Here is a 144,179-nt window from a genome sequence, read left to right as displayed (position 1 = left end):
TGTGCCATGCTGATAAACTCATCACCAAAAAGACTGAGTGCTGTAATAAAATCAAAAGGTGCTTCAAAGTATTAGTTTGAGAGTGTGCACACTTATGCAACCATATTTTTATTTTTACTTCCCTCCACTTAAAAGATTTCAGTTTGTTCAACTGAGCTGTACAGTTTATAGGTCATATTAAAAAGGTGGAAAAAATTCTGAAATGATTTAGCTTTGTCAAATTTTTTTTACATCACAGAAACCTGACATTTTAACAAGGGTGTGTAGACGAGAGAGAAAGAGAGAGACAGAGAGAGACAGAGAGAGACAGAGAGAGACAGAGAGAGACAGAGAGAGACAGAGAGAGACAGAGAGAGACAGAGAGAGACAGAGAGAGACAGAGAGAGACAGAGAGAGACAGAGAGAGACAGAGAGAGACTTTATGATCCTGACTAGCAGTAAGGCTTGCAGCTCCACTGAAAAGCAATTCATGCTCAGATCATCTTTCAGAGGCATTTGACAGGTGGTGATAGGTTGCCTCCTCGCTACCTGTTTTAACCCCCTAAATGCAGCACCACTGTGCTATAACCACATGCTTGCGGGGTGGTTGCAGCAAGGGCCAATTGAGCAGTAATGCCCATCAAACACAACAGGGGGTATAATTCCTGCCATAGCTGCAACGCTTTGTGGCTACAGGCATGTGTACAAGCCTGGCTTCTGCCTCTGCAGGTAAAGGAAAAAAGTAGTTGGGGGGGCAATGTGGCTCCACTGCATTGTTTTACCATCCCCAGATGAATTGCTCAAGCACGACAGCAAATTCATTCGATTGGGCTGCTGTGAAACTGTTCCTGGACCAACTTTTAAACCGCAGCAGCCAAGAAGCAAGAAATTGCATGGTGCTTTTGCACCATGCGATCTCCACATCTTCAAATGCGATGCGTTTTTGGATGCGTGGGGGTGCAATTAAGAATGAATGGCAGCCTCAAGCATCTGTAAAGAGCAACAAGTTTTAGCTGTGGGAACAGCTGCGATACCCACAACCACCCACACTAGTGTGAACCTAGCCTTGGTCTGGGGTGCCTGGGAGAATGAATATACTTTCAAAGGGAGCCTTGACTTAAAAAAAAAAAAAAAAAAAAAAAAGGGGGGGGGGGGGGGGTTGGGAAATAGGGAAACAATACAGTCTGCTTAAGTACTCCCTCCTCCAGACTGACATCCACCATGGAAGGCATTTTGAAATTTGTATAATTTCTCTCGTGAGCCAGCCCACTTCTTGCGTCTGGGCTGAGGGCCTTTAAGAGTACTGAGGCAGGGTGCTGTGATGTACTCAGGAAGCTATGTGTACAAACCCTGCCGGCCCCTCCCAACAGCATCTGCCTGCATTACACAGAGAAGCATTAAAGATCTTTAGCATGTTTAGGGGGAAGGAAGAATTTAAGCAAACTTCAGAATAAATACTTGGCTGTCTGGTTTTAAGCCAAGAGGTTTTTTTTTTTTTTTTTTTTGCACACAATCAAAAATGATTTTAGGCCTGTAGATTAAACTCCCAAATAAACATTTTCTTTCTGAAAGCAGAGACCCTGGAAAATAAAACAGTGAGAGCTCCAAATTTTTATGTCGCACAATGTTTGTGTAACAAATTTTCAGTAATGTTAATTTTAGGGCACAGATAAGCAATAGTTCCCATTTTTGGTAGAATATAAAAAGCTGCAAGTATTCAGAAGAAAAGGTAGCCGGCAGCTCCAAAATGGTCTTTCATTTGTAAAAATATGCTGTGACCAAGGCTTTGTGCCGAAACATGCAAGCCATTTTTATCCACCTATATGTTGCAATAACAGATTATACATTTTATTGAATTCTGGAGCTGCCAGCTACCTTTTCTTCTGAATACTTGGTTACAGCGGATCAGTGAATGGAGATTCTTTAAGCCTGTGCACCAAGCGGAAAGACTACTTCAGACTTATTGGGAGTTTCCTTTTCTGAGACAGAGCTGTTCTTGTGTGTCGTTTTGTCTATAAAAAGGCTGTGAACAAATAGATACCCAACATGTCATATGCTATAATTGCGTGCGCCCGTGAACCGGTTACAGACTTCAAAACCGAAAAATTTTCAAGGCGACGCTTTAAAAGTTCACCAGTTTAGAACAGGCATGTACTGGCCATAGGAACTTTCCCGGTGGCTCCTTTTCAGTGACTCACCTCCTCTCCCTGCCTAGTCATGCGGTGCAACTGAATAATGACATGATCCTCATGAGTCGGCACTGAGAAGCTCATCATACAATCTGGAAGGAGGGCAGCCACACACAGCTGTAACATAAGCTTCCTCGGCACTCGTTCTCCTGCTCTTTCCTTCCCCTGCTCTCCATCTAGATTCTCCGCGACAGCAGACAGGATGGAGAGCAGGGGAAGGAAAGAGCAGGAGAACGAGTGCCGAGGAAGCTTACGTTACAGCTGTGTGTGGCTGCCCTCCTTCCGGATCCTATGATGAGCTTCTCAGTGCCGACTCCTGAGGATCAGGTCATTCAGTCGCACTGCATAAAATAGGCAGGGGGAGGAGGCGAGCGCTGCGGGCGAGATGGGGGGGAGGGGGGGAGAGAGAGGAGCATGTAGGGGACCAGAGGAGCATGGTGGACGAATAGAGGAGCACGGGGGACCAGAGGAGCGTGGTGGTGGGGGGGGGGGGGGGTTGTCTGGCCGGGATGGGAGAGACCCGGGCCGGTCTGGATGAAGTCCAGGGCCAAATTTTTGGCCCAGTTCAGCTCTGGTTTGGAAGCTGTGAACAATGATGATATGCAACATCAACACATGTTTAAGTTTGTACGTTTGGGTTTGGAAGGGTGGATATAAACTTAATTTTTTTGAGGGGGGGGGGGGCTGAGAATAGCATTTTGTTCTAACAGGTTCTCTTTAAATTTGACACCAGGGGTCTATTAAACCCCTAAAGTCTCACTTGCCTTCCACTAAAGGTAATGGAGCGCAGATCATGTCACACTACCAGTGATCTATGGAAGCAATTGGATGGCTATACAGCTAGTCAGGTTTAGCAGCAAAAAGGGGTTAAAGTTGATTTGAAGCAGACCTCTGAATATTTGCAATCTCAGGCCGCTATCCATTTACAAAATATCTGGGGTGGGCATAAAATATTCTAGGTGCATATTTATAAGGTCTGATCATTAGTCATTAGTCAAGCAATAGTTACAATTATAATCATGCAAAGCAAGATTAGGTTATGTTTAGCGATACAAATGAAACATGTTTTTATTAAGTCTGGAGTGTTTCATGGTGTGCTGTTCTGCCCCATGTGCTAGCAGGGTATACACATACACAACTAGAATACTCACTTTATAATCTTGCTCTCAAACTGTTTAGCGCTCCTCCACCTTCGTATACACTTTAGACAGTAGGAGTGGTTACAGTTTGACAGTATGCCGAAACGCCTCTCGCTGAGGTTTGTTTTTTCATATACCACCTCCATGCAGATGCCACACACAATGTCCTTACTGCGCTGGATGGCAAATGACAACTCCATGTCTTTCTCATGCGCCTCGATGCAGGACTAAGTGGGGAAAAAGAGAATGTTAACAGAGAAACTAGACCAACATTTTTAACCTAAAGTGTTACTAAACCCAGGAGCCTGCATTCACTATATCTGGTCTCCCACAGTATACAGAACATGGAAATGCAATTATTTAAGTAAATATAAACTGCTAAATACATTTTCTCATCAACAGTATATAGCAGTCTCGTGACTTCTATTAGTGTCTGGTAAAGCTTGTAGGAGTTTTCATTCTTTTCTGATTGTTCTATGAGGCTGCAGGACCCCTGACCCTCTATCTGGACAGTGCTGATTGGCTCTGTGCTGATCACATGCGCCCTCCCAAGAATAAAAATTACACACCAAACTGAGCATGTGCAGAGTGCCCCCAAGGCTCTATTCTATTAGGAGATGGATTGGGGACAGTGGAAGAAGGGAAGGATCAGAGAAGACAGGATCAAACCACCTTTTCCACAATGCGCAGGATTAACCCTTTAGGTACAACAGTGAGTATATATCAAGCATGCTTTAATGCATATACAGACTGATTTTATTGTTGTGGGTTTAGTAACATTAACATTTTGAGCTTTCCCATTATCTGAACCATTTCTGATGTGGCTTTCACATGAAGTGCCATTTCGTGGCAGTGTTTCAAATACATAGTAGAATAAATGTATTTGGGTGTTTATGGGAAGCCTCTTGACAAAAGCTTCATACTGACGAACGCTGCATGTGCATTGAGTTTCCAGTTTTGACACAGACTGCGTTGTGTTGCAGTGCACTTTGTTACCTTGTACAAAAAATACAATTTAACGTTTCTTTAATATGCACCACAAGTCAGGAAAATGTAGCCAGATTATTTTCTTCAAAGCACTACAACAGATCAGTAGTGTAAAGAGGCATTGCTGTAATCTGTTTGCACCATTGCCACATTTTGCTGCAGTACGATTTCTAGATAGCATTAGCCTTATAGCCCTATATAAAGAAAAATAGCTGGTCGGTAGTCTTATTACAGGAGAGACCGTCTTTTACAATAAAAGCTTTTCTGCCTTTTAGCAATATTTCATCAGAAGGTACACAGTGCTAGCCATTAGCAGCTCAATGAACGCTCTTGGTATGCTTTGGATGCTGGGATGAATTAAATTCCATGTGCAGGAATGGGGTCATCCTTGGCCACCCAATCAAGATGAATGAAGATGATAAACCCTGAAGGCAACCAGATGAAAAGGTCATCTGCGGCGATGGAGAATCGAAGGAGATAACAGATGCCACATCGCCAGAGGAGCATTGTCAGAAGAGTTTGCCATAGTGTGCTTAAATGCAGTGCATCTTTTAAACATTGTAACTAAAGCTATGGGGACTTGCAGCAGACTTTAGATTCATGTCTGAGGTTTACAACCACTTTAAGGTAAAATATGAACAAAGCACATCCTCTATAGTGTGTACTTGTCTCAAGAGCATTAAGTGCCATTTCGGTCTGCTGCTTTATTCTTCTGCTATCAGCATGAGTCACTTCTGACAAGGTTTCCTGACACCAAAAGATAAGGTAACAGGGGAGGGACCACCAGCTGATTGACAGCCTCAGCTCTGATCCTGTGTGCAGGGGGTGGGGGGTGTCCCTTTCCTCCAATCAGCTCCGAGAGCTTTCCAGAGTACAACTTCAGCTCTCTGCCCCCCTTTTTTTTTCCTGACAGCTCAATCAAGTTTATAAATCTTGGATATTGAACAGATGTAGAAAAGAAGACTGCAGCTAAACAGGTACAACTTATTTAGGAGGATATATTTCATCTCTGTGTATCACCTGAGGCTATTCACTTCACTGAATTTGTTAAGGGTTTACAACCACTTTAAGCTGACCCCCCAATTCATAATAGACAGTCTCCGTCTTAACACAACATACCCTAAAAGCATGAAAAGTGTGAATGGACCCTCAGTTAAAGGACATGAAAATCTGAATCTTATCTACTGAAATAACTCCTCAGATTGGATAACATTTAGGTACGCCAGAAATCATTTTACAACATGTCTGCCCTGTACCTTATTGTGATCTGACCTCTGAGACATGTCAGTGGGGTGAAGGACCTGTAGCCCGCACATGTCACATGGGTCTCCGTGTAGATAGACGCAGTTCTCTCCGTAGCGACATTCCCCCACCGCGGCATAGGGACAAAGCTGTTTCTTCAGTTCGGGGTCTGCTGGCTGCTCCTTATCCTCCTCTTGTTGTAACGTTCCCTGAGTGTCAGTGTCTGAGCCAGACGGAGCTGGAAAGAAATTAATTCTCCTGAGGTTTGATTCACAAATTGTATCATTTACAAATCACTCTGACCATGTACCGAGGCAAGCAAAGAAACCGATGACTAATGGGAGAGACATAGCAAGCAAAACTAAGAGCTGTATCATCATGAAACCCTAACCTTTAGTTTTAGCTTGGACAGGGCGACAGAGTGTTAGAGGCACTGTCAGTTTCTTCTTTTTATCTTGCACCACCACTTGGGGAGAGTTGCTCACAATTCCTGTCCCAGGGAGCATACAGAAACTGACTGGAGGAAAGAAATTCATAAATCTGTTCTATCCAGTTCAGTTTAACCCAGTGCCTTTCCCCACCTTACAACTGACTAGTAATGAAGCTTGGGAGGCTAAAGGTGGTGGGACCAAACTTGAATTTTACAGGAAAAAAAAAAGGCCCTCAAGGAAGCTGAAAGCCTAGTACTGGCTTTCCCTGGGCATGGAAGAAGAGAACCTACACCTCTGCATGTAACAGAGGAAGATTTTGGCAAGCAACTGAGATCACGTTGGCGATATCACGCTGGGTTGGGAACAGGCAAGGAGGATGTACTCGCAATAAGTGTTTACCTAGTACTATTCCAGAGCACAACTTTCCTTCTCCCCTGCTGGCCTACACTTACAATGTGCTGGACCCAAGCATAATTTATGTCATCACCTCTGCCTCACACAAAAGTGTGTACAGATACCAGTCTACTATGTTTAACACTTCAAGCAGGACAGGGCCCAGTACAAAAATCACTCACACTGGTGGAGAAAAAAAAAAACCAAAAAAACCCCAAAAAACACTGGGCTTTGATGGTCAAACATGCTTTAGGACAATACAGATTGCCTAGTACGAGTACACCCTAAAGCTGGCCACGGATGGATAGAATTTCAAACAAAAAATCTCAGAACATTAGTTTGTCATTTGAAAGTTTGTTTGGTTTTAACATTTGACTTTGCAAATAAATGGACTTTACTGAACAAAAACCACATACACTGTTAAAGTTTGTTCATCTGAGAAAAAAATGTTTCCATCCTGTTGCTTTGAATTTTTACATCACTGTGGTTGAAAACAATTTGACCCAAATAAATTGAGGGAGAGAAAAAAAAAAAAAAAAAAAAAAAGAAAACCACCACGTACAAAAACGGTACACTTTAAACAAAAATCGTTAGTTCTGTTCACATACTAGAAAAACGTTGGCTTTTATCCCTTCGGAAATTTTCGTTTAGTCGGAATTGGATTTCGAAAGTGGTGTATGCACTATAGGAAAATCGAACGGTCGTGCCTCGTACAGAATTTTTTCCTCCGATTTTCTCATAGTGTGTACAGGGCTTAACACTAGCAGAGGGGGCTGAGAGAACTACAATATCAATAGGTGCAGTTAAACTTTAATACAGGCAGCTCCAGATGCTTGTTTGCACACTAATCCACACAGTGCCCTGATATTCTGAAAATCTGCAGGAAAGGATGGACTACAGCACAAACGAAAGCTGTGGTCCTTGCTTGCTGTAATAAAATACAGCTGGTTTTCAGGGCATCAGGGATAGTTCTAAATGAAAGAAGGTTGCAGACGGCATTGTAATAATGCACCTGCTTTAAAAGCTGCCTCCACCTTTAATGATTTAGTGGATGCCCACAATGATAGGGAAGACGACATGCTGCAGATGAAACTCAAACTGCCAAATTTAGAGGACAGATCTAGGAGAAACAATGTTAAAATAAGGGGGCTCTCTGAGACCGTGAAACCTCCAGATCTGAAGGACCATTTCATCCAAATTGTGAAAAACAGTCCTTCCCGATGCACCCCAGGAAGAACCTATTATAGACCGCATCCACAGGTTACCTAAACCCAAGCATATTGCAGCATACCTGCCCAGAGACACTATTGTCAGAATCCACTTCTACCATATTAAAGACCACTTTATGGCAGCAACAATGCACCGAGACTCGCTACCACCAGACTTGCAGGAACTTTCATTCTTTGCAGATTTTTCGGCCTTCACCATGCAGCAACGCAGACAATTGGCCACCATAACAAAACCCTGAATAATCACCATATCACCTATGGCTGGATATATCCGGCGAAGCTGCTGGTAACCAAAGATGGCACTACACATTTAATCTCCAATATGAAAGATGGCCTCCGTCTCATAGTGGAATGGCAAATCATTGCTTCTGACACCACGGATGACATCAACCTGAGCTCACCAGCTTCATCCAGCAACAAATAAGGCGCCAAAACAGGCTGAATTACTTTACACGAGTCCTGTACTCCTAATAATTCCCTGATGGCCCAGAGGACTGCGGCATCTCTGTTTTTCTATCAGCTATCCCCACAAGTTGAGCGGTTGTTACTACCGCACAGATTCTCTTCAGAATCGCAAGTTATATACCGTTATCCATCTTTGAATTTTCAATAACTGTTCTTTCAAAAGTTTTTTCCTAAGGATTCATCTACTTTTGAGCACCATTACGGAGGACTGCCTATCATAGTCAACAGACCATCTATCTGCCGGGACAATCTCCGCATTTCACCCAGAACAAGGTAATCTGACACCACTTTGGTCACCATCACTTAACCATACACTTATGGGGCATACACACTGTCTGACTTTTCGTCTACAAAAGTCCGACGGACGCCGACGGACCAAATCCGGCGGACAACCCGATTGTGTGTGGGTTTCACCGGACCTTCAGCGGACTTTAGATTTGGAACATGCTTCAAATCTTTACGTCGTAACTCCGCCAGACCCAGAAATCCGCTCGTCTGTATGCTAGTCCAACGGACAAAAACCCATGCTAGGGCAGCTATTGGCTACTGGCTATCAACTTCCTCATTTTAGTCCGGTCGTACGTCATCACGTACGAATCCGGACTTTTGTGTAATCGTATGTAGTTAAGTCCGTTCATTATAAAGTCCGCCAAAAGTCTGTCGAAAGTCTGTCGGACAGGCTGTTGGACTTTTGTAGCCAAAAAGTCCGACCGTGTGTACGCGGCATAACTCTCACATAAGCTCAACATGCCAATTAAAATTACATCCTTCAATGTTAAAGGATTAAACAGCCCTTATAAGAGGCAAATGGCGTGGAAAGAAGCTAAATATCTCCACAGTGATGTAATAGGTTTCCAAGAAACCCACTTTGCATCCCACAAACCACCTACCTTCCAACATCGCCAATTTCCCCACATTTTCCACGCAAATTGTGCCAAAAAAAAAAAAAAAAGAAGAAGGAGGAGGAGGGGAGTGGCAATAGCCATCAAAGACACCATCCAATTCTGAAGTATAGACGTTCATCTGGACAAATCAGGAAGATATTTAATACTTGTATGTGAACTTAACAATACCAAATACACATTGATTAATGTATACCTTCCCAACACTAAACAGCTATCCTTCATGAACAAGATTTGGAAAAAAGTCTCGGCGATGAGACAAGGTCATGTTATGTGTGGAGACTTTAATGCAATCCCTGACAAAGACATGGATTTATCCAGCCATACAAGAAACCAACAGCGCAGAGCAACTCTAGATCGCTTTATTTCCTCTTCAGGTCTTTATGACGTGTGGAGATGTCAACACTGATCAGAAAAGGACTTTATGTTCTACTCCAGCATACATCACACATACTCTCGCACAGATCTGTTTTTGGTAGACAAATTTATTTTACAACAAGTTGTGAAGTCGGAATTACACTGTATTACATGGTCGGACCATGCGCCAGTAACCATTGGCGTGGGGGATCATCGTACCGAGACCAGGGCCACCAGGTGGCGTAATGACTTCTACACCTTATCTCAACCTCATAATTCAGAACAAATTGAAAAAGCACTTAAAGAATTCTTTAATATCAACTCCCCCTTGGTCGATGATCCCTTCACATTGTAGAACACCCACAAAGTCTATATTAGAGGTCTACTCATACAGATGAGCGCAAAGACAAAGAAAACAAAAAAGTCAGCACATCTAATTGAGTTACTAACCAGAATCCAAAACCTAGAAAATCTCAATAAGCAGCAATCCACACACACACAAAAAAAAAAAAAAAAAAATAAGGGAAACATTGCTCAATACTGGGCAGGAATTAAGAACCCACCTGATAGCGCAACATGACTACCAGTTGCGTTCATTAAAAGCACAGTCATACATGTATGAGAATAAAGCTGGGAAACTACTAGCTACTCCAAACTAAAAGTCACAAACCCCAAAGAAATCGCAGACGCCTTTAGCGATTACTATGAATCATTTTACAATCTTAAAAAAGACCCGGACACTCTCCAACCCAATGCAACCATAATATCTGACTTCTTCGCCTCAGTAAACCTGCCTAAAATATATAAAACTGACTTATTCCACATGAACCAACCCTTTACAACACAAGAAATAGAAACCTCTATTAAAAACCTCCCACACAGCAAAGCCCCAGGACCCGATGGATATTCTTCTGAATATTACCAACTATATAGCTCCATCCTATCACCGCACCTATGCCGAGTCTTTAAAGCAGCTACAACCATGGCTAAATTCCCCTCCGAGATGCTTACAGCAACAATAATTTCCCTTCCCAAACCAGGCAAAGAACCTAACCTACCGCAAAACTTCAGACCAATATCTTATTAAACGTAGATGTTAACCACATGCCGACCGGGCCATAGCCGAAAGACGGCTACAGCGCGGTCAGCTTATCCTGGGAGGGCGTCCATGGACGTCCTCCCAGAATACTGCTCTCGCACGCCCCCTGGGGCACGCACCCAAGAACTTCCCTGACCGGACCCGGCGGATCACGGTGAACGGCCGCTGATTACGGCAGTTTACCATGTGATTGCTCCGTCAAATGATGGAGCGATCACATGTAAACAAACCGGCGTCATGTCTTGATGCCGGTTCCTCCCTCCCTCTCTGTACCGATCGGTACAGAGGGGGAGGAGCGGGGGAGGGATCGGATGGTAGCAGTGTTGTGGACTGCATCTGTAGTGCCCACAACACTGCTCTGTGACAAATACAGTCACATCCATGGATCCATCCATCCATGCTCAGCCATCCCTCCATACTATAATAATCTGCAATACCCCGCGACACCCCGCAATACAATGCCATGCGCAGCCATACTCAGCTGTACTCGGCCTCTGTATGTGGCCAGGCTGTGGAAGTCTCACACATGTGATATCGCCGTACTCAGGAGGAGTAGGAGAATCTATTTTGGGGTGTCATTTAAAAGCGCCCCTGTCCGTGTGCTCGCATGCAGAAGCGAATGCACACGCAAGTCCCGCCCACATATGAAAACGGTGTTCAAACCACACATGTGAGGTATCTGTGCGAACGTTAGAGCGAGAGCAATAATTTTGGCCCTAAACCTCCTCTGTAATTTAAAACATGTAACCAGTAAAAATTTTTAAAGCGTCACCTATGGGGATTTTTAAGTAGCGAAGTTTGGCGCCATTCCACGAGCGTGTGCAATTTTGAAGGGCGACATGTTAGGTATCTATTTACTCGGTGTAACTTCATCTTTCACATTATGCAAAAACAATGGGCCAACTTTACAGTTTTTTTTTTTAAAGCACAAAACTGTCCCCCCCCCCCCCCCCCCAAAAAAAAGCATTCAAAAAATTGCTGCGCAAATACCGTGCGAGATAAAAAGTTGCAACAACCACCATTGCATTCTCTAGGGTCTTTGCTAAAAAAAACATATATAATGTTTTGGGGTTCTATGTAATTTTCTAGCAAATAAATGATGATTTTTACATGTAGGAGAGAAATGTCAGAATTGGCCTGGGTGCTCCAGAACGCCTGGAGGTGCTCCCCTGCATGTTGGGCCTCTGTATGTGGCCACGCTGTGTAAAAGTCTCACACATGTGGTATCGCCATACTCAGGAGTAATAGCAGAATGTGTTTTGGGGTGTAATTTGTGGTATGCATATGTGGTGTGAGAAATAACCTGCTAATATGACATTTTTGTGGAAAAAAAAAAAAAAGAAAAAAAAAAAAAAATCTTGATTTTGCAAAGAATTGTGGGGAAAAATGACAACTTCAAAAAACTCACCATGCCTCTTACTAAATACCTTGGAATGTCTTCTTTCCAAAAAGGGGTTATTTGTACTTTTCTGGCATGTTAGGGTCTCAAGAATATAGATAGGCCGTCAGTACTTCAGGTGTGATCAATTTTCAGATATTGGCACCATAGCTTTTAGACTCTATAACTTTCACAAAGACCAAATAATTTACACCGATTTGTACTTATTTTTACCAAAGATATGTAGCAGTATAAATTGTGGCCAAAAATTACGAAGAAAAATTACTAATTTGCTAAATTTTATAACCGAAACAAAGAAAATTTCATTTTTTTTACCGAATTTTCAGTCTTTTTTCTTTTATAGCGCAAAAAATAAAAAACCCAACGGTGATTAAATACCACCAAAAGAAAGCTCTATTTGTGTGAAAAAAAAAGGACAAAAATTTCATATGGGTACAGTGTTGCATGACTGAGTAATTGTCATTCAAAATGTGAGAGCACAGAAAGCTGAAAATTGGTCTGGTTAGGAAGGGGGTTTAAGTGCCCAGTTGTCAAGTGGTTAAACTACATGCCAAATTAATAGCAAATAGACGAACAACCTTGTTACCTAGACTGATAAATTACGACCAAGTGGGCTTTGTACTGGGCTGACAGACCACAGATGCCACCAGGAGAATGCTGAATCTCCTGCACCTAGTGGGAGGAAAAAAAAAAGGAGCCTTTTCGGCTTCTTACATTAGACGCAGAGAAAACTTTTGATAGAGTGCACTGGGGGTACCTAGGCAAAGTATTGGAGAAATTTGGAATGACCGGGCCAATACAGAGAGCAATACTAGCATTATACTCCTCACCATCAGCATTTGTTTATACAGAAGGAATGTTTTCCAAAACATTCCAAATTACAAAATGGGACCAAACAGGGATGCCTCGTCTCCTATTATTTTTACCATGCTTATGGAGCTGAGAATAAGAGCCAACACGAACATACAGGGCATCTTAACTCCGGAACGGCAACATAAAATTTCACTATTTGCAGATGACGTTATTTTGTCACTGTCAAACCCAGCTGTTTCATTACCTGCAGCACATGATATACTAAACTTGTTTAGCACAGTATCCTACTACAAGGTTAACGAAAATGAAACACTAAATGAAACATATTAGGAATGCATGTAGATAAACAAAAAAAAACAAAATTTCAAACTTTGTGTGGGCAGGGAAAAGGCCTAGATGCTTTCCTAGTTTACAAAGCAAAACTAAATCCGTGGGTGGTATGGGTTTGGGTTTACCGATACTACAAGATCACACAGCAGCTGTCTTAGACCACTCAAAAATTGGTTCACCATCCCAACCATAAAACCCTGCTGTCAATTAGAACTGGCAAGGCTAAACAATAAATCTCCACTATCACTTCTTATGGCTTCTACTATAACTAAAAGTAGTGAGATATCAAATCATCCCACTATAAAAGCGACAATAAAGGCCTGGACTGAACTTAGATTAAAAGGAAACGATTTCTACCCAACGACTAACATCCCCATCCCTCTAGAATCACTCCAGTGAATAATACCCAACATACGGCTCCACAAATGGTTAGAAAACAACATCCTAAACTTAGCAGATATCACTTCAGGAGATAAACTGCTACCTTTCACAACCATACAACAGAAATTCAAAATCCCAAACTTAGAATTCCTGATGTACACCCAAATTTCCTCCTATTACCAAAAGACAAAGCCCACCCATATCCCAATTATAGAAAAAGTATGGATTTATACCCAATCATGTAACCCCAAATTGAAAGGCAGAACTCTAATTTACAATTCACTGAACTCAAAAGACGCATTCATCAAGCACAAACCCTTAGAGAGCTGGGAAAAAGCTTGGTAAAAAAATTCTCAGATCTTCAGTGGAAAAAAGGCAATAAAGCGCAACCACCAATACGCTAGATGCTCCAATTATGAAGAAGAACACAAAAACTTATGTATGGAGTATAATACCACCTCAGCATAACGGCTAAATTCTCTAAGGAGAACTCAAACATGTGCTGGAGGGGTTGTGGACAGGTGGGGATTCTAGTACATATGCTGTGGTCTTGTCCAAATATCCGAAATTTCTGGTTAGAAATTTACAACTTATTATGAAAAATAATAGGCACCCAAGTGAACCAGAACATAGAACAAGCCATCCTCAGTATAAATATTGACCAATACCCAACCAAGTTTAGATCAATAGCTACATACATTTTACTAGCAGCTCGCTCAGCAATAGTGTATGGATGGAAATCTATGGATGTCCCTAACTTAAGGGACATCAAAGCCAAAATAGACACAATAGCGGAATATGAATGAATATTAGCATATAGAGATGGAAATTCAGTCAGATATTAATCAAACTGGTGCTCATGGAAATCCTTTTCTTCTTCTTTCCACACTTTGACTACCTGAACAGTAGTCAAAGCTCTCCTGAAATACCTTGTTTTTTTCCTTTATCATCTTTAAGATGGTTTAAGCGACATATATTCAATAAATGCTGTTATTTTTCAAAGTAAACGATCATTTAAAATGTTAAGAAAAAAAAAAAAAAAAGGGAGGGGGGTTTCCATCTGAGGGCACAGCTAGCTCCCATGGGGGTGCCCTGGAGGGAGATTCTCCTATGTTCAGATGTTTGTTAAAATTAACATTTAATCGGTTTCAGAAAGGGTGTTTAATAAAAGAAAAATGGAACACGTGTTATACATTATATGGATATTTTACTTAACATAATGGCATTACTGAATATGTTATTGTGTGTACACATTTTTGATAAATGCTTAATAAAAATAATTGAAACAAAAAAGGTTATGGTTATTTACAGTGCCTTAAAAAAGTAGTCATACCCCTTGAAATTTCCATTTTGCCATGTTACAACCAAAAACGTAAATGTATATTAGGATTTTATGTGATAGACCACCACAAAATGGCACATAATTGTGAAGTGGAAGGAAAATGATTTTCAAATTTTTTTTGTACAAATAAATATCTGAAAAGCATGGCGTGCATTTCTATTCAGCCCCCTTTACTCTGATACCTCTAAAGAAAATCTAGTGGAACCAATTGCCTTCAGTCACATAATTGGTAAATAGAGGCCACCTCTGTAATTTATTTATTTCAGGTACTTATATAGCGCCGTCAATTTACGCAGTGCTTTACATATACATTGTACATTCACATCAGTCCCTACCCTCAAGGAGGTTACACTCTAAGGTCCCTAACTCGCATTCATACATACTAGGGACAATTTAGACAGGATCCAATTAACCTACCAGCAGGTCTTTAGAATTTAATCTCAGTATTAATACAGCTGTTCTGTGAAGCCCTCAGGAGGTTTGTTAGAGAACCTTAAACAGAGCAAACAGTATCATGAAGGCCAAAAGGAACACACCAGACAGGTCAGGGATAAAGTTGTGGGAGAAGTTTAACCACTTCCCGCCCGCCCTATAGCGGATTGACGTCCGGGAAGTGGTTCTGTTATCCTGACTGGACGTCATATGACGTCCAGCAGGATAACATGCCGCAGCGCGCCCCCGGGGGCGCGCATCGCGGCGATCGGTGGAGCGGTGTGTCAGTCTGACACACCGCTACACTGATCTTGGTAAAAAGCCTCCGGCGGAGGCTCTTTACCACGTGATCAGCCGTGTCCAATCACGGCTGATCACGCTGTCAATAGGAAGAGCCGTTGATCGGCTCTTCCTCACTCGCGTCTGACAGACGCAATTAGAGGAGAGCCGATCGGCGGCTCTCCTGGCAGGGGGGGGTCTGCGCTGATTGTTTATCAGCGCAGCCCCCCCGCAGATCACCACACTGGACCACCAGGGATCGCCACTAGGACCACCAGGGAAGGGGCAACATGTGGATAGCCAGGTATGTACCCCATGGCCATCCACATGTGCCCAGTGTGCCAAATCTGTGCCAATCAGTGCCCACAAATGGGCACTGATTGGCACCATTATGTTGCAGTGATGCCCAGCAATGCCACCCTTAGGGGCATCACTGCAAACAAGCAGTGCCATCAGTGCCACCCATCAGTGTCCATTCATGCCACCTGTCAGTGCCCATCTATCAGTGCCCATCCATGCCCATCTGTGCCAACTATCAGTGCCACCTATGAGTGCCCATCAATGCCACCTATGAGTGTCCATCTGTGCCGCCTATAAGTGCCCATCTGTGCCGCCTATAAGTGCCCATCTGTGCCGCCTATAAGTGCCCATCTGTGCCGCATACCAGTGCCACCTATCAGTGCCCATCAGTCTCGCCTATCAGTGCCCATCAGTGCCACCTATCAGTGCCCATCATCAGTGCCCGTCAGTGCCACCTCATCAGTGCCACCTCATTGGCGCCACCTCATCGGTGCCCATCAGTGCCGCCGTATCAGTGCCCGTCATTGAAGAAGAAAACGTACTCATTTACAAAAAAGTTTTAACAGAAACAAAGAAAAACTTGTTTTTTTTCAAAATTTTCGGTCTTTTTTTATTTGTTGCGCAAAAAATAAAAACCGCAGAGGTGATCAAATACCACCAAAAGAAAGCTCTATTTGTGGGAACAAAATGATAAAAAATTTGTTTGGGTACAGTGTAGCATGACCACGCAATTGTCATTCAAATTGCGACAGCGCTGAAAGCTGAAAATTGGTCTGGGTGGGAAGGTGTCTAAGTGCCTGGTATTGAAGTGGTTAAAGTAGTGTTAGGTTATTAAAAAAAAAAACAAAAAAAACACAACATCCCAAGCTTTGAACATCTCACGGAGCACTGTTCAATCCATCATCCAAAAATGGAAATAGTATAGCACAATTGCAAACCTACCAAGACATGGCCACCCACCTAAACCGACAGGCGTTATGTTAGACGTTATGTTTGCAGTTTGCGAGAAGCCACATAGGAGCAAACAAACATGGAAGAAGGTGCTCTGGTCAGACGAGACCATAATTGAACTTTTTGGGCTAAAAGCAAAACGCTATTTGTGTCGGAAAACTAACACTGAACATCACCCTGAACACACCATTCCAGTGAAACATGATGGTGGCAGCTGCATCATGTTGTGGTGATGCTTTTCTTTAGCAGGGACAGGGAAGCTGGTCAGAGTTGATGGGAAGATGGATGGAGCCAAATACAGAGCAATCTTAGAAGAAAACATGTTAAAGTCTGCAAAAGACTTGACTGGGGCGGAGGTTCGCCTTCCAGCAGGACAACGACCCTAAACATACAGCCAGAGCTACAATTAAATAGTTTAGATTAAAGCATATTCATGCGTTAGAATGGCCCAGTCAAAGTCCAGACCTAAATCCATTTGAGAATCTGAGGCAAGACTTGGAAATTGCTGTTCACAGACGCTCTCCATCCAATCTGACAGAGGTTGAGCTATTTTGCAAAGAAGAATAGGCAAAAATTTCACTCTAGATGTGCAAAGCTGGTGGAGACATTCCCAAAAAGACTTGCAGCTGTAATTGCAGTGAAAGGTGGTTCTACAAAGTATTGACTCAGGGGCCTGAATACAAATGCACGCCACACTTTTCACATATTTGTAAAAAAAATGAAAAATCATTTATCATTTTCCTTCCACTTCACAATTATGTGCTACTTTGTGTTGGTCTACCATATAAAATACATTTACAAAATGTGGAAAATTTCAAGGGGTACGAATACTTTAAAGGCACTGTAGCATAACATATACATATATATATATACATATATATATATATATATATATATATATATATATATATATATATATATATATATATATATATATATATATATATATATATATATATATATATATATATATATATATATATAGTATAACCTTAAAAGTGCAAGTCCATGCTAAAATCTCTGCCTCTATAGACACCCACGATCTAACACTAACCTATCTAGCCCTGTAAAGAGAATAACAAAAAAAAAAAAAAAATATCATATCATCAGTATACATACCTTTTCTGAAGCCGATCCGACCCGATCTCCAGCTGCGGAAGCTCTGCAGAGGACATGGCCAACAACGGCTGTGAAATGACGTCACCCATAGACTTACTATGGGGCTTCCATTGTCGGATGTGTTCTCTGCACCAACCTCCATGGACAGCTCAGCGTGGGATTGGAAAAAAAAAAAAGTACGTATACCGATTTTTTTTTTTTTTTTTTTTACAGGACTAGAGACAGTGGGGAGAACAAGTATTTGATACATTGCTGATTTTGCAGGTTTTCCTACTTACAAAGCATGTAGAGGTCTGCAATTTTTATCACAGGTACTCTTCAACTGTGAGACGGAATCTAAAAACAAAAATCCAGAAAATTGCATTGTATGATTTTTAAATAATTAATTTGCATTTTATTGCATGACATAAGTATTTGATACATCAGAAAAGCAGAACTTAAATATTCGGTACAGAAACCTTTGTTTGCAATTACAGAGATCATACGTTTCCTGTAGTTCTTGACCAGGTTTGCACACACACTGCAGCAGGGATTTTGGCCCACTCCTCCATACAGACCTTCTCCAGATCCTTCAGGTTTCGGGGCTCTCGCTGGGCAATACAGACTTTCCGCTTCCTCCAAAGATTTTCTATTGGGTTCAGGTCTGGAGACTGGCTAGGCCACTCCAGAACCTTGAGATGCTTCTTACGGAGCCACTCATTAGTTGCCCTGGCTGTGTGTTTTGGGTCGTTGTCATGCTGGAAAACCCAGCCACGACCCATGCTCTTACTGAGGGAAGGAGGTTGTTGGCCAAGATCTTGCGATACATGGCCCCATCCATCCTCCCCTCAATACGGTGCAGTTGTCCTGTCCCCTTTGCAGAAAAGCAGCCCCAAAGAATGCTTCCACTTCCATGCTTCACGGTTGGGATGGTGTTCTTGGGGTTGTACTCATCCTTCTTCCAAACACGGTGAGTGGAGTTTAGCCCAAAAAGCTCTATTTTTGTCTCATCAGACCACATGACCTTCTGCCATTCCTCCCCTGGATCATCCAGATGGTCATTGGCAGACTTCAGACAGGCCTGGACATGTGCTGGCTTGAGCAGGGGGACCTTGCGTGCGCTGCAGGATTTTAATCCATGACGGCATAGTGTGTTACTAATGGTTTTCTTTGAGATCGTGGTCCCCGCTCTCTTCAGGTCATTGACCAGGTCCTGCCGTGTAGTTCTGGGCTGATCCCTCACCTTCCTCATGATCGCCGATGCCCCACGAGGTGAGATCTTGCATGGAGCCCCAGACCGAGGAAGATTGACCGTCATCTTGAACTTCTTCCATTTTCTAATAATTGCGCCAACAGTTGTTGCCTTCTCACCAAGCTGCTTGCCTATTGTCCTGTAGACCACCCCAGCCTTGTGCAGGTCTTCAATTTTATCCCTGATGTCCTTACACATCTCTCTGGTCTTGGCAATTGTGGAGAGGTTGGAGTCTGTTTGAGTGTGTGGACAGGTGTCTTTTATACAGGTAAAAAGTTCAAACAGGTGCAGTTAATACAGGTAATGAGTGGAGAACAGCCAGGCTTCTTAAAAATAATAACAGGTCTGTGAGAGCCAGAATTCTTACTGGTTGGTAGGTGATCAAATATTTATGTCATGCAATAAAATGCAAATTAATTATTTAAAAAAAAAAAAAAAAATCATACAATGCGATTTTCTGGATTTTTGTTTTAGAATCTGTCTCACAGTTGAAGAGTACCTTGCCCTGCGGACGCCGGCGTTACCTGGATATGGGAGGGGTTGAGGAGCGTCGGCTCCAGAGCGCACACCCCCCCCCCCGTGCCTCAGAGACGCTGACTGCAGCCGATTACAGAAGGGAAGTGGCAGCGGCGGTGTGAGACTCCCGCTGCCTTTCCCTAGAGAGGAGAAGCGGCGATACTACCGCGATACGGGAGGGGTTGAGGAGCATTGGTCCCGGAGCGCACCTCCCCCCTGCGCCTCACACAGACACTGAACACAGCTGATCACAGCAGGGAAGTGGCAGCGACGGTGTGAGAGACTCCCGCTGCCCTTCCCTTGGCCTTTTTACCAGATTCATCACTGGCATTACTCTTAAAGAAGCCATAATTACAGACAGGAGAAGCGGGGATGATGAGAGGCTATCCACTGCCCATTACTGTGTAGGATGAGTGGTATCTTCCTGGTGGCGCCTCTGGAACCCCCAGTCGGGGGGTGACACTGGAAAAAAAACCCTCTCCACATTTCTTCTTGCCCTTACAAGCTGGAACAAGGAAAGCAATCATAATGTATTAACAAGACAGCGAACTTCCGAACTCGGTGAGAAATTTCCATTTTATTTTCTGGGGGAGCTGGGGAAAGATGTAACCAGTGTTGGGACATTTCCACTCCCTTCAGTACATATGCCTTATGGTCTGAACCTGGGAAACTGGGACTGGACTGTGTAATATCATCTTTGAGCTGTGGGGTTCGGATTCCTATCACTCCCCAATTTTTCCCCTCTTGATCCCCTTTTGTCTTCCACCCTCCCCCTCGTTACCTGTGTCTCAGCTGGCCCTGAGGTGGACAGAGGACAGGCAAATATATATATATATATATATATATATATATAAAAAAGAAGAAGGGGGGGGGGATTGATACAGAACATACTCCTCCATATGATTGCTCTATATGACTATGCCATCACAAAATACCACTAAAGTGAGTCAGGCCGCTGCTGCTGAATTAAAGGAATTTTCACACGGACAGACCCCCCAAAAAATAGCCAACAGGCCCAGCACGCTAGTATGCTATCTAAACCACAGTCTGGGGCTACCCTTCCTAGGAAGAGCCTGGGTCAGGGCCAGGCAACCCATGTAATAGGGGAGGATACCCCCATAAGAAATCCATTAGCAGAGGGGATGGAGGAAGTTCAGAGGCGTACAAAATCACCGCAGAATTTAGTAACCCTGGGGGAATCACAACCATCACTAAAAGACATACTGCATGCAATTAACTCCTGTAAGTCTTCTATAAATGAAATGTCTCCCAACTTAAAACTGTGCGGGAATAACTGTCACTTGTGAGACATGATATGCAGAAAGTACGGGAAAGGACTACTGCTTTAGAGGGGAGGGTTAGCCTTTTGGAGGATGATTTGAATCCCATGAAACGGGAGATGGGCATTATAAAGGAGCAAATGGCTAACTACCAGATAAAGCTTGATGGAATAGAAAACAGGATGTGTAGGAAGAACATACGAATAGTGGGACTCCCCTAACACAGTGAGGGCCCGGACTCCATCACACTCTTGGAAAAATGGTTTAAAGACCTGTTTGGAGACCAGTCTCTCACCCCTTTTGGCATTAAAGAGAGCTCATAGGGTCCCCTTCTAGACCCCCTCAACCGGGTGCCCCCTCCTAGATCTCTCCGGGTAAAATTTCTCTACTATAAAAGGACAAAGTGACTATTCTAAATAAAGCCAGTGAAATGGGTAATATTATGTATAATGGTAACCGGGTTTCCATGTACCCTGACTTTTCCCCTGAACTGCAGAAAAAGAGGGCGAAGTTTGGAGAGGTGAAGCGTAAATTCCAACAATTAAAAGTGAACTATGCTCTGTTATACCCGGCAAGATTACGGTTAAATGCTACGGGAGAGACTATTTGACACCCCGGAGAGAGTCGAGGAGTGGATAGCATCCTATAAGAAGAGACTGTAGTAAAACTCGACTCTACTACTCTAGAATTCCATGAACATTATGATTTAGGCCTATGATTTGGTTTAAGTCACTGTAGGACAACTTGATTGTATTTTTTTCAGATTGCTATTATCATTATGTTTTAGGTTTTACTACACAAATACACACTAGGTTAAACAATTAGGGGAGTTAGAGAGAGAGGGGGGGGGGGCCTTAAGGGACATGGTGAAAAGTTCTCTCCATGTGTGTTTTTTGTTTTATGTTTAGTTTGTTTTGTTTGTCACTTCTGTGGTCTGCTTAGTTGTGATGGGGGATTGGGTGGGGTAGGGAGGGTGGAAGGGAAAGGGAGGCAAGGGTCTAACAAGTTAAGGGTAAAGATGTTAATAACACTTAAGATCACTGGAATATGTAATGGTCACATTAGTATGCCCCTAAATAGGCCTAGCGGGTGGGTGAGAGTGGTGTGTGGGTGGTATAAGTGGTGTGTCTGGTACATGAGAATGTTTGGATTTACTCACAGATTTGAGGTTAGGCAATGTGGAATCACTAAATTAACACTAATATGGTATCGAACGACAAAAAGATATGGATTTTATGATTCACAGTAAATTAATTTTTTGATGATTGAAAATTATGCACTTTAACCACGTCAACCCCGGACCATTATGCTGCCTAAGGACCAGAGGACTTTTTCCAATTTGGCACTGCGTCGCTTTAACTGCTAACTGCGCGGTCATGCAATGCTGTACCCAAACGAAATTTGCATCCTTTTCTTCCCACAAATAGAGCTTTCTTTTGATGGTATTTGATCACCTCTGCGGTTTTTATTTTTTGCGCTATAAACAGAAAAAGACCGAAAATTTTGAAAACAAATGATATTTTCTACTTTTTGTTATAAAAAAAATCCAATAAACTCAATTTTAGTCATACATTTAGGCCAAAATGTATTCGGCCACATATCTTTGGTAAAAAAAATGTCAATAAGCATATATTTATTGGTTTGCGCAAAAGTTATAGCGTCTACAAGCTAGGGTACATTTTCTGGAATTTACACAGCTTTTAGTTTATGACTGCCTATGTCATTTCTTGAGGTGCTAAAATGGCAGGGCAGTACAAAACCCCCCAAATGACCCCATTTTGGAAAGTAGACACCCCAAGAAAATTGCTAAGAGGCATGTTGAGCCCATTGAATATTATTTTTTTTTGTCCCAAGTGATTGAATAATGACAAAAAAAAAAAATTACAAAAAAGTTGTCACTAAATGATATATTGCTCACACAGGCCATGGGCATATGTGGAATTGCACCCCAAAATACATTCAGCTGTTTCTCCTGAGTATGGGGATACCACATGTGTGGGACTTTTTGGGAGCCTAGCTGCGTACGGGGCCCCGAAAACCAATCACCGCCTTCAGGATTTCTAAGGGTGTAAATTTTTGATTTCACTCTTCACTGCCTATCACAGTTTTGAAGGCCATAAAATGCCCAGGTGGCACAAAACCCCCCCAAATGACCCCATTTTGGAAAGTAGACACCCCAAGCTATTTGCTGAGAGGCATGGTGAGTATTTTGCAGCTCTCATTTGTTTTTGAAAATGAAGAAAGACAAGAAAAACTTTTTTTTCTTTTTTCAATTTTCAAAACTTTGTGACAAAAATTGAGGTCTGCAAAATACTCACTATACCTCTCAGCAAATAGCTTGGGGTGTTTACTTTCCAAAATGGGGTCATTTGGGGGGGTTTTGTGCCACCTGGGCATTCCATGGCCTCTGAAACTGTGATAGGCAGTGAAGAGTGAAATCAAAAATTTACGCCCTTAGAAAGCCTGAAGGCAGTGCTTGGTGTTCGGGGTCCCGTACGCGGCTAGGCTCCCAAAAAGTCTCACACATGTGGTATCCCTGTACTCAGGAGAAGCAACAGAATGTATTTTGGGGTGTAATTTCACATGGCATGTTCGAGCAATATATCATTTAGTGACAACTTTGTGCAAAAAAAAAAAAAAAAATTGTCTCTTTCCCGCAACTTGTGTCACAATATAAAATATTCCATGGACTCGACATGCCTCTCAGCAAATAGCTTGGGGTGTCTACTTTCCAAAATGGGGTCATTTGGGAGGGGTTTTGAACTGTCCTGGCATTTTATGCACAACATTTAGAAGCTTATGTCACACATCACCCACTCTTCTAACCAATTGAAGACAAAGCCCTTTCTGACACTTTTTGTTTACATGAAAAACATTTTTTTTTTTTTGCAAGAAAATTACTTTGAGCCCCCAAACATTATATATTTTTTTAAAGCAAATGCCCTACAGATTAAAATGGTGGGTGTTTCATTTTTTTTTTTTTTTTCCACACAGTATTTGCGCAGCGATTTTTCAAACGCATTTTTTTTGGGAAAAAAAACACACTTTTTTAAATTTTAATGCACTAAAAACACACTATATTGCCCAAATGCTTGATGAAATAAAAAAGATGATCTTAGGCCGAGTACATGGATACCAAACATGACATGCTTTAAAATTGCGCAAAAAGTCGCAGTGGCGACAAACTAAATACATTTTTAAAAGCCTTTACAGGTTACCACTTTAGATTTACAGAGGAGGTCTACTGCTAAAATTACTGCCCTCGATCTGACGTTCGCGGTGACACCTCACATGCATGGTGCAATTGCTGTTTACATTTGACGCCAGACCGACGCTTGCGTTCGCCTTTGCGCGAGAGCAGGGGGGGACAGGGGTACTTTTTTTTTCTTTATTATTTTTTTGCTTTTTTATCTTATTTTTAAACTGTTCCTTTAATTTTTTTTTTTTTTTAAATCATTTTTATTATTATCTCAGGGAATGTAAATATCCCCCATGATAGCAATAGGTAGTGACAGGTACTCTTTTTTAAAAAAGTTGGGGTCTATTAGACCCTAGATCTCTCCTCTGCCCTCAAAGCATCTGACCACACCGAGATCGGTGTGATAAAATGCTTTCCCAATGGCGCTGTTTACATCCGGCGAAATCTAAGTCATGAAATGCTCGTAGCTTCCAGTTTTAGGCCATAGAGATGTTTGGAGCCACTCTGGTCTCTGATCAGCTCTATGGTCAGCTGGCTGAATCACCGACTGCATTCTCAGGTTCCCTGTTGAGACAGGAGAGCCAGAGAAAAACACGGAAGACGGTGGTGTGTGTTTGTGTGTGTGTGTGGGGGGCATTCCCTCCCACTGCTTGTAAAAGCAGTCTAGAGGCTAATAAGCCGCTAGGATTGCTTTTACATGAAAGCCGACCGCTGGCTGAAAAGAATGATACCTAAACCTGCAGGCATCATTCTGGTATAAACCACTCAAAGTCGTGAATGGCGTACCTGAAGACAAAAAAATGGTTAACAATAAAACACAGTAAATGGTAAAGTATAAAAAATTGCATACCTGAAAAGCAAACATGATAAAACATAATAACAATAAAACATTGCAGAATAGAATACAATAAAAAAAAGAGCAGAACAATAGAGAGAATAGAGAGAGAGAGAACAATAAAAACGACAACTATTTTTTTTTATTATATATATATATATATATATATATATATATATATATATATATATATATATATATATATATATATATATATATATATATATATATATATATATATATATATATATATATATTTTACACTTTTTTTTGTAACTAACTTTTATAACTGTAACCGGTTCCAGGTTCGGGTCTCTCAAAATGCGATGGCATCTTGGGAGACCCTGTGAAAGTGTGCCTAGTCTGTGCAATGCTGTACCCTACGCTAATACTCAACTAGTGAATGGTAGCGTTCAAAACATTCACCAATGCAAAGACCAGGATTGTCAGGACAGGAGGGACAATAATAGCGGGTGTCACGCCTATATCCGCGCTTGCTGCAGACACAACATCTTTTTTGGGGGGGGTTCGTTGGGTAGGGGTACTCGGGAGGACATAAAAATGCCTCTCATGCAGCCGACTGCATTTGGTTGGGGATGTGAATGGGGGAAGTACGGGCGCTGCAGAAGTGGTGGGTTCCCAATTAGGATTGGCGAATGCAGCAGGAAGGGCATTATGGGCACGACGGGCCTGTGTTTGTCTTCTTGGTGGCAGCGGGCCAGCTTGAACTGCATTTATGGGACCCGCCACGTCACCAAGTGTTACTGCAGTGCTGGTTTGACTACGACCGGGGTGTACTAGGCCGCTGGTGCTTGCCAGTTCACCAAAACGCTACCAAAAAAACTGTTACCGATCGCAGGGATCAGGCCTGACTCTGCGAACACTGCAGTTATGCGTTTAGTGTTTTGTAAGTGACAGTGATCGATCGATACTGCACTTGGGTGGGCCGGGCGGAGGGGCAAAACGCAGGTGCTAGCAGGTATCTGGGCTGATCCCGCTAACACTGCATTTTTGGGAACCCTAAACTGCTGGGGACGCTAGTATATATCTGATCGGATCAGATATTGATCCGTTCAGATACTATACCACTAAGGGGGGCGTATGCTGCGTGCGTGGGTGTTAGCGGTACTGGCGCTAATCTGACGCTGCCTGGGGCGACGCATATCACTGCCGGGCGATCAGGGGGCTAAACCTTTATTCGGTAATAAACGGCGGGTGCCCTGACACTATAAAAAATAAACGAACTAACCAGCGTCACCCATAACACTTATACGGTGATCAGTGGTGAAAGGGTATAATTAGGGGGCAATCAAGGGGTTAAAACATTTATTAGGTAGTATATGGGGGTCCCTGTCGCTATAAAACGCTGACGGCGAACCTAAATATTTCCGTCCCTAACTAGCGTCACCAGTGACACTAATACAGCGATTAGAAAAATGATCGCTTAGCGACACTGGCGACAGGGGGTGATCAAGGGGTTAAAACTTTATTGGGGGGGTTAGGGGGGTATCCTAGACCTAAAGGGGGCTAATACTAACTGCCCTAACACAGTAACTGTCACAAACTGACACCATGCAGTTATCAAAAAAAAAAACTGCTTGGTGTCAGTGTGACGGGGGGGGGTTGGTGATTGGGGGTGTTTTGTGTGCCTGGCATGTTCTACTGAGTGTGTGTGTGTTTGTGCACTCACATTGATGTCTTCTCTCCTCGGCGCCGGAACGGAAAATACCGAGCCGAGGAGAGATGACATCTTTTCCTTTGCTGCTGTTTAGCATACAGCAGCAAAGGAATGTTTTGATTGGCCGGCGGCGATCGCGAGGGGGGGGGGGGGGCACGAATGGATGGCCTCCCCCTCACCTCCGATCGCCGGGGGACAAAAGAGACAGCTATTTTATGCTTACAGGAAACACACCTCACCAAGGCCTCTGCCCCTCAACTGAGATGGCAAGACCAGAACACACAATATCACTCAGTTCATACCTCTTACTCTAGAGGGGTAAGCATTTTTATTAGAAATAAGGTGGCTTTCTCGCTCATACATACAGTCTAAAATAGATGAGTTGGGACGATATGTTTTCCTGTATTGCAGAATTGAAAATAGACCCTGCGTACTGGCAAATGTTCATCTCTCCCCCCCTCCCTTTGATATCTCGATTCTTTGCGGGCTCATTGATTTTATCCTGGATAAGCCTGGGGTGCCGGTGGTAGCAATGGGGGATTTTAACATGGTAACAGACTGTATGCTGGATAGGTTTCCTCCCATGACACAAACTGGCAACGTAGTGGATACCCGGTTGACTACATTTTTTAAAGAAACTGGACTGAGTGACAGCTGGACAGCTCAGAATCCGACAACATTCACGTTTCTCCAAGACGCATTCCACGTTCTCCAGGATTGGCTTAATCTGGAGGAATGAGGAAATGATGCCCTTGATAAAAAATGTAAAATTATAAACCAAGGGCTTGGTCGGACCATTTCCCGGTGACAGCAATATTACAGTTGGGGGAATATAATCAACCTGGTGAGTGGAAGAGAAGCCCCTTTTGGATTGAACTAATGGGAGATCCGAATGAAATTTTACTCCCCCTGCGAGAATTTATTGATTTGAACCAGGGGATTGCCACAGAGGGAATAGTATGGGACGCTATGAAGGCCTTTTTAAGAGGCTTAATGATCCAACAGATTTCAAAAATTAAAAGACAGACAAAAGGACTGGGAGAGAAGGTAACAATAGCAGCTGAACAACATACTAGAAAAGCTACAATTTCTGGGAAAATTGTGTGAAATGTTCTTGCCTCCAACAGTCTACAACTGGAGTGGGCGAAGTAACTGGGAGGAGTGGCTTGAGAAACTGTTGTGTGGTTGGAGTAACTGTGGAAAGGTTGGACTGGGCAGAGTAACTTTATGGAGTGGGCAGAGTAAATGTGTGGAGTGTTTGGAGTAAAGATAGTAAACATTACACAATTAATTGAAGTTTAAAAAGTGCACGACAAGCTTGCTAGAGTGAGAAATGCATTTCAACTTTTATTTATTTATATAGCACATTAGCAGCATTATCAAGCCTAGCAGATGAAGGTATGACCACATGCATTTGGGGGGTCTTAGCATCTTGACGTAGAATGGAGGTGAAGGTGTGCTAGCTGTTTGATGATAATCAGCGTTTACAACCACTGATTCCTGGCAACGCTCATGCCCTGTTTATGCAGGCTCCAAGTGTGTTTACAACCACTGCTCAAAACACAATACACAGGATCATGATAGCTGTAATAACTGTGCAGTACTTAAAACGGTCGTATTTAAAAAACTATAAACCCTACAGCAAAGGTTATATATTGTTATATTGTGAGAATCACAAGACCCAGACTTTGATGCATAGTAGGTCTCTGAAATATTAAAAATTAAGGCACAGTCGCAGTTTAGATATTGCCCTTCAAATTTGAAGTGGCTAGAGTGGAGTTTCAATGAACGTCAATGGACGTTGTGAGTTGCAAACAAATGGTCATATTGTGAAAATGATCAGGACTATGGCTTAGCCGTGGACATGTTTAGTGGCAGCAGGAGTAGCTGAACATTTTGATATAAGATTTGTGTAGGTGGGCTTAAAAATGAGGGAGTGGTGGCAGTTTAGAAATAGTGTCCTGATTTTTCAGCTTTTGTCAGCTCCCACTCTAGTTTTGAACATTTCGCCATTCATTCCTATGGGACCAATTTCGCCACAAAAACTACCATATTTCATGAACCATTCGGCGAAACGTTCCACATAGTAATAGCACACCAATCAGGAACAATCCGCACCTTTCGGTATATTACTGTCTATGTAGTGTAAAAGCTGTGGGAGGTGTTAGGGTGGTAAATTTGGCTATAAGAATAATATCTATGTGAAATAACAGTAAGTGGTCTTGCTATGCAAGAACACTTAATTAACAACCCGACATATGAAAACACTTATGAACTGGATAGAGAAGCAAAATAACTACTGGTTAGTAACCCTCCAGAAGACAGACAACAAGTATCTTTTCCAGAGAAAAGTGGCTTTCAGAAAGGGGGAAACCGTGGGACACATGTTGGCGCAATTGGTCAGGGCAAACTTTCCCAATGCTGTAGTGCCCATGATTACTGCAGAAGATGGAAGAGTGACGTCCCATACTCCAGAAATAGTGAGCAAATTTAAAGAATATTATGAGGATCTGTATAGATCTCGCCAAGACAGGATGAAGGATGGAATGGAGTTTCTTCAAGCACTTGAATCTTCCCTCCCTCACCAATATGGATAGAGCTGAGCTGTCCCATCACATTGGAGGAGCTTCAACAGATCACTAATGAGATGGCGAACCAGAAATCCCTGGGTCCAGGTGGCCCCTCAGCCGAAATATATCGGCACTATGGGAAGGTCTTGCTCCCCGAGCTATTGAGGGTACTGAACTTCTCAATGGCAAAGGGTGTTCTCCCCCCCACAATGATGGACTCCACCATAATTACCATACATAAGGAGGGTAAGGATCCACTTGATGTGGCTTCATATAGGCCGATTACGCTTTTAAATACAGACATTTTTGCAAAGGCCTTGGCGGCTCGGCTGAATAAGGTCATATCGTAACTCATCCACCCCGACCAATCGGGCTTTATACCTGGAAGAACAACCTGTATAAATATAAGGCGCCTTTATTTAAATTTACAGGTCCCAATGGACGGGGGTGGAGAGAGGGCTATTCTCTCGCTAGATGCCACCAAGGCCTTTGATTGCTTAGAATGGCAATACCTTTGGAGGGCCATGGAAGCAGTCCAACTTGGACAGGGATTCATCAGCTGGGTTAAAATGCTTTATAGTGTCCCAGAGGCTAGAGTAAGAGTAAACAATGAACTTTCTGATAAATTTGGCTTGGGGAGGGGGACGAGACAGGGTTGTCCCCCGTCTCCCCTCCACTTCGCCATTGCAGTGGAGCCCCTGGCTACCGATCTCAGAGCCTCTAAGCGGGTGAGGGGTTTTGGAAGAGGTGATCATGAGGACAAACTCACATTTTATGCGGATGATTTATTGCAGCTTCTGGGAGATATGCAGGACTCACCTAGGGAAGCTATGATGATTATTAATAACTTTGGTCAAATCTCTGGGTTAAAGATAAACTGGGCGAAATCTTGTTTGTTACCTGTAGACCATCTGCGCGACTCCCTGCCTAAGGAAGTGGCCCAGATCCCAGTGGTGAACAAATTTAAGTACTTAGGCATAAATATATCCAGAGACCCTCAATGTTACACCTCAGATAACATCATCCCGTTATTGAACAAATTTAGAGACAAAATAAAAGTCTGGAAAAGTCTGCCAATTTCTGTGGCTGGTCGCTGTAATCTAATTAAAATGATCTGGATGCCGCACCTCCTATATGTATTACATCATTCTCCAATATGGTTGTACAAAAAGTGGTTTCAAAAGATTGATAGGTTGTTCAGAGAATTGATCTGGAAGGGTGGCCCTGCAAGAATTCAGTTAAGCACTCTACAGCTTCAGCAACAGGAGGGAGGAGTGGCCCTTCCACACCCGTTTAGTTACTTCTTGACGTCACAACTCCAGCATATTCAGGGTTGTAATCTAGTAGACCTAGAATTAAGAAAAGGCTTCTACAAAACACCCCACATGACTCGATAATTGAAGCCCTGGAGACAGGATCTTTCCCCTCAGAACTACCTACCCTAAAACTTATAATGAAAGTATGAGATACAGTGAAAACAATCTTGAAGTATAATGGCCTTTCAGAATATACCCCACTGTGGGAGAATGGCAAAATGGGAGAATTGCAGAAGATAAGGGTAGTAAGGGAATGGAAGTGTGTGGAATAAAATTTATTTCTCAATTATACGCAGGTGGCTCTCTGAAATCCTTTCAGGAACTGCTCTTTCAAATAAATCTTTTTTCAGATACTTACAGGTCAGGCACGCCCTGAAGGAACAGTTTAAAGGAATGACTTTGGAATGGAGTACAACACAGAGACAGGGAAAAGTTTAATTTCAAAATTATACTTACATATTAATAAGAATAGATTGGGCGAGTTGGAACCTCCTCCGTATAGGAAAAAGTTGGAAATATTACTGAAATACAGTGGAATAGAATTTTGGAATTGGCCCCGCTGGTTTCTTTGTCCCCCTTTCAGAGGATGACACACCTGTTCTTGCTTTATAGAACTTATTATACCCCTTTTAAACTTTTCCAGTTTGGCCGCCGCTCAGATTTGAGCTGCCCTAGGTGTGGGGATCCAGAGGCAGACACGCTCCATATGTTTTGAAGATGTCCGAAGTTGTTTCGTTACTGGACGGGGGTGACGGAGTACATTGATCGGGCGTTTGGCACCTTCACTGAGTTGGAAGTAAAACGCTGCCTGTTGGGTTTTGTGGAGGGGGGGGGGGAAATTTAGGAAATAGGCAGATAGCAGTCACAAGATGTTTATTCTAAGCAAGGAACCTGATCGCTTGGAGGTGGCAGTCGGCGCTACCCCCATCTAGTGAGGAATGGCTAAACACTATGAATGCGGTAATCCTTAAAGAAAAAGCGGTGTACAAAAAGCAAAGTGCGTTATGGAGATATGAATTGATATGGGAGCCCTGGTGGAACGCAAGAGAGATTGATATATAATCCTTAGCTACCGGGTAAAATATTGTTGTGTCAGGAAGTGACTCAAAAGAAAAATCGGCCCTTGTGAGCTTGTGAGATGTATGGTTGGTTGGAATGAATGGTCTGGGTGAGTTGGGAGGGTGTACTGGATGGGTGATAAGCTAGTCCTTAATGACATTTCAGACAGTCCTCCCTTAGGCCGTCCGACTCCCCCCAAATATTATTCTCCCTGTATTTGGTACATAATGATTCTTTTTTTAGGGGTGGATTGAACAGGGGCGGAAAGCGGGATTTGGAAGACATGTCTGATTTTTTTTTTTTTTTTTAACATTGTAATAATTAAGAAAATGTTGAATAAAGAAACAGAATAAAAAAAAAAAAAAAAAGAAGAGTACCTATGATAAAAATGACAGACCTCTACATGCTTTGCAAGTAGGAAAACCTGCAAAATCGGCAGTGTTATCAAATATTTGTTCTCCCCACTGTAGGTTAGAGTTAGATTGTGGGTGTCTATAGATGCAGGAATTTTAGTTTTAGCATGGACTTCCACCTTAAGCCCTGTAATATCCTGCTAGTTGCTAGAAATTAACCCTGTCTGTACTGTGAAGATCTGCATTATGAGCTTTAACTAGATTTGAACACTGTGGGGTTGATTAAAACTGGAGAGTGAAAAATCTGGTGCAGCGCTGCATAGAAACCAATCAGCTTCCAAGTTTTATGGTCAAAGCTTAATTGAACAAGCTGAAGTTAGAAGTGGATTGGCTACCATGAACAACTGCACCAGATTTTGCACTCCCCAGTTTCAGTAAATCAACCCTTGTCTGTTCTAATGCTGGGTATACATGCAAACAGATTTTCCCATCCACACAAGTGAGGTGGATGGAGGAATCCTCCCCATTGTACTATTGTATTCTGACATAAGGGACTCCTGAACTGTCAGAATACACTGATCAGCGTTGCAGCCAATCAGCTGATCAAATAAGTTTTCCAGCAGTCCCAATTGACAGAAATTGATCTACCATTGACTTCTGTTGAAAGGTTCACACGGCTTGAACCCGATAAATTGGCCGAATTCTGATCTGTGTGTACCCAGCTTAACAAAGAGTTAAAGGTTTACACCGATACTAGTATCGATGCCAATACCAAGTATTAGCACAAGTATCGGTACGCGTGCAAATTCACAGATACCTGAAACCGATACTTTCAGGCTCGGTTCTTTGAGCTGTCAGTGGGTCTCCCCATTTGACAGCTGAAATGTTAAAAGAAGTTGGGTAACTGGAGCTGTCAAAAAAAAAAAAAAAAAGCAGCCAGCACTGTTTATTAACAACACTAAAATAAAAAGAAACATTGTTTTTTGAATGTTTCTGTTTCTTTGATCTGCAGATCAAAGGGATGAACAAATGTTCCTGTTTAACCCCTTATTAACCCTTAATTTACTCTAATCAGCCTTAATTAACTCCCTATTCTCCTCCATTTATTTATTATTATCCTGCTTTTTTTGGTTCACGTCTATTTTATAAACGATAGTTAAAACTTTTTATGTTTGCTTTGTTAGTGAATATTTTTACACATATATAGTAACATATATTTACACATTTCACGCTGAAAAAGGTGTGGGGTTTTCTTAAATTTGACTGAAAAAGTGCAAATATACTTTAAAGAATACAAATAAATGGAATACTGAAACTGGCTGTTTCCTTGAAAGAAATTGGGAACCTTTTCCCACACTCAAGAAAGAAGTTAAGCACTTAAATGTTATAATAGGAAAACGACCCATATCGGAATGGCAAAAACAAAAAAAGAAAAAAAAGGCACAATTTTCATAGCCCCACCAACATTCTTGACATATTTTCTCACAAACTTGTCCTTATATGCATGCCACAGATCATATTACTAAACAGTATAAACCAGTGGTGTATTTAGGTTTTGTGCTGCCCTAGGCCTGACTAAACTTGCGTGCCCCCTAGTTTAAATATGACCCACCCCTTTGTGTCAAGACCACACCCCTTCCTCTTTAAGACCCGCCCTGTCAGCAAATACATATTTTTATAGCATATATATATATTTATACTACTGATCTTAGCTAATACGCAAGATATTATTGGGATTTTGTTTTAGTTAAACTAGGACCTGCTTGCCTATATGTGCTATTACAATATGTCGCTGGATTAGTAAGATTACTCCCATCTTGTAAAATATTTGCTGCCACTGATTGTAATCATAGGATTATTTCACTTATTTGTATAATGACTAGAAAGTCCCTAATCATTATACAAATAAGTGAAATAATCAGCCCCCCTGGCCCAGTCCGCTCCATAAGACTGGTGCTACACTATAAGTGTAGCGTAAGCTGGCGGGCCTCTTTTTGTGTGGAAGCTAGGAGGAGGCTGTTTTTTTTTGTGCAGGGGGTGGCTTTTTTGCTGCCCCCTGCAAAGTGCCGCCCTAGGCCTGGGCCTTGTTGGCCTAGGCCAAGACACAGCGTTGGTATAAACTATAAACGCAAGTAAGGGAGCACAAAACACTGAGGATTTGTGTTGTCTCTACAAAGGCAAAGCATAAAAGAATATTACATAGAAATACAGGACAAAAATTTATTCCAGCCTTGATGGACAGTGACAAATTACAGTGCACGTCCAGCAAAAACAAAAAAATTTAATATATATATATATATATATATATATATATATATATATATATATATATATATATATATATACACACACACACACACACACACACACACACAGTGGGGACGGAAAATATTCAGACCCCCTTAAATTTTTCACTCTTTGTTAAATTATTTTAGCAAATGGCTGCAATATAAGTTCATTTTTTTCCTCATTAATGTACACACAGCACCCCATATTGACAGAAAAACACAGAATTGTTGACATTTTTGCAGATTTATTAAAAAAGAAAAACTGAAATATCACATGGTCCTAAGTATTCAGACCCTTTGCTGTGACACTCATATTTAACTCAGGTGCTGTCCATTTCTTCTGATCATCCTTGAGATGGTTCTACAGCTTCATTTGAGTCCAGCTGTGTTTGGTTATACTGACTGGACTTGATTAGGAAAGCCACACACCTGTCTATACAAGACCTTACAGCTCACAGTGCATGTCAGAGCAAATGAGAATCATGAGGTCAAAAGTAACTACCTGAAGAGCTCAGAGACAGAATTGTGGCAAGACACAGATATGGCCAAGGTTACAAAAAAATTTCTGCTGCACTTGGCTGAGCTCCGGAGATGCAGTCGGGAGATGGGCGAAGTCAACCATAACTGCAGCCCTCCACCAGTCGGGGCATTATGGCAGAGTGGCCCGACAAAAGCCTCTCCTCAGTGCAAGACACATGAAAGCCTGCATGGAGTTTGCTAAAAAATACCTGAAGGATGGTGAGAAATAAGATTCTCTGGTCTGATGAGACCAACATAGAACTTTTTGGCCTTAATTCTAAGCGGTATGCGTGGAGAAAACCAGGCACTGCTCATCACCTGTCCAATACAGTCCTAACAGTGAAGCATGGTGGTGGCAGCATCATGCTGTAGGGTTGTTTTTCAGCTGCAGGGATAGGGCAACTGGTTGCAATCAAGGGAAAGATGAATGCGGCCAAGTACAGGGATATCCTGGACGAAAACCTTCTCCAGAGTGCTCAAGACCTCAGACTAGGCCGAAGGTTTACCTTCCAACAAGACAATGACCCTAAGCACACAGCTAAAATAACGAAGGAGTGGCTTCACAACAACTCCATGACTGTTCTTGAATGGCCCAGCCAGAGCCCTGACTTAAACCCAATTGAGCATCTCAGGAGAGACCTAAAAATGGCTGTCCACCAACGTTTACCATCCAACCTGACAGAACCGGAGAGGATCTGCAAGGAGGAATGGCAGAGGATCCCCAAATCCAGGTGTGAAAAACGTGTTGCATCTTTCCCAAAAAGACTCATGGCTGCATTAGATCAAAAGGGTGCTTCTACTAAATACTGAGCAAAGGGTCTGAATACTTAGGACCATGTAATATTTCAGTTTTTCTTTTTTAAGAAATCTGCAAAAATGTCAACAATTCTGTGTTTTTCTGTCCATATGGGGTGCTGTGTGTACATTAATAAGGAAAAAAATGAACTTAAATGATTTTAGCAAATGGCTGCAATATAACAAAGAGTGAAAAATGTAAGGGGGTCTGAATACTTTCCATCGTGTGTGCGTGTGTGCGTGTGTGTGTGTGTGTGTGTGTGTGTGTGTGTATTAAAAATATAAATGTTTTGGAGGAGATGGATTAGGACTCCTGTTGGTTTGTTAGATTAAATCGGGGCTTCCTTAGAGAGATATCTCCTCAAGCTGCCCATAGATGGATCGAACTTTGGCTCCATCTATGGCTGTTCCCACTCGAAAGAGGTCAATCCAACGATTGAGGGGCTTGAAAAAAGGCCTGGACTGCCCTGAAACATGTAGCCACGCCCCAAAGCGGGGTGCGTGTGAAGTAAAGAGTTGCTTGGAGCCCCGGACGCTCTCCTGTATTGCTCTGCTTGTGACAATGCCGCATTTCATCTTTCCAGCGACTTCCTCGCTCCACTCTGCCCAGCCTGGCCACAATCTTGACAAACTCTGCTGCAAGATACCTGCCTCTCATCCTCCAGTGGACGCTCCATCTCAGGGCAGACACACCAGACTCTGAGTGCATACATATGAATTTTTAGTCCATTATTAAACTACACTTCGTGGTGGTGCCCTCTTCCTTTCTTCTTGCTTTCCTACCCAACACCCTACATCAGCCATGATCCACCTATATACAGTATGTAATTAAATAGGAAGGTTTCATTTTAAAAATTCATTAGCATTTTGGTGAGAGGCGAGGAACCAAAATATAAGTAGATTCAATTTCAGTTGTAAAGTGGGAAAGGAAACCTTTACAAGCATGAAGGCATTTATTGGAAAAGAAGCTATGTCTATTCTACAATAAAAGCTTCTCATGTGTTCTCATGGGGGGTGGGGAGTTATAAATTGTACACAGAGGATACTCAGAGCTATGTGGGGCATATAACAGATTATGGAGCATATTGTGTTTTATATCCATTTAAAAAAAACTTTTAGGTTATGCAAGTGTCTCACTAGCATCACTGCAATTTTTTGTGATGCCGCAGTTTTGTATAGTATTAGATTATGATTTTTGGCTGGAGTTCAACTTAAAATGCTAGCCCTGAGATTTTTTCGATTTTTTTCTGTGCTGCATGAAAGACACCCCCTCCCAAATGATTACCACGTCCGCAGTAGAGCTGCCCCGGTACAAATTCCACGGCATTGACCCAGTCTTCAGATTGTGAGACCCCTGCCGCCAGGTCACTAGCTGCCAAGTCAGCTGCCTTACTGTTTATGCTGCCGCTGGTTTCCGGGATGGAGTTGAGGGGGCAGATCAATGCTACAGAGGTATCGCTGATAACTTCTGGCTTTAGTGGTTTTATGTGTTCATATCTTGGAGAGAAGAACAAACAAATTAGAATGGTGCATCTTTAGGAAGAGCTAAAGTGTATCTAAACACAAACATTGAAACCAAACCATATATTGGTGCATATTTTTCATGCATGTCCTGCTCTCAATTAACTCCTACCAGCAAGGGGAATTCAGACATTTTCTGTCTTTGGATGACAACTCCTGCTCAGCTTAGCTGCAGTGTTGTCATCCTTTCATGCATACTACAATTTGAACAACTCACTATTAAAAGATTAACTTTTTTGTCCTGGTGATCACTGTCAAGAAAAAAAACTGAAAGTGAAGGGAAGTTCAAACATTTTTAGTTGTCAACAAAACAGTAATTGAGGGGAAATTTTCCAATGAGATTTACTCTGTTGCGTTTTTAGGACAGAAGGTAAAGGAAATTCCCAGCAATCAGACAGAGAGAATTTAACTGGGGTTATAACCCTTTCTGGGGCAAAAAAAATAAAAATAAAAATTTGGTTTTAGGCATACTTCAAATGGGGCTCTAGGTTTCATCAGTTGGCATTGTTGATCATTTTTTTTGAAGGTGCAAGCTTTCATTTCCTGTTAGTTGGTCACTTGCCATCTGCAATAGATATATATATATCCATCACTGGACTGCAAGTTGTTAAAACAAGCTCACAGCTGCAAGTGCAAAGTACAGTAAAGTAAAGGTGCAAAAGGTGTAAATCATACCACTAGTGCCCCTCACCTGCAGTGGTCCCCATAAGCACAGCACCCTCGTTGATAATATCTGCAGATCATACTGGAGCGGCTGGTGGAGAGATCGTGTGAATAGCAACAGTTGTTTCCTTCTTTGCAGACGCCGTGCATAAAATATCTGAAATATATACGATTTAGTAGACTATGGCAACAGAAAAAAAAAAAAAAAAAAAAAAAAAAAAAGGGTTCGGCATAGTCAGTACAAGCATTAACATAACATATAACCTTCCAATGGATGGAGCAATGGAGCGATTACATCAGTCTGCTGCTGTCTTTTCACTGTCCAGTCAGCAGGCTGAAGGTGGAGGACACAATAATATCCCAACTGAAGGCCAGCCATAGACAGATTGAATCTCGGCCAGTTCCTGCTGAACCGGTCGAGATTTGAACCATTAATGGTTCAAATCGATCAACTTGGGTACAACCCCAGCCTGCTCTAGCCGCTGCCGATAATCACTGTCTTCTCCCAGGGGGAACGGCTTTTCCCGCCGTGGAGAACCAGGCTCTTTTTGGCCATAATGGAGTAATTCGAATTATAGAGACTCTTTCCGTCAGTATCTTCCTCAATACCAATGGAATTAGCTGTGAAAGGGGGGGGGGGGGAGGGGTGTAACCCAGGTGAAAGTTCCAAGGATGGGCTAAGGCATCTATCCCTAGAGAACTTTCGTCTTGGTGAAGAAAAAAAAAAAAAAGGGACTTAAGGGAGACTGGTGCGTTTTCTTTTGATGCAAACAAGTCCACCTGTGGACGCCCCCACATCCTGGTGATCAGTGCAAAAATCTCTGGATTCAGGCTCCACTCTGCTTCCTGAATTTTCCATCTGCTCAAAAAGTCTTCCACCCCATTTAGTGTGCCTTTGAGAAGGACCGTTGACAAGGAAAGCAGATTTTCCGCCCACTGTAGGACTTTTGCTGACAGTAACTGAAGGGCCCTGCTTCTTGTGCCCCCATTTGTTCAAGTAGGCTACCTTAGTGGCATTGCCCGAAAAAAACTGTACATGGTACTCATGGAAGTCTTGTGAGAAGTCAGCCAATGCTAAGGCGACTGTCCTTAACTCCCTCCAATTTGAGAATATTGCCCCCTCGGCTTGGGACCAAATGCCCTGTGCCAGATTCTGATCCCAGTGGGTTCCCCATCCCCACAAGCTGGCATCTGTCGTCACTCTTCTTTTGACCGGAAAGAACCATAGCAGCCCTTTTGACATAACTGATTGATTTCTCCACCACCAAAAAAAGATTCCTTTTTACCCTTGTGGGAATCCTTACTAATGTGTCTAGGGATTCCGGATTGTGATTCCATACCTTTAGGAGAAAACTTTGAAGTGGTCTGAAATGAAGCTTTGCCCACTGAATGGCAGGCATAGTTGAGGTCAAGGTCCCCAAGGCCGACATAACCTCCCTGACCGTGATCATTTGATCCATCTGTAACATAGCTGCTACAGTCTGACTTTGCCTGTCTTTTCTTCCAGAAGGAAGATTCTCTGTTCCACCGAGTTTATGTGGTACCCTAAAACTGTAGCTGCTGAGCCGGATTGAAATTTGAAGGTTCACAATCCAACCCAAGGTTTCCAAAGGACTGCGGGCTCTGAGCAAATATTCTTGCAATCTCTCCCTGGATGGGGCAAAAAAAGAGGAGATCGTCCAGCTATGGGATTACTGCAATCCCCTGAAGATGAAGTGGGGCGAGAGCTTCTGCCATTACTTTTGTGAAATTCAGCAGAGAGGATAAAAGGCCAAACGTAAGGACTTTGAATTGCAGATGTAGAACCTCTTCCCCCATTTTCACCACCAACCTCAGAAACCTTTGAGACTGGGGAGCTATAGGAATATGAAGGTATGCATCTCTTAAATCTATTGACGCCATGAAGCAATAGATTCTGTGTCAATAGATTCCTGACTGAAGATAGAGTCCATACAAAATATTTTGTATGTCACCGACCTGTTTAGTGGTTTTAAGTGGAGGATGAGACGAAAACTTCTGGATGGCTTCTTTACCAGAAAGACATGGGAATAGTATCCCTGATGATGTTCTTCCCATGCTACAGGGGGCTGTGATCCAGGTGTCATCAAAGTCCTTCATAGCCAGGGCTTTTGCTGTGTCCTTTGGGAGGGTTTGTGCCCAAGAATCTTTTTGGAGGAAACTCCAAAAGCTCTATCTTGCATCCCTGGGACAGCATGGTTAAAATATATTGATTTTTCATCATGCTTGCCCATTGGGGGAGGAATCCCTGAAGTCTTCCTCCTATCGGCAATGACAAGTCATTGTGTCTTGCTGGCTGACGCAGGAAGATGAAAAAGGAGCCCACCGTTGCCTTTGGCCTTGTGCACTGACAGTTCCTTCTTTTCCCCTGAGCCCTTTGAAGTTGAAAGACATTTAATAGGTTGCTTTTTCTTTTTAACAGGAAATGATCTTTTCTTGTCGGCTGTCCTATCAAGAATTGAATCTAAAAATCAGGAATAAAAACGGAATTCCACAATGTTTACTTTTGGATGCCACGTCTCCCGGGCCAGGTCTTCATCCAAAGAGCTCTCCTGGCAGAGTTGGCTAGGGCTGCAGATCTTGCGGTCATCCTTATAGACTCTGCTGACACATCTGCAATGTAAGCCACAGCCATGGATAGGGTAGAAAATGAGTCAAGGATCTCTTGTTTAGGAGAGTCTGCCATGGCGTGGGCTTTGAGTTGGTTTATCCAGTACTCCAGACTTCTAGACACGCAAGTAGTTGCCATAGCTGGTTTGAGATTGCCAAGCCCTTTTAAGTTGTTGATCCATTCTTTTATCCATGGGATCCTTCAGGATACCCATGTCCTCAAATGCCAGGTCAGTTGATCTAGACACCTGTGAAAAGGCTGCAGTATGTTTAGGAACTTTATTCCAAAGTGCAGCTAGATTTTCATCAAAAAGGGAAGTGCATTTTAAGGGCCCTTGGAAATAAAAGCTTTCTCTCTGGTTCTGACCCCTCTTTTTTAACGGACTCCGAGATCCCTGAGTGCACTGGAAAGGTGCGACCTTTAGGCTCACTAAGACCCGCATACATTCGGTCATGGAGGGATAATTCTTTCCTTTCTTCTCCTAAACCCAAAGTAGCATAATTTGCTTTTAACATACCATCTACTTGCTCCAAAGACAAGTTGTACTTCCTTGGAACAAGGGGAGGGGGGGGATTTCTTCCTCCTGGGAGGACCCACTTCAGCCTCCACCACCGGGATTAATTGCGAGCCTTGTGAGGATTCTGAGGTAGATGGCTGAATTAGAGATGGGTTTGCTAGTGAAGAGCGAAAAGATTGAATAGTAGCATCCAGCTTTTTTTTAACTGATGCAACTAAATCGCTGCATGCCAAGGTAGATTCCTCTTTGACCAGAGAGCCAATGCACATTTTGCAAAGAGGCCGCTTCCATTCTTCTGGACATTTTACTTGGCAGTTAAGAGATGCCCTTCCTGCAAGGTCAGAGCTTGTCATACAGGCTTTCTCCACAGCAGGATCACCATAGGTGCACAGGAAAACTTAGAAGGAGAGGGAGACCACAGAAAATAGAAAGTATTAAAAAACGCCAAACTTGGCGTTTTGAATACTTTTAAGTGCAGTGGAGATCCCTCCATAAAGAGTACCTGTTACTGCCTATTTCTGTCACAAGGGATGTTTACATTCCTTGTGACAGCAATAAAATTGATATTTTTTTTTTAATTTAAAAGGACAGTGTAAAAATAAAAATTTTAAATCTACAGAATATATGCACCTGATATCGGCCTGAAAGGATGCCGAAAAATTGGTATCGGTCCTGAAAAAAAAATTAGATTGGTTGACCCCTAGGACACAGTGGTCACGTGACCACCTCTAAATACAAAGATAAAAAAGGTATTTGAGGAAATTTCTTTTATGCAACAATGTTTAACCACTTGCTTACTGGGCACTTATACCCCTTTCCTGACCAGGCCAATTTTCAGCTTTCAGTGCTGTCGCACTTTGAATGACAATTAAGCGGTCATGCAACACTGTACTCATATGAAATGTTTATCTTTTTTTGGGACAGATAGAGCTTTTTTCCATGCCCGATATGCACCGAAGGGGGTGCGCGAGGGGTGCGGTTAATACATTTCTCCTGATTGTTACGCTTTTAGGAGGGTCAAGGCTTTACATCTACTTTTTAACCACCTCCATAGCACCATATTGTAATACAAAGGCATGGAGGTGGACATGTTTTTCTTGAGAACGATTTATAAATGGCGCTTCAGTATGTTTTCTAGAGTGTCCAGTGCACCCATAAATGACTATGATCTGCGCTCCAAGTACACAGCCAGAGTGGCTGTGAACCAATAACAGCCATCACAAGTGTATACACCAGTAGTGATTACAAACATTCAAGCCACGCGCAAAAGAGGAAGCTCCCTTTCCTCCGTTGTGATTGGATTGAATGTTTGTAAACACTGTAGGAAGGTGGATCGATAGATTGAAGGTAGGCTTGGGGGGGGTTGGGGTAAAGTGCCAGTGACCATTAATGGTAAGGGGATCATTTAAATAAATCTAAAGTAAATGTAACCAACCACATTTTGGTTTTTCAAAAAAAAAAAAAAAAAAAAGGACACCAAACACACCTCTACCCGTCATAGCAATAACATAAAATTAATTGGGGTGCAGACTTCCATGAGTAATTGCCAAACTATCACAACACTGAAAACCTCAATTCTGACAGGATTAGTCCATTTATGAAGCAGTTTTGGGCATTTTTTTCAAATCTTCATTTTGACAGATTTGCACAAAATTTCCCAATGTCGGTTTCCATTTAATTTTGCCACTTCGGCTTTCCCCATGACACCTTAAAGTCAACCCGACGTCCATAAAGGACAAGACAAACAGACCGACTTTAATAACAGCCACAAAAGCAGAGTATATTTACCTGCCCACTGCTCCATTCAGCTACAAGCATATGATCTGTCCAAGTTCCATGACATGGCGGTGGCTCTTACATGGGGATAAGAACCATCTCTGCTTCCATGCGACAGCTCTGGGTGCCAATTATTCACCAGAAGCGCATAAAGGCAAGTGGCACTCCGATCAGATAGGAAAGGCCCTCTAAGGGAAACCTTCATGTGAGCAGCCAGGCAGCTCCCCGAGAACTAACATGAGCAGCCAGGCACCTCCAGCAGAAGCAGACAGGTGCATCTCTGGGTACCATCATGAACACACAGGTGTCTCAGGGACAAATGGGAGCACCTAAACTTTCCTTGAGATTAGAGCAAGCACCCCTCTTGGAAATGAATGTGCCTGCCTGAGTTACAGGGACTAACATAAGAGCTCAAATGCCCGTTTAGGGGGCCAATATGGACTATTGTGGGCACCCAATCACCCCTCCCCTTCCGTTGAACTAACATGGGCACCCAAGTGCCCCTCCAGGGATTACCACTGGTGTTCCCCAGAGGATCAATATGGGTACCCAAGTACCCTCCTCCCTGGGATTAACATGGGCAACCCTCTGAGGGCTAATGGGGACCTCCTTCCAGGAACTAATAGTCCCCTGTAGGGTGTTTGGGTGCCCTAACACTGGCATCCCACAGGGGACCAATGTGTGTACCCCACTAGGGAATAATGTAAGTGCCCCATCAGGGACTAATATGGGCATCCAACGGACCCTCCAGAGACTAACATGGGCACCCCTCTGAGGACTAAGGGGAGCAAGTTTCCAGCAAATAATATGGAAATTCAAAACACCCCTACAGGGGGCTAATGTAGGTGTTCCCCAGTGGACCAATGTGGGCACCCCACCACCTGTCTCTAGGGAATAATGTGGGCACCCCACCACCTGTCTCTAGGGAATAATGTGGGCACCCCACCACCTGTCTCTAGGGAATAATGTGGGCACCCCACCACCTGTCTCTAGGGAATAATGTGGGCACCCCACCACCTGTCTCTAGGGAATAATGTGGGCACCCCACCACCTGTCTCTAGGGAATAATGTGGGCACCCCACCACCTGTCTCTAGGGAATAATGTGGGCACCCCACCACCTGTCTCTAGGGAATAATGTGGGCACCCCACCACCTGTCTCTAGGGAATAATGTGGGCACCCCACCACCTGTCTCTAGGGAATAATGTGGGCACCCCACCACCTGTCTCTAGGGAATAATGTGGGCACCCCACCACCTGTCTCTAGGGAATAATGTGGGCACCCCACCACCTGTCTCTAGGGAATAATGTGGGCACCCCACCACCTGTCTCTAGGGAATAATGTGGGCACCCCACCACCTGTCTCTAGGGAATAATGTGGGCACCCCACCACCTGTCTCTAGGGAATAATGTGGGCACCCCACCACCTGTCTCTAGGGAATAATGTGGGCACCCCACCACCTGTCTCTAGGGAATAATGTGGGCACCCCACCACCTGTCTCTAGGGAATAATGTGGGCACCCCACCACCTGTCTCTAGGGAATAATGTGGGCACCCCACCACCTGTCTCTAGGGAATAATGTGGGCACCCCACCACCTGTCTCTAGGGAATAATGTGGGCACCCCACCACCTGTCTCTAGGGAATAATGTGGGCACCCCACCACCTGTCTCTAGGGAATAATGTGGGCACCCCACCACCTGTCTCTAGGGAATAATGTGGGCACCCCACCACCTCTCTCTAGGGAATAATGTGGGCACCCCACCACCTCTCTCTAGGGAATAATGTGGGCACCCCACCACCTCTCTCTAGGGAATAATGTGGGCACCCCACCACCTCTCTCTAGGGAATAATGTGGGCACCCCACCACCTCTCTCTAGGGAATAATGTGGGCACCCCACCACCTCTCTCTAGGGAATAATGTGGGCACCCCACCACCTGTCTTTAGGGAATAATGAGGGCACCCCACCACCTCTCTCTAGGGAATGAGGGCACCCCACCACCTCTCTCTAGGGAATAATGTGGGCACCCCACCACCTGTCTCTAGGGAATAATGAGGGCACCCCACCACCTGTCTCTAGGGAATAATGAGGGCACCCCACCACCTCTCTCTAGGGAATAATGTGGGCACCCCACCACCTCTCTCTAGGGAATAATGAGGGCACCCCACCACCTCTCTCTAGGGAATAATGTGGCCACCCCACCACCTCTCTCTAGGGAATAATGTGGGCACCCCACCACCTCTCTCTAGGGAATAATGTGGGCACCCCACCACCTCTCTCTAGGGAATAATGTGGGCACCCCACCACCTCTCTCTAGGGAATAATGTGGGCACCCCACCACCTCTCTCTAGGGAATAATGTGGGCACCCCACCACCTCTCTCTAGGGAATAATGTGGGCACCCCACCTCTCTCTAGGAAATAATGAGGGCACCCCACCACCTCTCTCTAGGGAATAATGTGGGCACCCCACCACCACACCTCTCTAGGGAATAATGAGGGCACCCCACCACCACACCTCTCTAGGGAATAATGAGGGCACCCCACCACCTCTCTCTAGGGAATAATGTGGGCACCCCACCACCTCTCTCTAGGGAGTAATGAGGGCACCCCACCACCTCTCTCTAGGGAACAATGAGGGCACCCCACCACCTCTCTAGGGAATAATGAGGGCACCCCACCACCTCTCTAGGGAGTAATGAGGGCACCCCACCACCTCTCTCTAGGGAGTAATGAGGGCACCCCACCACCTCTCTAGGGAATAATGAGGGCACCCCACCACCTCTCTCTAGGGAGTAATGAGGGCACCCCACCTCTCTCTAGGGAACAATGAGGGCACCCCACCACCTCTCTAGGGAGTAATGAGGGCACCCCACCACCTCTCTAGGGAGTAATGAGGGCACCCCACCACCTCTCTAGGGAGTAATGAGGGCACCCCACCACCTCTCTCTAGGGAGTAATGAGGGCACCCCACCACCTCTCTCTAGGGAGTAATGAGGGCACCCCACCACCTCTCTCTAGGGAGTAATGAGGGCACCCCACCACCTCTCTCTAGGGAGTAATGAGGGCACCCCACCACCTCTCTAGGGAGTAATGAGGGCACCCCACCACCTCTCTAGGGAATAATGTGGGCACCCCACCACCTCTCTCTAGGGAATAATGAGGGCACCCCACCACCTCTCTAGGGAATAATGAGGGCACCCCACCACCTCTCTAGGGAATAATGAGGGCACCCCACCACCTCTCTAGGGAATAATGAGGGCACCCCACCACCTCTCTAGGGAATAATGTGGGCACCCCACCACCTCTCTAGGGAATAATGTGGGCACCCCACCAGGGACCAAAGTTGGCACCCAAGCACCCCTCCAGGAACTAACATGGGGACCCCTCTCAGGAATAACGTGGGCCTCCCTCCAGGTACTCGTGGGTCACCAAACTCCCCGGGGGGTCAATGGGGGCACCTCATCAGGGACCAATGTGAGAACCTAAGAGCCTTACCAGGGACTAAAGAGGCCAGCCAAGTGTTCCTCTAGGGAATAGTATGAAAGGCCGGGTGTATTGCCTGGGGCCAATGTAAGCAGCCTGGACCACTGTCAGGAAGAGTTATAAACAAACACGAGCACGTCCCACAACACATGACATTTGCCGGGACATAAACAACAGAAGGTCCCTGGAAACCTGCCCCCCCCTCCCCATAGCTCCGCCCACTCCTCCTACCTGCAGGTCACCTGCCTTGTCCAGCCGCCCGCGGGGGGGTTGTCCGGAAACTGGAGCAGCGGGCTCTTCCCTGCCACCACTGACGTCAGAGCTACAGGTGCCGCCGCTGCCTCAGCCATCCCTGTTTATTCCCCCCCCTCCACAACACACCGGAACTTCCGGGATTTCCTGCTTCCGGCGGTGGGCGGGGCGCTCCCCGCATCAAAACTTCCGCTAAAAGCAAGGGGGTCGAGAAGGGTCTGGCTGCAGAGTGGAGCTCCACCGAAACAGAAAGCATGTGGCCTCCACTTCTTCTTTTTTTTTTTTTTTTAAACAAAACTTTATTGTGAATCTCTACAGCTGGAGCTCCATTGTCACAGGAAACATGTGGCCTTCAAAACTCAACCTTTTTTATTTTTAAATCAACTTTAATGTAACAAACAATAAGAAACAACAAATAGACGATACTACAGGAAGTGGAGGTCACTTGTTTCCTGTACATGAATTCTGTATAGAGTGAAGCTCCAGTGACTGCAGTCTGCAGCAGATACTGAGCCAGATTTGCAGAAATACAAGATATTGTTTGGTAGGTTTTGTAGTTTCTGTTAAAGTGCTCTCCTTTAAAACTGGATTTGTTTGTAAAAGCAATTTAACATTTTCCAACATACATTTTTGGTGATGATGGAAGTTTATGTTTATGTTGGAAGACGAATACAATACATGTTTCTAAGCAGAATCTCATTGTCCTTTGTTGCCCCACCTTCATGCCAACTAACAGGGCCAAGATTGAGACACACATGGATCTCTAGGCAAAAAAAGTTTTACGGTTCAATGGTATGTCCAGTATAACCTATAGTCTGTACTTGCTATAACGTTCAAGCAAACTAATCGATATACACTTATTGGGATTTTTTTTGTAGCAGAATATATATAGGACAATATTTATAAATCAAAGATTTTTTTTTGTTATGTTTTTTAGCAGAACGTTTTTATTTTTTTTTTACAGGGGATAGTTTGGTAGATTTTAAAGTTTAAAGCGGAGTTCCACCCAAAAATGGAACTTCCGCTTTAAGTACTGGTGACCCCCTGACATGCCATGTTTGGCATGTAATTTTTTTTGGGGGGAGGGGCGGGTACCCTGTTTTTACAGGGACCCAGCTCCCACTTCCTCCCCTGGCTCCGTGACGCTGGAAGGAAGATCACCTCTCCCCCCTTCCTCCCTGCAATCTTCTAGGAGATGTCACAGGTCCCAGAAGATTGCCCGGCCATTCACAGCGCGTGGAATCCGCAGCGCGCATGGCTGTGAAGCCAAAGCCAGGCGCCCACAGTTAGAATGCTGGCGCCTCGGAGAGGAGCGGGGCTTCATGCGCTCGCATCGCTGGACCGCGGGACAGGTGAGTGTCTGATTATTAAAAGTCAGCAGCTACACTTTTTGTAGCTGCTGACTTTTAAATGGGTTGAACTCTGCTCTAAGTCTACAAATGTGCACACTGAGAAAGTTGTATGAATTGCTTATATTTTATTTGCAGTTTATTAATATGTTATTTCTATTACAGACAAAATCTTATGGCGGTGCAGACTTACGTGCCAGCCAATGGGACATTATCACTTTATAAAAGAACAATTATATGCAGGGTGGGTATGGAAAGACATTTATTGTTGTGTGAAGTTTCTGCAGTGCCGAAATCGCCACTCCCTGCAACCTCTCCAGTGCCGATCCCATCATCCACTGCACCCTCCCCAGTGCCGATCCCATCATCCATTGCACCCTCTCCAGTGCCGATCCCATCATCCACTGCACCCTCTCCAGGGCCGATCCCATCATCTACTGCACCCTCTTCAGTGCCGATCCCATCACCCGCTGTACCCTCCCCAGTGCTGATACCACCACCTGCAGCACCCTCTCCAGTGCCAATACCACCAGCCAATGCACCCTCTCCAGTGCCGATACCACCCGCAGTACCCTCTCCAGTGCTGATACCAACACCTGTTGCATGCTGTCCAGTATCAAGTCCACTGTCCTCCACATCTTTGCTAGAACACACATATGCACTGCCTTCTGTACCGGCCACAGTCAAAGTATATGGAAAATTTGTGAAATGCCCTCAGTGTAGCCTTTGTTTTCTGAGGAAAAACTTGAAAGTACACATGTTGAGAAAGCATGCAGATGTGGTACAAGATATTACCCAGGCCTGTCATTTACAGAGTGTAAATGTTGATGAGACAAATAGCATATTTGCTGTGAAGAAAACTAAGTATGGATTTTCCGTGCCAGTGCATGTGCAGATCAAGAAGTGGGGGAAGACTCATGTAGTCCAATGTGAGTTGGAGGAATGTCTGCTCACTATATTACTGTACAGGAACTGTTGCAGAGTCCTTCAAGAAGACATCCTGAGGGAAATGGTGCTCCTCAAATTCTTTGGAGAGGCAGAGGCTTTTACATGTGTAAAGAGGCAAAAAGTGGCTCAGGTGGTGCATGTTCCACTTTGTGTGATTGTGGATTTTGGTGGCTCACCATCACAGAGATGTCTCTCCATTCATGAGCCTGAAATACACAGTTTTTGCCATCTTGGCAAAAAAGTTGTGACCTACACTAGACAAAAGAACACCTGGCATTGTGCTTGTGCAAATCCGAGAACATCATGTCCTCAGAAAAACATTTCGAAATGGCATACATTTCAAACAAAGAGTATAAGGGTATCTGGCTACAAACTGGAGCTCCACTCTCAACAGCAAATGTGACCTCCACTCACACATCTCAAGGACGTGGAGGTCAAATCTTTCCTGTCTAGAGTGGAGTTCCGTTTTGTAGCCACATACTTTTACATGCAAGCAATGATCAGACAGCATTAAAGGGATTCATTGTGTGAAAAAATGTAAGGGGGGTGCTAATCCACAATTAATGCAGGAGTAGGTGTACTCTATATCAATCAAAGCTTTGAAGTGGGAATAAGCATGAAATCGCATCAATGGAAGGAAACCTCTCTTGTCTTAACCCCTCCAATGAGTCGATAACCCTTGAAACAAACACATAGTCCTAAAGTATGATGCAAAGAAGTTTGTGATTTGACATTATGTATACACCAACATACCACATGTTTTTCATTTTACAATGACCAATTCTAAATAACATAATTACAAACGCACACACTTCTAAGGAAGTAGGCACCAACAAATGAGAACAAATAATTATAATGATAGAAAATATTCCTCACCCCTACATTTTCCCTGAAAAATGCACAGTTCAAGAAATCTAAATATATGGTCATCAAAGTTGTGAAGGCCATCTTTCCACTCCTGGCACCTGTACGCCATATTGCACTGAGGACATCTTCTTTGATATGTTGAAATGTCTGTAAAAGACAAAATGACAGTGATTTCAACACATCAGCATATAAAACTATTATTACACATAATTACACATTGCTAATTAGTCCCATTTATTTATAATTACTCTCAATCATTCCAATAATGCTGACAATTTGAGCTTTATCCGTAATCTGCACAGCCTCTTAAGTTTGGAATGACCTGGGCATAACTGGCACATTTTTTCAAGAGGAATGAACTGTTTTCGGTATTCCATTTCACTTTTTTGTGCTATGACATCTTTTGGTAATGTATGCAGGATTTTTTTCTCTTTAAATATGCAGCCCACACTTCGCTCTACATTGGTATTGTCCATAAGGCCTGAACCCTCCTTAGATATTAACGATGGTGAGCCTGGTGATGGTGAGACCTTTGTTCCAAAGACATCTCTCTTTGTTTGAAAGATATGCCATTTTGAAATGTTTTTTGTGAGGACATGATGTTCTGGGCTTTGCACAGGCACGATGCCAGGTGTTCTTTTGTCTAGTTTAGGTCGCAACTATTCTGTCACATCGGCAAAAACTGTGCATTTCAGGCTCATGAATGGAGAGACATATCTGTGATGGTGAGTCACCAAAATCCACAATCACACAAAGTGGAATATGCGCCACCTGAGACGCTTTTTGCCTCTTTATACATGTAACAGCCTTTGCCTCTCCAAAGAATTTGAGGAGAACCATTTTCCTCAGGATGTCTTCTTGAAGGAATACCTCTGCAACAGTTCCTGTACAGTAATCTAGTTATCGGAGGTGCTCACATAAACTGTAGCTCAGTCCACTACGCTGAGCCAACAACTGATATTGTAGACATTCCTCCAACTCACATTGAACTACATGAGTCTTCCCCCACTTCTTCCTCTGCACATGCACTGGCACGGAAAATCCATGCTTAGTTCTCTGCGCAGCAAATATACTATTTGTCTCATCGACATTTACCCTCTAAATGACAGGCCTGGGTAATATCTTGTGCCACATCTGCATGCTTTCTCAACATGTGTATTTTCAAGTTTTTCCTGAGAAGACAAAGGCTACACTGAGGGCATTTCACAAATTTTCCATATACTTTGACTGTGGCCAGTACAGATGGCAGTGCATATGTGTGTTCTAGCAAAGATGTGGAGGACAGTGGACTTGACACTGGACAGGATGCAACAGGTTGTAGTATCGGCACTGGAGAGGGTGCTGCGGGTGGTGGTATTGGCACTGGAGAGGGTGCTGTGGGTGGTGGGATCAGCACTGGAGAGGGTGCAGTGGATGATGGGATCAGCACTGGAGAGGGTGCAGTGGATGATGGGATCAGTACTGGAGAGGGTGCAGTGGATGATGGGATCAGTACTGGAGAGGGTGCAGTGGATGATGGGATCAGTACTGGAGAGGACTGATCATTAACCGGCCGACAGCAGAGAGCCGAGGCAGAGGGGTGGAGTAAGATCAAACCCCGCCCCCATTGCTTTCAGGGCCTGCCTGGTTTCCCGCCTCTGTGAGGGATGGAACTCTCTGCTTCGCTCCGCCTACCAGAGTGAGAGAAAACATATCCCCGCCTGAGGGAGTAAGCGCCGGCACAGCGCCACCTACCGGTATAGTGTGCTGACAGAATGTCGAGAGGAGATAAGGGCGCTCTGGTGGAGGTGGGTAGCTGGTCAGAGGGATGATAGTGATGAGGTGGCACTTCTGACAGGACTTTGGTTAGAGGAGAAGCAACTCTGAAGATATAAAAAAAGAAAAGAAAGGCGTCTCTAAGTGCAGTATGCAAAATTTAATAAAGTGCACAAAGAGTTAAAAGCACTTACAAGATTGTTGAGTGTTAAAAAACATGATAAAATCAGGAGTCCTCATCTGTGGCATGTGTCCATCCTCAGCATGGTGGTAGAGAGCAGTGTAGAGCCGTCCAGCAGCTGTAAAGCGTTCTCATGTGTGTTGGAAAGAGGAGGCAGCAGGGAAGCCTGTATTCACTGCGGGACACACAAGGCTGGTGGTGTCAGTGTAGAGAAATGGGCAGTAACGCGTTTCGGAGCATGTGCGGCTCCTTCGTCAGACCTACGCCCATACTCAAGCTGGCTTAGGAATGGTGAGGGGGAGGAGTAAGGGGAGGAGTGTGGGCAGATGTTGAATACACAATGATAAGGGAAGTGACAGATGTATTGCGAGGACGGCCAAGACGACGGTGCACCCGCAAAATGGATCATTAACGTCAGCGCTATATACAATGAAGTCCTGAAGGAATTTGACACAGGGGTACAGGGCACAGATAGCAGTGGTTAAATTAACAATAATAAATAAATATACAAACGTAAGGTTGACATTGAATCAATATACAGGTGTGTTACATGGTCAGCTGGGTGTCTATATGCATGTGTTACAAAGGCAGCCGGGCGTTTGCACACATGCAAATAGGGTCGTAAATCTAATGTTGAGTTGACAATGAATAAATATACAGCCGTGTTACAAGGGCGGCCAGGCGTTTATACACATGTGTTACAGGGGCGGCCAGGCGTCTATGTGCACGTGTTACAAAGGCAGCCGGGCGTTTGTACACATGCAAATAAGGCCGTAAGTCTAATGTTGAATTGACAATAACTAAATATGTAGCCGTGTTACAAGGGCGGCCGGGGAGCTATACACCTGTGTTACAGGGGCGGCCAGGTGTCTGTATGCATGCAAAAGAAGTAATAAATCTGTTGTAAGGGGATAAAAAAATTGAATAAGTGACAGTATATAGTGGAGGTTGTGTGAATTGTACTGATTATGTCTGTAACAATGATAAAACAATGCTGAATATTACTTTACTATGAATAAGTGTATAGGTGTGTTACAAGGGCAGCCGGGCGTCTATACACTAAAGACAGATAGAGGAAAATAGTGGATGCTTATATAAATTGTACAAATTGTGCAGATTATGCCTGTAGCAATAATCTCACGGTGAGAGGTATTACTCAACTGTGTACTAGTATATAGAAGTGTTACAGGGGCGGCTGGGCGTCTATAAACTACAGAAGGGTAATAGGAGGTGGTGGATGCTTATGCAAATAGTGCAGATTATGCCTGTAGCAATACTCTGACGATAATAGATAATAATAGACTGTAAATAAGAATGCGAGTGTGTTATAGGGGCGGCTGGGCATTTACACACCCGCAAATAAGGTCACAATTCTACTATAAGGAATTAACTTATAGGAATAGGTAATAAAATGTAATGGATGCTCTACAAATAGTATTTGATTGTGACAGATGGCAGATATGTACATGTATAACAGGCAAACACCCTGACGTATGCATATGATAATAAGGAGGGATGAATGATAAATGAACAACTAAATGTATTAGATCATATAACTTACTGTAGTAGATCATGTAACTTACACAAGATAAAGTTAGGAGGTTAAAGGTGGATAGTATACTAGTAGTGGATAACAAATAGACACCATAATATCACAGTCTATATGTTAAATGTGGTATCATCTAGAGGAAGGTGCTAATTTCCAATTCTTCATTAATACCTCCAGGGAAAAGTACGTCAAGAGCGTATATCCAATAAGTCTCCCATTTGCAGAGCCATTTAAATCTCCCTGCTGCAGGGAGAGTGGCTGGTATGGATTCGATGATCCATACTTTTAGGCCTACGGTGGATTTAGGATGATGTTGGGTGAAATGTCGTGGGACGCTATGGTGGTCTTTACCGGCCTCGATGAATCAGCGATGCTTTCCAAAACGCTGGCGTAGGGGGCGTATGGTTCGACCTACATAGTGGAGGCCGCAGGGGCAGGTCAGGCAGTATACTACATAGTCTGTAGAACAGGTGTAGAATTCCGAAATTTTGTATGTTTTATTTTTATTTGTGAATGTTTTTTGACCATGTTGTACAAAACTGCATGTAAGGCAAAGGGGTTTGTGGCATTGATACATCCCAATCATAAAAAAGAGTTGGAGTGAAGATGACGTATTTGTTTTCTTTTTGAGTTTGCTTGGGGCAATCGTTCCCTTAATGTTAGGTGCTTTCCTATATGAAAATTTAGGTTTATTTGGTATACTGTCCTTGAGATGGGGATCCTGCAGTAGTATTGGCCAATGTTTATGAACTATGTGTTCCATATTTTTGTATTTGTTATGAAATTGAGTCGTGAACCGAATGTCCTTTGATGAATTCATTTTATGGGTATGAGTATCAGGATTGACGTATGTGGTGTAGGCTTGTTCGATGAGTGATGGAGGGTAGCCTTTTTCAATAAATTTTTGTTTGAGATTTATGCTTTGTGTCTGATAGTCTGACTGCATGGTGCAATTATGTCTGAGACGGCAGAATTGACTTGTGGGGATGTTTTTTAACCTATGCGGGTGATGGCAACTATTGAATTGCAGATAGGAATTCCCAGCAGTGGGTTTACAATAATTTTTTGCATGAATGCAACCAGTATCATGAAATAGATCAAGGTCTAAGAATGCCAGATGTGTTTTATCGTGAACAGATGTAAAGGATAGGCACATTTTGTTATTATTACAATGGGAAACAAAAGATTCAATATCATCGGTATTACCGTCCCAGATAATAATGACGTCATCAATATAACGACCGTAAAATATCATTTTGGCCATAAAAGGGTTATTCGCCCATATGTATCGTGTTTCCCAAAAACCCATGGTTAAGTTGGCATATGAAGGTGCAAAATTGGTGTCCATGGCAGTGCCATGGGTTTGAAGGTAGTAGTGGTCTTCAAACATGAAATAATTATGAGTCAGGCATAAGAATGTGGCATCTAGAATGAATTTAACTTGGTTTGGATGAATAGATGGGTCTTCTGACAGAAAGTGTTGTATGGCCTGCATGCCGACATTATCGGGGATGGGTGTGTATAATGATTGGACATCCAGTGAGAGCCAGGTGTAGTTGGGCTCCCATTGGTATGGACCTAATAGTTCAAGCAGGTGTATTCCATCTTTGATATGGGATTGTAACTTGGAAACAAAAGGTTGTAAAAAAAGGTCTACATACTGGGAAAAACCACTAATAATACTGTTCATAGAGGCAACTATGGGTCTGCCAGGGTGGTTGGTAGTGCTTTTATGAACTTTTGGCAAATTATAGAAATACGGAGTTTGATATTTTTTAACCAAGAATGAAGCTTTGTTTTTGGTAATTACATTATCTTTGGTAGCTTGGTTAACTAAAATTGTAGCATCAATGGTGAAACTAGGTAGGGGGTCCTCTTGCAATTTTGTAAAGGTTTGTGAGTCTCCGAGTAGTCTACTGGCTTCTTTGATGTAGTCTACCCGGTTTTGCAGCACAATGCTACCACCCTTATCTGCTGATTTAATGATAACATTCTCATTGGTTTTCAATAAATTGAGGGCTAATCTTTCTGGGTGTGTTAAGTTGTAGGCCTAAAAGTATGGATCATTGAATCCATACCAGGACTCTCCCTGCGGCAGAGAGATTTAAACTTCTCTGCCAACGGGAGACTTATTGGATATACGCTCTTGACGTACTTTTCCCTGGAGGTATTAATGAAGAATTGGAAATTAGCACCTTACTCTAGATGATACTACATTTAACATACAGACTGTGATATTATGGTGTCTATTCGTTATCCACTACTAGTGTACTATCCGCCTTTAACCTCCTAACTTTATCTTGTGTAAGTTACATGATCTACTACAGTAAGTTATATGATCTAATACATTTAGTTGTTCATTTATCATTCATCCCTCCTTATTATCATATCCATACGTTATGGTGTTTGCCTGTTATACATGTACATATCTGCCATCTGTCACAATCAAATACTATTTGTAGAGCATCCATTACATTTTATTACCTATTCCTATAAGTGAATTCCTTATAGTAGATTTGTGACCTTATTTGTGGGTGTGTAAATGCCCGGTCGCCCCTGTAACACACTCGCATACTTATTTACAGTCTATTATTATCTATTATCGTCAGAGTATTGCTACAGGCATAATCTGCACTATTTGCATAAGCATCCACCACCTCCTATTACCCTTCTGTAGTTTATAGACACCCAGCCGCCCCTGTAACACTTCTATATACTAGTACACAGTTGAGTAATACCTCTCACCGTGAGATTATTGCTACAGGCATAATCTGCACAATTCATACAACTTGTATAAGCATCCACTATTTTCCTCTATCTGTCTTTAGTGTATAGACGCCCGGACGCCCTTGTAACACACCTATACACTTATTCATAGTAAAGTAATATTCAGCATTGTTTTATCATTGTTACAGACATAATCAGTACAATTCACACAACCTCCACTATATACTATCACTTATTCCATTTTTTTATCCCCTTACAACAGATTTATTACTTCTTTTGCATGTGTACAGACACCTGGCCGCCCCTGTAACACAGGTGTATAGCTCCCCGGCCGCCCTTGTAACACGGCTACATATTTAGTTATTGTTAATTCAACATTAGACTTACGACCTTATTTGCATGTGTACAAACGTCCGGCTGCCTTTGTAACACGTGCAAATAGATGCCTGGCCGCCCCTGTAACACATGTGTATAAAGCCTGGCCGCCCTTGTACACGGCTGTATATTTATTCATTGTCAACTCAACATTAGACTTACGACCCTATTTGCATGTGTGCAAACGCCTGGTCGCCTTTGTAACACATGCATATAGATACCCGGCCGACCATGTAACACACCTGTATATTGATTCAATGTCAACCTTACGTTTGTATATTTATTTATTATGGTTAATTTAACCACTGCTATCTGTGCCCTGTACCCCAGTGTCAAATTCCTTCAGGACTTCATTGTATATAGCGCTGACGTTAATGATCCATTTTGCGGGTGCACCGCCGTCTTGGCCGTCCTCGCAATACATCTGTCACTTCCCTTATCATTGTGTATTCAACATCTGCCCACACTCCTCCCCCTCACCATTCCTAAGCCAGCTTGAGGAGTATGGGCGTAGGTCTGACGAAGTAGCCGCACATGCTCCGAAACGCGTTACTGCCCCCTTCTCTACACTGACACCACCAGCCTTGTGTGTCCCGCAGTGACTACAGGCTTCCTTGCTGCCTCCTCCTTCCAACACACATGAGAATGCTTTACAGCTGCTGGATGGCTCTACACTGCTCTCTACCACCATGCTGAGGATGGACACATGCCACAGATGAGGACTGCTGATTTTATCATGTTTTTTAACACTCAACAATCTTATAAGTGCTTTTAACCCTTTGTGCGCTTTATTAAATTTTGCATACTGCACTTAGAGGCGCCTTTCTTTTCCTTTTTTACTGACAGAATATCGGCTGGCGGAGGTTGCTATAGTACTATAGGGGAACTAGTTGAATATACGGCTGAAACACACAGATATGACCAAAACTGGAGCAGTTGTGCATGGCAAGCAATCAGCTTCTATCTTTCATTAAGAAAGATAAAAGCTGATTGGTTGCCGTGCATAGATGCTCCTGTTTTGATAAATTCCCCCCATAGCTTCCTCTGTGTCCTTCTCTCCTCCAGCCTGCTCATTGGGTGACCAACTCCACACCTGTCAGGTTCTCTTTATGGATATGAGTCTTCCAGCCCCCAGAGCATGAAACATGTCAGAATAACTCCCTTTTCTGAGATACGTCTCTACTAAAACTGTGCAATGGGTGGAGCTGTGTGTGCCGTCCCTGCTATTTTATGAACTGACTTGGTCATGGCAACAGCAATCTCTGGGGTCAATCTTTGTTACAGTACTCAAATATATTTTCAAAGTGTGTGTGTGTGTGTGTAGTCATTTCTTTTTTAAATTCTGGATGGAGTAGTGAGGATTTGGACCCTCTATCAGGTTTTTTATCGCCATCTGTGCCCTCGCGGGAGATTCACCCTTCTATGTTCGACCCAGTGAAAGTGATAGGAACATAAAAAAATTTAAGTTGTTATTGGAACAGGGATAGAGCGGAAATCTGATTGTGAGGCCTGTTTTGGGGTTTACAATCGCTTAAGCAGCTCCCACACTGGAGCGGGCGGGCGTTGACGGTAACATTTTTAGCGGGGCTTTACCGTAGTTTTTGCAGAGGTTTTCAGCCACTTTTAACCCCCGCTAGCGGCCGAAAAAGGGTTAAAACGACCTGCGGCGCTTTGCCAGCGGTTCGGCGGCGCTGCCCATTCATTTCAATGGCCAGGAGCGGTTTAGGAGCGGTGTATACACTGCTCCTTCACCGCTCCAAAGATGCTGCTTGCAGGACTTTTTTTAACATCCTGCCAGCGCCCCGCTCCAGTGTGAAAACACTCTGGCTTTCATACTGAGGCTGGAGGGGAGCCGTTTTTCTATTTTTAGCCCAAAAGTGCCTGAAAAATGCCTCAGTGTGAAAGGGGTCTTAAAGCAGAGCTCCACCCAAAACGGCAAGCTCCGCTTGTTTGCTTCCTTCCCCACTCCTCCACTGCCACATTTGAGCCAGATGTTTATTTTTATTTTTTTTGACAGGTACCCGCTCCCACTTCCGGCTGATCTCGCCGCAGCAAAGTCACTCAGAAGTTCGCCCCCTCCTCCTACCCCCACCGCCGGGCCATTCGCAAAGTCGAGAGTGCTTCATGCATGCACAGTAGGAAACCGGCTGTGAAGGCAAGTGATGGCGGCGGCAGCACCCAAGAGCCGATTGAAAAATTGGCTGGGATGCCAACATCGCAGGATCCCTGGACAGGTAAGTGTCCTTATATTAAAAGTCAGCAGCTACAGTATTTGTAGCTGCTGGCTTTTAATTTTTTAGTGGGGGGCTGGAGCTCCACTGTAAGTGCTAGTTCACACCAGATGAAGTTCTGTGCGCTTTTTTTCTGCATTAGTTCACACCATGGAAGAGCAGTCCGGATGCGTTCCAGATGCTGTTCTGCATGCACGTTTTTGATGCGTTCTACTGCGTTTTTGGTGTGTTTTTGATGCAGTCCAGTGCATTTTTCCCCCCTCTTTTTTCTTAACCTTAAATAAGGACATGTGTGTTTCAGTGCATTTTTGGTGCGTTCCAGTGAGTTTTTGATGCTTTTTACAGTGTTCCAGTACAGTCCAGTGCAGGAAAAATGCAGCATGTTTTACTTTTTTTTCTGGACCTGGAAGGCACTGGAACTGCAACCACTGGTGTGAACTATGCCATTAAAAACCATATAACCTACTTTCCATGCATTTTTGATGCAGAAAAAAAATGCACTGCATGTGGTGTGAACTGGCCCTAAGGGCTGGTTTACACGGGTGCGACAATCAATCCGACTTTGAGAGTACAAGTCACATTACATGTAAAAACCAATGGTTCCTTATGAGAGCCACCTTAACTGGTCCAATTTTTGAAAAGGTTCCTGCACTACTTTGGTCTAACTTGTGTCCCATTTCAGCGAATTGAATGGAAGTCGCATCCAAGTCTGCTTATCATCTTAACCACTTGCGGACCGATCGCCGTTGTACTTCAGCTGTTTGACGTTAAATACTGGGGTTATGGCAGCAGATTGCTGTTATCGTTTTAAACAGTGAGCGGTCCGCTTCCAGCTAAAAGTGGTCTCTGCGGCGGATTCGCCGCAAGATCGCTTTTATCGGGGGCGGGATCGGGTCCTTTCCTCTGAGAGACATGGAGTTAAGTGAGGGAAAGATGGCCCCCACTCGGCTCCATACCATTGGATGAAGCAAGCGACGTCAAACGTCACTTCCGCCCAACGGTCTTAAAGGGGAAAGAAAAAATTTGATTAAAAAAAAAAAAGACTTTTTTTTTTTTTTCTTTACTGCATTTAAGTGTAAATGTGAGATCTGAGGTATTTTTGACCCCAGGTCTCACATAAAAGAGGTCCTGTCATGCTTTTTTTTTCTATTACAAGGGATGTTTATATTCCTTGTAATAGGAATAAAAGTGACCCAATTTTTTTTTTTTAATGGACAGTGTAAAAATAAAAAGTAAAATAAATAAGAAAAAGAATTTCGCTGAGCTTGCGCGCAGAAGCGAGCGCATACGTAAGTCGCTCCCGCATATGAAAACGGTGTTCAAACCACACATGTCAGGTATCGCCGTAATCATTAGAGCAAGAGCAATAATTCTAGCAAAAGACCTCCTAAGAACTCAAAACTGGTGACCTGTAGAAATCTTTTAAATGTCGTCTATAAAGATTTTTAAGGGTCAAAGTTTGTCGCCATTCCACAAGCGGGCACAATTTTGAAGAATGTCATGTTGGGTATCAGTTTAGTCGGCGTAACATAATATTTCACAATACTAAAAAAAAATTGGGCTAACTTTACTGTTGTCTCATTTTTTAATTCAAAATTTTCTTTTCCCAAGAAATTGCGCTTGTAAGACCGCTGCGCAAATACGGTGTGACATAAGTTATTGCAACGACCACCATTTTATTCTCTAGGGTGTCTGGGGAAAAAAATATATAATTTTTGGGGGTTCTAATTTTCTAGCAAAAAAAAAAAGATTTTAACTTGTAAACAACAGATCTCGGTCCTGAAGTTGTTAACTGCCCCAACTTGTGACATACGACGTGCTCAGAGGCAATGCTAGCAATGTAAAATGTATTGATAAAAAAAAAAAAAGGCGTGGGGTCCCCCCCCCCCAAATCCATACCAGACTATTCGGTCTGGTATGGATTTTGAAGGAAAACCCCACACCAAAATAAAAAAAAAGCAGAGTGGGGTCCCCCAAAATCCATACCAAACCCTTATCCAAGCATACAGCCTGGCAGGTCAGCAAAGGGGGGGGGATGAGTGAGCACCCTCCTGAACCAAACAAGGCCACATGCCCTCAACATGGGGGGGGTGCATTGGGAAATGGGAGGCTCTGACCCCCCACCCCAAAACACCTTGCCCCCACCAAGGTTGTGGGGTCTGCGGGCTGGGGGCTTATTGGAATCTGGAAGCCCCCTTTCACAAGGGGGCACCAGATCCTGCCCCCCCATGTCAATGCATATGGGGTACCCATGCACCCAAAAAAAAGTAGTGTAATAAAAACATGAGACGGTTTTTGACAAGTCCTTTATTAAAAATTACTAATGTCCCTCATGGTAGGTCCAACATCATTCACGATGTCTTCCGCCCTAACCCTCTGTTAAAAAAAACCCCTCCTACTCCAACACTGGCTTCCGTCATTCTATCAGCTCTGATGTCTGAAAGTTCTTATATAACTATGGGGCATGGCCATCAGCTGATGTCAACCCCGGAGACCCTGTCTCCTTGTGACATCACCGCCCCGGGCATGATGGGTCTGTGACATCACAAGGAGGCGGGTTCTCCAAATGATGTCACCAGATGGCCACGCCCCAAAGTTATATAAGAACTGTCAGACACCGGAAATGACAGAATAGCGGGAGCCAGCAGCAATGGAGCCAGACATCGTGATTGACGTTGAAGCTACCACGCAGACATTAGTAGTATTTAATAAAGGACTTGTCAAAAACCGTTTCATGTTTTTTTTTTGGGTAGGGGTACTACTCATTCACACAAGGGCCCTCTTGTTAAAGGAGGCTTCTAGATTCTGATAAGCCCCACAACCACAGCCCAGGGTTGTGGGGAAGAGGCTCTTTTCCCTATCAACATGGGGACAAGGTGCTTTGGGGTGGGCAGAGCCCCCCTGCCTCAAAGCACCCCCCCATGTTGAGGGCATGTGGCCTGGTATAGATCAGGAGAGGGGGAGGCGCTCGATCGTCCCCCCTTTTTCCTGAAGCATACTGAGAAAGCAACCAAAGAAATTTTTAAGGGAAAGAAGTGGAATGTTATGCAATGGCCAAGTCAATCACCTGACCTGAATCCGATTGAGAATGCATTTCACTTGCTGAAGACAAAACTGAAGGGAAAATACCCCAAGAACAAGCAGGAACTGAAGACAGTTGCAGTAGAGGCCTGGCAGAGCATCACCAGGGATGAAACTCGGCGTCTGGTGATGTCTATGCGTTCCAGACTTCAGGCTGTAATTGATTGCAAAGGATTTGCAACCAAGTATTAAAAAGTGAAAATTTGATGGATGATTGTTAATCTGTCCCATTACTTTTGGTCCCTTAAAAAGTGGGAGGCACATATACAAACTGTTGTAATTCCTACACCGTTCATCTGATTTGGATGTAAATACCCTCAAATTAAAGCTGAAAGTCTGCAGTTAAAGCACATCTTGTTCGTTTCATTTCAAATCCATTGTGGTGGTGTATAGAGCCAAAAAGATTAGAATTGTGTTGATGTCCCAATATTTATGGACCTGACTGTATGCAACTACTGCACCTCCATACCTCAGATTAACCACAATTTCTGTACTTTCAGACTTTAAATCAATTTCAGATCCTGTATCTCCAATTCACAGATCAGCCTCAATTACTCAATTTTCAGACCTCTGATCAGCCCCTATTCCTGCACTATTTGACCTCAGATTAGCCCCATTTTCTGCATCTTTAGACCTTAGATCAGCTCAATTTCTTTCACATTTAGATATCATATTAGGTCAGCTCGAATTCTTGCACCTTCAGAAATCATATTATCACCAATTCCTGCACCATTAAACCCCAGGTCAGCCCTACTTCCTGCATTATCAAGACCCCAGATCAGCCCCAAATCCTGTACCTCCAGACTTCAGATCAGGCCCAATTCCTCCATCTTCAGCCCCAATTTATGACCGCAGACCAACTCTTATTCCTGCATCTTCAGACCTTAGATCAGCTTCAATTATTGCACCTTCAGACGTTCGATCATTCCCAATTCCTGCACCTTCAAACCTCAGATCAGCCCCCAATTACTGCAGCTTTAGATATCAGATCAGCCCAAATGTATGTGCTATCAGACCTCAGACCAACTCTGTTTCCTGCATCTTAAGACCTTACATCAGCTCCAATTATTACACCTTCAGACCTTCGATCCTTCCCAATTACTGCACCTCCAAACCTCAGATTAACCCTAATTTTTGCTCCTTCAGACCTTAAATCTATCTCAGTTCCCGTACCTTCAAATGTCAGATCAGCACCAATTGCTGCATTTTCAGACATCAGATCAGCCTCTATTCCTGCACCTTCAGACCTTAGATCAGCTCAAATTCGTGCACCTTTAGAGATATCATATTATGTCAGCTCCAGTTCCTGCACCATTAGACCTCAGATCAGCCACAAATCCTGTACCTCCAGACTTCAGATCAGCCACAATTCCTCCACCTTTATGCCGCGTACACACGGTCGGACTTTTCGTCTACAAAAGTCCGACAGCCTGTCCGACAGACTTCCTGCGGACTTTCGGCGGACTTGCAGCAGACTTTCTAACGAACGGACTTGCCTACACACGACCACACAAAAGTCCGACGGATTCGTACGTGATGACGTACACCGGACTAAAATAAGGAAGTTCATAGCCAGTAGCCAATAGCTGCCCTAGCATGGGTTTTTGTCCGTCGGACTAGCACACAGACGAGCGGATTTCGGGGTCCGTCGTAGTTACGACGTAAAGATTTGAAGCATGTTTCAAATCTAAAGTCCGTCGGATTTGAGGCTGAAAAAGTCTGCTGAAAGTCCGGAGAAGCCCACACACGATCGGATTACCAGCCAGCTTTAGTCCGTCGGCGTCCGTTGGACTTTTGTAGACGAAAAGTCCGACCGTGTGTACGCGGCATTAGACTTCAGATCAGCTCCAATTCTTTCATGTTCAGACCTCGGATCAGCCCCAATTCCTCCACTTTCAGACCTCAGATCAGCCCCAATTTCCGGCACCTTCAAACCTCAGATCGGCCCCAATTACTGTAGCTTTAGACTTCAGATCAGCCCCAATTTCAGTTGCATCAGATCAGCCCCAAATCTTGAAACATCAGACCTCAAACAGCCCCATTTTCTGCACCTTCTGACGTCAAATCAGCCTTAATTCCTGCACCTTCAGAATCCCAGATACCAAGGATAACTTGGCACAAATTTATGGTTGCTTTTCAAGCAAATTTTCATGGCAAGTCTCTAGCAAGAGAAAAGTTGCAGTGGTGAGTTTACAGCAAGAGCTCTGCAAGTCTACAGCATGACAATTCAGCCACAATGACCCCAGTGGTGGGATGACTATTGCACAACATAACTGAACCAGAACTTGCAGCAGACTTGCAGAATGTTTGCAAAGAAAGTTGAGTCATGCAATGCGGACTTGCTGCAATTGTGCAACAAACTTGCGAAGCCTGGCAAGTCTAGCAATGGCTTAGCAAGTCATTTTCAAACTTGCAGCACAATTGTTTACTATCTGAGATTCAGATCAACCCTGATTGCTTCACCTTTAGACATTAGATCAGCCACAATTCTTGCACCTTTAAGCCTGGTACTATGCAGTCGGAGCCACTGTACTAACTATGTGAATGTAGCATAGCGATATCCCCTGCTGAGCGGGAGTCGATCGGCTGCTGGTTTTCCGGCATGCTCGTCCGACAGAAGCTGGCCAAACGGCCAGCTTCTGTCGAATAGGGTAGCATACACATGGGTCGAATGTCGGCCATTTTTTTTTTCTTTTAACTGGCTCATGACTCAGACACTTGGCCCTTGTGTACGAGGCTTTACATATCAGATCAGCCCCAATTCCTGCACCATCAGACCTCAGATCAGCCTCAGTTCCTCCACATTTTAAACATTAGATCGACCCCAATTCCTGCTCCAACAGGCCTCTGATCAGCCTTAATACCTACACCTTCAGACCTCAGATCAGTCCCAAATCCTGCACCTTCAGTCATCAGATCTGCCCAATTCTTGCACCTTCTGACCACAATTCAGCCTCAATTCTAGCACCTTCAGAAATCAATCACTTCCAATTTCTGTACCATCAAACCTCAGATAAGTCCCAATAACTGCACCTTTAGACATCAGATCAGCCCCATTTCCTGCACCAACAGACCTCAGATTAGCCTGAATTCCTGCACCTCCAGACCTCAGATCAGCCCTAATTCCTGCACCATTAGACCTTAGATCAGCTCAATTCCTGTATCTTCAGATATCACATTGACCCCAAAGCCTGCATGATTAGACCTCATATAAGCCCACATTTCTACACCTTTAGAAATCAGATCATCCACAATTCCTGCACTTTCAGAACTCAGATCAGCCCCAATTACTGCACCAACAGACCTCAAATCAGCCCTAATTTCAGGAGTCTGACATCCATATCTTCTGCAGCTTGCAGTTCCACTAGGATGAGGAAGTTGGTTGGCGGCGACGTGGAGATTTCGCTATACACTATACGTAATCAATCTCACCTGCGCTAATAAGTGCCCATTTCGTCTAATGGTATAATGTATCTTACCTATCACTCTATTTCCCACATATCCTCAAGTAAACAGACATGACCACAGCTTGCGTCCTCATCTCACCACGACTAAAGCCCCCCCCGAGCATCGCTCTGGCTCTTTTATTCAAAGACAACAAAAGCCATGACAAACAGACTGGCTAACAGCCAATCACTTCCTCCATGGGAAATGACCTCACAGGATATGACCTCACAGGATATGAATGTCAACACAGAAAATCCTTCCAACAGGATGATTTTATACAACAACCAATAAATAATGACTAGGGGAGTCTTATGGGCGTGTCTGGGCAGGGATAGTGTGTATGTTTTACCTGGAAGCCATGCTCTTCAACTAAACAAAGGAAGCCGCATAGCTAACAAACATGAACTCTGCCCCTGACCATAACAACTCAAAGACTCCTGGTTTTCGTGACACCTTATTCTGCTTTGTTCAGAGAACAAAGCATACCCGGACTATACTACCGTCCAGTGTGGATGGGAGATTATCTGCAGGTGTATGCCACAACACCCCAAATATGTTGATCAGGCATACAGGGGTGACACGGGCACACATCCACTAAACCGATAATGTCTTTGCAGAGCGAACACATCCCCCCAGACGATCGTTCTGTGCATCGCACAGGGGCCCTTCGCTGGCAGACATATCCCCACTCTGCAAACACGTCTCTATATCCTCAAGGAGCTTTTCACTACCAAACGGATCTCAACCAGCGCCAGTCTGCCCCAGTGAGCTCATTAGAGTGGGCTGCGGGAGAACTAACACTGGGAGACACTATGACAATACATATTAAATACATCTTCATAAAATTTCCACAACAGCGGCTGGCCTTCCTCACGTAGCGACATATGCAGAAAGATCTACGCTCATATTGGAAGGAGCACCAGCACCTGAATGAACTCCACCTGTGAAATGTCATGGAGGTGGGTAAGCTACAAGTGCAGAGGGTCTGCCCAGGCTTTGTAAAACTGACAGCCTAGTGAGCCTATAGGACTGGTGCTGTATTTTTAGGGAGCAGAGGATCACCAGTGTCCTGCTGCTGGGCCAGTCTGAGCCTGCACATATGGCACGTGACAATCTTCCAGGTGCCAGTGAAAATGGCATTGCATGCCTTCCCTGGAATTTGTGCCTTAGTTTGCCTATCCCTGTTCTAGAACTTGGCTTAGGCAAAGCTACAGTGAAGGTGCTGCAAGTCAAAGATTTCCTCTCCTAGCTTGTGATCACTGTCATTTGACTGTGATCAACTGACAACCAAGCATTGAAAGACATTTTTTCTACATAAAAATCCACCTTCCTCTGCTCCTTATGGCCTGAGAGTGAGACAGTCCACTACACTGTGTCCAATCATTTAGTAGCTGAATGAGAAAAAAAAATAAAGAATCAGTTAAAACCTGGCCAGCATCTCAGTCATAAAGGCGTAAAGTACCCCCTGGTCATAACGGGGTTAAGTTGAGGGATACATGTTGGTTATGGTCCATGCAGGTCGCAGAGCTGCTTCTCCCCTCCCCCCTGTGTCCTTGTTAGGGAAGGATGGTTCCCCAGGACAACCCCCCCCCTCTCCAGCTGGTCTTGTGGTTAATGATAACCTAAAGAATGCAGCACAGTGTGTCTGGAACTCCCACCCCTTCCATGTGCCTTCCCCCCACCATACTAAATTAGTAAGGAGTAAAAACCTTGTGTGACTCCATTCAGAGGTAAGACTGACACCAATATGGCACATGTTTGTAAGCCCTCCATTTCATTTATATTACACTTACAAGCAACTTTTTTTTAACCGCCATCTGCGGACAGATAAAAAAAAAAAAAACTTAGCTTAGTAAAATTTGCTGCATGTTCCAAGGTCATTTTTTTTTTCTTCACCTTTTGTTACGATGATAAACTAGGTCCCCCTTCACGCTGGCAATAATATGCATGCATCTATAGGACATTTATAAACGTACAGAAATGCATCCAAAATGCAATGGTTTTCAATGATATAATTTGCTCTGTGCATTTATCAGAATTTAGGTGCATTCAGTTTAGCTGCATTTAGAGAAAATAGAAATCCATGTGCCCAGGGGCAGATAAGATATTATGAGCACTTCTAAACACCTGTAAACTCAGGTACATTAAAACGCTTTCAGACTTTGAATGACAATTGCGCGGTCATGCAACACTGTACCCAAACTAAATTTTTGTCATTTTCTTCCCACAAATAGAGCTTTCTTTTGGTGTTATTTGATCACCTTTGCGGTTTTTAATGTTTGCGCTATAAACGAAAAAAGACCGACAATTAAAAAAAAAACTGATGGGCACTGATAGGCGGCACTCATAGGTGGCACTGATGAGGAGCTACTGACAGGCATTACTGAGTGGCACTGATTGGCACTTCGATGGGGTACTGACAGGCATTACTGATGGGCCACTGATTGGCACTTTTTTGGGCACTGATCAGCACTGTTGTGGGCACTGATCAGCCCTGTTATGGGCACTGACAGGGCACTGACAGGTGTTTATTATGGAGGCAGGCTGGCAGGTGTTGGGCACTGATTGGCAGGTGATGGCCGCCTTTTGATGGGGGCTGTGCTGATAATCAATGTGCTGATTATCAGCACAGACCCCCCCCCCCCCCCCCGACAGGGAAAGCCGCTGATTACCGGCACTTCCTGGTTCACGCGATGATCAGCTGTGATTGGTCACAGCTGACCACGTGGTAAGAAGCCTCTGTCAGAGGCTTCATACCACGATCGGAGTTGCGGTGTGTCAGACTGACACACCGCACCTCCAAACCCCTGCGGGCGCGCGTGGCTGTGTTATCCTGGGCACATCATATGACATCCGGTCAGAATATCACAACCTTTTGCCGCCCTCATTCTGCTATATGGCGGGCGGCAAGTGGTTAATATGGGAATCATAAAGTTTGTTTACTTATCAAATAATTTCTTCTGCTTTAAATAAACCAAACATGGGAGGATAGTGTGAATGTAGCCATTATTATTATTATACAGGATTTATATAGCACCAACAGTTTGCGCAGCGCTTTACAACATGAGGGCAGACAGTACAGTTACAATACAATGCAATACAGAAGGAATCAGAGGGCCCTGCTCGTTAGAGCTTACAATCTAGAAGTCAGTATGACATGTATCCAAAATATGACAAAAAAGGAATATATAGATTTCCCATAAAAGGTGCTTGCACCAGAATACTTGGGCTCATTCACACGGGTGTCAAAAATTCAGCATACAGATGCATACAGTGTATTATTATTTTTTATTATTATTATTATACAGGATTTATATAGCGCCAACAGTTTACGCAGCGTTTTACAACATTAGGGCAGACAGTACAATTACAATACAATTCAATACAGGAGGAATCAGAGAGCCCTGCTCGTTAGAGCTTACAACCTAGGAGTATAGTTTTGTATGCAGCTGTAAAGAAGTCAATAGGTCAATCAAGCAGCTGCGTCTGGCTGAGGCTGTAATTTCTGCCATATTTTACGCTGTACGCATGTAAACATTTCTGCTACTATTTACATGCATACAGCTTCCAGCTATTAGACACCGCCGCAGCTCAGGGCCCGCAAGGAAATATCATCAATGTGTAGTTAGTAGGGGGACACTGCTGCTTACACACTAACAGCTGCTAGCGATAATCACAAGAGAATGCGGCAGGCTGGTTGCATCCAAGTTGATCGATCAATCAACTTGGTACATTTAGCTTGCCCATTAACGGTTTGAATCTCGGCTGGTTCAGCAGAACGAACCGTGTATGGCTGGCCTTAGGCTGCTTTCACCCTGAGGCACTTTACAGGCACTATATCACTAAAAATAGCGCCTGTAAAGGGCCTCTCCTCTCACTCCAGTGTGAAAGCCTGAGTGCTTTCACACTGGAGCAGCGCGCTTGCAGGACAGTAAAAAAAGTCCTGCAAGCAGCATCTTTGCAGCGCTGTAGGAGCTGGGTACACACCGCTCCTAAAGCGCTCCTGCCCATTGAAATCAATGGGCAGCGCCGCCTTGCGGGCGGTTTTAACCCTTTTTTGGCCGTTAGTGGGGGGTTAAAAGCACCCTACTAGCGGGCGAATAGCACCACTAAAACAACAGTAAAGCGCCGCTAGAAATAGCGGCTCTTTACCACAAACGCCCCAGTGTGAAAGTAGCCTTAGTGAGCAGCATTGTAAAAACATGATAAAAAATCATGACATCTGATCATCTACCAGCTCCCCTTCAGAACCTATGCAACATTCTCTGTACATCAAGCTTAGTACAGAGGTTGGGGGTACAGGGGGTGTGTTGTGCTTTTTACATTTTGTACATGTAAATAGATTACTCGTTAATGCTGATGGTGTGTTGGAATTCCATTTAGCTGCTGTTTAACTGTCCTTGTGCTTTATACTGTCAGGTGACAGGCAATGTTGGTATCTGCCCTAAGAAGATGTTCTGCAGGAGTGTCCGGTGCGGTGGTCCGGGCAGGGGTCCCCGTGACTCCTAGACAGGTGCATCGTCATAGTAAGAAAATCCACTCAAGTTACCTTAGAAGAATTAGTCATGATTGGCTTAGGAGTTTGAGTGTTCAGTCTTAAAGAATATGTAGACCCAACATTTCATATTCCTGATATGTGTCTGCTGTACCATGTACTTGTATGAAAAAGTATCCTGTTCTCTTTGTATTGCTTCCTTTGTGTGAAAACCCTGGTGATCCTGCCAGTCCCTCCTGTTTTCAATTTTTTAAAACTGAGAAAATTAAACATGAGAGCACAGCGTGGACAGTTCTCTAGCTATGCTGGGAACTCAGTCTGCTCTCCTCCAATGATCAGACGACCACCCTTGCACAGCCTTTTACTGGGAAGATTAGTGTGCTGTTGTGTCTACTCCCCCAGCTCTTATGCAGCTGAGAACAGAGATATGTGATCACATAAAAAAAGGTGTTAATTTTTTTTATATATTTTTTATCTATGCACAAATGTTTTGCCTTTCATTTTTATTTTAAACTGAATGGTTTGTTTTACAAGGTGAGGGTTTACAATCACTTTAAAGTTGAATGCCCAGTTCATAATGATAGCTCTGACTTTGGGAGCTCACGTTGCATGACGTGTATAAATCAATGATTCCCTATGAGAGCCATCCTAACTGGTCCGACAGAAGTCGGTCTGATTTTGAAAAAGGTTCCTGCGCTACTTTGGTCTGACTTGGGCACGATTTCAGCCCATTGATTTGAATGCAAGTCACATCCAAGTCGGATCATCGTCTCAACTGACCCGACTTGTGGCATGCGACTTGCATTTCAAAATTTGAAAGAAAAACGGCGTGGGGTTCCCCCCCAAGATCATACCAGACCCTTCGACTGGAGAGGGATTATCCCTATTTTTATTTATTTAATTATTTATTTCTTCAATTATTATTATTTCTTTTACCACGATGGCTTCTATGTATGCCTAGTATTTTGCAATTACTAATTATTAGACATTGTTCCTCCAGTCGCTGTACGATGCTACATGTATCTATCTCTTTCAGCATGATCCTTATTTTTAGTGCAATTTTAATTGGGTTGGTTTTTTATATTTATTTCCCATATTTGTTGACCTGTGGTCGGGTCATGGCATGCTAGCTTGTGGGCGCACATGTGAGTGCAGAGATGCAGGTGTGGTGTGTACCTCATGCGTCTATGCTGGCGGTCAGGTGATAGTTATTACATCGTTATCACTTTATTTATTCATTATTATTATTATCATCATTATTATTATTATTTATTTATTATTATTTTTATATTTCTTTATTTTCATTAATAATACAATAATTTAATAATCTAATATGTACCCATTATTTTCTCAACCATTAATTTTATTCATTATTCTTTTTTAATGGTATTTATATTATTACTATTATTTATATAACTTGTCTCATGTATTATTTTTTAGGGGCCATTCTGGTCTCCTTTTAGGGGTTCCCCTAGTCTGTATGAGCCGCTGCCTGTAAGGCAGCTGTAAATTTAGACTGACGTCAGGGTAGCTCTAATGAGCAGCCGGCCTCTGACGTTTTAATCCTGCCCCCAGCTATGCCACCAGGTTGTCCCTCGCCGCACACGTCATCAACGGGCTACGTAGGATGCGGAGGAAGTGATGTGGACTCCGCCCCCTTCCTCCTGCTTGGAACGCAAACACATCGGCGTGCGTTCCACAACGAGACTGCCAGGCTGAAACTATTGGCCCATTGTATACTTGATGAGGAGGCGCTTCACATGCACGGACCTCCTGAGACGATATTGTAGGTACATATATATATATATATATATATATATATATATATATATATATATATATATAAATATACATAGTTACATAGTTACATAGTAGGTGAGGTTGAAAAAAGACACAAGTCCATCAAGTCCAACCTATGTGTGTGATTATGTGTCAGTATTACATTGTATATCCCTGTATATTGTGGTCATTCAGGTGATTATCTAATAGTTTCTTGAAGCTATCAATGCTCCCCGCTGAGACCACCGCCTGTGGAAGGGAATTCCACATCCTTGCCGCTCTTACAGTAAAGAACCCTCTACGTAGTTTAAGGTTAAACCTCTTTTCTTCTAATTGTAATGAGTGGCCACAAGTCTTATTAAACTCTCTTCTGCGAAAAAGTTTTATCCCTATTGTGGGGTCACCAGTACAGTATTTGTAAATTGAAATCATATCCCCTCTCAAGCGTCTCTTCTCCAGAGAGAATAAGTTCATAGCTCGCAACCTTTCCTCATAACTAAGATCCTCCAGACCCTTTATTAGCTTTGTTGCCCTTCTTTGTACTCGCTCCATTTCCAGTACGTCCCTCCTGAGGACTGGTGCCCAGAACTGGACAGTTTTTTTTTTTTTTTTTTCTTTTGATACGATCGTTAGCATTTGAAATGGGGGGGTTTCCCTACCTATTATGTCCATTACAGCTCATACCTATTATGCTTAATATTCTTATGCTAATGCCATCTCTGCGCTCCATGTGCGCAGCATGCCATGACCCAATACCAATGGTTTACTCTGCCTCCACTATATTCATATATATATTTTTGTTGCACTTATGACCGAAGGGCACAAGAGGGAGGGGCGCTCTGAGGGGGAGGAGCCCCATATGCCATCCTTGATTTACTGACATTCAGGGACATATAAATAGGGACTGCTGAAGGAGAGTCCACTGCTAAGCTCTGATGAAGAAGGGATGTCCTCTTCGAAACGCGTCAGTTGGTAGTGATGTTTGTGTGTTCCTCCACGATTCTTGGAAGGTATCGCTCATCCTAGGTTGCTTGCTGTCAGTCAGTGCACTTTCACGTTGTGCCTTCCTCTTGTTTCTTTTTTACTTTTTTATTTAATAAATATTTTAAAAGATAAAGCACAAGGCTGTTGCGCACCTTTTTCTCTTTTCTCTCCCACCCTTCGATCTTTGTTTCTACATAAAAATCCACCTTCCTCTGTTTCTTATGGCCAGAGAGTGAGACAGTCCGCTACAATGTGTCCAATCACTTAGTTTCACCTTTCGGTCTGGTATGGATTTAAGGGGAACCCCCATGCCAAAATAAAAAAAAAACGGCATGGGGTCCCCCCAAAATCCATTACAGACCCTTATCCGAGCATGCAGTCCAGCAGGTCAGGAAAAGGGGAGATGAGCGGAGCGGGCGCCCCCCCCCGGACCCCCCCCCCCTCCCTGGACCATACCAGGCCACATGCCCTCAACATGGCACCTTGTCCCTATGTTGATGGGGACAAGGGCCTCTTCCCCACAACCCTGGCCGGTGGTTGTGGGGGTCTGCAGGTGGGGGGCTTATCAGAATCTGGAAGCCCCCTTTAGCAAGGGGGGCGCAGATCCTGGCCTCCCCTGTGTGAATGAGTATGGGGTACATTGTACCACTACTTATTCACCCAAAAATGCGTCAAAAATAAAAACAGTACACAAGTTTTTGATAAAGTCCTTTATTAAAAAGGTCCCCCATCGTAGCTCCAATGTGTCTTCTCTCTCTGGTTCTTCTCCCTCCGGTGATGTCATCTTCCTCCGATTCTTCTCGCTGCGCTGATGTCTTCTTCCTCTGGTTCTTCCTCCGGTCCTTCTCCCGATGCTGGCTCCAGCTGTTGTGTCGGCTCCCGCTGTTTGCCATTTCTTTTATAGGTATTGGGCGTTGCCATCCGTTGATGCCATCCACAGACCACGCGCTTGGGATGTCACCGCCTGGGGCCTGACAATGTAGTCTGTCAGGGTCATCTGGATTAGAAATCTGGCTAAACAGAATGCATTTTTTTAGACTGTAAGACAGTTTAAATATATTTATGCATTCCAACTGTGTGGGTTTACCTGCAATTCAGATTTAGGTTCACATCCAACCCTGTTAGGCAGAGACAGATTAAGGCAGAATGGTGCCCTAGATAAAGTAATTTTAGTCCCCCCATTACTCTGAGTTTGACTGATAATGAGGCACGCAGAAGCTGCTCATTTACATTGCCTGTACTGGCATGACCCTATCAGTTAACAACCACCTACAAGGCCATCCTCCCTATTGAAGTGACAGGCAGGTACTATATCCCTGGTTTTCTGCAGGAGTAGTTGAGCCCCCTACACATATATGGTCCCTAGGATTTCTACTGGGATGACTTGATGATGTATACACTGTATGTTGTATCTTTTGACGGATTGTGTAATGTTACTGTACTACTCTATATTCCATTTTTCTTTATGAATGCTGGATACCTCAAAGTGTTACTAAACCCAGGACCCTGCATTCACGATATCTGGTCTCGCCCAGTACACAGAACATGGAAATGCAATTATGTTTGTAAATATAAACTGCTAAATACCTTTTCTCATCAGCAGTATATAGCAGTCTTGTGACTTGTATCAGTGTCAGGTTAAAGCTTGTAGGAGTTTTCATTCTCCTCTCACTGCCCTATGAGGTATTAGGACCCCTGACCCTCTCTCTGGACAGTGCTGATTGGCCCTGTGCCGATCACATGCACCCTCCCAAGAAAAAAAACCTCTCCAGCAATACACACCAAACTGAGCATGTGCAGAGTGACTCCAAAGGCTCTGTCTAATCAGGAGATGGATTGGGGACAATTAGGATCAATTAGCCTTTTTACACAATGCAGAGTATAAACCTCCACAGAAACTCTGCCCTCATAAATGTATTATCCTCTTGGTAAGGACATTGATGAACACTGACAGTGGCGGCCTATCCATTAGAGGCGCCACCCCTCTCTCCTCTCCACCCCCTATATGCAGCGGATAAATTCATGCATGAATCTATCCACGACTGCCCCCTATTCATGTGTCCGGCCCCTTTCGGGTCATCGGGCATATGAATTATAGCGGCCAGGTTTTTTTTTTTTAAGCACCTGTTTAGAGCAATAGGCTCTAATAGGCTTTAAAATAGCGTGGGCTCGGGTCGCAGAGCATGCGTCCTGAGCCCACCCAGGTGCGTTGCAACAGCAAATTAATATTCGCTGTTGCAACACTGATCCTCCTCCCAGCCAATCGGGAAGCGGGTTTGGTACCCGTCACCCGATTGGCTGACAGTACAGGCGATCCTATTAGACGCCTTGCAAGGAGGAGAGAAGCAAGGCAGGGCGTCGCTATGAGAGGAAACAGAGCCGCTCCCAGGACACACCTTGCTGCCATTCACCCGTTGCCTGACCCGGCACTAAGATGGGGTAAGTGCCGGGCAGACAGCGGGTGGGGGTGCTGGATGAGAGGGGGGGGTTGTTGTGGCTGTGTGCGGCCGCGCCGCTGGCCGCACGCTGGGGGGTTGGGGGGGGGTGTCGCTGGAAGAGTTCGCTGCGGGGGGGGGGGGGGGTGGTTGGTTGATTGAAGCCCCCCCCCCAAAAAAAAAACAAAAAAACATGAGCCTCAATTGACACTGACTACTATATATTGTATTTTGTTAGAGACCTAAAGATGCAGAATCACCAAGATACATTCATGCTGTCTCTAACTGGTGATATTTTATACTGTTCAATTAATGTTCAATTAATGTATCCTGGTCATTCTGCCACTTGAGGTCCTTTAACAAATGCGGTGTTTAATCCTTAATGAAGGAGGATTGTTTTGAGGCCTCAAAGTGCGTTCTCTGTTTTATGTGATTTTTTTTTTTTGATGGATCATTAAAGCTACTTGGACTCTTTCACCATTTGGTCTGGTGCTCCTGTTATGTCTTTAGGTTTGTATTGCCACTGTGGTTGTCATCAGAACATTAATAGAGGGAAAGTCTTCCATTTTTTCCACCTGTTCTGGTGACAACCGTCTAATGCCGCGTACACACGATCGGACATTCCGACAACAAAACCCATGTTTTTTTTCCGACGGATGTTGGCTCAAACTTGTCTTGCATACACACGGTCACACAAATCTTGTCGGAAATTCCGATCGCCAAGAACGCGGTGACATACAACACGTATGACGAGCCGAGAAAAAATGAGCTTCTGCTTGATTCCGAGCATGCGTGGAACTTTGTGCGTCAAATTGTGTACACGCGATCGGAATTTCCGACAACGGATTTTGATGTCTGAAAATTTGAGATCCAGATCTCAAATTTTGTTTGTCGGAAATTCCGACGGAAAATGTCTGATGGAACCTACACACGGTCGGAATTTCCACCAACAAGCTCCCATCGAACATTTCCCGTCCGAAAATCCGACCGTGTATACGCGGCATAAGGGTGGAGACTGCCTTACTTCTCGTAGAACTTCCCTTTCATTTGTTACTGCATCTCTGGGACAGGAAGTGAATGTAAATTAAATGTTTTCAAAGAGACACAGACAACAACAACAAAAAAAGAATTTTAAACCTTCCCCGCTTTATCAAAAAATGTTGTTTAGCTATACATATACTTTGAACAAATCAAAGAAAGATTTATGCAAATATGACAGCAATCAAGGCAATCCATTTTTTGTTTTTGTTTTTATTCATCTTTGTGTCTGATGAGTTTTTCTTTCTATTTTAAACCTTCCGCATACAGTACATACTGCAAAGCTTTAGGTCAGTTAATTTTTTTCCAAACAGAATAAATAGCATTTATTAATAGTAATTCTATGATGAACATGCAGGTTCTACATTCAGAATACACCCCAATGTGGAAGAAGCACTGGCAGAGGAGAGGCCTGTTGTGGCACTGGAGAGCACCATTATTACTCATGGAATGCCCTATCCCCAAAATATCAGGTAATTCTTTTGAATCTTTGAATTGTATTGAGCAAGACTTCCAACAGAGTCAGGGAAAAACTGCACTATTAGCCCCCATGGGATGTTGTGAATGACGTGACCAATGCAACTGAGAACATGATGGCATGTGCCAGGCACGTTATGATAAAATGTAACCAAATACAGTAAAACCTTGGATTGTGAGCATAATTTTTTCCAGAAACATGCTTGTAATCCAAAGCACTTGTATATCAAAGCGAATTTCCCCATAAGAAATAATGGAAACTCAAATGATTTGTTTCACAACCATTTATTCATAAGTCCTTCAGTTTAAAGTCCTTATAAAAAGATTAGAGCAATCTTGTAACCATAAAATGTCCATCCACAAATGGTAGCCTCCACAAGGGGATTAGAAGCAAAATCCAGCAGGAGCTACAGATTATAAAAGAGAAGAGAGGCACCTCTAATGCCGCGTATACATGAGTGGACTTTCCGGCATACTTGGTCCGACGTTCTTCCCGGCAGATTAACGCCGGACTTTTTGAACGGACGTACTTGCCTACACACGACCGGACTTTCCGGCAGGCTAGGTCCGCCCGTCTTTCCGACGGACTTTCGCCGGAGTTATGGCGGACTTTCAGAATGAACGGACTTGCCCACACAGGTACAAGTCCGTTCAGTTTGAACGTGACTCGGGTACGACGGGACTAGAAAAGGAAGTCAAAATCGGCGTGGGCCCCCCCCCCAAAATCCATACTAGACCCCGATCTGAGCACGCAGCCCGGCCGGTCAGGAAAGGGGGTGGGGACGAGTGAGCGCCCACGCCCCTCCTGAACCGTACCAGGCCGCATGCCCTCAACATGGGGGGGTGGGTGCTTTGGGCGCCCTGCGGGGCCCCACCACCCCAAAGCACCTTGTCCCCATGTTGATGAGGACAAGGGCCTCTTCCCGACAGCCCTGGCCGTTGGTTGTCGGGGTCTGCGGGCGGGGGGCTTATCGGAATCCGCTCTTTTGCCAGCAGGGGTCCGGACTTCTGGCTTCTGGGCTTCCCTTCCCATGTTGACACAACGCTCTCTCAGGCTGGAATGGTCTCTGAGTGCTCCGATGTGACTTATATAGGCGGAGACCCCGCCCCCTTATGCCGTCACAGTCCCTGGGAATGCTGGGACTGTGACGGCATAAGGGGGCGTGGTCAACATCACCCGCTATCTAATAAATTACTTCAAAAACCTGTGTAGTGTGTTTTATTATTGACACTTTTTCCCTAGATAAATGGGTAGGTGTACCATGTACCCCATACTCATTCACATAGGGTGGGGGGCCAGGATCTGGGGGCCCTCCTATTATAGGGGGCTCCCAGATTCCGATAAGCCCCCTGCCCGCAGACCCCGACAACCAACGGCCAGGGTTGTCGGGAAGAGGCTCTTGTCCTCATCAACATGGGGACAAGGTGCTTTGGGGTGGTGGGGCCCCCGCAGGGCGTTTTTATTTTATGTTCCTTCTCTACCTATTCCCACCAATCACACAAATGGACTACTTTCATTGGTTCAGAAGTGGCCTCAAATTCTGATTGGCTGCACCTGAAGCCCCTTTGTCTACCATGCTCAAGAATCAGAATTTCCGGTGCCCCTCTGTCTACCATGTTTAAGGTTGTTAGGTAAGCAACCCTCTTTGATCCTAGCATAACCAGTTCCGAAATATGTCAAAGACCCATGACCAGCTGGGGCACAACATCTGATATGGCTCTCTACAAAGAAAAGGGTAACTTAGTTATCACCTGACTATTAAAGACATCAATCAGCTTTTAAAAAACAGGAAAAAGCAAGTCTTGCAAGCCAGGCCCATATCTTATTGTGATATCACAATGTATATTATGTGCATCATCCTCCTGTAAAAACATATATGTATATATATATATATATATATATATATATATATATATATATATACATACATACACACACACACACACACACACACACACACACACACACACACACACGCGCACACACGCACACATATATATATATATATATATATATATACATACATACCGTATTTATCGGCACTTTTTTCCCCTTAAAATCAGGGGGAAATCGTGTGTGCGTTTTATACGCCGATTCCCGCCGATTGTGAGCCTTTTGGTGGCTCTCGGCGGCTTTTGCCCATTCTCGGCGGCTCTCGGCCGATCTCGGCGGCTTCCGGCCATTCTCGGCAGCTTTCAGCCTTTCTCGGTGGCTCTCACAGTCCCGCGTGAGCTGCCGAAAGCCGAGTGCGTCCGAAAGCCGCTGAGCGCGGCTGGGAGCCGCCGAGAACGGTGGCGTCATTTTCAAACGACAGATTTCTGCAAACGAAGGTCAAGGCTACTGATGGACACTGACAAGGCTGCAATAGGGGACAAGATTACAGATGGACACTGACAAGGCTGCAATAGGGGGCAAGATTACAGATGGACACTGACAAGGCTGCAATGGGGGACAAGGCTGCAGTGGGGGACAAGGCTGCAGTGGGGGACAAGGCTGCAATGGGGGACAAGGCTGCAATGGGGGACAAGGCTGCAATAAGGGACAAGGCTACAGATGGACACTGACAAGGCTGCAGATGACTGACAAGGCTGCAGATGGACACTGATGAGGCTGCATTGATGGGCATTTAAATGTAAGTTTTTTTCCTTAAACTTCCCTCCTATAAGGTTTTTTCCTTAAAATTCCCTCCTAAACTTGGGGTGCGTGTTATACGCCGGCGCGTGTTATACGCCGATAAATACGAAATATAGTGTATATATATATATATATATACACATCTGATGGGGCATGGTGATTTAATTAGAAAGTCCTCACAATGGTTCCCTTGAAACCCCTTGATATAAATATGAAGCTCAATATTCCATATCAAATGTGATCACTTATAAAAAAGGGAAAAAGGATATTTACTGTATAATGTTTTTTTTATATTTATACAAAAATGTTTTGCCTTCCATTTCTATTTTAAACGAAATAGGTTGTTTTACAAGGTGATCGTTTACAATCACTTTAAGCTGAGGAATTTGTGTAAATGAAGCAAAATAGAGCATTCTTAGACAATTTTTTCTTGATTCAATGTTCTTAGAATATGTTGCATCCAGTACTGCTTCTATTCAATGGTAAAATCTATACAATAGAATTGTGTATAATAATTAACACAATTCAAACTACATTCTATTTAATAACAATGAATCAAAAAGTATTCACCACATAAATCTCCCCCCTCCCCTGCAAAAGACAACTTAAATATAATGTCGCACAAAAAAAAAAATTGCAAGCCTCAAGGGTATTATCTGTGACTTTTCCACAAATGCCGATATATATTTGTCCGGCAAATTTTTACAAATAGATCTTAATTGTTTAATATTGCTGGATGCAAATTCATAGAACAAAACATGGTTGTAAAAAATCAAAGATTACTTTTAAACTCACTATTCAGAATGCCTAGTTTCATGCACCCTCTCCTGCCATGCAACTTACAGAATGGCAAATGAAGTGGAAGAAATTGTTCGGTCAAATGGATCAGTTCCAGCAACGGTGGGTATCATAGACGGTAAAGTTCATATTGGGCTCCATGAAGAAGAATTGAAGTTCCTGGCGACCACCAAAGGCTGCAGGAAAGTGTCAAGGAGAGACCTGCCATTTGTCCTCAGCCAGGTAATCCAGCTGCAAAGTCACACATGAAATCATATGTATAGGAAGCTTAACAAATTCTGCTTTTTTGTTTTGGGATTGTACAGTTTGTTCATTTTTTTTTTTTTTGTTTTATACTGTATATAAGACAGATGAACTTTATCAATGTGTGTTAATCTGTAAAAAAAATTGTATTTATATTTATACATACTCACCCATTTTGTCCACTGCTGACAAAGCAATGGTCTGCCGAAATACGTGTGGATTCTTTAGCTTCACCACTCCTACCACATTGATATACCAATAAGGCACCACCTAATTTTTTATATGGGGTATTTGTGATAACAGAAGAATGTTATTGATACCTTTATTAGCAACTTATTATTGTGTCTGTACTGCTTTTGGATGATCCTTAGGTATTTGTTATGTAGCATTACCCCCCATAGGAGCCACTGGATAGGTTGGGTGCTCTGTTCTTTGCCTCAAATTTCCTAAGAACAGCAGCCCCTCTAACACACCAGATTGAGTGTGCAAGCATACAATATCACAGGAAAACACTGAAAGTAATACTCAGTACCCAATAGCAGTGCAATATCAAAGTAAACAGGCACCAAACCAGGTAGTATAGGCAAACTTAATATATTGTCACCCAATTTGGTTGGTAACTAGGCAAGCATAAAATGGATTACCAATGGTAATAAAACAATTTAGCATACAAAGTGATTAACAGTAAGGACTAGTCATAAGATGACATTTGGCGCCCAGATCAGTATAAACAATAGCAAGGCCACCTAAAGAGCAGCAATGAGCAGTAGTAAAGTTTGCAAGAGCACATTTATGTCGGCGATGCTAGTCCTAGACTGACTGGATATGCACTGTCCAAAAGAAAAGGAGGATAATAGCGAAGGGGGCTTGCAGAGTAATTATTATGGGAAGGGCAGTTTTTTAAAATGTTTTTCTGCTGGCTAATGTTGGGGCTCTTTAAAGTGGTAGTAAAGTCATTTTGTTAAGTTGTACCTACAGGTAAGCCTATAATAAGGTTTACCTGTAGGTACAGTGAATATTTCCTAAACTTGTGGTGTTTAGGAGATATTTACACTGCATGCAGCCGGTGACGTCACCTTCATATGTGCTTTGAAGGTCCAGCGTACTGTGCCGGACCTCCAGAGTTCCGTGCCACAGCTGAGGGGGCTCCCGCGCAGCTCTGCACGGGAGTGACGGCATCGCTGCCTCGGCCACTAATACAGCCATAGCTACGAACCCGGAAGAAAGACCAGGGGAAGATGGAAGCCCCTGTCAGCACGCCACTGGAGGGCTTCGTTCGTTCTCTTCGTAGAATTTCATAATAACTAGCACATTATGCCATTGCCTTACCTTGGGATTTTTTTTTCTTAATGCTGCAGTTTACTACCGCCTTAATAGCATTGGTGCACTTAATGACAGCCTCAGTTAACCTGCATGCAGTATAGGTACAGCATGGTTTCATACGGTAAAGGTTCGGTTAATGCGGTTTTGGGTTGGTATAGGTGCAGTCTAGGTTTGGAATAAGTGCAATATAGAGTGCAGTATGGGTACGGTATGGATTGGGTACACTTGGTGTCCTGCTCTCAGTGGCTCAGTCTCTGTTAGCAGTATAAGCAATGGGCGAATAGCCCTCTCACCAGTCCCTGTGATGCTGCGATGACCTCTTGCTGATAAAGGAAGAGGGACCCGTTGGTCTCTCCCGAAAAACCTTTGGTAATCAGCGGTGGAAAGCAGAGGGTGAGTGGACACTCCAGTCTCCCTGTAGCAGTGGTGCCTTGGATTTTACTTGTCTGGTCTCCCATCCAGACAAAGGTGCTCTCTCTCTCTAACTCCCTTGGTGCCAAGAGAAAAAACTTTCCCGGGCAGATTAATAAAAATTATCCCCCCACTCTTCCTACTGCACAATGCATATTGGGATCTGTACTGTAATGAGTCTATTTGTTCCATTATATGACTGCCGTCTCAAACTACAACTCCCAGGATTCTCAGCACTGTGCATAAAAGTCTATAGGCTTGTTTGGTTTTAGCTCTCCCCCTGCTGGCCGGAGGAGAATGATGCAGCATAACGTCAGTATCTCAGCAGAGGGAGGGAAGAATAAAAGGCAATGTATCCTTCTCCACATTACTGTATCCCAGCACCTAGCTACAGTTATATACAGCATGATCATCAGCAGCATATGATTTTACTATTGCTGCCTTTCTGCTTCTTTGATATTGGATGTTTGTATATATTAGATCCCTCTATTTGAAATGACCTGTCAAACCAGCACAGGATTCATACTAATGTTTTATTTGGTGTACTGGCATGTTTAGATGTATTTGTATTTAAATTGCTTATGTGTACTTCCTACATTGTAGTGCTCCTCTCATTGTATATCTTACAATGCCTTTAAGGCATCCTGAGTATTCTGGTGAGCAGGATGCCTGGTGCTGTGTACAGCCATCCATAGCCATGCATGGGTGAATGCGGCTGTACACACTGCTACATGCGTAAAGTGGTTCATGCACACAGACATAATGTCCTCCTGAACATAGGTAGTGTGTATTCACAAAAGCATAACTGCATACAGCCGCATTCACCCTTTCATATCTACTGTATGCAGCACCAGGACATCCCAGGCACCAAATTATGAAGTGTGGTTATGTTATGCAGGCAAATGCACCCATTAACTTGAGCACTAGTAAAGCTTGTCATTATTTTTTTGCATATTATATGGTAGTGCAGTATAGAGAGTACAATATCTTTGCTGACATTTAAGACAAAGGGACAGCATCTGTGCAAAACCATTCCAGAACCACTTTGTAACGTTTTCTCCAGCACTCCCTCTGCCGCTTCTTCTTCTGTTGCAACTGGCACCAATATACCCAATTTCAACTGGTGTCAGAGGGAGTCATTCACCTCCTTATTTACCTGACAGTGATTAGGCCTAGTATAGTTTTTTTGCCGAACCTGATTTCATCTATGGGCAGTGCACAAGAAAACTGTGGAGCAACAGTCATTTTAGTTTAATACACTGAAAGGCAATTGAAGATGTTAGATCTAGGCAATTCTAATCTAATTTCAGTTGCTATATGGCAATCCATTATAAAGTTAGATTTCAGATAGAAAGATTATGTTAGCTGAAATAAAAACAATGGTATCATGACCTTTGAAGGAACACATAAGTAAACAGTTTTTTTGGTATATTATTCTCTTCTTAATAAGATTTATAAACGTATATTCTAAAAAGAAAATTTATTTCCAAAATTTCTTTTATCAGGGTCTCTCAGGTGGGAGCACTGTGTCTGGGACGATGATAGCAGCCCACCACGCAGGGATCTCCGTGTTTGTGACCGGCGGAATAGGGGGAGTACACCGTGATGGAGAGAACAGTAAATACTTTGTTCATATTCATGTTATAGATACCAAAAGAGATCTTATGACACACACCTAATATACCTGTCCAGCATTCCACAGATACTGGGCACCAAAAGAGTGTTTAAGCTGAATGGCCCAGTACATATGGTCACTCTGAAAAATGTTTGCTTCACTTTATGTCATGAACTTGGTTAGAGAACATTCCTCAATAAGCCATTATTTTTTCTGTTCAATTTTGCTGCATATTGCCATTTTTGTTGTCTAGTTTTCTCAATTTTTTCGGTTCACAGTAACATCACAAGTTTCAATTTTTTTACCTTTATGAGCTGCAAAAAATGAGCTGCAAAAAATGCAGTCTGGCAATGGGGCATTAAGGAAGAAGGGGAAAAAATGAAAAAGTTTTATTTTGCTTATCTTTATAGATATTCAGATCAGAATGTCAACATTTTTAAACAACTGGCAGCCAGGCATTTATAGGAAGCTAAAATGAAGGCACATGTATTTGTAGTAGCTATATTTAAAAATACAGTATATTTTTGAATGTAGTAAAAGCTGTTTTTTCCCCATAGTTCTGCATCAATGTAATCTCCTAATTGTTTCAGCCATGGATGTCAGTGCAGACTTGACTGAGCTCGGGAGAACACCAGTAGCTGTGATATCTGCTGGAGTGAAATCAATCCTGGACATTGGCCGCACCCTGGAATATCTGGTAACTGAAGCTTTGAAGCTTAGGCTAAATTTGCAGATCTATATTTAAGGAAAATGGATTGGGGGAAATGGTGAAAGGTTGTCACGGTAAAGCAATTCATAAAAACAGAGCCATGCTGGGGGTAAATGCTTTCCAGGGTGCCCATTTTTGCTGCTCACTATGGCAACAGTTTTTCTGTTTATTTGAGAGTTCTGATTCCAGCGAAACTGAGAGATATGTGTATAGGTCTGAGTCTTAGCACAGAAGATGAGACAGATTTTCAATCCATACAGACACACAGTAAAGCCTCTTACACACGATCGGATTTTTTCAGCAGGGAATTGTGTGATGACAGACTGTTGGCCTAAAATCCAACCGTTGGTATGCTCCATCAGACAATTGTCCAACTTTCCGCCAACAAATATTGGATGGCAGGCTAGTAAATTTTCGGCGGACAACGGTCTGTTGTCAGATTTTCCTATCGTCTGTACACAAGTCCGTCACACAAAAGTTGAAAGTAAAAACACGAATGCTCAGAATCAATGCTCACCAAACACGACATTAGCAGAAGGTGCCCAAAGGGTGGCACTCAAGAGCTGAAATTCCTCATAGTACGTCACTGCATTCGTGTTTGTTGGCCGACAATTGTGTACCGTTTGTATGCAAGACAAGTTCCTGGCACACGCCCTTCGGACAAAAGTCTGACGCTTTGGTGGCCAACAATCTGATCGTGTGTACGAGGCTTTAGGAAGTGGTCAGGGGCAGGTTTTCTTTTTGTTGCAGTGCAACTTTTAAGCAGAAGAGGGAGGAATTAATGAATGAGTCGGAACCTGTGCACTGGCCTGAAATGTTAAAGAATCTTATCAGCAATCTCAATTAACTTCCAGGACACCTCTCTATGTAATAGAGATGAGAAAAGAGGGAAAGAGTTGTAGTCCAAATCTGGAGAGCAGTCTGGGAGGACAACACTGTTCTGCCATAGATATAGTACAGCGAGTGAACTCTGTCACCCTAGAACAGGAAGTGTTACTGGCAGGATCACCAGGTGAAAATAAAGGGAAAAAATCCTGTGAAAACAAAAATATTGCAGCCACCACATGTAAGGATTGAAAAACTGATATATTACAGTACATTTTTGTTCTTGGGTTAAGACAGGCTTTAAGCATATTTAATGCTATGCAACAAAATTGATCAATGTCTCTTACTGTGCATAGATTTAGATATCCATTTTTAAGGAGGACAACTGTGAATTTTCAAACAATCTAGGAACCACTCTTTGGTCCACTTTTTGTAAATTTGCAGCAAAGTAGATGAACTTTTAGTAATTAAAGCAGAACTCTCAGCTTCAATGTAATTGTTTCCTTGAGCCCCATACCCCTGGACAATTTATTTATTGTCCAGATTTATTTATCCTAAATTTCTAGATACCTTCCAGTCCCATTCTTCTCCTTCCTGTGGTATGGCGGTGGACAAAGAGCAACGGTGACGCAGGGACTACATGTCCCAGAAGTTTGTGCGGTAAAAGCTGTGGGTGTCACTGCTGTGGTCTTCGGGCCAATAGTAAAGACCATTGGCTGTGTCAAGTGCATCAGTGCGTGACCCCTGTAGTACTGAGAACTATAGGAGGATTAAAATGATAGCTGGCCATGACAGCTGCTGAGTCTTAATGACACGCAGCATGCAGAGCATTGAGCTGCAGCAAAGTTTAAAAAATCAAAACTGAAAATCTGCTTTATTCTGCTTTTAAAATAAATTATAAATTTCAGTTTTGCTCCTGTGAATTTATTGGCAGGAAACAGAAGGGGTCTGTGTTTCCACTTTTGGGGATTCCAGAGACTTTCCGGCTTTTTTCACCCCGCGCAGCGGCTGCCAGGCTCCATATAATGTCCGCAATGAGGAAGAAGCTGCAAGGCTGATTGGTAAGTCCCATCATTTCTATACATTCTTTCTGTTATATAAGAAGATACCTCTGCTGCCATCAGGTCATTGGTCATGATGAAGACGGTGGTCTATCTAACAGGGATGGATTTTTCTCTTTACCCCGCTGTCCTACATATCATTGTGTCTCACCGCAGCAACAGTAAATTCTATAACAAGATTTAAAAAAGTACTGGGTGCTTTTTATAAAGCTAATGGTGAGAACAGTTTCACAATGACAGCATGAAAATATTTTCAAGGAACTATACCAACCATCTTGCTGAAGTCAAGAAATGTTATCTTTGTTCTCCTTTAAGGAAGTGGTGCCCAAAAAAAAAAAAGTATGGAGGCGTCATCTTGGTAAAGACAGAACTTTGCTATCTCATGTCAGAGCTGCCCCTTTGTTGACTGGTGATCCGATGACTAGTAAAGGATCAATTAGGAAGCAGCAGGAGAGGTGATAGGTAGCACAGATGCACAAAATGAATAAATCATAAACAGGGAGATCCTTGCACTGCAGGTTTTCAATTAAAGCTTCCTCTCCAGCAGTGACACCACCAAATCTCACTCCAAATCTAGCAGTCAGAGGCAGTGCTGTACATCTCACTCTGCAGATATACAGCTATGAGGCTTTAAAAGTGCCTAGCCACTGGAAGATCACTGATGTTTTTCAGAATTCCATATAAAAACTAAATCTTTCTGGGAACTCCTGAGGCACAATTAACATTTCTAGATGTTCCCTATAATATACCAAATCTTCACTTTTTGATATCAAGTCCATTTGTTTTGTCTTCTTCTGGATCAAAACAGCTGGTAAATTTGAGACAGACATCATTTTTAGGCCCCTTCCAGGGGTCAGCTCAGTGGGGTATCTGTGAGCTGATCCCCACTGAGCAGGCGGGTGGCTGGTCCATGTCCGCTCTACAGACACAGCCCGCTCTCCTCTATGGGCAGTCGAATATAAATGCATTGACTGTCCGTTTACACCCAATGGCCATCCGATCCGAACCGCTGGACGGATGGGGAACAGATACAAATCCTTCTGTTTTTAGTGGATCATGTCGGATTGGATGTCGGTGGGCGTAAACCGACACATGTCGGTTTACATCCGCCATTCCATAGAGGACAATGGAGGGTCCAATCGGTCTGCCTAAAAAACTGACAGGTGGACCCGATCAGTCCACCAGTGTGAAAAGGGCTTTAAAACTATTTCACTTTGTAACACTTGATTGCAAAATGTATAAATTACTTCTTTTGTTTGCAGTCAGCTACTAATATAATAAGGTTGAGCATTTTGGAGTGTCAAGAGAATTGGAATTTACGTGAGGCTTGGCTAAGGAGAGCAAGCAACGTTTTTCCTTTTTATATAGTATTGGCACATTCTACACTTCTTTAGAGAGTTGATAGTACATAAAGAATCCCAATTCTATTTTTTAATTAAATTAAAGCCAATGCCAGACAACAGGGTCAAGTGGTAGTATTATTTTCTCCTATGATCGTTAGCTCCATCTAGTTGGCCATAATAGTTGAATAAAAAAAATACTGCATCATGGCCACTACATGGAGCTGGCAATCGTAGGAGATAATCATTAAAAACAATACGGCAAACATTCCTTGTGCCCATGTAAGTGCTTAAAACATCTTCACAGTGAATGTTTTTTTACATAGAATCCAAAATATTTTCATTGCCTTTTTATAGAGCAGGGAAGGACCATAACTTAAGTCAAGTTTTTATTGCTCTCTCTGTCTGTGGAGATTTCCCAGAATTTCTTGAAATGGTTGTCTAAAAGCACACTAAGCGAGAGGAAATCTTCCTTATAGGGATACAGGCTGTGATATATATAGGGAAAGTTTAGAATCTGTGTTAATATATACCTTTTAAAGTTGAACTCCATAAAAATTAAATATTGTCTAAATACAAGAGGCATGTGTATTTTTGCTTGAACGTTGGTGTGCTTTGGTTATTTCTTCCAGATATGCACAGTAATCCAGTGTAAGGCAGGCCATATATGGGTTGAATTTCGAAAAAATTTTTTTTAGAAAATCTTATCTAAAAATTTTCGTTCGAATTTCTCACCATTAGTGGGCTGCAGCAACAGACGATTTTCATGCGGTCATCGAATTTGAGAAATCGGGCATGTTGGAAATTTTTGGAAAAACAAACGATTTTCTAATCAATGATGGGAGAATCGTGCGAGAAATGTAATCGAAAAAGAAATGCACATGTGCAAGAAAAGAAAAGAAGATTCCCAGCCACGAAAATGATTTTCTGTAGCGACATGAGGTGAAATTAAAGGCTTGGTTGGCCAAATTTGCAAATCAATGGTGGCACCATCGGATCACAAAACGCACAAAATTTCTGATTTCCAAAAGAAAATTCTTTCGAAATTTGACCATGTATGGCCAGCCTTAAATGTTGCCTCTGTGCAAAAGCTTGCTATAATATAGACCAGACACTGCTGCTCTCACTCCTTGTGCATGGGGACTGGTCTTGTCTCCACCCCCTCTTGTAGCTTTCTGCAGTCAGGCTGTAGTGGGTGGAGCTCTGCTGTCTGTACAGACTATGTACAGTACAGTGATGATATCACTGCTAATATTACAAGGTCAAGGGTTTGTAAAGGCATTTTGTGCAAAGTGGATGCATATCCTCTATGGCCATTGAAGACTATATCAAAATGGAAGTTTTTGTGCTTGGCGTTCAACTTTAAAAAGCAGCTGATTGGCAGTGGTTTGAGAATTAATACCCCAGCTACTGCATTTGTATGTCCTTCATCAGAAAATTGAAACATCTTTCTCTTGTCACCTGCTTGATGTCATATATCTGAATGTTTATTCAATACCTTCTACCTACAGATCATTCCCTAGAGCTCAGACTGGGCAGCGGGGTCCTCATTGCTGTTCCCATCCCTCCGGAGCATGCTGCCTCTGGAGTGATAATAGAGGAAGCCATTCAGCAAGCACTGGAAGAAACCAGGTCCGTGTCATCCTGTGTTTCCTTTTTGATTTTTAAAATGCCACTACATCTAAAATGAGAATTTAATCACAGACTGATACTGATGAGTAAAATAGTCGCTGCCTTCTTGCGTGACTCCAGACTTCCCCTGTCTCGCTCATCCTGCTGGATTGTGTGTACTGTAAAATAGGATGAATAAAAGTGGATTTAGTAGAGCGAACTGCACTCTTACAATGACCACACAGGTGGGCAGAGCTGGAAACGTTAAAGAGATCTCAAGGCTGTTGTCCCTGCTATAAGAGGCCAGAGACGGATTCAGTCCATTGACATCTTTTCTGAATTGCATGTGTATCTCTAGTCCAAAATGAAAGGTTTTGGCTAGAGTAAGTGGGGTTTAGAAGCCCTGTCAGGTTTTTATTGCTGTCCTTGCTGGGTAGATTTGCCTTTCCTATTTGGGTTTGGGACTTTTGTCACAGAAAGTGATGGGAAATCCAAAACTATGATTGTCGTAGGAAAAAGAATTGAGGGGAGCTCTTCCACAGGGAACTGCTGTCTAATGCCGTGTACACACGACCGGACTTTTCGACAGCAAAGGTCCGACGGAACAAATTCATCGGACAATTCGATCGTGTGTGGGATTCATCGGACCTTTTCTGTCGAAAAATCTGACGGACTTTAGAAATAGAACATGTTTCAAATCTTTCCGACGGACTCGAGTCCTATCGAAAAATCCATTCGTCTGTATGCTAGTCCGACGGACCAAAAACAACGCAAGGGCAGCTATTGGCTACTGGCTATCAACTTCCTTACTCTAGTCCGGTCGTACGTCATCACGTTCGAATCAGTCGGACTTTGGTGTGATCGTGTGTAGGCAAGTCCGTTTCATCGGAACTCCGTTGGAACTCCGTTGAAAAGTCCTTCGGGGTTCAGTCCAACGAGACGTCTGCTCGCGTGTACACGGCATAAGAGGGAATTCCTTTTCACTCCCTATTGTATCTCCAAGACAGAGAAAAATTGGAAACCTACCCAACAAGACACAATAAAATAAAATAAAAAACTGACAGGGAGTTTTAAAGTATATGTCATCCCTCACCTTGTAAAACAACCCATTTAGTTTAAAATAGAAGTGAAAGGCAAAACACTTGTGTATAGATATAAAAAAAACATTATACCTTTTTTCCCTTTTTTTATAAGTGGTCATAAGTGATCAGCGGCACACTGATCTTAGTGAATGGCTGGGGGGGGGTGTCAGGGCAAGTCTGATCATTAGAAGAGAGCAGTTTGAGTTCCTAGCATAGGAAGAGAATAGACATGTACAATTTGTTTGTGAACAAAAGAATGCCGGCATTGAAAAATGCTGAAAAAAAAAAGTCACATTTTGTTGTGTTTTTATTTTCTTTTTACACTTTTTGGTGCATGAGTAGGGGTATTATGTACCTCATACTTATTCACATAGGGGGACCAGGATCTGGGGCCCCCCTTGTTAAAGGGGGCTTCCAGATTCCGATAGATCACCCCTCGTACCCCTATAACCACCGGGACAGGGTTGTGGGGAAGAGACCCTTCTCACCATGAACCTAGGTTTGTTATGGATTTTGGCATGGGGCTCCCCTTAATATCCATACCAGACCCAAAGGGCCTGGTATGGTTTGGGGGGAACCCCACACTGTTTTTTCTGCATTTTCCATTGCCGGAAATTTTTTTGTTCATATTTCAGCTGAGTCATCGGTTGTTAAGGACGCCGCGGCTGGCTTCGTGGCCCACTCGTTAACAACCAGCTATTCTTCACACAGAATTTGAATTGGTCAATAATTTCCAAAAATTTTGATATTTTCCAAAAATCGTTTAAAAAATTTGGAATTTGTTAAAAAAGTAATAAACTAAACAAAACTAAATGAAATTAAGAAAAACGAATCCCAAAACGAATCAACGAAACTATATTAGCAACATAATGAATCTATCCGAAAAAAAACACATTTTTCAGTTCTTCGCATGTCTACTAGAGAACTGACCACTCTGTGCTCTCATGCTTGTGTGGTCAGATTTTAATAGGAAAGCAGAGGGACTGGCAGGAACACCAGGTATTACACACAAAGGAAGCAATACAAGGAGAACAGGATACTTTTTCATACAAGCACATGGTACAGCAGGCACACTTTAGGAATATGAAATGTTGGGTTTACATATTCTTTAACTATTCCCTAGTGTGGCCAAAACTAACATCATGTTTTGGCTAGAGATATAGTTAAAAGGCATTTTTTGTTTTTATTATTTTTTTTATATTATTATTACAATGTTTAGGCTCCAGGGCATCAGAGGAAAAGATGTGACACCTTTTGTCCTACAAAGAGTGAATGAGTTGACTGGAGGACGATCACTAGAATCTAGTATCCTTTGCTGGTTTACATTTGCACAGTAATAATTTTCATATGACTTCCCACTGATACCTTGTCCTCTTTTTATGATTGCGGCTTCTTTGCCAGATGTATAGGTGCTCCCTCTAATAGCTAACTTTACCAGATATTGCAAACTTCTGAAGAAAAATCACTTATGGGATAGAACATCTGGAGATTGTATTATGTTGCAGATGGGGCAGAGCCTCAGCTGGAAAGGGTTGGCTCTATGGCACTTCCACTTTCAGTGAGTCATTGTTGGTCCCACAGTAGACATGTGCTGAGTTATGAGAAAAAGGGCACATCCATAGCTTTCAGCACAGAGCTCCCAACTCTGAGTTTGATCACCTAATGTAAAACCCCTCCTCGTAACCCTAAACCTCACACAAACCTTTTGGGATTTGAAGTCTAATTGAACTCTCAGTTCAAATCAGCGAATATATTCCATGTGCCTCAAAAGAAAAGTTGTGCAAAGTTCATTGTCTTTAGAATGCAAGCACATCATAAGTAGGCCTATAAGGCTTACCTGTAGGTAAAATGAATATCTGCTAAACCTGCATGGTTTAGCAGATATTCACCCTGCATGCAGCCGCTGACGTCAGCAGTGCATGCGCTCTGAAGGTTCAGGTTACAGTGCCGGAACTTGAGCTTCTTGCCGGAACCGAGGGCTCCCACCCACACACATGGGAGTGACGTCATCGCGGCTCCGGCCACTCACAGCACCGGAGCCCACAATCCCGAAAGAAAGGACAGGAGAAGATGTCAGCCCTCTCAGCGGTGACCGGGCGCAGCTGAGAGGGCTTCATTCTAAGGTGAGTATTTCATAATGTGCTAGTATGAGATGCATACTAGCACATTATGCCTTTGTCTTGCAGGTTTTTTTTTCCTAAGTTTACAACCGGTTTAAGTCAGAGTTACTTGTTTTTTACCCACTACTGGGGTACTGTTATAGAAAATGTTCTTGAATGCATACCCATCTTTCCTGCACAATTATTCTCTGCACCGAAGAACAACAACACCCCCCCCCCATGAAATATTCCCTTGCTGAAATCCACTATTCTCACCCCCTGCACTGCTGTGCTAGACAGGAAACACTGTGTAAGTGTAATAAGTGGATATGGTTATATCCAAGCACTCAAGAAATGAATGCAAAGTATTTAACCACTTCAGCCCCGGAAGGATTTACCCCCTTCCTGACCAGAGCTCTTTTTACAATCTGGCACTGTGTCGCTTTAACTGCTAATTACGCGGTCATGCAATGCTGTACCCAAAGGAAATTTGCGTCCTTTTCTTCCCACAAATAGAGCTTTCTTTTGATGGTATTTGATCACCTCTGCGGTTTTTATTTTTTGCGCTATAAACGGAAAAAGACCGAAAATTTTGAAAAAAAATGATATTTTCTACTTTTTGTTATAAAAAAAATCCAATAAACTCAATTTTAGTCATACATTTAGGCCAAAATGTATTCGGCCACATGTCTTTGGTAAAAAAAATTTCAATAAGCGTATATTTATTGGTTTGTGCAAAAGTTATAGCGTCTACAAACTAGGGTTCATTTTCTGGAATTTACACAGCTTTTAGTTTATGACTGCCTATGTCATTTCTTGAGGTACTAAAATGGCAGGGCAGTACAAACCCCCCCCAAATTACCCCATTTTGGAAAGTAGACCCCCCAAGGAAATTGCTGAGAGGCATGTTGAGCCCATTGAATATTTATTTTTTTTGTCCCAAGTGATTGAATAATGACAAAGTTGTCACTAAATGATATATTGCTCACACAGGCCATGGGCATATGTGAAATTGCACCCCAAAATACATTCAGCTGCTTCTCCTGAGTACGGGGATACCACATGTGTGGGACTTTTTGGGAGCCTAGCGGCGTACGGGGCCCGAAAACCAATCACTGCCTTCAGGATTTCTAAGGGCGTAAATTTTTGATTTCACTCCTCACTACCTATCACAGTTTTGAAGGCCATAAAATGCCCAGATGGCACAAAACCCCCCCAAATGACCCAATTTTGGAAAGTAGACACCCCAAGCTATTTGCTGAGAGGCATGTTGAGTCCATGGAATATTTTATATTTTGACACAAGTTGCGAGAAAGTGACAATTTTTTTTTTTTTTTTTTGCACAAAGTTGTCACTAAATGATATATTGCTCAAACATGCCATGGGCATATGTGGAATTACACCCCAAAATACATTCTGCTGCTTCTCCTGAGTACGGGGATACCACATGTGTGGCACTTTTTGGGAGCCTAGCTTCATAGGGGGCCCCAAAATCCAATCACCGCCTTCAGGATTTCTAAGGGCGTAAATTTTTGATTTCACTCCTCACTACCTATCACAGTTTCGAAGGCCATAAAATGCCAAGATAGCACAAAACCCCCCAAAAATACCCCATTTTGGAAAGTAGACACCCCAAGCTATTTGCTGAGAGACATGGTAAGTATTTTACAGCTCTCATTTGTTTTTGAAAATGAAGAAAGACAAGAAAAATGTATTTTTTTTTCTTTTTTCAATTTTCAAAAGTTTGTGACAAAAAGTGAGGTCTGCAAAATATTCACTATACCTCTCAGCAAATAGCTTTGGGTGTCTATTTTCCAAAATGGGGTCATTTGGGGGGGGGTTTGTGCCATCTGGGCATTCCATGGCCTCCAAAACTGTGATAGGCAGTGAAGAGTGAAATCAAAAATTTACGCCCTTAGAAAGCCTGAAGGCGGTGCTTGGTTTTTGGGGTCCCGTACGCGGCTAGGCTCCCAAAAAGTCTCACACATGTGGTATCCCCGTACTCAGGAGAAGCAACAGAATTTATTTTGGGGTGTAATTTCACATATTCCCATGGCATGTTTGAGCAATATATCATTTAGTGACAACTTTGTGCAAAAAAAAAAAAAAAAAAATGTGTCTTTTTCCCGCAACTTGTGTCACAACATTAAATATTCCATGGACTCAACATGCCTCTCAGCAAATAGCTTGGGGTGTCTACTTTCCAAAATGGGGTAATTTGGGGGGGGTTTGAACTGTCCTGGCATTTTATGCACAACATTTAGAAGCTTATGTCACACATCACCCACTCTTCTAGCCACTTGAAGACAAAGCCCTTTCTGACACTTTTTGTTTACATGAAATAATTATTTTTTTTTTTGCAAGAAAATTACTTTGAACCCCCAAACATTATATATTTTTTTAAAGCAAATGCCCTACAGATTAAAATGGTGGGTGTTTCATTTTTTTTCCCACACAGTATTTGCGCAGCGATTTTTCAAACGCATTTTTTGGGCAAAAAACACACTTTTTTAAATTTTACTGCACTAAAACACACTATATTGCCCAAATGTTTGATGAAATAAAAAAGATGATCTTAGGCCGAGTACATGGATACCAAACATGACATGCTTTAAAATTGCGCACAAACATGCAGTGGCGACAAACTAAATACATTTTTAAAAGCTTTTAAAAGCCTTTACAGGTTACCACTTTAGATTTACAGAGGAGGTCTACTGCTAAAATTACTACCCTCGATCTGACCTTCGCGGTGATACCTCACATGCATGGTGCAATTGCTGTTTACATTTGACGCCAGACCGACGCTTGCGTACCCTTTCATTTTTTTTTTTTTTCATCATTTTTATTCTTATCTCAGGGAATGTAAATATCCCCTATGATAGCAATAGGTAGTGACAGGTACTCTTTTTTGAAAAAATTGGGGTCGATTAGACCCTAGATCTCTCCTCTGCCCTCAAAGCATCTGACCACACCAAGATCGGTGTGATAAAATGCTTTCCCAATTTCCCAATGGCGCTGTTTACATCCGGTGAAATCTAAGTCATGAAATGCTCGTAGCTTCCGGTTTCTTAGGCCATAGAGATGTTTGGAGCCATTCTGGTCTCTGATCAGCTCTATGGTCAGCTAGCCGAATCACCGGCTGCATTCTCAGGTTCCCTGTTGGGACAGGAGAGCCAGAGAAAAACATGGAAGACGGTGGGGGGCATTCCCTCCCACTTCTTGTAAAAGCAGTCTAGAGGCTAATTAGCCGCTAGGATTGCTTTTACATGAAAGCCGACCGCTGGCTGAAAAGAATGATACCAAGATGATACCTAAACCTGCAGGCATCATTCTGGTATAACCACTCAAAGTCCAGCAACATACCAGTACGTTGCTGGTCCTTGTTGGGCATATATTGTAAACTTTTTTTTCATGCAGCCTGTGGGCTGAACGAAAAAAAGATATTGATCGGTGGGTATGCCCACCAATAGAATACCTCCCTTCATCCACCCACTTCTAATGATGGGCATACATGCACCGTATATATATGCCGAAGCATGGGGGCATCCTCCCGCAAAATTTAGGAGCAAATCGCTCCTCCGCCCTCTGCTGCCCCCACGCTTCGGCATATATGCTAAAGTATGTAACTGTGGTGGTGAAATCACCTCCGACAGCGCTGGAGTCACGGCTTTATGTATCGTGGGAGCAAACGCTGTTGCTGTCAAGATAAATAAATCCGCGCTGCAACTGAATGGCGTACCTGCTAAGCAAATGATGGTTAACAAAAAAACAAAGTAACATTACAGTATAACAGTAATACTTACCATACCTGCAAAGCAAATACAAAAAAAAACATAGTAAAAAATAAAACATTTAACGCAACCTGTGCCTAAAATATATATATGCCGAAGCATGGGGGCATCCTCCCGCAAAAGGCAGGAGCAAATCGCTCCTCCACCCACTGCTGCCCCCACGCTTCGGCATATATGCTGAAATATGTAACTGTGGTGGTGAAATCACCTCTGACAGTGCTGGAGTCACGGCTTTATGTATCATGGGAGCAAACGCTGTTGCTGTCAAGATAAATAAATCCGCGCTGCAACTGAATGGCGTACCTGCTAAGCAAATGATGGTTAACAAAAAAACAAAGTGACATTACAGTATAACAGTAATACTTACCATACCTGCAAAGCAAATGCAAAAAAAACATAGTAAAAAATAAAACATTTAACGCAACCTGTGCCTAAAATATATATATGCCGAAGCATGGGGGCATCCTCCCGCAAAAGGCAGGAGCAAATCGCTCCTCCACCCACTGCTGCCCCCACGCTTCGGCATATATGCTGAAGTATGTAATTGTGGTGGTGAAATCACCTCCGACAGCGCTGGAGTCACGGCTTTATGTATCGTGGGAGCAAACACTGTTGCTGTCAAGATAAATAAATCCGTGCTGCAACTGAATGGCGTACCTGAAAACAAAAAAGTGGTTAACAATAAAAAAACAAAGTATAAAAAAATTGCATACCTATAAAGCAAACATGATAAAAACATAACAATAAAACATTGCAGTATAGAATGCAGAACAATAGAGAGAGAATAGAGAGAGAACAATAAAACAACAACTATTTTTGTTTTTTTTATTTTATATATTTTTTTGTGTTTTTTTCTTCTTTTTTACTTTTTTTTGTTTTTTTTACACTTTTTTTTGTAACTTTAACTTTTTTAACTGGTACCAGGTTTGGGTCTCTCAAAATGCGATGGCATCTTGGGAGACCCTGTGAAAGTGTGTCCTAGTCTGTGCAGAGCTGTACCCTACGCTAATACTCAACTAGTGTATGGTAGCGTTCAAAACATTCACCCATGCAAAGACCAGGATTGTCAGGACAGAAGGGACAATAATACCGGGTGTCACGCCTAAATCCGCGCTTGCTGCAGACACGACATCTTTTTTGGGGGGCTCGTTGGGTAGGGGTACTCGGGAGGACATATTGAAAATGCCTCTCATGCAGCCGGCTTACTGCATTTGGTTGGGGAAGGTGAGGTGGAGCACCATCTGGAAACAGAAGGGCTCTGACGATCTCTTCCTGGAATTTAAGGAAGGATCCAGTCTGTCCTGAAGCTCTGTATAGCACATGAGCGTTCAGCAAAGCCAATTGAAATAAATAAACAGACATTTTTTTGTACCAGCGTCTGGCCTTACGGGCAATTAGGTACGGCGCCAGCAACTGGTCGTTGAGGTCCACCCCTTCCATATTAAAGTTATATTCGTGGACACAGAGGGGTTTCTCCACAACACCAGTCGCCGTAGGAATTTGGACCGTCGTGTCTGCATGAAGGGAGGTAAGAACGAAAACATTCTTATTGTCCCTCCACTTCATAGCGAGCAAGTTATTACACTTCAAGCAGGCTCTCTCCCCCAGCCTAAGACAGGAATCTACAAGCCGCTGGGGAAAGCCCCGACGATTAGGTCGCACGGTGCCACATGCTCCAATCTGATGATCAAAAAGGTGGCTAAAAAGTGGCACGCTCGTGTAATAATTGTCCACGTACAAGTGGTACCCCTTTCCGAATAAGGGTGACACCAAGTCCCACACTATCTTGCCAGCGCTTCCTATGTAGTCAGGGCAGTTTGTCGGCTCTACGTGACTATCTTTGCCCTCGTAAACCATAAATCTACATGTATAGCCTGTGGCCCTGTCACAGAGCTTATACATCTTGACCCCATATCTGGCACGCTTGCTGGGAAGGTACTGTTTGAATGACAAGCGGCCAGAAAATTTAATCAGGGACTCATCAACGCAGACAACTTGATGGGGAGTAAACAAGTCTGCAAAACGCTGGTTGAAGTGGTTTACGAGGGGCCGAATTTTGTAGAGCCGATCGTATTCAGGGTCTCCACGAGGACGACAGAGTTCATTGTCGTTGAAGTGCATGAACCGCAAAATCTGCTCGTATCGTGCCCTGGCCATGGAGGCAGAGAACGTGGGAATATGGTAAATTGGGTCAGTGGACCAATATGACCGCAACTCACTCTTTTTATTTATGCCCATGTTGAGGGAAAGGCCCAGAAAGATCTTAAATTCCGAAACCGTAATTGGTTTCCAATCTCTGGCAAGGGAGGACTGGGGAATAGTGGTGATGTGTTGACCAGCGTACAAATTGCTTTGGTCCACAATAGATCTAAAGAGATCTTCGGGGAAAAACAGCGAATAAAAATCCAGTGGCGTAAAATCAACGGTTCCGGGTTGGCCAGTGAATGGGGGAAGTGTGGGTGCTGCAGAAGTGGTGGGTACCCAATTCGGATTGGCGAATGCAGCAGGAAGGGCACTATGGGCACGACGGGCCTGTGTTCGTCTTCTTGGTGGCAGCGGGACACTACTTGTGCTTGCCACCTCGCCAGCTTGAATTGCACTTATGGGACTCGCCACATCACCAAGTGTTACTGCAGTGCTGGATGTACGACCAGGGTGTACTAGGCCGCTGGTGCTTGCCAGTTCACCAGAAGGAATAGCGGCACTAGTACTTCTCTGCTCCATACGAGAGCCCTGCGGTTCTTGCACTTCAAGGACAGAAGTTTGGGGTCTGGTACGCCTGACCTTAGCAGGGACCACAGCTCCGTCGTCAGAGCTATCTGTCATGGAGCCGCTGTCCTCTACAGGATCGTATTCTGAGCCTGAATCTGACAGATGATTTACTTCCTCTTCACTATCTGTCATGCTCAGAAATGTGTAGGCCTCTTCACTAGTGTACCTTCGATTTGCCATTTTGGGCTCTAAATTTAGGGGTACACTAGTGAGACTCACAGGCAAAAAAGCTCCTGACTGTTAGCGACTGATTCAAAATGCTACCAAAAAACTGTTAGCGATCGCAGGGATCAGGCCTGACTCTGCGAACGCTGCAGTTATGTGTGCTCAGTGTTTTGTAAGTGACAGTTATCGATCGATACTGCACTTGGGTGGGCTGGGCTGGGCCGAGGAGCAAAACGCAGGTGCTAGCAGGTATCTGGGCTGATCCCGCTAACACTGTGTTTATGGGAACCCTAAACTGCTGGGGAGTATAGATCTGATCGGATCAGATATCGATCCGTTCAGATACTATAGCACTAAGGGAGGTGTATGCTGCGTGCGTGGGTGTTAGCGGTACTGGCGCTAACCTGACGCTGCCTGGGGCGATGCAGACCTTATCTGATCCTAAAAACGTAACTTATATCACCGCCGGGCAATTAGGGGGTTAAACCTTTATAAGGTAATAAACGGCGGGTGCCCTAAAACTATAATAAACTATAAAAAACAAACCAACTAACCAGCGTCACCCGTAACACTTATACGGTGATCGCTGGTGAAAGGGTTAACTAGGGGGCAATCAAGGGGTTAAAACCTTTAGTAGGTAGTATATGGGGGTCCCTGTCGCTATAAAACACTGACAGCGAACCTATATACTTACCTCCCTAACTAGCATCACCTGTGTCACTAATGCAGCGATCAGAAAAACGATCGCTTAGCGACACTGGCGACGGGGGGTGATCACGGGGTTAACCTTTATTAGGGGGGGGTTAGGGGGGTACCCTGGACCTAAAGGGGGGTACCCCACACCTAAAGGGGGCTAACCTAACTGCCCTAACACTTATAACTGTCACAAACTGACACCAATGCAAAAAAAAAAAAACCTGCTATTGGTGACAGGGGGTACAGGGGGGTGATCGGGGGGTGAAGGGGGGGTGAAAAGTGTGCCTGGTGTGTTCTACTGAAAGTGTAGTGTTGTGCAGACTTACTTGATGTCTTCTCTCCTCGGCGCCGGATCAAAAAGACTGGCTCGAGGAGGGATGACATCACTTCCTCTCCCTCTGTTTACATTACAGAGGGAGAGGAAGCATTTTCATTCGCCGGGAGCGATCGGGAGGGGGTGGCCAACAATGGATGGCCTCCCCCTCACCTCTCATCTCCCGCAAACTCGAGCCGACCGCCTTTGGCCCCCCGCCCGCGGGAAGGCAATCACGTACCAGGTACGTGATTTTGCCTGCCCGTGGCATTCTGCCGCAGTATATCTGCGTTAGGCGGTCGGCAAGTGGTTAAGGTTTGACCACATATTACAATATATGGTTTTTGTAAATCTGAAGACAACAATCTGCAGAAATCTAATAGTGTGTATAGGGTCTAACTCCTCCCAAGAGCAAGTTCAGTGCTTGCATAAGGGATAAGTATTCTTGAGAGGAGTACTGAGTACTGAGTACAGGTTGCTGTGATGTTTTCAGGAAGCTATGTACAGAACTCTGCCGGCTCCTTCCAGTTTCCTGCATCACATAGAGCAGCACAGAGACCCAGTGGTGACATAATGTGGTCTAAAATAAGGTATGTAATGAAAACAGGTTTTATTTTAACCGTTCCCGACTGGCTTACGCCGATATACGGCGGCAGAGTGCCACCACTGTGCAAATTGCCATACCCGTGCCCGCGGCGATTGGATTAGTTACAGAACCGATCAATCTTCAGGTCCAGGCCAATGATTTCTGGCCTGGACCTGTTGATCGATACTGACGCATGAAATGCTTCCCCTGCCTGTAAGTGTAAACACAGGCAGGGAAAGTGATGTCATCTCCCCTCGTGGATCTCTTTTCGGTACCAGAGAGAGGACATCTAACTGTGAATTGCACCAACACTGCACTAACACCAGTACACGTAGGCACCCCCCCCCCCCCCAGTTAACTCCTTCACTTCCTGTTACCGTGTCACCAAGTGCAGTTTTCAGATTTTCCACTGATCACTGTACTGGTGTCATTTGTGAGACTAATCAGCGTTAGGGCAGTTAGTAGTAGGCCCAGGTAGCTTTAGGGTACCCCCCTAACCCCCCCAATAAAGGTTTAACCCCTCGATCACCCCCTCTCACCAGTGATCACCGTATTAGTGCCACAGGTGATGCTGGTTAGTTAGTTTGTTTTTTATAGCGTCAGGGTACCCGCCGTATATTACCTAATAACGGTTTAACCCCCTGATCACCCGGCAGGTGACATCAGTTAGGTTCTATCATCAGTTAAAGTCCGCGTCAGCCCCAGGCAGCGTCAGATTAGTGGCAGTAGCACTAACACCCACACACGCACCGTACACCTTCTTTAGTAGTATAGTGTCTGAACGGATCAGTATCTTTGATCTGATCAGATCTATAGTAGTGTCCCCAGTAGTTTAGGGTTCCCAAAAACGCAGTGGGATCAGCCCAGATACCGGCTAGCACCTGCGTTTAGCCCCTCCGCCCAGCCTAGCCCAGCCCACCCAAGTGCAGTATCAATCGATCACTGTCACTTATAAAACACAACACACATAACTGCAGCGTTTGCAGAGTCAGGCCTAATCCCTGCGAACGCTAACAGTTTTTTTGGTAGCGATTGAAGCATGCTCTGACAATCAGGGGCTCTTTCGCACTAGCTGTAGCAGTAAATTTAGAGGCCACAATGTCCACTCGAAGGTACACTAGTAAAGAGGCCTACACGTTTCTGAGTATGACAGATGAGAGTGAAGAGGAAGTCACCCATCTGTCAGATTCAGGCTCACAATACTATCCAGTAGACAGCAGCGGCACCCTGACAGATAGCTCCGACGATAGAGTAGTGGTCCCTGCTAAGGTCAGGCGTACCAGACCCCGTTCTTCTCTTGTGGAGGTGCAAGAACCACAGGGCTCTCGTATGGAGCAGAGAGCCAGTACTAGTGCCGCTCATCCTTCTAGTGAACTGGCAAGCACCAGCGGCCTAGTACATCCCAGTCATACATCCAGCACTGCAGTATCACGTGGCGAGTGGCATAAGTGCAGTTCAAGCTGGTGCGGTGGCTAGCACAAGTAATTGGGAGCCCACCACTTCTGCAGCACCCGTACTTTCCCTATTCACTGGCCAACCCAGAATTCAGGTGGAAACAGTTGATTTTACGTCACTTGATTTTTATTCGTTGTTTTTCACGGAAGATCTCTATAGATCTAATGTGGACCAAAGCAATTTGTATGCTGGTCAATTCATCGCCACTAATCCCCATTTGACCCTTGCCAGAGAATGGAAACCTATTACGGTTTCCGTTTTTAAGACCTTTCTGGGCCTAATTAGCCACTAGACTGCTTTTGCAAGCAGTGGGAGGGAACGTCCCCCCCCCCCCCCCCCCGTCTTCCATGGTTTTCTCAGGCTCTCCTGTCCCACCGGGAACCTGGGAATGCAGCCGGTGGTTACACCAGCTGACTGAAGACCAGTACTGCTCCAATCATCTCTATAGCCTAAGAAACCGGAAGCTACGAGCATTTCATGACTTCAGTTTCACCAGATATAAGCAGCGCCATTGGGAAAGCATCTTATCACACCGATCTTAGTGTGGTTAGATGCTTTGAGGGCAGAGGAGGGATCTAGAGTCTAATAGACCCCATTTTTTTTTTAAAAAGAGTACCTGTCACTACCTATTACTATCATAGGGGATATTTACACATTCCCTGTGATAACAATAAAAGTGATTAAAAAAATGAAAGGAACAGTGTAAAAATAAAATAAAAAGGCTAAATAAATAATAAAAAAAAGCACCCCTGTTTTCCCCTTGCTCGCCTGCCAAGGCGAACGCAAGCATCTGTCTTGTGTCATATGTAAACAGCAATTGCACCATGCATGTGAGGTATCACCGCGAACTTCAGATCAAGGGCGGTAATTTTAACAGTAGACCTCCTTTGTAAATCTAAAGTGGTAACCTGTAAAGGCTTTAAGTAATTTTCTAGCAAAAAAAAATATTTTTTCATGTAAACAAAAAGTGTCAGGAAGGGCTTTGTCTTCAAGTGGTTAGAAGAGTGGGTGATGTGTGGCATAAGCTTCTAATGTTGGGCATAACATACCAGGACAGTTCAAACCCCCCCCCCCCCCCCTAAATGACCCCTTTTTGGAAAGTAGAAACCCCGAGCTATTTGTTGATAGGCATGTTGAGTCCATGGAATATTTTATATTTTGCCACAAGTTTTGGGAAAATGACAATACATTTTTTTTTTTCACAAAGTTGTCCCTAAATGATATATTTCTCAAACATGCCATGGGCATATGTGAAATTACACCCCAAAATACATTCTGTTGCTTCTTCTGAGTACAGGGATACCACATGTGTGGGACTTTTTGGCAGCCTAGCTGCGTACAGGACCCCGAAAACCAATCACCGCCTTCAGGATTTCTAAGGGTGTAAATTTTTTATTTCACTCCTCATTAGATATCACAGCTTCGGAGGCCATGAAATGCCAAGATAGCACAAAACCCCCAAATGACCCCATTCTGGAAAGTAGACACCCCAAGCTATTTGCTGAGAGGCATGGTGAGTATTTTGCAGCCCCCCCCCCAGGATAATTTGTGATCTTAATGTGACCCCTGTGTGTCATTCTGGGGCATGCAAAGATTTCCCAAAGCCAGAAGGGAAAACAAAGCTTTTTACCTCTCCCTCTCTTCCTTATATATCACTCTCTTATATTCTCATCTCTTTTTTTTTTAAATCACTTGTGACAAAAAAAATAAAATATAACAAGCCTCTCAGCAACATTCCTTGTGGTGTCTACTTTCCAAGATGGGGAATTTGGTGGGAGTTTGTACTGCCCTGCCATTTTAGCACCTCAAGAAATGAGGTGAGGCAATTAGAAATGAGGCAGTCATAAACTAAAAGCTGCGTAAATTCCAGAATATGTAACCTAGTTTGTAGATGCTATAACTTTTGCGCAAACCAATGCTACCTTTAGGTGATTGGACACTGACAACTAATAGTAAGAAAGTTCCTCCCATATAACCCCTTCCATACAGGAAGTACCTCAGTTTTTTCGCCAGTGTCTTGAAGGTGATGGTCATGGCTGTTTGAAGCTCTTCAAACTTAAATGATGTCCCAGTAAAGGTCGTTGTGATCGGATCCATTCGGATGACATGAAGGTTAAAATGGATGGTACCCGAGCCTTGGAGCAGGAGCGAGGTTTTGGCTGCAATGTGTCCTATATGGCACTGGACCCTTGTAGTTGGTATTCCTGGTCTATTTTTTTGCCTAAGGTAAACCAAAGGGTGCTTTACGGGTCCAAGGGTGTGGACCCCAAATAAAATGGGGACCCGGTCCATGAGGGTCCAGCAGAGACACAACCCGCTGTGATGGGGAAGATTGGACCTGTTAAAACAGGTCCTGCAGCGTGGATTGGTGAGTACTCCCTCTGGGACGGCTATATTAATTTCCTCCTCCAGATTGCAGTACTGTGTTAGGCCTCTAGATGTCGGGTGCTCTCTGTGTGTCTTGGTGTACTTTGGCCGCCGGAATAGCAAGACGGTGCACGTGTAGCGCGGTGTGCGTGGGTGCCGCAAGTGTGCATGGGGCCGTGGGCGTGCACGTGCGGCGCACATGCGCATGTGTGTTCGGCGTCTGACGTCAGTGGCGACTCAGGACGCCGGTACAGCATGGTAGGAGAAGCCTGGGCTTCTAATGGAGCGCTGAGAGGACATAGAGCGGTACTGGGCGCGTGAGTCTGGAAGTTTTTGGACACGGCTACTGCAGGTTTGGCGGGGGGATTATTGAAATCTGTGATAGCTGCTATATGCTGGATTACAGCTTGTTGCTCAGAGGGAGTACTTTTTTCCTTGTTACTTGTAAGCAATGTCTTCCAGAAAACGAGGTGGGGGGAGCGCAGCAAGTAAGGGGGCAAGTGTTCCACCATTGGGTTCAGGGGACCAACCTCATGTTGCTGCTGCTTTAGCCTCCCCTGAAACACCTGCGGCATCTGGCCAGTCTGAGCCATTACACTTGTCAGGCATTGTAGTCATTACCAATGTCTCTGCCTCAGCTTACGTTACTAAAGATGATTTAGTATCAGCCTTAACTAGCCTTGAGGGAAAAATAGCGGGTATGATTGCCACAGTAGTGCAGGGATGAGGTGCATGAGGTTCCATTCCAGGATGTTCCAGAACAACGTTTTGGAGGCCTGGAACAAGGTCACTCAGACCTTGGATTGTCCTATATCCCTGTCCCCAGGGGTGAGACAGAATCTCTCATGGTGGTCAAGGACCAGCAACTTGAGAAAGGGAAAATCATTTCCGCCTATAACCTGGAAGGTGGTGACCACAGACGCCAGTCTTTTTGGCTGGGGAGCAGTCCTGGAGGAAGCGTCAGTCCAGCGGAAATGGTCCCGAGCAGAAAAGAGCCTGCCCATCAATCTCTTGGAGATTCAGGCAGCCCGCTTAGCTCTACTTTTCTGGACAACCAGGTTACAGGGATTTCCTGTCCGGATCCAGTCCGACAACTCCACAGTGGTAGCATATATCAACCACCAAGGAGGCACCAGGAGCCAGGCGGCCCAAAGGGAGGTAAGCCATATTCTAGCTTGGGCAGAGAAGCATGTTCCGTTTCTTTCGGCAGTGTTTATACCAGGTGTGGACAATTGGCAGACAGACTTTCTGAGTCGCCAACAGTTGTTTCCGGGGGAGTGGTCCCTTCATAACGAGGTGTTTCTTCAGATCTGCCAACGTTGGAGTACCACAGATGTAAATCTGTTGGCGTCCAGGTTTAACTCCAAGCTAAAACTTTAGCTCCAGTTTGTGTCCAGGATCAAAGATCCATCTGCTGTCGGAACGGATGCATTAGTAGTTCCTTGGGATCAGTATTCCCTGATGTATGCTTTTCCTCCAGTTCAAGTGCTGCCATGGCTGCTGCGCAGGATACAGGAGGAACGAAAGCCAGTAATTCTGGTGGCTCCGGCTTGGCCCAGGATAGCTTGGTACACAGAGATTGTGAAATTGGCAGTGGAGGACCCATGGTTCCTTCCATGCCGTCCGAACCTGCTGTCTCAAGGGCCCATATTCCATCCTACTTTACGGTCGCTAAATATGACGGCTTGGCTATTGAAACCAGAATCTTGAAAGGTGGTATTTCGGGTTCAGTCTTATCTACGATGATAAATGCTAGAAAACCTGTCTCTAGAGGTATTTACTATTGAGTCTGGAGGTCATACATTTCCTGGTGCAAAGCCAAAAAATGGCACCCTCGTAAATATACGATTGGAAGGATTCTCGCCTTCCTACAAACAGGGGTGGAGTTGAAACTAGCTTTAGGGACAATCAAAGGGCAGATCTCGGCCTTGTCGGTTTTCTTTCAGAGACCGATTTCATCTCATTCATTAGTGCGAACCTTTGTTAAAGGAGTGACGCGCTTGATGCCACAGGTTAAGCCGCCCTTATGTCCCTGGGATCTGAATTTGGTTCTATCCGTTCTGCAGAAGCAACCTTTTGAACCTATAAGGCATATTTCTTCGATCCTGTTGACAAGGAAATTGGTCTTTCTGATTGCTAGAACCTCGGCAAGAAGGGTGTCAGAGTTGGCCACCCTTTCTTGTAAGGAACTATTTTTGGTTTTACATCAGGACAGAGTGGTCATGCGCCCCCATCCGGATTTTTTGCCTAAAGTGGTTTTCAATTTTCATTTGAATCAGGATACCATTTTACCCTCCTTTTTTCCGAATCCTAGGACTACGGAGGAGAAGTCGCTGCACTCGCTTGACCTTGTGAGGGCGATCACAATCTTTTTTAAGGATGTCAGCCCCGTTTCGGAAGACTGATTCCTTTTTTGTCCTGCCAGATGGTCCTAAGAAAGGGCAGGCAGCGACAAGTTCAACTATTTCTAGATGGATTCGCCAGGTTAGTATCCAGGCAAAGTGATTTGTGATTTAAAGGCACATTCCACCAGAGGGATTAGTGCTTCGTGGGCAGTGCGCCATCAGGTGTCTGTGGCTCAGGTTTGAAAAGCGGCCACTTGGTCTTCAGTCCATACATTCACTAGGTTTTACCAGATGTTAGATCTCAAAAGGAGGCTGTATTTGGCCACAGCGTGCTGCAAGCAGCATTGTAGATCCTTTGTCCAGAAGTGGGGTTAGGAATACTGTGTACCCTCCTCTCAGGGGCATTGCTTTAGGACATACCAGATAGTCATTACTATGGTGCTCTGTGTCCCATGATGTACGATAAAGAAAAATGGATTTTTAATACAGCTTACCTGTAAAATCCTTTTCTTGGAGTACATCACGGGACACAGAGGTCCCTCCCCTCTTTTCCGGGATCTTCATTGCTTGCTACAAAAACTGAGGTACTTCCTGTATGGGAGGGGTTATATGGGAGGTCCTTTCTTACTATTGGTTGCCAGTGTCCAATCACCTAAAGGTAGCGTATAACTCAGATAGTCATTACTATGGTGCTCTGTGTCCCGTGATGTACTCCAAGAAAAAGATTTTACAGGTAAGCTGTATTAAAAATCCTTTTTCTTTTTTTTTACCCAAGACATGTGGCTGAATGCTTTTTGGCCTAAATGTATGACTAAAATTGAGTTTATTGTATTTCTTTTATAGCAAAAAGTAGAAAATATTATTTTTTTTCAAAATGTTCAGTCTTTTTTCGTTTATATTGCAAAAAATTTTAACTGCAGAGGTGATCAAATACCATCAAAAGAAAGCTCTATTTGTGGGAAAAAAGGACGCAAATTTCGTTTGGGTACAGCATTACATGACCGCACAATTACCAGTTAAAGCAGCGCAGTGCCAAATTGTAAAAAGTGCTCTGGTCGCTGCCTCCTTCTTTCACATGGTCCGATCTTGCCCCCATTTCGAGGACTGTTGGTTGGGAATAGTGGAGAGCCTGGGCCAGATTACCTCCCTGGATTTTGGATCTGACCCTAAATCGATACTGCTTAATGTATTTAACTCTAGTGTTCGGGGCAGACACATCAGATTGTTCCTAAGCTATGCCACATTCTATGCACATAGGGAGATATTCCTCCATTGGAAGGACGCTGCACCTCCCACGGTGTCCTCTATGGTCGGGATGGATAGATGCTTGGGGAGCGGAGTTCTTGGATGATAATCAGGACGTTGATGTTGCAGCTACCCCATGACAACAGACCACTGGTATGCTTTCCTGAGTGCTGCTCACCACCTACACTATGTAATCTAATCATTTGGATGAGGTCCCTCCTGCCCCCTTCCCCCCCCTCCTTTTTCTCTCCCCCTCCCCCCGGACCTTCTTAAGTAACTAGGGTGAAATCTGTTGCTATTAATCCGGTATCTTATTGTTATGCCACGAAATGGTTTTGCTCCTTTCCGTCCTATAAACATTAACAAACCATTTTTTTCTGTGACAACTCATACAATACTGCTATTGTGAATAAATGTGTATATTCATCGCTTGTACTGTAAAGATCTGAATAAACATTTTTCTTGTTAAAAAAAAAAAAAAGTGCTCTCGTCAGGAAAGGGGTAAAACCTTCCGGGGCTGAATTGGTTAAAAATCGGTAAAATAAAAAAAAAAGGGAAAATATCAGCAGATTACACATCATCTTTCAAATATATGCACAAAACAACATTTTACCAGAATAACACATGCTGATTTTATTTACATGATTGCAAGATCAAATAGACACACATATATGACCTTTTTATTTTTTTCTTAAGCAAAGATTGCCTGCTCCTGAGATACTCTGTCATAAAGCAAAACCCCTGTGTGAAATGGGCTCTGGTGGAAGCTGGCATATCCTAACTTTAGATTGCAGAGAGAGTGATAGGACATTTGCAGACATATTTTCTTATCCCTTGCAAAGATATTGCTCTTGTAAAGAATAATGCAAAGGTGGGGAGTCGCATTGCTGCAGCCCTCTGTCATATCCGGAAACCTAAAGGGGGCACAAGAAAAGGACCTCATCAGCGGGAGAGACAAGAGAATGATGCAAACCAGGAATCTAGACCGGTGAGGCATCTCTACATTATAAATGTACCTTTATTAAAGTATCCTGCAGTAGCCTATGATTTTAAAGAGAATCTGTCTGACTTTGTGAGGTGTGTTTACAGTAAAATATAACAGTAAAAATAACTCAAACCAAAAGTAAATTATAAAGAATAGTAACTATTGTAACATTTTGCAAATGTTGATGTAGTAATATTGCCTGAATCCTTTTCCAGGTGGTAATTGGTGGCATCATTGTAGATTTTATTGCGAAGGCAACTCAGGATAAAATGGAGGTATGGATATGTTACTGTATGTTCGCCAATAATCCTAAAGTAACAAGGACATGAGACCACAGGGGTAAAAGATGGTCTCACAAATAATTATAGCCTAAAGGGGATCAAAAATAGTAGACTTATATGTGGTCCATTTACTAAAGAGTCGGTCTGCCAAAAGCTGGTTATTCTTTTATGGATAGTTGCAAGTAGATACAATCACCCACCAACTTTCTATAGTGAACCTGAGCTGTGCCCATTCAGTGAAAAGTAGTTGTTCACTTAATATTCTCCCACCTCCCTATTGCTGATGCTCATTGCTCGTTTCCTCCACTCTATTTACCAACCAACCCCCCAATTACCAACCATATTCCCAAGAGAAGAGTCAATCGCTAGGCCAGAAGGCTGTCATGTTTGGGTGGGTGGAAGGTCCTTAGCCCTGTCTAGACCAAATTGGAATTTAGACATGGCAGTGAATCTGCCTTTCTCCTCAATGTGACAGTACAGGGACCCAGCTATTGGCTGTTCAGTTATCCAGAGCTGCATTGTAGAAGGAAGAAGAAAAAGTTGATACCTGGAAGTACCGTGTATGTTACTTGCAGATTGGATGGTTGGGGAGTGACCCAGTTGGGATGGGAGAGTTGTGCAGGTTGATGGGCGTGGGAGTGTGGACTATCAAATTGACCTATACCTTTGCCCTGAACAGATTAAAGAGGATCTTCATCTTCAGCCAGAAAGTTAGCAGTCTTCATGTTGTTCAAGTTCCACAGTTCCAGGGTATCCTATCCTCCCTATCCCCATCCAAGTTCATAGTTCCCTAATAAAAACTAAATGAAGAAACCCTTAGACTGATTCTTGAGCCAGGGAAAGACTGCTGAAAATGCTGTGTTCCTGGCTGTGTGTGGGCTAAGGGGAGGAAATAAGCCCAAACTACCTGCGGCTCTTTAGGGGGTGCAAAATTTTACATTACAAAAAATTCAGCAGGGTGAGTGAGACAGTAGGGTGAGGGCCACAGCCAAGAGTCCTAACAGAGACTTTGTTAAGTGTGCAACCTAAATATGTGTATGTGTGAATGTGAGTTAGGACCTTAGATTGTAAGATCCTTGAGGACAGGGACTGATGTGAAAGCGCTGCGTAAATTTACGGCACTATATACAGTGGAACTTCGGATTGCGAGTGACACGGTTAACGATATTTCGCAATATGAGCTATTATTTTTTTAAAATCCTGACTTGGTTTGCGAGTGTTGTCTTGCAAAATGAGCAAGATTCAAGCCTCTGCGGTGTGCAGTACCGCATTTGGCCAGAGGTGCGGGGGCGCCGGTGACACTCTGAGCCGTTCGGAGCCACTTGGAAATACTCGAGCCTTTCCGAGTGCATCCGAGCAGGCTCCGAGTATTTCCGAGACTCTCCGCCCCCCCCCACCTCTGGCCACATGCGGTATTGCATGCAATAGAAGTCAATGTGGAACGAATTATCTTTGTTTCCATTGACTTCTATGGAGAAAGTCACTTTGATATGCGAGTGCTTTCGATTACAAGCATTCTCTTAGAAGGGATTATGCTTGTAATCCACGGTTACACTGCTAGTACCTGTAATAAACAAGAAAACAAATAGTACTTTGGGGTAAACTGAATTAACGCAGTATTCATCTGCCAGTAGTTAGTAATGGGCACAGTTGATTTCCTGCCAGCAACTGAACACCAAAAATATAAGCTGGCGTTTGTTATAGGATTACTGTTCAGAAATTCTCAAGAAAGCATCCAAAAAAACTGAATTCCCATACTCTTTTATGTAAAAATAGGACACTTATTAAAAATCATGAGAAACATGAGGGAGAATACTAGAGAAACTGTAATTAATAGACAAGAAGAGGGACATAACTTTTTTTTCCTAAACAACTCTTATAAAACATGTATTTATAAAGTAACACATGGTGATGTGCAAAATAAATGTAAACCCAGCCACCCAGAATAATTTGTGATCTTAATGTGACCCCTGTGTGTCATTCAAAGGCATGCAAAGATTTCCCAACGCTGCTTTATTAAAGGAAAACAAATCTCTTTTTACTTCTCCCTTTCTTCCTTATATATCACTCTCTTCCATTCTCATCTCTCTCTCTCCCTCTCTCTCTCTCCCTCTCTCTCTCTCTCTCTCTGCCTCTCACTGCTTTCATTTCTCTCTAATCTCTCTGTTTTTCTCTGATCTCACTCTCTCTTATGGCCATATTTTTCTCTCAGTCCCCTTTTTCACTCTCTCTAAACTTTCTCTTAGGGCCCTTTCACACTGGGGCGGTTTGCAGGCGCTATTGCGCTAATAATAGCGCCTGCAAACCGACCCAAAAGTGCCGCTGCTTTCATTCCAGTGTGAAAGTCCAGAGGGCTTTCACACTGGAGCGATGCGCTGGCAGGACGGTAAAAAAAGTCCTGCTAGCAGCATCTTTGGAGCGGTGAAGGAGCGGAGTGTATACCGCTCCTTCACCGCTCCTGCCCATTGAAATCAATGGGACGGCGCGGCTATACCGCCGGCAAAGCGCCTCAGCAGAGGCGCTTTGCGGTGGTTTTTAACCATTTCTCGGCTGCTACCGGGGGGTAAAACCGCCCCGCTACAATAGCGGCGCTTTACCGCCGACGCCCGCCCCAGTGTGAAAGGGCTCTAAGGGCTCATTCATGCTCTGTGCAGTGATCTGCATTTTTTCCACACTGGATAACTGCAAGTCACTGCTAGGGCATATAGAGAACAATTGTTTTCTATGTACCCCATTCACACCACACAGTGCTGTGGTGCTGAAACATGCATTGCACCTTGCTAGAGCTGACACTGACACTAGTCTGCACACTAAAATGCTATGTTTTATTATGCAGGCTAGTGTGAACCTAGCTGTACTGATACACTGACAGACACTCCAAGGCACTGCCAGCTATTGTATTCTGACAGTTGGCAACCACAGCTGTCTGAATACCTGAGCATTGATCGCATCTGATTGAATACAATTGCTGTTTGACCAATAATTTTTCACCCAACTCCTGCGATTTTGCAATTCATTTTTATAGACTTATGTTGAGCTGAGTGGTGCGGACAGGGCCACCCATGATTTCAGCTAATTTAGCAGGACATTTGTCTGAAATGTGTATGTATGACCAGTTTAAGGCCACATTTACCAGGCATGCACTTACATGCATTTATTTGCATGTATTTGTCAGTAATTGTGTCATACAGTATCTCACAAAAGTGAGTACACCCCTCACATTTTTGTGAATATTTTATTCTATCTTTTCATGTGACAACACTGAAGAAATGACACTTTGCTACAATGTAGACGTACAAGTAGTGAGTGTACAGCTTGTATAACAGTGTAAATTTGATGTCCCCTCAAAATAACTCAACACACAGCCATTAATGTCTGAACCGCTGGCAACAAAAGTGAGTACACCCCTAAGTGAAAATGTCCAAATTGGGCCCAAAGTGTCAATATTTTGTGTGGCCACCATTATTTTCCAGCACTGCCTTAAGCCTCTTGAGCATGAAGTTCACCAGACTTCACAGGTTGCCACTGAAGTCCTCTTCCACTCCTCCATGATGACATCACGGAGCTGTTGGATGTTAGAGACCTGTGTGTTGAGTTATTTTGGAGGGACAGCAAATTTACACTGTTATACAAGCTGTACACTCACTACTTTACATTGTAGCAAAGTGTCATTTCTTCAGTGTTGTCACATGAAAAGATATAATAAAATATTTACAAAAATGCGAGGGGTGTACTGTGAAATTGTATTTTGTGAAATACTGTACATAGTATTATTGTCATGTAACAGGAATTAATGTTACTGGGCTATGCAGGACTAAGATGGCAGCAACAGGTGTGCTTGTTGTTTGGGATTGACTCTGGACTACAGAAAGATGGTAAATTTAGTTTGGGTGGAGATTGGAGTCATTGACAATGGTGGGAAACAAACTACTTTACCCAGGTGTACCTGAGAGCAGAAGGAGTAGACAGAGGGGTGGGTATAAATTGAAAAAGCCCAGGAAGCAAGGAGGAGGAGTTTGGAAGGGCATCAACAAGAGAGCTTCTGCAGAGGGAGAGGTGATGTGTTGTGTCTCTCTGAGGACAGAAGGAGCTGCTGAGTTGTGTGCATGCTGAGAGCTGTTATACTCTGACCCAGGCGGCTGGACTGAGCTGCACTTTGTCGGCTGTTCTGGTACCCTTACTGACCACCAGCCTGTGACCCAAGCTCCTGCTGTGCAGACCTGCTGGAAGAGCAACGGAGGTGAATCACCTCCATGCTACTTTTCATGCTTTTTGACACGCAGTTAAAGGCCAATGAAAAGGAAAAAAGGGGGCCCCCTCCAATGTCTCGGCCGGTCGGTGCAGGAGGATTTCAGAGAGAGGGAGCGGTGAGAGGGTCACAGATCCACAGTTAAGCTAAACTGTTGACAGTCTTAATAATACTCACTTACAAGAAGCTTGCAGGTTCACTTTACTATGCACCAATGTTCTCCAATTGTTTGCTGTTGTTTCTGAGCTAGGCCCAATGTGGCCAGTCTATCTGTTGCTTGCATCCAGCCACTGCAACTGTGCCTAAAAATCAATCCCTATTACTCAGTGCAACTCACTGGGTGCAGTACTTTAACTAGTCAAACCATAGACATACCCCATACCTGTGCACCAACGTCTTCACTGGCCCCAACTTAGCTGGCAGGAGACTTATAGCCAAATGATTTTATCCTAAAGGCAGGTTTTTGTTTGACTTTAAATCCATAACGTCAGGCCTAAACCTGGCCCACTTGTTGGGAGAGCTCTCAAATTACATAGTTACATAGTTAATCTGGTTGAAAAAAGACACAAGTCCACTAAGTTTAACCAACATAGAAAAAAAACCCCACACAAATAAAAAATCTCCATATATACAATCCTATACCCACAGTTGATCTAGAGGAAAGCAAACAAAAACCCAATAAAGCATCATCCAATGTGCTCCAGCGGGGGAAAAAAATTCCTTCCTGATCCCCCAAGAGGCAATCGAATATTCCCTGGATCAAGGTTACCTATAAATATTAGTATCCAGTTATATTATGTGCATTTAGGAAAAAATCCTAATGAGCTGGACAGAACCAGCTCTGGAGGGAGTCCTAATGAGCTGGACAGAACCAGCTCTTACTGTGAAGAAGCCCTTCCGTATTTGGAGATTAAATCTCTTTTCCTCCAGATGTAAAGAGTGCCACCTTATCCTATGTGATGACGTTAAAGTGAATAACTCTACACTCGCTATATGGACCACTTATGTATTAATTCATGTTGATCATATCCCCTCTTAATCACCTCTTCTCAAGAGAGAATAAATTCAGCTAATCTTTCCTTGTAGCTGAGCTCCTCCATGTCTCTTATCAGTTTGGTTGCTCTGTACTTTCTCCAGTTCCCCAATATTCTTTTTGTGAACTGGTGCCCAAAACTCAACTGCGTATCCCAGATGAGGTCTTACTAATGATTTGTACAGGGGCAAAATGATATCTCTCTCTCTCTGCAGTCCATACCTCTTTTAACACAAGAAAGGATTTTGCTCGCTTTGGAAACCACAGCTTGGCATTGCATGCTATTATTGAGCTTATGATCTACCAAAACCCCCAGATCCTTCTCCACTATGGATTCCCCCAGTTGTACTCCCCCTAGTATGTATGATGCATGCATATTTTTAGCATTTGCCACACAGTTGTCCACTTAAACAGTAGTGACCTGGCCTAAACTCTGTTGATACTAGAGAAGCACCAAAATTTCGACCCTGCCGAAAATTATGTTTCTTTTGCTGATAAAGAAAAAGGTGCTGAAAATGGCACCGAAAACATGCACGATTTTGCTGCGATTTTACTGTGCTTATGGTGTGTTTTTGAGGTTATGTGACTCAAAAACTGCATTATTAATGTGTTCTTGCTGCCTTTTTAATGCATTTCAAAGGGGAGGTGCGTTTTTGGTGTGTTTTTTTTAACCACTTGCCACCCACGCATTGTAGGCCGATAATGGCCGACAATAAATTCATATTCATTTAAATTCATGATATAAATTAAAAAGTCAAATATAATACGATTATAGATAACGATATATATTTTTTAAAAGCTGTATTTTTCAGTTTCGGTGTTTTGGTGCATCCTGCATTTTCGGATTCAGCACCAAAATTTCCATTCGGTGCATCTTTAGTCTATACTTATTGTTGTCGCTTGTCGCGGTTTATCTCACGAGGAGAGCTACAGTTATGCTATTGGGGCCAAAGTATATGCTGGAGTTTAAAATCACTGCGAAGAACCCTGTGGATCTGATTGTGTATTCATTCTTATGCTCTGTGTTGGTTGACTTTAACTTGCCAATACATCCCGCCGTTTTCCATAGAGATGTAAGTCCAATTCTTGTGTGCCTATTAAAACTTAAAAGATTAGTGGTGGTGTCAGTGGTTGAGGCTTCAAACTAAGCTGTAAGGGGTAGAGGACCCAAATCAACCAGCAGCTGTGGCGGGGGTAGTGCTTCAGTAATTATAGGACGCTCATTGTGCCATATATCCACCTTTGCACCATTTGGTTTGCTCTGGTTTAAATCATTGTAGTGTCACTCAATATAATTGGGATGTATTTTTTGCAGTTTGGAGGACAGACCAATCCTGGACAAGTTCACCAGTCGTCTGGCGGTGTGGGCAGGAACCTGGCAGGTGAGGAACAGGAAGAGGAAAACCAATGCATATTATGGAGATTATTTTTAAAGGAAAGATATTGTTTTAAGTCTTGTTAACACCACATTGCCCCGGTCCAGTCATGTGATCCTGCTCCCTTTGTCAGGCAGCGTGGGGAGAGGAGGGAGTGCTGACAACAGATGGTTCATTGAAGCCAATGGGTGACATCGCCACTTTAGGCTTTAATAGCCGTTGTCGGAACTCTCCCTCCCCTGCAGTGCCATTGGCTGACACAGGGTAGATCACGTGACCAGACTGGAGCAAGCTGAAAATAGGTAAGTATATACATCTTTCTTACACAGGTTAGTAAGCATAGGTGTTAACAGGGTAGGGGACAGGTTTAAGAGTAGCTAGAGTTAAGCCCGGAATTACACTTTGAGCTGCATTTTTCCCACATACCACCTCACATGTAGGGTGTGAACAAAGCACATAGAAGACAATTGTTTTCCATGTGCCTCGTACAGATTGTACAAGTGCAGTGGTGTGAAGAAAAGTACAGCTCAGCGGACATGGTGTAAACAAGCTCTAAATTATATATAAAGCCCAAACATTTCTTTTAGGTTATTGATAGAGTAGGGAATGTGAAAAACTGTGTCAGTTTTTTATTTTGCCATCTGTGGCCCATTGTGCAGAAATACCTTCACCCATAGACACAATAGGAATAAGGGCAATCCTCTCATAAACAGCTGTCAGCAGAAAAAAGTGTCCAGATTGGAAAACTACCTCTCTATTCCTGTTTTGGTGACAGCTCAAAATTTGGGATTTCCTGTCATTTTTGGTCCAGGTGACAATGATCACCAGGTGAAACAGAGGATTCATCTTTCCATTGTGGACACAAACAGCAATACAAACCTGACAGAAGTTCTAACCCTTCCATACCCCATACAAAACTAAAACTAATTTAGATACAGTTAACCACTACACATCCGCGCTATGGCCGAATGACAGCCACAGCGCGGACCTGAATTCCCGGGAGGCCGTCATATGACGGCCTCCCCTGTGCACTCTCCCTGCAGGCGCACGCCAAGCGCGCTGTGATCACCGAGTCACTGAGACTCGGCTGATCACCGATCCGAGTAAGGGGCTGGTCCCGGCCCCTTACCATGTGATCAGCTGTCAGCCAATGACAGCTGATCACATGATGTAAACAAAAGATCGGTAATCGTTTTTTTTTTTTTACTCACGCTGACAGCGTGAGTAGAAAAAAATGCCGATTACAGGCTCGGATGTGAGGGACATCGGTCCCCAAGTGGAAGAGACACATCTGCCTCATCAGTGCCACCTAATAGTGCCACCTCACAGTGCCCACAGTGCCACCTCACAGTGCCCACAGTGCCACCTAACAGTGCCCACAGTGCCACCTAACAGTGCCCACAAGTGCCACCTATCAATGCCAACAAGTGCCACCTATCAATGCGCACAAGTGCCACCTATCAATACCCACCTGTAGTGCCAATCAGTGCCACCTGGCAGTGCTGCCCATCACTGCCACCCATCAGTGCCCATCACTGCCGCCTATCAGTGCCCATCACTGCCGCCTCATCAGCGTACATCAATGAAGGAGAAAAATTATCCGTTTTAAATTTTTTATAACAAAATATAAAAAAATTTTTTTTTTTTTTTTTAATTCAGTTTTGTACATTTATTTAACAAAAAGTAAAACCTGCAGAGGTGATCACATACCACCAAAAGAAAGCTCTATTTGTGGTGAAAAAATGATAAAAATTTCATTTGGGTACAGTGTTGTATGACCGCGCAATTGTCATTCAAAGTGCGTTAGCGCTGAAAGCTGAAAATTGGTCTGTATAGGAGGGGGGTTTAAGTGCCCTGTAAGCAGGTGGTTAATGTTAAAATTATGTTTCCTCCATGGAACTTTATTATATTCTATGATAGCCGAAGTTGCATATGTGGTAGTCATACGCATGCTGGCTAGGCTGTGGGTTCACATTTATGGGCTAGGGCAGTAAAGAGCCGCACCAACCTTGCACACCAGCGGGCGCACAAGCCTTCTGCTTTACCTTTGCAACACAGAAATCTATTAAAAATAAAAATATGTACTCACAAACGAGTGATAAAATCAAACAGGTAATGCAAAGTCCATCATTGGCCTCATCCAGCAGGATCTGCTGGCCAGTAGACTTGGGTGGGATGAAAAAGTCCAAAGTAGGCCTTTTAATCAGTAGGCTTTAAACAGATGCCATCTGATTCTTGTTTTATGAGGAGAACACAGGACATATTTATTTATTTTTTCTTTACTTAAAAACTATTTTAAAGCGAATGCAAATTCTAACCATGAATTTCCCGTTTGTTCCATTTTGGTCTGATAAATATAGATAGCATTTTGTTAAATCTGTTTTATAAGTGCAAAAAATTCCATGTCAGAAATGTAAATGGATTGTAAAGTTTTTTTTTTTTCCCCCATTAAAATAACAAACATATCATACTTACTTGCTGTGTGCAATGGTTTTGCACAAAGCAGCCCTGATCCTCCTCTTCTGGGGTACCCTTCCTGGCACCCCTGGTTCCTCTCCCATACCCAGTGCCCCCTTAGGAAGCGGCTTCCTATTGGGAAATTCATGCGGGCTCGGTCCTGAGTCAGGCTGTTTGCATCTATTCAGACCATAGGCGTGCGCACAGGGTGTGCCGATTGTGCCTGGGCACTCCCTAATCACACCATGAGATACCAATCCCCCCTGCTTCCTATCTCCCTGCCCTGTGGTGCTGCCAGCTTCCCTCCTCTCTTCTCAGGACCGGGGAAGGGGCTGTCTACATTCCTAATTCATAGTAAAAATGTGTTTACTGCAGGCTGCAAAAAAAGGGACTGGAGAATCCCTGTCCTCAGTTTTTTTTTTACACCCACCAGTGTGTATTTGTGCTCTGAGGGGCACACCCTAATGCTATAGGCTGCGCACACCAATGATTCAGACACCTAGCCCGGCTCAACCCTGCCTGCCGCTCTCTGCTCACAGGTTTTGCCATTGGCTCCCAGCCAAGCCTGTGAGACAGGGGAGAGGGGAGAAGAGCTGCTGCAGACATGCACAGTGCTGGATCAAGATTGAGCTCAGGTGAGTATTGATGGCTATTATTAAAGGGTTTTTTACCTTAATGCACAGAATGGTCTATTTAGCCCACCCAGTTCTTGTTTGGGCTTCAAGGCAATTAGTGTCTATGCTTTGGAGATGAGCACAGTGGGAAAGACTGAGTAGTTTAACCTCATGCTGAACACTTAACACATATGTGCAGTGGCAGGGAGGGTGGGCCTTAACACACCCACATGCGACACATCTGCATCCAAGGCTCAGAGGTTTCTGTGCTGAGAGCATGCTCACTGCATGCTTCCAGGACATGGACTGAGCTGTCACAGACAGTTCCGAGTATCTGTTTGTGGTTAGTAGATAGCAGGACAGGCTCCCAATCATGTGACCACTGGGACAGTCAAGTCCACCCTGCCTCCTGACGCCAAGACACAGTTAAAGGGACACCTGAAGGCGCTAGCAATAGACAATAGCAGGGCTGACACCACTTAGTCCACAATATTGCTGTGTGTTGTAGAAATCAAAATAGGAAATAACGACCTGAGTGCAATTTGGGCAGATTAATGGGTATTTTAATGTATTTGCAGGGTGTGTAAAGGGATAAAACATGGTAAATGTGCATGTACTGCAAAGCCATACTGCATACGTTTTTTTTTTTTTTTTGCCTCGACACACATTTTAACCTATTCACAAAACACAAGTTTATTTTGACACATTTGGCAACTTTAGTGAAATGGTATAAGGATCCAAGACATTAGACATTCTCTTCCCTCTGCAGATTGCCTGAGTCGGCTGGGAGTGGGACCTCTGTTCATCTCCGCTCTAGGACAAGATGAGCTGTCTTGCTATGTTCTACAATATTGCTCTCATATGGTGAGTGTGTACTTTGCACTGTCTGCAACAGTTACCTGAGATTGGCTCACAGAAATAAGGACTGCTCTGAACACACATACTGCTTGTGCATTTTCATAATTTACTAATTACAATATTGAACTTGTCCTGTTTTTTTCTGATCTGGGCATTAAATAATTTCACCTTCATTGCTGACTTCCCACATTGAGGCCACAACTTTTTGTGCTGGGAGGAGGTCACATGCTTCCCCATATCTGGAAGCTGTGGGCATTTCAGTAGTTCCAGCAGAGTATTGAGGGACACAAATTATTTTCAACCAGTCAAGAATAAATATTCAACTGAAAAATGCTTTCCTAACAATTACAGAGTGCCAGTAGTTTATATGAAGAATACCAATGGACAGTGCCTTTTTTTTTATATAGCTAAGCATGCTATAAATGTTTTGGATGGATAGCAAGATGACATAGAGGGCAGAGCTATGAATGCTTCTCCAACCTGGTATTACTGTTCATTTGAAAGGACTACAACTATTCTCCTTCTGTTGCAGGACATGCGAGGTGTGGCACACCTGAAAGGTCAGAGTACAGCCACCTACTGTGCGGTGATTAATGGCAGTGGGGAGTTGAGCCTTGGAGTAGGTGATATGGAAATCCATCAGCAGATTACTGAGAAACATGTAAGAATTCTGAGTCATCGTACATTTTACATCTGCTGTCGATATATATATATATATATACAGTTGTGCTCATAAGTTTACATACCCTGGCAGAATTTATGATTTCTTGGCCATTTTTCAGAGAATATGATTTATTATTATTATTTATTTATTATCAATTAACTGTGTTTACTCTTTTTCAATCATAATGATAACAGAAACTATCCAAATGACCCTGATCAAAAGTTTACATACCCTGGTGATTTTGGCCTGATAACATGCACACAAGTTGACACAAAGGGGTTGGAATGGCTATTAAAGGTAACCATCCTCACCTGTAATCTGTTTGATTGTAATTAGTGTGTGTGTATAAAAGGTCAGTGTGTTTCTGGACTCCTGCAGACCCTTGCATCTTTCATCCAGTGCTGCACTGAGGTTTCTGGATTCTCAGTCATGGGGAAAGCAAAACAATTATCAAAGGATTTGTAGGAAAAGGTAGTTGAACTGTATAAAACAGGAAAGGGAAATAAAAAGATATCCAAGGAATTGAGAATGCCAATCAGCAGTGTTCAAACTCTAATCAAGAAGTGTAAAATGAGGGGTTCTGTTGAAACCAAACCACAGTCAGGTACACCAACTAAAATTTTAGCCACAACTGCCAGGAAAATTGTTCGGGATGCAAAGAAAAACCCACAAATAACTTCAGATGAAATACAGGACTCTCTGAAAACACGTGTTGTAGCTTCAAGATGCACAATAAGGAGGCACTTGAAGAAAGGTGGGCTGCATGGTCGAGTCGCCAGAAGAAAGCCACAAAGTATCCTGTTTACAATACGCCAAACAGCACAGAGACAAGCCTCAAACCTTCTGGCACAAAGTCATTTGGAGTGATGAGACCAAAATTGAGCTTTTTTGGCCACAACCATAAACGCTACATTTGGAGAGGAGTCAACAAGGCCTATGATGAAAGGTACACCATTCCTATTGTGAAACACGGAGGTGGATCGCTGATGTTTTGGGGATGGGTGGGACGTACTTGGACATTCCAACATGACAATGATCCAAAACACAAGGCCAAGTCGACCTGCCATTGGCTACAGCAAAATAAAGTGAAGGTTCTGGAGTGGCCATCTCTGTCTTCTGACCTCAATATCATTGAGCCACTCTGAGATGATCTGAAACATGCAGTTCATGCAAGACAGCCCAAGAATTTCCAGGAACTGGAGGCTTTTTGCCAAGAGGAATGGGCAGCTTTACCATCTGAGAAGATGAAGAGCCTCAATCCACAAATACCACAAAAGACTTCAAGCTGTCATTGATGTTAAAGGGGGCAATACACGGTATTAAGAACGGGGGTATGTAAACTTTTGATCAGGGTCATTTGGCTAGTTTCTGATAATGGCTTCAGTGAAACACTAACCATGAGTGAAAGAAAAGTTTTTGTGTTATCATTCATATTCTCTGAAAAATGGCCAAGAAATCATAAATTCTGTCAGGGTATGTAAACTTATAAGCACAACTGTGTATGTATGTATGTATGTATATATATATATATATATATATATATATATATAAAAATGTGTCTCTTTCCTGCAACTTGTGTCACAATATAAAATATTCCATGGACTCGACATGCCTCTCAGCAAATAGCTTGGGGTGTCTACTTTCCAAAATGGGGTAATTTGGGGGGGGTTTGAACTGTCTTGGCATTTTATGCACAACATTTAGAAGCTTATGTCACACATCACCCACTCTTCTAACCACGTGAATACAAAGCCCTTTCTGACACTTTTTGATTACATGAAAAAATTATTTTTTTTTGCAAGTAAATTACTTTGAACCCCCAAACATTATACATTTTTTTAAAGCAAATGCCCTACAGATTAAAATGGTGGGTGTTTCATTTTTTTTTTCACACAGTATTTGCGCAGCGATTTTTCAAACGCATTTTTTGTGGAAAAAACACACTTTTTAAAATTTTAATGCACTAAAACACACTATATTGCCCAAATGTTTGATGAAATAAAAAAGATGATCTTAGGCCGAGTACATGGATACCAAACATGACATGCTTTAAAATTGCGCACAAACGTGCAGTGGCAACAAAATTAATACATTTTTAAAAGCCTTTAAAAGCCTTTACAGGTTACCACTTTAGATTTACAGAGGAGGTCTACTGCTAAAATTACTGCCCTCGATCTGACGTTCGCGGTGACACCTCACATGCATGGTGCAATTGCTGTTTACATTTGACGCCAGACCGACGCTTGCGTTCGCCTTAGCGCGAGAGCAGGGGGGACAGGGGTGCTTTTTTTTTTTTTTTCTTTATTATTTTTTTGCTTTTTTATCTTATTTTTAAACTGTTCCTTTCATTTTTTTTTTTTTTTAATCATTTTTATTGTTATCTCAGGGAATGTAAATATCCCCTATGATAGCAATAGGTAGTGACAGGTACTCTTTTTTGAAAAAATTGGGGTCTATTAGACCCTAGATCTCTCCTCTGCCCTCAAAGCATCTGACCACACCAAGATCGGTGTGAAAAAATGCTTCCCCAATTTCCCAATGGCGCTGTTTACATCCGGCGAAATCTAAGTCATAAAATGCTCGTAGCTTCCGGTTTCTTAGGCCATAGAGATGTTTGGAGCCACTCTGGTCTCTGATCAGCTCTATGGTCAGCTGGCTGAATCACCGGCTGCATTCTCAGGTTCCCTGTTGAGACAGGAGAGCCAGAGAAAAACATGGAAGACGGTGGGGGGGGGCATTCCCTCCCACTGCTTGTAAAAGCAGCCTAGAGGCTAATTAGCCGCTAGGATTGCTTTTACATGAAAGCCGACCGCTGGCTGAAAAGAATGATACCAAGATGATACCTAAACCTGCAAGCATCATTCTGGTATAACCACTCAAAGTCGTGAATGGCGTACCTGAAGACAAAAAAATGGTTAACAATAAAGCACAGTGAACAGTAAAGTATAAAAAATTGCATACCTGAAAAGCAAACATGATAAAACATAATAACAATAAAACATTGCAGAATAGAATACAGTAAAAAAGAGCAGAACCATAGAGAGAGAGAATAGAGAGAGAGAGAACAATAAAACGACAACTATTTTTTTTTTTTTTTTTTGTTTGTGTTTTTTTTTTTTTTACACTTTTTTTTGTAACTGTAACTTTTATAACTGTAACCGGTTCCAGGTTCGGGTCTCTCAAAATGCGATGGCATCTTGGGAGACCCTGTGAAAGTGTGCCTAGTCTGTGCAATGCTGTACCCTACGCTAATACTCAACTAGTGAATGGTAGCGTTCAAAACATTCACCAATGCAAAGACCAGGATTGTCAGGACAGGAGGGACAATAATAGCGGGTGTTACGCCTATATCCGCGCTTGCTGCAGACACAACATCTTTTTTGGGGGGGTTCGTTGGGTAGGGGTACTCGGGAGGACATAAAGAAAATGCCTCTCATGCAGCCGACTGCATTTGGTTGGGGATGTGAATGGGGGAAGTACGGGCGCTGCAGAAGCGGTGGTTTCCCAATTAGGATTGGCGACTGCAGCAGGAAGGGCACTATGGGCACGACGGGCCTGTGTTCGTCTTCTTGGTGGCAGCGGGACACTACTTGTGCTTGCCACCTCACCAGCTTGAACTGCACTTATGGAACTCGCCACGTCACCAAGTGTTACTGCAGTGCTGGTTTGACTACGACCGGGGTGTACTAGGCCGCTGGCGCTTGCCAGTTCACCAAAACGCTACCAAAAAAACTGTTAGCGATCGCAGGGATCAGGCCTGACTCTGCGAACGCTGCAGTTATGCGTTTAGTGTTTTGTAAGTGACAGTGATCGATCGATACTGCACTTGGGTGGGCTGGGCTGGGCCGGGCGGAGGGGCAAAACGCAGGTGCTAGCAGGTATCTGGGCTGATCTTGCTAACACTGCGTTTTTGGGAATCCTAAACTGCTGGGGATGCTAGTATAGATCTGATCGGATCAGATATTGATGCGTTCAGATACTATACCACTAAGGGAGGTGTACGGTGCGTGGGTGTTAGCGCTACTGGCACTAACCTGTCGCTGCCTGGGGCTGGTGCTTGCCATTTCACCAAAAAGCTACCAAAAAAACTGTTAGCGATCGCAGGGATCAGGCCTGACTCTGCGAACGCTGCAGTTATGCGTTTATTGTTTTGTAAGTGACAGTGATCGATCGATACTGCACTTGGGTGGGCCGAGCCGGGTGGAGGGGCAAAATGCAGGTGCTAGCAGGTATCTGGGCTGATCCCGCTAACACTGCGTTTTTGGGAACCCTAAACTGCTGGGGACGCTAGTATAGATCTGATCGGATCAGATATTGATCCGTTTAGATACTATACCACTAAGGGAGGCGTATGCTGCGTGCGTGGGTGTTAGCGGTACTGGCGCTAATCTGACGCTGCCTGGGGCGACGCATATCACCGCCGGGCAATCGGGGGGGCTAAACCTTTATTCGGTAATAAACGGCGGGTGCCCTGACACTATAAAAAATAAACGAACTAACCAGCGTCACCCGTAACGGTTATACAGTGATCAGTGGTGAAAGGGTTAACTAGGTGGCAATCAAGGGGTTAAAACATTTATTCGGTAGTATATGGGGGTCCCTGTCGCTATAAAACGCTGACGGCAAACCTAAATATTTACCTCACTAACTAGCGTCACCAGCGACACTAATACAGCGATCAGAAAAATGATTGCTTAGCGACACTGGTGACGGGGGGTGATCAAGGGGTTAAAACTTTATTAGGGGGGGTTAGGGGGGTACCCTAGACCTACAGGGGGCTAATACTCACTGCCCTACCACTTCTAACTGTCACAAACTGACACCAATCAGTAATCAGGAAAAAAAAAAAAAAAAACAGCTTGGTGTCAGTTTGTGACGGGGGGGGGGGTGATTGGGGGGGGATCGGGGGGGGGATCGTGGGTGTTTAGTGTGCCTGGGATGTTCTACTGTGTTGTGTAGTGTTTTACACTTACTCGGATGTCTTCTCTCCTCGGCGTCGGAACGGAAACTGCCAAGCCGAGGAGAGATGACATCACATCCTCTGCCTGTGTGTACTATACACAGGCAGGGGATGTTTCTCATTGGCTGGGAGCGATCGCGAGGGGGGGGCCACGATCGGATGGCCTCCCCCTCATCTCTGATCGCTGCCAGACAAATGCCGACCGCCGCTGACACCGGGGGGGGGTCCGATCGGACCCCCCGCCCGCAGGAAGGCATCACGTATCAGGTACGTGATTTTGCCTGCCCGTGCCGCTCTGTTGACGTATATAGACGTGAGGCGGTCGGCAAGTGGTTAAGTTGGAGACATCCTGTAAGGACGTTATTGTACTACATAGTTTGGTGTCATCTGCAAACATTGAAATGGTTATTTTAATCCCATGTTCTATATCATTTATAAATCTGCTAAAAAGTAAGGGTCCAGCACTGAACCTTGGGGTACACCATGTGACAGACCAAGCTGGGACAGGGGCTTTTGGAGAGGACTGGGGGCAAGCCTCTTACCATCTGACTATGGGCCCTGGTATTTAAAGAAACACTACTCTATGGAAGGTGTATACCGGGGGGGATCCGTGGAGTCGTCTTGTTACTTTGGATTCAATTCCATCTCTCCAAAAGCCCCTGTCCCGGCTAGGTCTGTCACACACCACTAATAACCTTAGACTATTCAGAGTATGAATCATTAAAGCGGAATTCCACCCACTTTTGAGAGGTGGTCTTAAATGAAAGACCACCTCTCCACTGCTCATTTTTGGCTAGTTAAAAATTTTTTTTTTTCATCTAACTTACCTTTTTTATGAAGTACAGCTTGTACTTCCGATTCATCTGGTCTGTGGCACAGGACGTCATAGCCTCTTCTTCGGCGAGCCCCCCGATGTCTTCTGAGACATGTGTGTGTCCCAGATGACAGCCGGCCATTCACACAGGGCCGCGCGGCTCGCGCATGCGCAGTAGGAAACGGGCAGTTAAGCTCCACTGCCTGTTTACCTTAATTAGAATGGCGGCGCCTGCACCCGATCCGATGGACGGATCGGCCTCGAGGGGCCGACATCGCGGGCTCCCTGGACAGGTAAGTGTCCTTATTAAAAGTCAGAATCTACAGTGTTTGTAGCTGCTGACTTAAAAAAAAAAAAATAAAATTTGAATAGAATCTTTTAGCCAGCTTTCTATCCATTTGCAAACTACATTTTCTAAGCCTGTAAACTTCAATTTATACATTAGTCGTGTGTGGGAAACTGTGTCAAACCCTTTCGTAAAATCCAGGTATACTATATCCACAGTCACTCCTTTGTCTAAGGTTTTTACCTACCTCCTCATAAAAAGAAATCAGATTTGTTTGTCAACTTTAGTCTTTCGTGAATCCATGCTGACTATTGCTTAAAATATTATTTTCTAGCAAAACCTTTTCTATACGGTCCTTAAACTCTCAAATATCTTCCCAGATAACAAGGATAACTTGCTACAAATTTGTGGCGGTGTTGAATTGTAAGTCTGTTAACTTGCCGCACATTTTCACGGCCAAGTTGTACACTTGCAGACTACTTGAAGTTCTAGATGACACTTTTCCAATTTGTAGCAAAATTGCATGGCAAGTCTCTAGCAAGAGAAAAGTTGCAGCGGTGAGTCTACAGCAAGAGCTCTGCAAGTCTACAGCATGAAAATTCAGCCACAGTGACCCCTGTGGTGGGATGACTATTGCGCAACATAACTGATTCAGAACTTGCAGCAGACTTGCAGAAACTTTGCAAAGAAAGTTTATCTGGAGTCATGTAATGCGGACTTGCTGCAATTGTACAACTAATTTGTGAAGCCGGGCAAGTCTAGCAGTGGCTTAGGAAGTCATTTTCAAACTTGCAGTACAGATGCTTGCTATCTGGGTTGCCAACTGTAGAAGTTAAACTAACTGGTCTATAGTTACTTGGTAAAGACTTTGACTCCTTTTTAAATATAAGCACCACATTGGCCTTGAGCCAATCCAATAGTACTATGCCAGTCATTAAAAAGTCTCCAAAAATTAGAAGAAAGGGCTTGAATATAACAAAGCTTTATTTGGCCTAAATGTTTCTGGATCATGTCAATTTTGAGCCATTGTGTATAATTTGGGGCTTTGTCATTACCATAACCCATTAAGGACTTGAGTTCCCCCATGCTCCTATGTATACACAGAGCTGAAGAAGGTATTAAATACATTTGGACATACACTTTAAATAAGAGTAAAAAAATAAATAAAAAAACAGCAAAATAAAAATGTAAATAAAACAAAGATCATATGCTTTTAAATCTACAGTTAAATCAGAAGCGCAATATGTGATACAGGAAGTCAGCTCACTGTACAGCTGTCAGATATTGTCAGAGGGAGATTAGAAGAGCATTTTATTAGATTTGGAAAGATTAAGCTGTTTTTGGGTTCCAGAGTATGCAGACAGCTCCACCCCCCACATAACACATGTAGCTAAGACTCTGCTGAGCCTGTTGATGACAGGGAGATCGGAGGGGGATTTTAAGTGAGACATGGAACATGGAAAGAGTGAGGTGAGAGATCACGGCAGGTCAGGAGATCAGAGAAGATGAATCCTGGATTAAGATATTTTGTGGGGCAGGCTGATGTTCCTCTGCCACTCAGAGACAGATGCTATTGTGTTCTTCCTGGATTGTTTACCTGAGCCCAGACACTGACATGTACAATCACTGGAAACTGCCTGATACTGTTGCCAGCTATTCACTTTTCCAAAAAAAAAATCTACTTTGAAATCTGTATTCAGATATAAAAGACTCGCTCACACGCACATATACTGTAGGTTGGACTCAATGGGTTGATTTAATAAACCTGGAACATGCAAAATCTGGTGCAGTTCTGCATAAAAAACAATCAGCTTCCAGGTTTTATTGTCAAAGCTTAATTGATCGAGCTGAAGTTAGAAGCTGATTGGCTACCATGTACAGCTGCACCAGTTTCACTCTCCAGTATTAATAAATCAACCCTAATGTGTCTTTTTTTCAACCTAATCTACTATGTAACTATGTGAGGCATGAATAAATTCTGCTCTGCATTCATTCATACATGATTAAATGCATTAAATATATTCTTTTTTAAATTCAAGCAGTGTATGTACTTGAATTTGACCTGGTATCAGTCCCTTGCAATCACTGTGCAGCACAAGATGCCAGTCAGTTGTCCCGCAATGCAAGGGGTATACTCGTAGAAGGCGAGAGCAGAGTGACAAACATGAGCTCATAAGTCTGCTTTTTCTCCTTTTACTATCCAGTCACAGGTTGGGACAGGGACAAGACCTGAAAGATACTTAAATACATCAGATAATCTGTCCTACGTGTCAGCTTGTCTCTATACTACTGTATAAATGAAACATTTTGTTTTAAATAACATCTGATTTTAAAAAATGCATGAGATAAAAATCAGACATCCTGTGCTTCCTGACAGAACTGAATAGACAGAAATACAAATCTTTTTGCAGGTAAAACCGCTTTCATATTTGTATTTCATCTGTGTATTTTTCTGTTTGCCTGAAGTTTAACCATAAATGCATTGTGCACATTCAAATGTTTTCCATGTTTTATTTAGATATTAATGCACCCCAATTGAACATGAAGCACCGCTCCAGGTTCCACTCATTCTCTCCCCCAGTGATTAAATCCATCTCGGGTGCAGCTCCCACAGGGCTCACCTTGCCTGATTATCAACAACTTACAAAGGAGAGGTAGAAGCGCACACCAAAAGCCACTCTATTTCAAATATGACAAGAAGGCTTCAGCTCAGTCCCATCCTGAACCGTGCCCTCTAATGCATGTCGCCCTTCTAATGCTTAAAGAGGGAGTCCACCTAAATCCACCTAAAAAAAAAAAATATTGGCCACTTACCTGTCCCAGGGTCCAGCGATGTCGGCAGCCGACGCCGATAACCCGCTCGATTGTCGGCAGCTGCCGCCGCCATCCTAGGTGAGGGAATCAGGAAGTGAAATGTTGCAGCTTCACTTCCCGGTTCCCTACTGCGCATGTCCAGAAGTGCGGGGCCTGTGTAATGTAAAGGAGTCCAGAAGTGCGGGGGCTGTGGAATGTAAAGGAGTCCAGAAATGCGGGGGCTGTGGAATGTAAAGGGGTCCAGAAATTCGAGAGCTGTGTAATGTAAAGGGATCCAGAAGTGCGGGGGCTGTGTAATGTAAAGGGATCCAGAAGTGTGGGGCTGTGTAATGTAAAGGGGTCCAGAAGTACGGGGCCTGTGTAATGTAAAGGAGTCCAGAAGTGCAGGACCTGTGTAATGTAAAGGAGTCCAGAAGTGCGGGACCTGTGTAATGTAAAGGAGTCCAGAAGTGCGGGAGCTGTGTAATGTAAAGGAGTCCAGAAGTGCGGGAGCTGTGTAATGTAAAGGAGTCCAGAAGTGCGGGAGCTGTGTAATATAAAGGAGTCCAGAAGTGCGGGAGCTGTGTAATGTAAAGGGATCCAGAAGTGCGGGAGCTGTCTAATGTAAAGGGATCCAGAAGTGCGGGAGCTGTCTAATGTAAAGGGATCCAGAAGTGCGGGAGCTGTGTAATGTAAAGGGATCCAGAAGTGCGGGAGCTGTGTAATGTAAAGGGATCCAGAAGTGCGGGACCTGTGTAATGTAAAGGAGTCCAGAAGTGCGGGGGCTGTGTAATGTAAAGGGATCCAGAAGTGCGGGGGCTGTGTAATGTAAAGGGATCCAGAAGTGCGGGGGCTGTGTAATGTAAAGGGATCCAGTAGTGTGGGGGCTGTGTAATGTAAAGGGATCTAGATTATTATCTTCATTTATTAGCAGGTGAATGCGGTCCTCCATGCATTCACATACATTGAATCCGGCCCTTAAGTAGAAAAAGGTTGCTGACCCCTGCTCTATAGGCTATGGTGTTTGACAAGCCTGTTTGGAATCTCTAATTTTAGGTTAGTTATAGTTCCTCCACTGAGCTGCAGCATTGTGGATTTGTAACGCAACAGAAAAATTACACCGTAGCAAAAAAGTTAACAACAGTAACTCTGTCCAGCTATTTGGTTTGGTAATGGGGGTGGTAAATAAGGGGTTGGGTGTACCTGGGTCATTATTATTATTAGGTGTAGTAAGACAAGGCCATAGTTGTTTCCCCCATTGTGTTGTGAGTTTATACATTTCTGTCATTTATGTGTGTTAAAGTCTCTACAGCCAAATTCTTTTTTTCAGTTTTGAATAGAGTGTGAAAGAGTTACATTTACTGTTGGTTTTCTGTCAAAAGTTCTAACCCTCCTCACTTTACTAACAATGCATATCTGTTTTTGGCTCTGTCCCTATTGGAGAGATTTCTCATCACTTCCTGTCATCAGTGCAAGTGAAGGGAAATTCTCCAATCAGGACACAGATAGCAACAAATACTTGACATATGCTCTATCCCTTCCTTATATTATCCAAAACAAAATTAAAGTTTTGGGCTGGAGTTTTCCTCTAGCTGTTCACTTGTTTTCCTTGTTTGAAATTACAATATAGATCCTAAGTCCTTCTCTCTTTTCCCAGGTATCTCAGTTTGCAGACAGTTTACGCCAGTCCTGCCTGGTATGCCTAGATGGGAATGTACCTGTATCTACTATCCAGTATGTGTGTGAGATTGCACGGCAGAACCGAGTGCCAGGTCAGTGTGCCAGCAAAGTGTTTTAGCTTCAGCCTAATGCTGCCAGCCACAGTGAACTTAATACATTTCAGCTGTATGGATTCATCATTGGTGCTTTGTGCCACTTTTTTCTATTCTTAACCACTTTAGCTCATGTGCTTGTTTACTTCTTAAGGACCAAAGCAGTTTTTACATCACCACTATAGGCCTTTTTATTTGGTGATAACTTTTCAATAGGTAACAACAATAGACAACAATGTGATAATAAAAATATATGTTTTCCTTTTTTTATTTTTTTTTTTTTAGAAACCTTAGACTTACTTTTGACAATGTTACTTTACAAAAATGACTTTATTTTCTGTGGAATCTATTGACAAAAGAAAAAATAATTTCTAGATCATTGTTAGTCAAAACAAGTACATTTCCTGTAAATAAAAAGTATACATTTTATTCTATGGCTTGTCAAGTTTAAAATTAAATCTAAATGATGTTTAGTATAAAGCATGACAAAGCTGGCATGCTGGCAGGTGGTAGCGTTTTACACCTCTAACCTTGAGAGTGTACTCAGGGATGATACTCTAGTGAAACCCCTCTCCAATATACATAAGGTTATGCTCCCTTCTGTCCACTCGGGATTTTATGCTCTCAAATGTAAATGGACATTAGATTTTCCTGGGTTAGATAATGAAAATTGGGAGGAGATATGGGAATGTCCTTTTCTGCAGCTGGTTGCAGCTAGGGACAGACTTGTGCAATTTAAAATTCTACATTGCATATATCTTACTCAGAAGCATCTACACAGAATACACCCTTCCACCTCTGCGGTGTGCTGGTAGTGCTCGGCTGACTCGGCGCACTTTATACATATCTTTCTGGCAATGTCCTCATATTCAAACATTTTGGAATGCTGTAATTTAATTTATCTGCTCAATAACCACTATTCAGATGCCTCAAACTGTGGAGGTACTGTATGTCTGCTGGGTCTGGTGGACCCTCTAGCCCACCACATAGCCCCCAGAACCCTTGTAGGACTGTTATTGTTTTATGCAAAGAAAATGATTGTACTCCAGTGGAAGTTTGTATAAGGCCACTTATTTATCAAGGGAATGCCCTAAAAAATTCCACAAAGTATGGAATATTTGGATTGGGACCCCTTCCACGAAGACCTTTCGCGTTAAGCAGCTAAACCCCCTCCTTTCCCGGCAACAATGAGGGCAAGCATGAGGATCATGCTAACTTGACATGCTAACCCTCATTTTAGACCCTGGGTAGATGAACCCATAGTTTCTGTAGGAAACCTGTTGTGACTTTTGGAGTGTACTGTCGGCTAGTGCCAGTCGGGCACAAGAGTTTTTGTTGGTTCTATGTGTGCTCTTTTGTTGTATTCGTGTCGAGCCTGGGTATGCCCAATAGGCTCTGGTTTTTGTACCTAAAATTCTTTAAAAAAAACAGAGAAAATTGAGTACTGTTCTTAAAAAAAACCCCAAATACAACACTATCAAAATATTATGTTGGCTCCCGGTGAGTTTTATTTACCCTCCCTCCTGGCCCCTCCCTCCTGTTATGTGCCCCCACAGCAGCAGCTTGCTATGGGGGCACCCAAGCCAAGTCACAGCTCCTTGTGTCTGTTCGGCCCCGCCCCCTCTCTCTATCCTGATTGGCTAACTGACTTTGGTTGACAGAAGCGAGAGCCAATGGTGCCGCTGCTGTGTCTCAGCCAGTCAGGAGGAGAGTCCCAGACAACGCTAGAGAGGATTGGTAAGTTTTAGGGGGTGCTGGGGCAGCTGTTGTACACAGAAGGTTTTTTATTTTTATGCATAGAATGCATTAAGATAAAGAAACCTTCTGACTTTACAACCCCTTTAAGCTAAGTATATTGCTTGTATGTGAAAGCTGCCACCCACTTTTAATGATTACATCACAGCACAGAGACACCTTTGCTATTATTTAGGTATACACTAACACTGGCCATATACACATAGATTTATTTTGTTTAGCCTGCAGGCTTAACAAGGGAGATCTGAAAGACTGCTCTATTCATGCTAAACAGCATGGACTGAGGAACCTTCACTGCCAGCTGTTGTACTTAGACAGCTATAGCACCTGCGGCTGTCTGAATATCCAAACTTTGAATTTGCGGTCATTGTTCAGCCAATGATTTTCCACCTGTCTCCTTTGAGTTTTCATTCAAAGTTTGCTGAGCCAGGTGGTGTCAACAGGGCCAGACACCCATGGCTTAAATTCTGGCCAATTCAACATGAATCGGGTGAAATTTGAGATGTGTAAGGCATGATTTGGATAAAAAGATGGATTTAGATGATGATGGATAGAGGTCTATACTTAGACAAAAAGGTTAAAAATGACAACAAATGTATAAATAAAAATCCAAAGAGGCAGACTTGATGGACAACTTGGTCTTTTCCTGCCTTCATTCTTCTATGAATCAGCCTTTTATAGCCAATTAAAGGAACAAAATAGTCACATGATCTCCCATCAACTCCAGCTGGAAAGGGCATATCCTGCATCGCATTACAGTATGGGATCTACCCTGCAGGTTTGACAGCTGCTAGGGGGAATACCTACAAATCCCTATACACATCATAGTTTGATCATATTTTTCTATAACAATAATTTTAAATCTATGCCTTCCCGTATAAAGCCATAGGCAAAAAAATATATAAAAGTAACATCAAAATGAGCTCAGGGCAAGCATTACAATAACACAAAATGTGCTGTCACTAAAAATACACTCATTCTTTAAAAGTAGGTAGATAGTAAGGAAGAGAGTAAAGGTTAAAATAAATGTAGCTCTGTAATCCTTAGTGCTCCTCTGCAAGTACTATAAGAACCTGAATTGGACTTGGTATCAGCCTCTTGCAGTGCAATGAGCATGATGATGTGAGGAGAATGCTGAGTTCATATCCTCTTCCCTGCTGGACATGGTTGTGCTGTGGGCCAGAGCTTTCTAAACCTCAAGACTGGATGGACAGAAATACAGATCCTTTGACAGGAAAAACAGCCCCCATATACACTATAGTAGATAGATGCATAAATGGTATATTGCCTCAAATGTGGAAATCACCTAGCTGCTCGCACAGAACACGTTTCATATGCTGTGCAATACAATGTATACAAAAGATACGCTGCGCTAAGGTGAAAATATCAATCTGGAGATTATTAATGCATATGAGGTATACTGAAAATACCGCATAAGTGGCTTATCCAGCCACAGCAAGGCACAAAGGATATATATAAAAAACAAGTGATTTTAAAGTGCTATCTGTAAATAATATACTAGATGTATACCATTAGAATGAGAGTAGCGATTACTGAACTACTACCTGGATATATAATGGATGAAAAAATAATTTATATAGTCTGAAATTTACCGTGAAAAAAAAAAAAAATATATATAATATATATATATATATATATATATATATATATATATATATATATATATATAAATATGTCACAGTGATAACTGCAAAATACAACAAAGTGCCAAGTGCCACACACTGAGTGTGAATATCAAATCCAAGATGTGGTACGTGATTATTAAAGTCCAATATATGAAAGAAATCCACATAAAGTCCATAAAAACAGTCCATAAAAAATCCACCGTGCGTACATTTATCTTAGTGCTCAGAATCCCATGCTCAAGTGCCATCCGGTGACCCCCCAGGGACAGCCGCTCACCTCAGAGCATGCGATTCAGCTGTGAGACTGAGTCTAAACACGCTTATGAGCCATCCCACGGCTCAGTGATGGAATCCAGATACACAGTTTTCAGCAGCAACTCAGCAGTTAGGAATAAAGGAAAAGAAAAACTTGATAGTGTGATATCGTTTTTAAATATTTATTGGAATAAAAGCTCCCTATATTAGGGTACTCACATTTGCAAGGTGCGTGAGTGCACCAATCTGATAACAGTCTCCAAAGTTTGCCTGTCAGGAGGGATAAGCTGTGCATTGCATCTCAGTGGAGTGAATGGCTCCGTGCTCCATCCTGGCCCTTCCCCTACGCGTGTTCGACACAGGGTCACGTGTCTTCATCATCAATCCCCCTGATGAAGACACGTGACCCTGTGTCGAACACGCGTAGGGGAAGGGCTGTCTGGGAAGGCTGTCCACAAGCTTTAGTAGTGTGTCTATGGGAATGTTTGACCATTATTCCACAAGCGAATTTGTGAGGTAAGGCACTGATGTTGGACAAGAAGGCCTGGCTCGCAGTCTCCACTCTAATTCATCCCAAAGGTGTTTTGTCAGGTTGAGGTCAGGACTCTGTGCACACCAGTCAAATTCCTCCACCCCAAACTTGCTCATCCATGTCTTTATGAACTTTGCTTTGTGCACTGGTGCGCAGTCATGTTGGAACTGAAAGGTGCTCTCCCCAAACTGTTCCCACAAAGTTGGGAGCATAAAATTTTCCAAAATGTCTTTGAATCCTGACAGCCTGATGCCTTAAGAATCCCCTTCACTGAAACTAGGGGGTCAAGTCGAACCCCTGAAAAACAACCCCACACCTAAGGATGGGCTCTGGCGTGTTCGCAAGCTGCACGTGCCGAGCTCGCCAGGAAGTTGGCACTGCGCTGCACTAATCACAGACAGTGAGACATTTCCCAATCTCTGCAGCTGCACATCGGGAAATATCTCACTGCTTGTGATTAGCGCTGTGCAGTGCTGACTTCCTGGCAGGCTCGGCACGTGCAGCTTGCGAACACGCAGAGCCCATCCTTATCCACACCATAACCCCCCACTAAATGATTCGGACCAGTACACAATGCAAGGTCCATAAAGACATGGATGATTGAGTTTGGGGTGGAGGAACTTGACTGTCCTGCACAGAGTCCTGATCTCAACCCGATAGAACACCTTTGGGATGAATTAGAGCGTAGACTGTGAGCCAAGCCTTCTCATCCACATCAGTGCCTGACCTCACAAATGCGCTTCTGGAAGAATGGTCAAACATTCTCATAGACACACTCCTAAACCTTGTGGACAGCCTTCCCAGAAGAGTTGAAGCTGTTATAGCTGCAAAGGTCGGGCCAATTCAGTATTGAACCCTACGGACTAAGACTGGGGTGCCATTAAAGTTCATGTGCGTGTAAAGGCAGGTGTCCCAATACTTTTGGTAATATAGTGTATGTATTTCATCTGTGTGTGTGTATAGCTGTTTGTCTGGAGTTCAGCTTTAAATATTTAAATGTGAATCAAGCACCATTAATTTGTTCTCTTTATTTCTTTGGCAGTTTGCTATGAGCCTACAGATGTAGCCAAGGCATCTAAACCCTTCACATCTAACAGCTGGACAGCCTTAACCTACATCTCACCGAACCTTAAGGAGCTCATTTCCATCAACAGGACATTAGGTTATTCAGTGAACTTCGGTAAATTCACAGATAATGGTGACACACCTGAGCCAATTCTTCCCAAATGCAAACAGAATTGATCTCTCAGTAAACTGAAAACAGTGCTCTACTGGAGTGTTTCTCAACTCCAGTCCTCAAGGCGTCCCAACAGGTCATGTTTTCAGGATTTCCCTCAGATGAAACGGCTGTGGTAATTACTAAGGCAGTGAAACTGATCAAATCACCTGTGCAAAATGATGGAAAGCCTGAAAACCTAACCTGTTGGGGCGCCTCGAGGACTGGAGTTGAGAAACACTGCTCTACTGCATTGTGCAGTGCTGTCAAGTGAAATCAGTGTTTTAGTTCTCCTTCATTGTCCAGTTAGAAGTGGGCTGGGAACAGGTCACCAAGTGGTATTTTGAAATTGCCTTAGGCCGGCCATACACAGAGCAAATTTCTTTCCTGCAATCATGGGTTGCAGGAAAGAAATTAGCTTGAATCCCCCATCAAGAGACAGACAGTGTTGATGCAGGAATTCCTCTTGCCGGGCCATTGTCTTCTCCTGGCGGGAGGGGGGTAGGTAGGGTTGCCACCTCATCCCTTTAAACCCGAACACATATGGATTACACAAGTTCTGAGGCTAATTGAATGCAGATAAGGCACCAAGTGAGTTTAATTACCACCTTAAGCGGCCTCAGAACCTGTGTAATTCATATGTGTTCGGGTTTAAAGGGATGAGGTGGCAACCCTAGGGGTAGGGCGGGGAAGCCATCCCCGCCAGAAGAAGACAGTGATTATTGCTAGCGGCTATAGCAGCCGCTAGGGATAAGCGCAGGTAAAACTCGGCATGATGGTTGTACCTAGGTTGATTGATCAACTTGGTACATTCAGCCTGCCCATACATTGTTCAAATCTTGTCTGGTTCAGCAGGAAGATTCGAACCGTGTATGACCTGCCTTATAGAGAAGTGAGGTCACTAACATTTCATGCTGTCTGTCTGTATTTCAACATAGTTGTTTGCCTGGAGTTCAGCTCCGGAAGGTTCACCCCCCCCCCCCCCCCCCTCCTGACCAGGCCATTTTTTGCATATTGCACGGTCGTGCGACCTTGTACCCAAATTAAATTTATGTCCTTTTTTTTCCAACAAATAGAGCTTTCTTTTGGTGGTAGTTGATCACCTCTGCGGTTTTTATTTTTTGCGCTATAAACGAAAAAAGACTGACAATTTTGAAAAAAAAAACAATATTTTTTACTTTGTTAAAAAACACATCAAATAAAAAAATTTAAAAAATCTAATTTCTTCATTAATTTAGGCTAATATATATACTGCTGCGTATTTTTGATAAAAAAAATTCCCAACAAGCGTATATTAATTGGTTTTGCAAAAGTTATAGCGTCTACAAACGATGGGATAGATTTATGGACTTTTTCTTACTAGTAATGACGACGATCAGCGATTTTTACCAGGACTGCCACATTGCGGTGGACAAATCTGACACTAAAGCCTTGCACACACGATCAGATTTTAAGACGACCGAATGTCCGTTTTTTGTGGCATGCTAATCTAATGTCGAAAGTGAAGAGGTTACTCATAATATGAAAATTTTTGTATGACTGAATACAGCATCAGAAGTGATGTAATGTGTTGAATAGTTTTGTATGTATTCTTTCGTTTCTGAGCATGCGTAGTCTTGCTCTTATGATTTTTTTTGTACGAAAACCGTACTAATGAAATGAAAATCGGATGTTGAGTTCACATCCGACAAAAATTTTATAGTCTCCACATCCAGCTTTTTTTGTCGAAAGTTTGTTTTTTTGACGAAAAAGCGAAATCGGCTGTCGAAAGTACCGTACTAACAATCCTAAAATCGGCAGACAGCTTGTACGAATTTTTCCATTCGATTTTCGTATCGTGTGTTTAGTGACACTTTTTGGGGACCAGTGACACCAATACAGTGATCAGTGCTAAAAAAAAAAAAATCACTATCACTGTACTAATGACACTGGCAGGAAAGGGGTTACCATCAGGGGCGATCAAAGGGTTAAATGTGTTCCTTGGGAGTGCTTGCTAACTGGGGGAGAGGGGGGGTGTGATTTGACTGGGGGAAGACAGAGATCCCTGTTCCTGCTCAGCAGGAACACAAGAACTTTATTTTCCCCTCTGACAGAACGGCGATTTGCCTTGTTTACATAGGCAGACCACCGTTCTGTCTGTCTTGGGAATGACAGTCTCAGAGCTTTTGGATGTCCATAAAAGGGAGGTCTTTAAAAGTAAATAACATGCATAAATATATCAAAAGCACATATAGTTATATGGGAAGCTTTTTATACAAATGAATGGACTAGTAACAGTGTCTTTTTAACATATGAAACTTCCAATTACAAAATGATTATCATGATGGTAATTGTCTCAAGGGAAAAGGTGCATGGTGTCTCTTACCTCCCAGAGTACATATCATCATTCTGACCTTTTAAGTGATTGACAGGTGATACCTCTATTCTCAATGTCTTTCAACACTTCAGCATTCATAAAAGGATTCTTAATGAAAAAAATAACTGATGTAATGACAGACAGTCCTCAATGTTCAAATAATTTCTTAGAGACTAGAAATTTTTATTATTCCTCGGTTTAGGGCTGATTTCCATTGCAGGTCGGCATTGAATATGTCTGTTGTTGTTCCCTTGTCTCAGATGTTCCATGTGCATTGGATGATGTCATAAACATGGCCATCACCCTGTCATTGCCACTTCTGGAGAACCTGCACTGCGTCATTGTAACCCTGGGAGCTCATGGGGTCCTCCTGTGTGGTCACAGCTGCAATGGAGTATTGTCTTTACATCCTAATAACAAGGTGGGTCCAAATCCAAGACAAGTCAACTGATTATTCCAGTGCATGTTATTTGATCTCTTAAAGGGTAACTCCACTTTTGTGAGAAAAAAAATATAGCAAAAAATATATAACATACAATTGCTACCCAAGCCATATTCTAATTTATTGTTATTAATCCTTCTCAATGCGACATGGCAGCCTAGAGGCTTTCTGTACACAGTGTACGAGACTTCCCCAGAAATGTAATGAAATGTAATTTCCAGCTTGTATAATTGGCTCGCTGATTTTCCCAGAAGTCTGCATTGCAAGTCTGCAAGATTTTAGGCATCCTCTGCAATGAAGATATTCCCAAAGGGTTAATTACTTCTAGCGGGATGCAGGCACTGCAACATTCCTCATTAGAACACAGTAAGGGCATCAGCTGATAAGGAAAAAGTCATTCCCATTCAGATTTGCGCTACACATTGACATAGTCAAACAAAGAGCTATTCCTTCAGAGCAGAAACAGGTAGGAATCTGCAACAATGTTTGTTAAAAGTCCATGAAATGTACACCGATGAACCAGCAGGGATTGTTTTTTTTTTCTCTAGAAAAGTGAAGTTACTCTTCAAATATATTACATACCTAAAAATACATGCAAAAACACATACTTAATGTATGTAAACTTCTCTTATTTGCTACTTTTTGTTTTAATGCACATAAAGTGGATTTATATTCTTTGTGGCTATAGAGGAATATGTTTGAATGAACTTTTTTTTGCCTGGAGTTCAGCTTTAAAAATGCAGTGAATTTGGTCAAACCCTGAGACATAAATGTATCTAAATTATTTTGTATAATTATAACCCTATATTTTACATTTGTTTTTCTACTCCATCAGACATCACGGGGAGACCTGTGTGCCCTACATTATCCTGCAGCCCCAATCTCTACTGAAGAAATTGTTAATGTTTCAGGAGCTGGAGACAGGTCTGTTGTACTTTTTACTAATTTAACTTTTTAAAATAATGCAAATGTTTAATTTGCATCAATAGATAAAAAAAGGACTGTATTTAATGTATTATATTGACTCACAGGTCAGCACATAGGATAGCAGGGTCAAGAGGGGGTAGCAGGAACCTGAAAACTTTTAAACTACAAAAACTAATATTACTTATAATTATTTTTTATTATTACTATTCATTATTGCTATACTTCCCTCTTCTAGACACCTCTGGAACTTTGTGGCTAAGTTCAGCAAAAGAATAGTAGGGGAAAGGATGCAGGGGATGTTGAGAGAAGTCAGGAGACTCTATATAGTTCAGGAAACAAAACCGACTCTTCTTTTTTGTCTTTGTAGATCTGTACATTTGTGTGTCTGATTCAGCCACAGTGTGTCCTGTGATAATACTCGATCATCTTTATCCTTCTGTCCCTACAGTCTTATGGCCGGTCTCCTGTCTGGGGTCCTGGCGAAACTGGACACCGATACCTGCGTCCGAATGGGACTCCTGGCAGCCCGCTTGTCCCTCCGTTCCCGCGGGGCCATCTCTCAGCTCATCTCTCCCACCAGCATCAGTGTGCAGCATGTAGCAGAGGAGACATGGCCTGCACCTAGAGTCTGGACCATCCCTCCAACCAATGGGAAGTCCTTCCTCAGGACCAGCCATTAACAGATATCATGGTGGAGCCAGTCATTGGACTCAACAAATTTTAACAGGGTTACCTATTTCATGAACTGTTTTGCCTTACAGTATTAGAACCCTTGCAAACAGAGACACTCTCTATGTTTGTGTCAATTTTCTCCAAGTGTTTCTTCTTGCAGTTTGTCAGTTCAGCACTCAGGAACTGATAGTGGTAACCTCTAGGGAAGCTTCAAACCAAAGAATGAGAATGTTATGTATCAGTTACTCAGCTCGGTTGAAATTTTTAATCACTTTGTAGAATGAAGTCAAACTTTTACATTCACCTCAGTTTCAATCATTTGCCCAATTATTGAGAGGTGAAATCAATATTTGGGAAATATTTTATTCTTGTATTTAAAGTAGAGTTCCAGCCAAAAAACTAAATGAGAATGAATACCTTTATTAAAAGGTAAAATAACCAAACCAGCTGTTGCTTTAATCCTTAGTCAGATGGCCAGCATCATTTAAGCCCACTTCTTCTGAGCCTAGGTCACCCTGGACTCGCCTCACCTGTGACTGGACAATGAAAGAGAAGTAGCACAGTTATAAGATCATCTCTCTGTTACTCTGCTTTCCCTTCCTATCAGCATGTTTCTTATCCACACATGAAGTGATTGGATCCTTGTGCCACTTCTTCCTCCCCCACTCTGAGGTCTGCTGTACAGGATTTGCAAGAGGCTGACAGGTCACATTCAAGTACTTACACTGCTTGTATTTAGAAAATACATTTAATGATGCACTCTGGTATTCAGCTCAGTGTACATGCAATAGAAGATTGCCAACAGACAAGTAAGATTGTTTTACTGCAGAAGAGACATATCATCATACCTCCCAACTTTTTAACTTGAGAATGAGGGATATTTTAGGGAGACGATGACCTGCAGGGCGCAATGCGCGCCACAGCAAAGAGTGCGTGTGGCCAAACATGATAGTGGGTGGGGCTTAAGGGGCATGGTTTAAAAAACCCTGGGCTTCCTTGTACCTATAAAATATGGTTTGATTGCTGTGCCAAAAGCTGGAGTCTCCAGTGTGAATCAATCCTTAGGGAGAGAGATTGGAGAGCGGGAAGGATCACTGTTATATGGAAGGAAGGATCACTATGGTATATGGTAGAAAGAAAGAAGTGATCACTATGGTACATGGAAGGCAGGAAGGAAGGATCCCTATCACATATGGAAGGCAGGAAGGATCACTATGGCACATGGAAGATAGGAAGGATCACTATAGCATATAGTAAGCAGAAAGGATCACTTTGGTACATGAAAGGGTCACTATGGTACATGGAAGGCAGCAGGGATCACTATGACACGTGGAAGGCAGGAAGGATCACTATGATACATGGAAGGCTGGAAGGATCACTATGACACATGGAAGGCAGCAAGGATCACTATGGCACATGAATCACAGGAAGGATCACTGTGGCACATGGAAAGCAGGAAGGATCACTTTGGTAGATGGAAGGCAGGAAGGATGACTTTGGTACATGGAAGGAAGGATCACTATGGCACATGGAAGGCAAGAAGGGTCACTATTGCACATGGAAATGCAGGAAGCATCGCTTTGGTACATGGAAGGCAGGAAGGATCACTATGTCACATGGGAGGCAGGAAGGATCACTATAGTATATGAAAGGCAGAAAGGATCACTGACACATGGAAGGCAGGAAAGATCACTATGGTACATGGAAGGCAGGAAGGAGGGATAACTATGGCACATGGAAGGAAGGAAGGACTAGATGGAAGGAAAAGAGAGAATTCACTCACCCGAGGCTGGCTGTTCTCCAGAGTCTCAAGCAGTGACATTGTGTGCACGGCTTCAAAATTCCCTGCCCAGACATAGCCACTCCCAGCGCAGCCTATTTCCATACACCCCTGCTGGGGTGGTTCCGGTGGTATGGCTTGTGCACCAGGACATTGTTGGTTCATACGTGGCCCTCATTTTGTATCCCCTTGGCGTTGAGTGCACATGTAGGAAGCACTAACCAGGACACCTCCCTCCATAAGCTCTGTTTGCAGATCTTCTTTCCTAGGTGCAATCTAGGGTTGCCACCTTTTCTTGAAGCCAAACCTGAACACATTAGTGGAGGACAGCAATTTTTTTTTTTTAGCATACACTATGGGATTGTAAAAGACCTGGGACACCTTTGGATGTTCCAAGGGGAGTAGTTATGTGGCACACATAGCGCGGTGAACAGTGGGTGTGGCCAAATTGCATCTTCAGTGGGAGGGACTTAAGGGGGCATAATTAAATAAAACAAAAGCATTTTTGCATAAAATATGCTTAGATTGCGGTGCCACAAATAAGTCTCACAGACATGTAGAAACTTCACAATCAAAAAAATTAAACTCTTCCATTACATATAATTTTGTGTACACTGAATATAGTCAGAGAGCTAACATTTTATCTGAGCATACATTAAAAAAGAAGGCCTTAATTAAAATAGTCAGTGACTGCTTATCAACCAGTAATTGTTAAGACAATCAACACTTTGGTAAGAAGTATGCAATGCACAATATAGTGTATATTGGTGTCCGTTTATGAAGCAGTGACATTTTTTCACTGCTCCGTTCTCCGGCATTCACAGAGGAGATCGTTCTCCTCTGAGTGCCAGTTTATGAAGCGGTGTAGATCGCTTTCTCCTTTTGGAGGAAAAAAGCGATCTACAAACACTTCAAACAGTGGAGATCGCCCCTGATACTGGAATCTTGTGAGACATAACGAGACTATAGTACCAGAAATTCACAGAAAAACCGAGGTGTCTGTTTATTAAGCAGTGATAAACTATCACTGCTCAGTACACAGACAATCCTGGAGGAGACCTCCCACATAGTTAATAAAATATCTGTCCCCCTACACTATATATATATATACACACACACACACACACACACACACACACACACACACACACACACACACACACATAGACATGGTAGGGGGACATGGTGGTGGCTTGGGGGGGTCTGGACGAAGAAGTCAAAAATGTTCCTCCTCAGTTCCCAGGGATTCTCTCTTCACTCCCCGATTCTCCACCCCTGAGCTGGTGAATGGGGAAGGTGAATTTTGACTCAGATCGCCAGTGAAGTCCTGAGATCGCAGCTTCATAAACTGTCCGTTTCTGTGACTCTCAGTGTGTTGAGATGATCGGCAGAGAATATGTTCTCCCCCCGATCATCTCTGTTTCATAAACCGTTAATGGACTGTGATCAGTGGCAATCACCGCTGATCACAGTTTCATAAACGGACACCAAGGTGCAGGGGTGTATGTAATGTTTGGGGGGATCTCACAGAGTAAATTTTGGGGGGAGGTTGGGAGGTCTCCTGGTGTAGTATGGGAGATAGGGGAGTCCCCTGGTGTGTACAGTATGGGGGAAGGGGGTGTAGTATTGGGGGGAAGGGATCTCCTGGTGTGTACTGTATTCTCCTGGTGGGGGAGGGGATCCCCCAGTAAGTACACTACCCAGTAGGTCGCACAGGGTTCAGTAGGTGCTCTTGATCTCAGTCTCGGTCCTGGCAGGCTGTACGGTGTTAGGACTCCTGGCAGTCCCCCAGCTTGTTGGGTACATATTTCTCCTGGAACTACATGTCTCCCACTCACCTGAAAATAATCCCTGCACACCTCCAGTGTTTCCTCTCCCCTCTGGGTGTCCTGGGACCCTGGGTGTGTGGTAGAAAGGTGTAGGCTCTCCCCATGATGTCTCATATGGCCAGTATTGGTTTGTCCTGTGCCAATCCCATTGCAGCATGCTGTTGAAGAAACTCCAGCGTGCAGA

General features: G+C 43.4%; 2 protein-coding genes across 6 annotated transcripts in view; one reads left to right on the top strand and one right to left on the bottom strand.

The window, feature by feature from the left end:
* Positions 1–46,418, bottom strand: part of MKRN1 (makorin ring finger protein 1) — a 56,956-nt gene extending 10,538 nt beyond the window's left edge. Inside the window, exons 1-5 of one of the 5 annotated variants that reach the window (XM_073621849.1) lie at positions 46,218–46,417; positions 37,610–37,738; positions 36,791–36,894; positions 5,551–5,774; positions 3,320–3,534 (exon numbers count right to left, since the gene is read on the bottom strand). In XM_073621849.1, the coding sequence (XP_073477950.1) occupies positions 3,320–3,534; positions 5,551–5,774; positions 36,791–36,894; positions 37,610–37,738; positions 46,218–46,336 (791 nt within the window). In that variant the 5' untranslated portion in view covers positions 46,337–46,417. Of the gene's footprint in view, positions 1–3,319; positions 3,535–5,550; positions 5,775–36,682; positions 36,895–37,609; positions 37,739–42,515; positions 42,538–46,217 lie in introns of those variants that run through there. The other 4 variants (XM_073621848.1, XM_073621850.1, XM_073621852.1 and 1 more) reach the window with 4 other exon arrangements.
* A 19,963-nt stretch (positions 46,419–66,381) lies between these two features.
* Positions 66,382–143,490, top strand: LOC141132896 (uncharacterized). The gene is made up of 19 exons (XM_073621847.1): positions 66,382–66,478; positions 69,168–69,274; positions 75,838–75,952; positions 79,437–79,611; positions 82,872–82,983; positions 83,572–83,678; positions 85,450–85,576; positions 88,428–88,548; positions 90,829–90,914; positions 108,286–108,431; positions 108,644–108,703; positions 115,307–115,373; positions 119,208–119,302; positions 119,829–119,957; positions 130,471–130,585; positions 135,816–135,953; positions 138,606–138,766; positions 139,623–139,711; positions 140,163–143,490. The coding sequence occupies exons 2-19, from the start codon at positions 69,178–69,180 to the stop codon at positions 140,392–140,394; spliced, it is 2,172 nt and encodes a 723-aa protein (XP_073477948.1). The 5' UTR covers positions 66,382–66,478; positions 69,168–69,177; the 3' UTR covers positions 140,395–143,490.
* The last annotated feature ends 689 nt before the right edge of the window (positions 143,491–144,179 follow it).

Source organism: Aquarana catesbeiana, linkage group LG03 (genome assembly GCF_042186555.1).
Source record: "Aquarana catesbeiana isolate 2022-GZ linkage group LG03, ASM4218655v1, whole genome shotgun sequence".
NCBI lineage: Eukaryota > Metazoa > Chordata > Amphibia > Anura > Ranidae > Aquarana > Aquarana catesbeiana.
This window is presented reverse-complemented; position numbering and strand designations above follow the sequence as displayed.

What these genes read in the sequence shown, in the direction of transcription:
- LOC141132896 (XM_073621847.1), top strand. Translation starts at nt 69,178, where the DNA reads ATGTTGGTATCTGCCCTAAGAAGATGTTCTGCAGGAGTGTCCGGTGCG. An exon ending in TGCCATTTGTCCTCAGCCAG is followed by an intron (nt 79,612 to 82,871) that starts GTAATCCAGCTG and finishes TTCTTTTATCAG; the next exon opens with GGTCTCTCAGGTGGGAGCAC. An exon ending in GTTTCAGGAGCTGGAGACAG is followed by an intron (nt 139,712 to 140,162) that starts GTCTGTTGTACT and finishes CTGTCCCTACAG; the next exon opens with TCTTATGGCCGGTCTCCTGT.